This window comes from Oncorhynchus mykiss, chromosome 24 (genome assembly GCF_057628025.1).
Source record: "Oncorhynchus mykiss isolate SJ-2025 chromosome 24, ASM5762802v1, whole genome shotgun sequence".
Classification (NCBI taxonomy): Eukaryota; Metazoa; Chordata; class Actinopteri; order Salmoniformes; family Salmonidae; genus Oncorhynchus; species Oncorhynchus mykiss.
The window spans coordinates 28,457,170-28,575,127 of record NC_143045.1 but is presented as its reverse complement, the minus strand read 5'-3'; the positions used below and the strand labels follow the sequence as shown (position 1 = coordinate 28,575,127).

The 117,958-nt window shown below is 42.0% G+C and overlaps 2 protein-coding genes across 2 annotated transcripts; one reads left to right on the top strand and one right to left on the bottom strand.

The window, feature by feature from the left end:
- Positions 1–2,019: 2,019 nt before the first annotated feature.
- LOC110504118 (solute carrier family 25 member 36-A) lies at positions 2,020–33,064 on the bottom strand. The gene is made up of 7 exons (XM_021582945.3): positions 32,580–33,064; positions 28,850–29,014; positions 28,074–28,151; positions 11,274–11,374; positions 9,726–9,792; positions 9,336–9,625; positions 2,020–8,879 (listed from the first exon to the last, which is right to left on the bottom strand). Exons 1-7 carry the CDS (start codon positions 32,618–32,620, stop codon positions 8,686–8,688), a joined length of 936 nt encoding a protein of 311 aa, XP_021438620.1. The 5' UTR covers positions 32,621–33,064; the 3' UTR covers positions 2,020–8,685.
- Positions 33,065–48,444: 15,380 nt separating this feature from the next.
- Positions 48,445–108,544, top strand: LOC110504117 (2-phosphoxylose phosphatase 1). The gene is made up of 6 exons (XM_021582943.3): positions 48,445–49,010; positions 50,028–50,171; positions 66,218–66,400; positions 103,149–103,275; positions 106,411–106,550; positions 106,665–108,544. The coding sequence occupies exons 2-6, from the start codon at positions 50,093–50,095 to the stop codon at positions 107,720–107,722; spliced, it is 1,587 nt and encodes a 528-aa protein (XP_021438618.3). The 5' UTR covers positions 48,445–49,010; positions 50,028–50,092; the 3' UTR covers positions 107,723–108,544.
- The last annotated feature ends 9,414 nt before the right edge of the window (positions 108,545–117,958 follow it).

Genomic DNA, 117,958 nt, shown 5'->3' with positions numbered 1-117,958 from the left:
ATCAAGATCACACCAGGACAGCAAAGTGGTACTGATGAGATGATTTAACGTAAGTGGTGAGAGAGTTCGGTTGTAGGGAAGGAAACATTTCCCTAAATGGTTACAATCATCCTACTCAATAGGTAGGGATGATTTTGCAGGGCCATAGTTACTTGCCCATTACCAGAAGTGTACATAAGCTTGTGTTATAGCAATTTGCTCATTCACCCTCCCTTCCCCTTTCCCCTGTAACTATTCACCAGGTCATTGCTGTAAATGAGAATGTGTTCTTGTCGACTTACCTGGTAAAATAAGGGTTACAAAAAAATGTATCTCAGGTGAAGGCTTTAGTGCTGAAATGCAGGTTAAGAAGCAAGGATTTGAAGGATGAGGAAACGCTTCAGGGCAGGATTCTGGACACAACATCACAGTTAGAGGCTAAGACAAGGCATTGGAAATCAAATATCAGTTAAATGAGATCATCCCTGCCCTTGGAATTTAGTAATTAATTTACTCCCTTGCAGAAAGGTAGGATCAAATCAGGATAAAAGCTGGTGCTCAGAAGTTTGATCTGTCTAAAAGGGGCTTATCCTTGATACACCCCCTGTGTCTTGACAGTTTGTTGTGACAGCTTGATTTGAGCTGCGCTACTATGCTGATTTACAATTGAGCTCTATATCCTGTTGTATAATCTTACAACAGTGGCTATTGGCTGCCTTCTCTTCCCTCTCTCCCTACTCAACTAATTTCTCCCCACTTCTCACCCTCTCAAACCAGCTTTCATCATCGTCCATATTATTACTGTCTGCACTCTCCTGTCCTTTACCTCTTATGCCTGTACTTTCCATCATCACGAAAGGTGTAATCTCTCCCCTCACCTGTCTATTCTACTGCCTTCACTCTCCATGATTCCCATCAACATTCCTCCTTTCACTCTTCTCTGCTCCCTCGTCTTTACCTCATTCCTTTCCCTCCCTCTCATCCTGTATTGAGTGACATGGAGGGCGGCGGTGGGAGGAGAACTGTAGCAGTTGAAGTGCTGTTGTCTCCCACAGAGGCTGCATGGAGGGAAGATGAAGAAATGTATAATTCCTAAAAGAAAATCACGTCTTTAGGTTTGCTCTTATCTCCTTCAGAGCGTTATGTAAAATGTATTGTTTGGTTCTGTGGTCTGTTTCTCTCGCTCAGATTAAATGAATGAGTGCTTGACTTCTCAAAGCTTATTTTCTCTTTAACCTATTTGAATGAGCTTTAAAGGGTACATAGTCAGTCTTCTAGACGAGGCGCACACACTAAACAGAAAATAGCCCTCACTTTAGGTAACTCAATCAAAAACGTTTTAAGAACCATGAGTCATTGCAACCAGTGAAGGGGGCTGTGAATGTGGTCAGTGCAGGCATGGAACGGAACTGGCAGAACCACTAGCGTCCAAATAAAGGTCAGCATCCCTCAGCTCATGGCCGTCATGTCTCTTCTGTGTTGTGGTCACATTCTAACAGACACACACTGACCTGTGAGCTATTGTCGCCTCAAGGAAACAACCGCAGCGACGTGAAAATCATGTAAATATTGTGCCTTCCTGTATTATGCTAAAATGTTTTCCATTCTGGGCTATTTACTTAGTTTGTATTCATATCTTTTATTTCTCATTGTTGCATTATCGAAGGAACATGCAAGTAAGCATTTAGTTGGATGGTGTATCCCGTACATAAGACTAATGGTACTTGGTAGAGCTGCTGGTACCTGTAGTCAATACTGCCATCTGCTGGTTATAAGAAAAAGTTTACCGGCAGAGGAAACACAGTTCACTGAATGAAGTGAAGTTTACCGGCAGAGGAAACACAGTTCACTGAATGAAGTGAAGTTTACCGGCAGAGGAAACACAGTTCACTGAATGAAGTGAAGTTTACCGGCAGAGGAAACACAGTTCACTGAATGAAGTGAAGTTTACCGGCAGAGGAAACACAGTTCACTGAAGTGGGACAGACATTTGATAAAGGAATCGTATGGTCACAATTAAACCACACAAATGCCAAAACACTCCAACCACTTTTTTAATAGATTTGTTTTACAAACTAGGGGTGAAGAGAATGCATAGTCAGCCACACTTCTAGGAGGCTCGTCAGAAACATGAGGAAATAAATGGAAAAGGAACACACTGTTAGTAATTAATAGACTGGGTACATACTTCTAAAGGACACACCCACCCCTACAGGGTCTCTCTCACACCTACAAAACAGAAGGGCATGATGATAATCATATGGAACAGAAATAATTCAGAAAATCAAGGACAAAGTGAGAACAGACCCATGTGAAGGAACTGTGTACCAAATGTCTCTAGATATAAACACACAGCGATACACCCAGAGTAGAAGTATGTACGTGTAGAGCAGGGATCAATAAAAATATATTATACAGAGAACGCCCAAAGTATTGGGACAGTGACATGTTGTTTTGGCTCTGTATTCCAGAACTTTGGATTTGAAATGATGCAGTTACTGAGGTTAAAGTGCAGGCTGTCAGCTTTCATTGGAGAGTATTTTCATGCATATCGGATGAACAGTTTAGAATTTAACACCACTTTTTGTACATGGTCCCATAAAAATGGGGAACAAAGTATTGGGACAAATTTATGTGTATCCTAAATGAGTCGTGAAAAATGTCAGAGTTGGATGCACAAATATCATACCCACAAGAAACGCTAACCTCTCACCATTACAATAAAAGGGGAGGCTAGCATTTTTTGGGGGGGGGTGATATTTGTGCGTATAACTTTCTCGCTCATTATTCACGATTTATTCAGGATTATCCTGAAGTGTTTAGAAATATATTCTATTATTTGTGATAAAAGTGACTCAAATGGCAATACATTAATTTGTGCCCAATAGAAATGAATGATATATAATCTGAAACAACCAAAAACAAACTGCATGCATCCAACCAATTATAGTCACAAGCTTGGTGTCATTGCATGCTATGAATAGATTACCAAATACTAAAATGTTTACTACTTTAATACAAGTGAATTGGTCCCAATACTTTTGGTCCCCTAAAATGGAGGGACAATGTACAAAGTGCTGTAATTTCTAAACTGTTCACCCGATTATGGATGAAAATATGCTCAAATGAAAGCCGACAGTCTGCACTTTAACCTCACAACCATTGTATAATTTCAAAGTACAGCGCCAAAACAACTAATTGTCACTGTCCCAATACTTTGAGCTCCCTGAATATATTATTGTGGAAACTCACTCTGGGTCTCAACTTACTGTTGACAGTTTGAATTTGTACAATTTCAAAATGTTGTGCATCAGCAGTTTTTCTCATGTCAGACACTGACAGTCACTCAATTAGGTCATGTCAGACAGTGGGGTAAAGTACTTTGAGTATCTGTACTATTTTCTTTTCTCAACTTTTACCCCACTACATTCCTAAAGAAGATCATTTACTTTTTACTCCATTTTCCCTGACACCTAAAAGTACTTGTTACAGTTTCAATACATAGTACAGAAATGGTCTAATTCAAACAGTTTTAAAGAGAATATCCCAACTGCCTCTGATCTGAGACTCACTAAATGTCAGTGTTGGAGTGTGCCCCTGGCTCTCCAGGCTGTATCACATCCGGCCGTGATTGGGAGTCCCATAGGGCGGCGCACAATTGGCCCAGCGTTGTCCGGGTTTGGCCGGGGTAGGCTGTCATTCTAAATAAGAATTTGTTTTTAACTGACTTTCCTAGTTAAATAATAATTAAATAAAATCCATGAATAAAAAAGTGTGCTGTCTAGGTTGCTTAATATAAGGAATGTGAAAATATTTATTTTACTTTTGATACTAAAGTATATTTAAAACCAAATACTTAGACTTTTACTCTAGTAGTATTTTACTTGAGTCATTTTCTATTAAGGTATCTTTACTCAGTATGGCAATTGGGTACTTTTTCCACCACTGATGTCAGCAAAAAAATGATTAGATTGGTAAATGAGTCTAGCGGCCAGCTATACTTAGTAATTATGGTAGAATTACTGGCCGGGTGGCCCCCAGTGAATTTGTTGGTCAGTCTTCCTCAGATGTATTATAAACTCCAAACATTTCTCACAACTCTGTCAAAATGTATAGAATTGCAGGAAGTTACAGCGCCTTCAGAAAGTATTCCCTCCCCTCGACTTGTTTCACAGCCCCATTTCAAATGGATTCAATTGAGATGTGTCACTGGCCTAAACACAATACCCCATAATGTGAAAGCGAATTATGTTTTTAGAAATGCTTACAAATGAATACAAAATTGAAAGCTGAAATGTCTTAAGTCAATACTATTCAACCCCTTTGTTATGGCAAGTCTAGGAGTGAACATTTGTGACCGACTGGCTCAAATCGGTCTTATGGAGCAAGATTTTAAATCGTGTTTTTTTTTTTTACATTGGATAAAAGTAGAGACTCAGAGCTACAAAATGATATCATACACTACAGTTGAGGAACAATGGGGAAGTGATTTTGCTTTGGAAGTTGATAAACTTGTTAACTCACTTTTGAGAAAATGGCCTTTGAATGTTTTCGTATCTAGTGAAGAGCCCTTTGTCTGTCTACACCCATTCAGCATCGTTCACACCCTCTTAAGCTTTAGCCCCACCCATCTTTAAGGTTTGATCCGAGCATTCTGTACTAACAGCAGTCAAGCAGCCAAGCTGACTTGCTAGCTACTTCCAGACACAAATGAGAGAACAGCTCACTGAACATTACTCGCCCTAGCAGAGCTGGTTGGGCTGTTATGTTATCCAGAGCGTTAGTGACTGCAACTGTGCTGCCAGATACTGTGCAACTGTCCTGTCCATTCATAAATTCAGAGCGTTTCGCACTCGGAGCGTACACTGGACGCCCCGGCCCGAGGAGTAGGGTTGATCCGAACATTCAACGGCAGTCAAGCACCCAAGCTAAAGTTGGCTAGCTACTTCTAGACAAAAATGAGAACACCCCACTCTGACCATTTTACTCGCCCTAGCAGAGCTGGTTATCCAGAGCATTGGTGACTAACTGTGCTGCTGGCAACAATTTCATTATGCTTTTTTGCAGACGTTTACTGACACAAACCATATTCAACGGGTGTTGAGCGTTCGTTAATTCATCAAATATTCTGCGGTCTGGCACACTCAGATTAGTGCTCTGAAATCAGAGTAGATGGCCAGACTGAATTTACGAACGCACCCGAAATGGTTACTTGCATAGTGGAGTCTTTTGTTAAGACATGTAGCTAGCTAGGTAAACAAAGAACCATAATCCCAACTCATTAGGTTACTACCCTGCATTAATCAAATTTTGCTTAACAAGTCACATAAGTTGCATGGACTTATTATTTTTCATGGATGTAGGCACACAGACCTGTGAGCAAATGTGGCCCCTCATGATGAGTTCAGATTTAGTGGCCCCCACCCCCATCCCTGGTGTGGAGTAATACTTCCCAAACCTCTCCTCGGGGACCACCAGATGGTTCACATATTTGTTGGTGCCTCGAATTGGCACAACTCAATTGGTGATCGTTGACTAATTGAATCAGGTGTGCCAGTTTAGGGCTACAACAAATATGTGAAACGTCCAGTGGTCCCTGAGGAGGGAGCTCTGAAACCCTTGGTGTAGTCACTCAGAGGTACAGGTTGTTTCGTTTGCAGAACACAAGCGGACTTCACCGTTGACCATCTTTAGAATGCGCTTACTACATACAGCCTTAGTTGTTTTAGTGAGGTTGTTAGTTGCTTCTACAGCCTTCATGATTGTCTCAGCCATGTCACCCAGATGTGTTGGCATGGAGAGTGAAGAGGTGCATTTGAACAATGCACACATCTCAAACTGTAGCTGCTTTTCTTTTATCTGGATATTAATACAACTCCAGTCATTACCGTCTTCATTTACTGGGTTCCAGAGTGAATAGAGTAGCAATACAGTCATTTTCTGTTAAGAAACTGTCATGTTAAACCTAATTCTTATTTCTAGCATTAGTGTGACCTGTGGATATTTGAGTGAATGGCTGCAGTGAAGCTTACATGTGCTGGAAAGGCTCTTTGTGCTCGTATCATGTGAGCGGGGAAAGGTCAGTAGGTGAGGGCGTCTATGGTTACACACAGCTGAATGTAAACAACAGGTAGACAAGGAGATGAACATTGTCATTTTGAAACAGAACTCAAACAAATAACAGGAAAAACAGCTAAATAAAATGGAGGCGAAGTAGGTAGAGAGCATCTTTTTGTTTTCCATCGAAAAACAGTCCGATTAGAAAATCAAACCAGAAAAAGACGTTTCAAAATGAAACATTTTAGAAAATCGGGTTTGAAACAGTCTTTTTTCTTCTAACTACACATATACTGCATAACGTATAGAGAAACATAGGGGCTCCTTATCGTGTAGCATCACGTACACTCGAGTATCCCGTCTATTCTCACACGCAGACTAAACTGTACAACACACCTCCACAGTGAACACTGGACAGAGGATTGTCTCATCTGTAACACTTGCTTGGATGCTGAGGCAGAGAAATAAGAGATGCAATTGAAAGGTCAGAGCAGGTCTACAGAAAAGTGCATAAAGAATCACACATTTGTCTAAGGGGGAGAAGAAACCTTGGGGGTTCAGAGGTTCACCCTGAATTTCCCCCAAAACATATAGTTTACGCTCCCATGACTGGGCAGAAAAATTCAACAATGTTACATCTTATGAAGACATTAATATATACCATTTAATAATTATTATACTGAACAAAGATATAAAACGCAACATGTAAAGTGTTGGTTTCATGAGCTGAAATAAAAGATGCCAGAAATGTTCCATATGCACAAAAAGCTTATTTCTCTCAAATTTGTTCACATCCCAGTTAGTGAGCATTTCTAATTTGCCAAGATAATACCACAACACAATGCCACAGATGTCTCAAGTTAAGGGAGTGTGCAATTAGCACACTGACTGCAAGAATGTCCACTAGAGGTGGAGGAGGTTCAGAGTATTGAATGTTAATTTCGCTAACATAAGCCTCCTCTGTCGTTTTAAAGAATTTGGCAGTACATCCAACCGGCCTCACAGCAGTAGACCATGTATAATAACCACACCAGCCCAGGAGCTCCACATCCGGCTTCTTCACCTGCGGGATCGCCTGAGACCAGCCACTTGGACAGCTGATGAAACGGAGGGGTATTTCTGTCTGTAATAATGCCCTTTTCTGGAGAATAACTCATTCGGATTGACTGCGCCCTCTGCCCAGTCATGTGGAATCCATAGATTTAGGGCCTAATTTATTTATGTCAATTGACTGATTTCCTTATACGAACTGTAAACTCAGTGAAATTGTAGAGTTTATATTTTTGTTCAGTGTATAAAATTGTCTTGTTAAGTTAATGATTTTCTGTTAATATTTTTTCGTTCTTAGTATATTCACAAGGTTGGTGGTTGTTTCACTATCATAGCAGAGTCTTACTTCAGATAGCGCGATGGCTTCTGACGCGAGACAATGCTCCCATCGTCTTTAGTTTGTTATTCCTTGAGTTGGTTAACATTCAAGTAGTTAAAAAGGGCGGATGATTCTGGTCAGTCTGGGTGCTGAGGGAGTGGGTCAGAGGTTCTTACGGTCATCCAACTCACTTTACAGAATGCACACAGAGAAAGAGCCCAAAGTGCTGTCCACACTGACCAGGCCGTACAGTAAAGACTTCTGCATATTTATTCCAGTATCAATGTCTAGTGTTAGTCAGGATGTCAACCAGTCTCCTAGGTTAGGTTAGGCCTGTCAGAGTGGACTAGCCCCTGTGCATGTTGACCAAATGGGGTGGAGAGGACCAGGCTTTGTCCTGAGTACAAAGTGGACCCAACCAGCACTGTGTGTGGTTCTGAATGCTTATGGTCCAACTGGGGTGGAGAGAACCAGGCTTCGTCCTGAGTACAAAGTGGACCCGACCAGCACTGTGTGTGGTTCTGAATGCCTGCAGTCCAACTGGGGTGGAGAGGACCAGGCTTCGTCCTGAGTACAAAGTGGACCCGACCAGCACTGTGTGTGGTTCTGAATGCCTGTGGCCCAAATGGGGTCTACTGAGATCCAGAAACCAGGGCTGGTCTGAACTCTGCTTCCCCACATATCATTATTATGCATCTGTACAGGTCAGTCAGTCATCATGCAAGGCACATCCCCTATCCACCTCACCCCAACACTATCCTCCCCTCAAGACCTCCCTGCACTCAATAAGCCTCTACTACCAATTGCCCCCTTGACACACAAACCACATAAATTATTAGCATTGTTAGACTCTAAACTAGCTTGAGTGCTCTCCCCAATGTACCTGCTCCAGTAAGCTATGTGCTTATTTAGGAGAGACAAGAAGAGAGAGCAAGAAAACGAGAGAGAGCGAGAGAAAGGGCTCCTAAGGACTAATTTTCAATGAGACAGCTTCTTTTTAAACAAGTTTAAACCATATCCCCAAAACAAACATTGATTTCCTGTCTACCAACCCCTCTTCCTGTGTCGTGCACCCCTGAAAACAACCCAACTCCCCATCCCCCAAAAAACGGGTGCTTTTGGGACAATTTGCTTTAGTTTTAGAAAGACAGGATGGAGGGACTGGAGGTGGGAGAGATGACAGTCCCTGGTCCCTCTCCTGTTTAATTTCTCTGGGGTCTCTTTATGCCATCCGTCCACGTCGGCCCATCTCTCTCTGGGATTTCATCTTGGGTCAGAGGTTAACCATTCAGCATGTAGACCACTAGCTCGTAGGTACACATCATGATGGCGGTGTTAGGGATCTGGCGCACAAGGTGGGTGGTGAGGCCGCGGTACAGCGCCCGGTAGCCCTCTTCCTTGGGAACCGTGGTCAGAGTCTGGAAGAAGGAACGGTACTTGGTGCCTTCCTCCCGTAGCCGGGTCCGGATCACTTCTGTAAAGAGGGGAGAGGAGCACGCTCATTTCCTGGTGATTCAAAATAAATACTTTCCCAATACTAGATTCCATGCTGGACTTAAATATAATTTACTCTCACAGTAACATGGTCTAAGGTGCACATGTGGGCTCCCGAGTGACGCAGTGGTCTATGAGGCGTCACTGCAGTACCTGGTTTGAATCCAGGCTGCATCACATCCGACAGTGATTTGGAGTCCCATAGGGCAGCGCACAATTGGCCCAGCGTCATACGGGTTTGGCCGGGGTAGGCCATCATTGTAAATAAGAATTTGTTCTTAACTGACTTGCCTGATTATATAAAGGTTAAGGACGACCAATATTAACTACAGGTGCTAACTAGTATAAGGACAACAAACACACGACTGACTAGAAACCACCTATCCTCCACTCAGACCACTCCCACCCTCCTGCTCCCAGAACACGCTGCTCTCACCATGGGGGTAAGCGATGGACGTAGCACAGGTCTTGGAGGTGGCGGCGGCGAGCATCATCCCCACAAAGTCCGAGGCGTCCTTGGACGCCTCCTCCTCCTCGTCCATGTGCTGCGCTGCCTTGGCCTCCAGGATGCGCCGCTTGATGCTCTCATAGATGACAAAGTGGATCACAGTCTCTGAGATTCCAGCGTAGGACGCTGACATTCCCCGGTAGAACCCTCGCAGGCCTTCTGTCTGGTACACCCGCCGCAAACACTCAAACGCATTCATTGGCTTCTCCCCGCGGTTCCTATGAAAAGACGGGTGGAATTGGGATTTACCAATGGTACAACCGACACAACATCCTAAATCCACCTCTAGGCACTACCTACTCAGACGTTTGTGTTTACCTGGAGTCCAGCTGCATGCGAGTCTTGATGAGCCAGATAGGGTTGGTAGCTGTGATGGCTGTGAACCCTGAGAGGAAGGACAAGAGCTCACATGTAGACACACTTTACTAAATAGACTAAACACCACTAACACTTGGAGTGTTTGTCTACCAAGCTGCAGAACAAAACACTGTTCAAAACGATCAGAAATAATGGCTGGTTGAATTAACTGTCAACCCCACTTCCAAGAGAGAAAGGAGCTCATTAACATACCACCATATGACAAGGCCAAGGATATCTGTGTCGTGACCGCATGTGTGATGTAACGTGTGTGCATGTTAGTGTGTGTAAAGGTTACACTCCCATAATAATCAGTGTTAGGCTGCTTTTGCCCAGCAGTCATGTTGACACTGATCTCAGGGTTATTCCTAGCTCTGCAGAAGCCACTTGGATACACAGCTCTCTGTATCACATAACTACCATGTACCAATGAGCTCTACATATCTCTCTACCAATGGCAAACAGGCATCCTTTCTCACCTACCTGTCAACACATCAGCCTCTTACCAGGGCCAGACTATTCCCCTCTCCTGTATCACAGAGAGAAGCCGGTTATGTGGCAAAACTAGTTCTACAGGTAGCAGCACCTCATGGCATAGCCACTAGAGGGGGTATGAGGCGTACATGGGCTTACTAAATAAAGCAGAGCCGACCTTGACTAGACTGGCGGAAGGACCAAGCCATGCTGCTCAAAGGGACAGGGTGTTAACAGAAACCTGTCAAAAACACAGTCTCACATTGGCTCTGGTTCTCCATTACAGAAACATGCAGTGCTCTTTCAAAGCCCAGCTTGCCTGACTGACCTCAATTCTAAAGGGTAGAAGCCAGGAGTCTAGGCTACATGACATATTGCATTCCTCTTAGGATCACTGTGTCACTGGACAGAATGAATCCTCTAGAGAGACTATTTCCTCATCTAGAAAAGGTTTGTGTGTGTGTGTGTGTGTGTGTGTGTGATACTGTACAAGTTGGGAGTTTTTCAATATAATTTTATGATAATAGGCATGCTTACTTGGGGAACGGCCATGGGAAACGCTCTGCATTACATAGGCCTAACAGATTTTGCAGAAGGAACGTCAACAATAAATAGACTTTATTCTACTCCCTTGCCTTTGGAAAGAAACACATCCTAATAACATGCACAATGAAAGACAAAGAGGGACGCCTTATGTCAGAAACGAGTTTAGCCACTAGGCTAGAGGATTAGGTCAGATGGGGAGCTGTCACATGAAACAACAGGCTGAGAGCTCTACAGAACTAGTCAGAACTGCGTTGGACTGGACCACCACTGACCCGGTCAGATCCAGTCCTCTGGCATGTCTGACCAACACAGAAGTGGTCACATCACATGACACTCCAGGTTAGGCTATCATCCAAATTTACCAACTAGAGCTGACTGAATACTCACAGAAAATTGTATGACTGAAAAGTACAACTACCAATGAAAAATCTAGAAATAAAACTGAAAAAAAAGAGTACATGTGTAGAGTTAGAAAGTGGGTGTGGTTACCTGCCAAGCCAGCAGATACCATGTGGACCTGTGTGGAGTCCGGCTGAAACACTCCATTCAGTCTCTCTTTGGCACTGGAGTACGCAGCAAAATAGATGGCTCTGGAGGAGGAGACAGGGTCCAGGGATTAAACAGAGGAAATGATACAGCACAGGAATCAATATCTTCACCATCCCTGGTGGGGAATCCCTTGTCCTGCCAAGGAACTTATGACAAACAGTAGAAGGCCACAAATAAGAAAATAAAGTATTGAATGTTATTGTTGGGCAACATCTTTACTGCAAAACGAATTAGTCTCTCTCGTCACCCACGTTATGTAAAGAACAACAGCCTCTTATACTTGTAAGCCACTAGTCTTCTTCCAGCAGCAGTGTAGCTAGTTAATGACACAACATTACTTAACACACTAAACTGTATTGTCCAGCTAGCTACTAATCTGACTGGGCTAATTATGAATAAAGCCATAACGACTGGGCTGATTAAAAGGGGTGTAAAGGTACATGTATTCCTACTGAACCGTTGGGGACCTTGGTTCGGTCAACACTTGAAACCGAATGAACACAATTTTTTTTTATAAACACTTAAAACACTAGGCCTATAGGCAATGCCTACGCTGCGTTGTATGCCTCAAGTAAATCTGGGGAAAAATAAAAATAAATCTGGCTATTCTGTTAAAACAACTAGAGCCTTATGCACACGTTGGAATCAAAATTTGAATCTTAATTTCCGCATTTCAAACAGTATTTTTTGAGGTGGTGAGTGGTGGGGTGGATAAACCAGGAGGATTCTCCATCATTGTTTAAATCTCCAGTCTGGGAAAATGTTGGTTTCCCAGTAGATTACAATGGCAATTGGCAGAGTTGTGGATAAAACCTTAACAGTAAGTCGCTACCGCTCAATGAGAATAACCTATGCAGCTGCTAACACCTCAAACATGTTGACACATTTGCATATGTATTCAGACCCTTTACTCATTACTTTGTTGAAAAACCTTGGCTAGACACTACAGACTCGAGTCTTCTTGGGTATGACTCTACAAGCTTGGTACACCTGTATTTGGGGAGTTTCTCCCATTCTTCTCTGCAGATCCTCTCAAGCTCTGTCAGGTTAGATGGGGAGTGTCGCTGCACAGCTATTTTCAGGTCTCTCCAGAGATGTTCGATCGGGTTCAAGTCCAGGATATCTCTCTCGAATAGCGCCGGAGGACATGGCCGCTGTTTTACGGTCTCCTAACCAATTGTGCTATTGTGTTTTTTTCACGATATTTGTAAAAAAAATTGTACATAATGTTTCTGCAACCGTATCTTACGGAAGAAAAGAGCTTCTGGATATCAGGACAGCGATCACTCACCTCAGATTAGACAAAGATTTCTTCAACAACAAGCAGGACTCACACGATATTCTCCAAACCCCACAAGTCAGACATCCCAATTATTCGCAAAAGGAAGCGACGCAGAGGACGAAGAGCCGGATGCCTCGTCCGGACCCGGAGAAGACAACTAGGAAAGCTGCCTTTACCGTCAATATTACTCACCAACGTGCAATCATTGGATAATAAACTAGACGAGGTACGATCACGAATATCCTACCAACGGGACATCAGAAACTGTAATATCCTACGCTTCACAGAATCGTGGCTGAATGACGACATGGATATCCAGCTAGCGGGATACACACTGCACTGGCAGGATAGAACAGCACACTCTGGTAAGACGAGGGGGGGGTCTGTGCATATTTGTAAACAACAGCTGGTGAACGAAATCTAAGGAAGTCTCTAGATTTTTCTCGCCTGAAGTAGAGTATATTGTGATAGACTGCAGACCACACTACTTGCCTAGAGAGAGTTCTAAGCTATACTTTTCGTGGCTGTTTATTTACCACCACAAACATATTCTGGCACTAAGACCGCACTCAGTAAGGAAATAAGCAAACAGGAAACCACTCACCCAGAGGCTGCGCTCCTAGTGGCCCGAGACTTTAATGCAGGGAAACTTAAATCAGTTCTACCAAATCTCTATCTATCATCTATCATGTTCACCTTTTTGGGATAGGGGGCAGCATTTTCACTTTTGGATGAATAGCATTCCCAGACTGAACTGCCTCCTACTCTGTCTCAGATGCTAATATATGCATATTATTATTGGATAGAAAACACTGAAGTTTCTAAAACTGTTTGAATGATGTCTGTGAGTATAACAGAACTCATATGGCAGGCAAAAACCTGAGAAGAAATCCAAACAGGAAGTGAGAAATCAATTTTCAAAACAGTGCCTATTGAAATCCCAGTGAGATATGAATGAGGATGCACTTCCTAGGGCTTCCACTAGATGTCACCTTCTTTAGAAACTGGTTTGAGGATTCTACTATAAAAGGAGGGGCTCATAATAGCTCTGAGTCAGTGGTCTGGCAGAGAGACTCGGTCTCATGACGCGCGCTCCCGACAGAGTATGCTCTCGTTCCAATGCTTTTCTTCAGACAATGAAATTCTCCGGTTGGAACCTTATTGATGATTTATGTTAAAAACATCCTAAAGATTGATTGCATACATCATTTGACTTGTTTCTACGGACTGTAACTGAACTTTTCGAGTTTTTGTCTGGAGGAAATGCTCACGCCTTATGAAGATGGATAACTGGGCTGAACACGCTAACAACAAGTGGCTAAATGATGGGCTTTATCGAACTTTATGGAACAAATCAGTCATTTATTGTCGAACTGGGATTCCTGGGAGTGCCTTCTGATGAAGATCAAAGGTAAGTGAATATTTAGTGTTTTCTAGATTCCTCTGGCTGTTTTGGGTTCTGAGCGCCATTCTCAGATTATGCTTTTTCCGTAAAGTTGAAAAAAAATCTGACACAGCAGTTGAATAGAGGATAAGTCTATCTTTAATTCTGTGAATAACACTTGCATCTTTTATCAATGTTTATTTTGAGTATTTCTGCAAAATCACCGGATGTTTTGGAATCAAAACATTACTGCACGTAACGTGCCAATGTAAACAGATTTTTTTATATAAATATGCACATTATCGAACAAAACATACATGTATTGTGTAACATGATGTCCTATGAGTGTCATCTGATGAAGATCAAAGGTTAGTGATTAAGTGTATCTATATTTCTGCTTTGTGTGACTCCTATCTTTGGCTGGAAAATGGCTGTGTGTTTTTGTGACTTGACTCTGACCTAACATAATCATATGTTGTGCTTTAGCTGTAAAGCATTTTTGAAAATCGGACACGATGGGTAGATTAACAAGATGTTTCTTTCATTTGATGTATTGGACTAATGTGTGAAAGTTACATATTTCTAAAAAATATTTTTGAATTTCGCTCGCTGCCTTTTCAACGGAATGTTGTCCGCAAGCAGAACCCCTGCCCTAGAAAGGTTAAATGTGCAACCAGAGGGAGAAAAAAAATTCTAGATCACCTGTACTCCACACACAGAGACACGTACAAAGTCTACCTCGCCCTCAATTTGGTAAATTCGACCACAACTTTATCCTCCTGATTCCTGCTTTCAAGCAAAAATTAAAGCAGGAAGCACCAGTGACTCGGTCTATAAAAAAAATGGTCAGATGAAGCAGATGCTAAACTACAGGACTGCTTTCCTATCACAGACTGGAACATGTTCCGGGATTCTTCCGATGACATTGAGGAGTACACCACACCAGTCACTGGCTATATTAATAAGTGCATTGAGGACATTGTCCCAACAGTGACTGTACGTACATACCCCAACCAAAAGCCATGGATTACAGGCAACATTCGCACTGAGCTAAAGGGCAGAGCTGCCGCTTTCAAGGTGCGGGACTCTAACCCGGAAGCTTACAAGAAATCCCACTATGCCCTGCGACGAACCATCAAACAGGCAAAGCGTCAATACAGGGCTAAAATCATACTACACCGGCTCCGACGCTCGTCGGATGTGGCAGGGCTTGCAAACTATTACAGACTGCAAAGGGAAGCACAGCCGCGAGCTGCCCAGTGACAAGAGCCTACCAGGCGAGCTAAATCACTTCTATGCTCGCTTCGAGGCAAGCAACACTGAGGCATGCATGACAGCATCAGCTGTTCCGGATGACTGTGTGATCACGCTCTCCGCAGCTGACATGAGTAAGACCTTTAAACAGGTCAACATACAAAAGGCTGCGGGGACAGACGGATTACCAGGATGTGTGCATGTGCTGACCAACTGGCAGGTGTCTTCACTAACATTTTCAACATGTCTCTGATTGAGTCTGTAATACCAACATGTTTCAAGCAGACCACCATAGTCCCTGTGCCCAAGAACACTAAGGCAACCTGCCTAAATGACTACAGACCCGTAGCACTTACGTCCGTAGCCATGAAGTGCTTTGAAAGGCTGGTAATGGCTCACATCAACAACATTATCCCAGAGACCCTAGACCCACTCCAATTTGCATACCATCCAAATAGATCCACAGATGATGCCATCTCTTTTGCACTCGACACTGCTCTTTCCCACCTGGACAAAAGGAACACCTATGTGAGAATGCTGTTCATTGCCTACAGCTCAGCGTTCAACACCATAGTACCCTCAAAGCTCATCACTAAGCCAAGGAACCTGGGACTAAACACCTCCCTCTGCAACTGGATCCTAGACTTCCTGGCGGGCCGCCCCCAGGTGGTGAGATAGGTAGCAACCCATCTGCATCGCTGATCCTCAACACTGGAGCTCCCCAGGGGTGCGTGCTCAGTCCCCTCCTGTACTCCCTGTTCACCCACGACTGCATGGCCAGGCTCAACTCCAACACTATCATTAAGTTTGCAGACAACAGTGGTAGGCCTGATCACCGACAACAACGAGACAGCCTATAGGGAGGTCAGAGACCTGGCCGGGTGGTGCCAGAATAACAACCTATCCCTCAACGTAAGCAAGACTAATGGGATAATTGTGGACTACAGGAAAAGGAGCACCGAGTACGTCCCCATTCTCATCGACAGGGCTGTAGTGGAGCAGGTTGAGAGCTTCAAATTCCTTGGTGTCCACATCAACAACAAATTAGATTGGTCCAAACACACCAAGACAGTCGTGAAGAGGGCACGACAAAGCCTATTCCCCCTCAGGAATATAAAAAGATTTGGCATGGGTCCTGAGATCCTCAAAAGGTTCTACAGCTGCAACATCGAGAGCAACCTGACCGGTTGCATCACTGCCTGCCATCCAGGAACTCTACACCAGGCAGTGTCAGAGGAAGGCCCTAAAAATTGTCAAAGACCCCAGCCATAGACTGTTCCCTCAAGCGGCACCGGAGTGCCAAATCTAGGTCAAAAAGGCTTCTCAACAGTTTTTACCCCCAAGCCATAAGACTCCTGAACAGGTAACCAAATGGTTACCCGGACTATTTGCATTGTGTGCCTTCCCCCCAACCCCTCTTTTACTCTGTTTATCATATATGCATAGTCACTTTAACTATACATTCATGTACATACTACCTCAATTGGCCAGACCAACCTGTGCTCCCGCACATTGGCTAACCGGGCTATCTGCATTGTGTCCCACCACCCGCCAACCCCTCTTTTTACGCTTCTGCTACTCTCCGTTCATCATATATGCATAGTCACTTTAACGATACCTACATGTACATACTACCTCAATAAGCCTGACTAACAGGTGTCTGTATATAGCCTTGCTACTCTTTTTTAATGTATTTTTACTGTTGTTTTATTTCTTTACTTACACACCTTTTTTTCTCGCACCATTGGTTAGAGCCTGTAAGTAAGCATTTCACTGTAAGGTCTACCTGTTGTATTCGGCACACGTGACAAATAAACTTTGATTTGAGGACATTCAGAGACTTGTCCCAAAGCCACTCCTGCGTTTTCTTGGCTGTGTGCTTTGGATCGTTGTCCTGTTGGAAGGTGAACCAGGACCCCAGTCTGAGGTCCTGAGCAGGTTTTCATTAAGGATCTCTGTACTTTTCCCCAGTCCTGACTAGTCTCCCAGTCCTTGCCACTGAAAAACATCCCCAAAGCATGATGCTGCCACCACACTTCACGATAAGGGATGGTCCTCCAGACGTGACTCTTGGTATTCAGGCCAGACAGTTCAATCTTGATTTCATCAGACCATAGAGTCTTGTTTCTCATGGTCTGAGAGTCTTTAGGTGCCTTTTGGCTAACGCCAAGCAGGCTGTCATGTGCCTTTTACTGAAGAGTGGCTTCCGTCTGGCCACTCTACTATAAAGGCCTGATTGGTGGAGTGCTGCTTGTCCTTTTGGAAGGTTCTCCCATCTCCACAGAGGAACTCTGGAGCTGTCAGAGTGACCATTGGGATCTTTGTCACCTCTCTGACCAGTTTAGCCGGGCGGCCAGCTCTAGGAAGAGTCTTGGTGGTTCCAAACGTGGTTCCAAACGGCCACTGGGTTCTTGGGGACCTTCAATGCTTCAGACATTTTTTGGTTCCCTTCCCCAGATCTGTGTCGTCACAATCCTGTCTTGGAGCTCTATGGGCAACTCCTTCGACCTCATGGCTTGATTTTTGATGACATGCACTGTCAACTGTGGGACCTTATATAGACAGGTGTGTGCCCTTCCAAATCATGTCCAATCAATTGAATTTACCACAGGTGGACTTCAAGTTGTAGAAACATCTCAAGGATGCTCAATGGAAACAGGATGCACTCGAGCTCAATTTTGTGTCTTTTTTTTGTGTGTATTTATCATCATTAGCCATTTAAGTCAACATTGGATCATTCAGAGATCCTCACTGAACTTCTGGAGAGAGTTTGCTGCACTGAAAGTAAAGGGGCTGAATAATTTTGCACGCCCAATTTTTCAGTTTTTGATTTGTTAAAAAAAGTTTGAAATATCCAATAAATGTCGTTCCACTTCATGATTGTGTCCCACTTGTTGTTGATTCTTCACAAGAAAATACAGTTTTATATCTTTATGTGTGAAGCCTGAAATGTGGCAAAAGGTCGCAAAGTTCAAGGGGGCCGAATACTTTCGCAATGCACTGTAACGAGTCCAATGCTCTAACCACCTGCCTCACGAGGAGCCTGCCTGTTACGAGAATGCAGTAAGAAGAGAAGGTAAGTTGCTAGCTAGCATTAAACTTATCTTATAAAAAATATTCAATCATAATCACTCGTTAACTACACATGGTTCATGATATTACTAGTTTATCTAGCATGTCCTGCGTTGCATATAATCGATGAGGTGCGTATTCGTGAAAAAGGGCTGTCGTTGCTCCAACGTGTACCTAACCATAAACATCAATGCCTTTCTTAAAATCAATTCACAGAAGTATATATTTTTAACCTGCCTATTTAGCTAAAATAAATCCAGATTAGCAGGCAATATTAACCAGGTGGAATTGTGTCACTTCTCTTGCGTTCATTGCACGCAAAGTCAGGGTATATGCATGGGCCGCCTGGCTCGTTGCGAACTAATTTGCCAAAATTGTACGGAATTATGACATAACATTGAAGGTTGTGCAATGTAACAGGAATATTTAGACTTATGGATGCCACCAGTTAGATAAAATACAGAACGGTTCCGTATTTCACTGAAAGAATAAACGTTTTGTTTTTGAGATGATAGTTTCCAGATTCAACCATATTAATGAACTAAGGCTCGTATTTCTGTGTGTTATGTTATAATTAAGTCTATGATTTGATAGAGCAGTCTGACTGAGCGGTGGTAGGCAGCAGCAGGCTAGTAAGCATTCATTCAAACAGCAATTTAGTGCGTTTTGCCAGCAGCTCTTCGCAATGCTTCAAGTATTGCGCTGTTTATGACTTCAAGCCTATCAACTCCCGAGATTAGGCTGGTGTAACCGATGTGAAATGGCTAGCTAGTTAACGGGGTGCTCACTAATAGCGTTTCAAACGTCACTCGCTCTGAGTTGTTCCCCTTGCTCTGCATGGGTAATGCTGCTTCGGGTGTGGCTGTTGTCGATGTGTTCCTGGTTCGAGCACAGGTAGGAACGAGGAGAGGGACGGAAGCTATACTGTTAAACTGGAAATAATAAAGTGCCTATAAGAACATCCAATAGTCAAAAGGTATATGAAATACAAATTGTATAGAGAGAAATAGTCCTATAATTCCTATAATAACTTCAACCTAAAACTTCTTCTCCCACTTCCTGGGAATATTTTAGTCTCATGTTAAAAGGAAACACCAGCTTTCATATGTTCTCATGTTCTGAGCAAGGAACTTAAACATTAGCTTTCTTACATGGCACATATTGCACTTTTACTTTCTTCTCCAACACTTTGTTTTTGCATTATTTATACCAAATTGAACATGTTTCATTATATATTTTAGGCTAAATTGATTTTATTGATGTATTTTATTAAGTTAAGTGTTCATTCAGTATTGTTGTAATTGTCATTATTACAAATAAATAAAAAAAAAAAAAAAAAAAAAAAAAAAAAAAAGCCAATTAATTGGCATCGGCTTTTTTTGGTCACCAATAATCGGTATCAGTGTTGAAAAATCATAATATCGACCTCTAGTACACACACAAGTACTAGGCCTAATCTCTGTCTTTTTTCAACAATTAGCTAGCTACCTGTAAGTCTAGATGCACATTTTCAAAGTGACAAAGTTTGTGCCTAGCCAGTGCCAGGCTGTTTCTGCTTCTTCAGTCAATTTGTCATTGTCTCACCGTGTTTGGGTAGGCAGAGATGTAGTATTGTTGACCGCAGAGACAGTCAGTCAGGCAAACTACAGGTAGTTTATACCTTCAACCATCGTACATGTTATGTCAAACTTGCCCTGAGCAAAAAATACTAAAACACTTCAGTACTGACCACTAAAAGCTTATCAGTCACAGTGTGTGGTGTGTTTAGCCTTGGCTATATATTTTGTGTTGTGTCAGAGGTCCAGGTGGTTTGACTCTGGGAGAGATCTGCATCAGCATCTACCCTGACAGTGTCAACAAAGCACTATGAACACGCTTAGTAACAAGCTCTTGTTAGACGTAGCATTAGCTAGCGTCTACCATTAACTATTAGCTAGAGTCTACCATTAGCTACCACTTAGAGACTCATCATCTGCGGGCCAGGGGCTAATTAGCATTAGTAGCAATTTAGCATATAATCTTTTCGCTCCCAGTCCTACAGATGGTTAGCTAACTGGCTGGCTAGAGTACAGTGCTACTCAGAGCCCTGATCATTGCAGCTGTCATCAGCTTATCCCTCTCATCCAGAAACCCTCATTTATCCTCCACAGCGACTGACAGTGTTATGTAATAGCATTAAACTGTGGGATGGACAGCCTGGTGCTGAGCATTAGTGCTGTTTGTCCAGTCTAAAAAATGAACCAGGAGTAAGATAATTACTGTGTTAGTGATTGATTCACAACTCCTCTCTGTAAAAGCACCATTGTAAAATGGATCCCCGTCAACTTGATGACCACAAACACAGTAACTTCCCAGAACCCTTTGACTCTATAAACAACATGACACCTTAGACATTCCCACAACTAAGAACTCAAAGACTTTGCAGTTGACCACCAGAGGGTCAATGTCAGATAATGTTAATAGTAGCTCCTTCCACATAGTCTAGGCTAGATTAGGGTTGTAAAGGGAGGGTATATTACAGGAAACCTTTGACATTTACCAGTCAACTACCAGAATGTTGGTATCTATCAAGGACTTTAAGTAATATATCAAGATACCTAGCTGCTCTTTTGGGTAACTTAGATTATCACAGGTTTCTAAATCGTCTCTGGTCCTCTGTGTGGCCTTAACACATAAAATAGATGAACAAATATAAATTTGATTTTAAAATAAACAAAATGGCTTTAAAAAGTTGTCAAATATTATTCTATATATAAACTTTGTGAATACCATTGGTGTTTAAAGGTAGACTCCGCGATATGATGTAGATGCAGAACGTAAACAGGATAGTGGGTCAATTTAAGCAACAGCTAAGAGCGTTGAAGCGTGAGGGTCAACTTCTCTGCTGTTTTGGTGCCCTGGCTACCATGCTGTGAACAGCGTGAAGTGAACATGTGCACATGCACAGATACTGTGTGTGACAGCGAAGTATTGTATCGTGCTCATCTCAATATCTCCGGTGCTGCTTGTGGCAACGTCATTTTACGTCAGTCTACATGAGGGTTTAATATGAGGGTTAACACCGGGGGCAAACTACCTGCCCTCCAGGACACCTACACCACCCGATGTCACAGGAAGGCCATAAAGATCATCAAGGACATCAACCACCCGAGCCACTGCCTGTTCACCCCGCTATCATCCAGAAGGCGAGGTCAGTACAGGTGCATCAAAGCTGGGACCGAGAGACTGAAAAACAGCTTCTATCTCAAGGCCATCAGACTGTTAAACAGCCACCACTAACACTGAGTGGCTGCTGCCAACACACGTTGACACTGACTCAACTCCAGCCACTTTAATAATGGGAATTGATGGGAAATGATGTAAATATATCACTAGCCACTTTAAACAATGCTACCTTATATAATGTTACTTACCCTACATTATTCATCTCATATGCATACGTATATACTGTACTCTATATCATCGACTATCCTTATGTAATACATGTATCACTAGCCACTTTAAACTATGCCACTTTGTTTACATACTCATCTCATTTGTACATACTGTACTCGATACCATCTACTGTATCTTGCCTATGCTGCTCTGTACCATCACTCATTCATATATCCATATGTACATATTCTTTATCCCCTTACAAGACAGTAGTTTTGGAATTGTTAGTTAAATTACTTGTTATTACTGCATTGTCGGAACTAGAAGCACAAGCATTTCGCTACACTCGCATTAACATCTGCTAACCATGTGTATGTGACAAATAAAATTTGATTTGACGTGTGTGTGTGTGTGTGTGTGTGTGTGTGTGTGTGTGTATACAGTGCATTAGGAAAGTAATCCGAACCCTTCTCTTTTTCCACATTTTGTTACATTACAGACTTATCCTAAAATGTATTAAATACATTTGTTTTCAATCTACAAAAAATAACCCATAATGACAAATTGAATAAAAGGGTTAGAAATTTGACATTTATAAAAAATATAAATACTTTACTTAGATGAGAAATCAGGCCCTTTGCTATGAGACTAGAAATTGAGCTCAGGAGCATCCTGTTTCCATTGAGCATCCTTGACATGTTTCAAAAACTTTACTGGAATCCACCTGTGGTAAATTCAGCTGATTGGACATGATTTGGAAAGGCACACCTGTCTATATAAAAGGTCCCACAGTTGACAATGCATGTCAGAGCAAAAACCAAGCCATGAGGTCGAAGGAATTGTCCATAGAGTGCCGAGACAGGATTGTGTCAAGGCACAGATCTGGGTATGGGTACCAAAAGGAAAATAGCATTAAAGGTTTCCAAGAACACAGTGGTGTCAAACATTCTTAAATGGAACTGAGAAATCGAGGGAGAAGGGCTTTGGTAAGGGAGGTGACCAAGAACCCAATGGTCACTCTGACAGAACTCCAGAGTTCCTCTGTGGAGATGGGAGAACCTTCCAGATGGACAACCATCACTGCAGCACCACCAAATCAGGCCTTTTGGGAGTGGCCAGACAGAAGCCACTCCTCAGTAAAAGGCACATGACAGTCCACTTGGAGTTTGCCAAAAGGCAGCTTAAAGCCTCTCAGACCATGAGAAACAAGATTCTCTAGTCTGATAAAACCAAGATTGAACTCTTTGGCCTGAATGCCAAGCATCACGTCTGGAGGAAACCTGGCACCATCCCAACGGTGAAGCATGGTGGTGGCAGCATCATGCTGTGGGGATGTTTTTCAGCGTCATGGACTGAGACTAGTCTGGATCGAGGGAAAGATGAACAGAGCAAAGTACAGAGAGATCCTGGATGAAAACCTGCTCCAGAGTGATCAGGACCTCAGACTGGGGCAAAGGTTCAACTTCTAACAGGACAACAACCCTAAGCACACAGCCAAGATAACGCAGGAGTGGCTTCGGGACAAGTCTCTGAATGTCCTTGAGTGACCCAGCCAGAGCCCGGACTTGAACCCAATCTAACATCTCTGAAGAGAAAATATAGTGGCTTGCGAAAGTATTCACCCCCCTTGGCATTTTTCCTATTTTGTTGCCTTACAAACTGGAAATTAAATTTATTTTTGGGGGGCTTAAACAACATGCCTACAACTTTGAAGATGCAAAATATGTGTTATTGTGAAACAAACAAAAAATAAGATAAGAAATAAGACAAAAAAAACAGAAAACTTGAGTGTGCATAACTATTCACCCCCCCAAAGTCAATACATTGTAGAGCCACCTTTTGCAGCAATTACAGCTGCAAGTCACTTGGGGTATGTCTCTATAAGCTTGGCACATCTAGCCACTGCGATTTTTGCCCATTCAAGGCAAAACTGCTCCAACTCCTTCAAGTTGGATGGGTTCCGCTGGTGTACAGCAATCTTTAAGTCATACCCCAGAATCTCAATTGGATTGAGGTCTGGGTTTTGACTAGGCCATTTCAAGACATTAAATTGGAGGTCGACCGAATATGATTTTTCAACGCCGATACTGATTTATATATTTTTTAAAATCTGAAATAATGTATTTGTAATAATGACAATTACAACAATACTGAATTAACTTATTTTAACTTAATACAGTGGGGCAAAAAAGTATTTAGTCAGCCACCAGTTGTGCAAGTTCTCCCACTTGAAAAGATGAGAGGCCTGTAATTGTCATCATAGGTACACTTCAACTATGACAGACAAAATGAGAAAAAAAAATCCAGAAAATCACATTGTAGGATTTTTTATGAATTTATTTGCAAATTATGGTGGAAAATAAGTATTTGGTCAATAAAAAAAAGTTTCTCAATACTTTGTTATATACCCTTTGTTGGCAATGACAGAGGTCAAATGTTTTCTGTAAGTCTCCACAAGGTTTTCACACACTGTTGCTGGTATTTTGGCCCATTCCTCCATGCAGATCTCCTCTAGAGCAGTGATGTTTTGGGGCTGTTGCTGGGCAACACAGACTTTCAACTCCCTCCAAAGATTTTCTATGGGGTTGAGATCTGGAGACTGGCAAGGCCACTCCAGGACCTTGAAATGCTTCTTACAAAGCCACTCCTTCGTTGCCCGGGCGGTGTGTTTGGGATCATTGTCATGCTGAAAGACCTTGCTGATGGAAAGAGGTTTTCACTCAAAATCTCACAATACATGGCCCCATTCATTCTTTCCTTTACACGGATCAGTCGTCCTGGTCAATTTGCAGAAAAACAGTCCCAAAGCATGATGTTTCCACCCCCATGCTTCACAGTAGGTATGGTGTTCTTTGGATGCAACTCAGCATTCTTTGTGGGATTTTTGCTCACCGTTCTTGTGATCATTTTGACCCCATGGGGTGAGATCTTGCGTGGAGCCCCAGATCGAGGGAGATTATCAGTGGTCTTGTATGTCTTCCATTTCCTAATAATTGCTCCCACAGTTGATTTCTTCAAACCAAGCTGCTTACCTATTGCAGATTCAGTCTTCCCAGCCTGGTGCAGGTCTACAATTTTGTTTCTGGTGTCCTTTGACAGCTCTTTGGTCTTGGCCATAGTGGAGTTTGGAGTGTGACTGTTTGAAGTTGTGGACAGGTGTCTTTTATACTGATAACAAGTTCAAACAGGTGCCATTAATACAGGTAACGAGTGGAGGACAGAGGAGCCTCTTAAAGAAGAAGTTACAGGTCTGTGAGAGCAAGAAATCTTGCTTGTTTGTAGGTGACCAAATACTTATTTTCCACCATAATTTGCAAACAAATTCATAAAAAATCCTACAATGTGATTTTCTGGATTTTTTTTCTCATTTTGTCTGTCATAGTTGAAGTGTACCTATGATGAAAATTACAGGCCTCTCTCATCTTTTTAAGTGGGAGAACTTGCACAATTGGTGGCTGACTAAATACTTTTTTGCCCCACTGTATGCACGTACCACTTTTCCGTTTATTTTTTGAAACAAGTAATTTTTTTCATTTAATTTCACCAATTTGGACTATTTTGTGCATGTCCATTACATGAAATCCAGATAAAAATCCATTTAAATTACAGGTTGTAATGCAACAAAATAGGAAAAACGCCAAGGGGGATGAATACTTTTGCAAGGCACTGTAGCTGTGCAGCGACGCTCCCCATCCAACCTGACAGCTCTTGAGAGGATCTGCAGAGAAGAATGGGAGAAACTCACCAAATACAGGTGTGCCAAGCTTGTAGAGTCATACCCAACAAGACTTGAGGCTGTAATCACTGCCAAAGGTGCTTCAGCAAAGTACTGAGTAAAGGGTCTGAATACATATATATATTGTTTTTATAAACAATCGAATCAATTTTAGAATAAGGCTGTAACGTAACAAAATGTGGAAAATGTCAATGGTCTGAATACTTTCCAAATGCACTTTAGACATGACTGTAGACATGAAAAGAATGCTGCTCTGTTTTTACCTCTGCTGCATCACAACATGAGCTTGAGACTCAGACGTTGAACTATGACTAGGAACAGAATATGATGGAACCCTTTTTAATCATTAAAATAACTGTCCAGTGTTTAGGTTTCTGTGAAATATGACCTATAATGAATTATAAAACTGGTTGTTTGGATCCTGGATGATGATTGGACGAGCAGCGTTCCAAACCGTGCTGTATTGGCGGTCACAAAAACACCTATGCCCACTAACAATTCCATCTGAGAATTTGTCCTGCACCTCCATAAAAATTATTGTTGCTGTCTGAATTCATGCATTTACTTCAACTCGCACATCATTTCCCCTTGCTTCCAGCCTAGCATATAGTTTGGTATAGCGGGGGTAAATATAAGCCTTGCCTGTCTGACCTCAGAAACAATGTTTAACTGTTGTATTTTGATCTCTGTAGTAGCATACATAGATTGAACAGTGCCCAGACGAAAGGAGACAACTTTTTCCTGAGCCAGTCGAAATCACACATCAACGTCATCATCACAAGTAAACGCCAATAGAAAAGAAGCTCAAACAAACTAAAATGCAGCCGGTGTACTGTCATTCCAGGTTCAATGTTTAATGTCACTGAGTTAGCTGAAGTTGGCTAGCTAGCAAGTGACAAGTACATTATCCAGCCTGCATAGCAACTATGCAAAAGGAATTAACTATTGGGTCTCATCTGTAGCAACATGACCAAAATAACTAACAAGATTTGTCTGGACTATATCTTCTGGAGGAAGAATTAAATTGGATGAATTTACTTATCAAAATAACGTTTTAATAAAAATACATAATTCATTGTTATTTTAATATGCTGGTAACAGTTTTAGAAAAGCAGTAAGGCAGTGCTATATCATGGTGCCGGACCCACAATGCCATTTACCTGTGACTGTATTCATGATACAGCACTGACACTTATCCTTATTGCTTAATTAAAATAGGAGTTAAATCATGTTCCTTAAATGTCCTACTCTTTGAAATGTGTAGTTGTCTAAAAAGCACCATTTTACAAAACAAATTTTAACTGACACTAAAAAAAAAAAAAACTGTGTACTTTAGTGTATTTATACTTGGGATATCGCCTTTCAACATTAAAAGTTCAAAAAGGATGTCTTAAATTATGTCAAAAAGCAACTTATGTGTTGGTATGGTCTGGGCGTACCCCAATAACAGAATGGTGTGGGCGTATACCGGTCTTGTAAAAATATCCAGAGTGCTGATTGGCCAACTCAGCCAATGAGCCAACATGACATGTTATATAAGGAAATAGCATTTTTGAAACGTCTGTTTGAGATGGGGTTTTTGAAGTGGTTTTTTCCCCAATTTATGTTTGGCCACAAATACAATAGGACGAGTAAACAACAATATTTGGGTATGAGTTAACATAATATATGAACTTTTAAAAGAGAGATGTTCACTGGACAGTTACTTTAATCACTTTTGGGGCAATTGGAATGAGATATGATTTGGCTCAGCTCCATATACATTCAATTTGAATTACATGTGAATATTCTAAAATCTGTATAAAACAACTTTCCCACCAGAGATGTTTCCATCAAACTGACTTTTTGCAGATAAAAAGCTGTGCGTGATGACAGTGCACATAATTACTTTTACCCTTAAATTCCCATGTATGAAAAATACAAGTTAAATGGGTTTCCATCCAACTTTACTGATGGTTTTGTCACAAAAACTGTTGCGCTATATAGCAAATGTGTCCACCCTAGTCTTGTCACATGCGATCTAGCCAACAGCACGCAGATACAGTAGGCTACCTACATTATGAGATTATTATGGATAAGAGCTTTGTATTCTTTGTATTTGTCAAACAGCAGCCAAGCATCGATAATCATGTCACCAGAATAAGATCCTGAATATTTATTGGGAAGGAGCATCAAGCTCATCACCGTCCACTTTCACCACCCCGTGAAGAACATCTTATTTCATCTGTAGCCTAATAAACTGCATGCTTCCTGAGTCATAGTGGCAGGACCAACACAACATATCATCACGACTCCCAAGTTTACCTCAAAATGATGGTTATTATTTCAATATTTGCGCATAATGGCGTTTCCACCACCATTTCTCGCATAATCCATTTTACCGACACAAAAAGATCCCATCATGTTGAATTAACAAATTGTCTGTCTGTATATATAAACTTGTACCGGTATTTAATGTTTCCATCAGCCCAGTTGGGACTTTTTTTCCATGTGTCAGGTAATTCATCTGCATGAAATGGACTATATAGTTAGATGGAAATGTGGTTGGTGATATTGTATATCCTGAAATATGAAATTATCATACAGTACTACAATTTCATTAATCTACTTTCTGTTGTTGTAATGTTAGGTGCTTACCTGGAGGGGGCCACACCCACTAGATTAGGCCCCAGGCCCCTGAACAGAGAGCGGGCTCCTTCTTTCTCAAGAATCAACCTGAAGATAAAAACAGAATTCCCTTACCCACCACTCACAAATATTCACATTATTTTCACTGAAACTTTAGTGGAGTTCATAACAATGAACTAGGAATAGGCTCTGCCGAAAGACTTCCAACAACAACTTGTAGAGAGAAAAACATGATGTATGATAGGAGTGATGGGATATATCCTGCTGCTGGGGTAGGCTACAGATCCCCAGACAGGCCTTTTCCTGAAGGTAGGAGAGAGAGGGGCGCTTTAGGAGTTGGATTTTAGTCCACATGGCGCTGCCTACCAAGGAGACATGGGCCAGAGCAAACAACAACAACATGGGGTTTTGTGTGGAGGGAGGGATCCAGCAGCCAAACCCCATGGGGGGATAGGGGGTAAACCGGAGGACGTGTAAACACCCAAAATAGACCAGCTAATATTTACTCTCTGGTTTCTTGAGACTTCTACACGTTAGACTACTTAGAACTGTTTACTGTGAAGTTTAATGTGCAAAGCTAGAGGGCAATGACAGTAATAAATCCAAAACAATCTAAACCAATAACACAAGCATAAAGTATAGTATTTGTAATGTTTGATGGTTAACAATAAACATCCCTAGACATTAAAATAAAAGCCTACGCATGTTTGATCTTGTGAGCTGATAGACTATGTTAGTATGACAATGCTAGTAAATCAAGTTGTGCAGGCAGAAATAATACCCACTTGAGGCAGTGCAGGGGTCCTGGAGGGGACATGCGTGCTACGCTGGGCCCATTGACGGTACTGAGCTGCACCCCAGACACGTAGAGTGTGATGTGGGATGACTGTAGTCTGGTCTTCACCACCTCCAGAGGACAGGTCAGGATGGCTCCTACCGTTCCCCCACACCTAGAAGAGAGCAGAGAGAGAACAGGGGGATGGGAAAGGGTAGAGAGAGAGAGCGTGTCAGAGCAAACAACCCACACAAACTGATGGAACAGCTACAAGGACAGATGTAGAATTGTGTGCTTTTTTGAGGTGGCAGCAAATATTGCTCAGCTGCTTGAGTAAAGCAGCAGACAAACTGTCTATTTGGAAGGTGCTGATTCCATTACAAAAATACACAGTGGATGGAATCCAGAGGATCTGGGGCTTGTGGATCCGTGTGGAGACTAGGGGAGGCTTGTGGATCCGTGTGGAGACTAGGGGAGGCTTGAGGATCCGTGTGGAGACTAGGGGAGGCTTGAGGATCCGTGTGGAGACTAGGGGAGGCTTGAGGATCCGTGTGGAGACTAGGGGAGGCTTGAGGATCCGTGTGGAGACTAGGGGAGGCTTGAGGATCCGTGTGGAGACTAGGGGAGGCTTGAGGATCCGTGTGGAGACTAGGGGAGGCTTGAGGATCCGTGTGGAGACTAGGGGAGGCTTGAGGATCCGTGTGGAGACTAGGGGAGGCTTGAGGATCCGTGTGGAGACTAGGGGAGGCTTGAGGATCCGTGTGGAGACTAGGGGAGGCTTGAGGATCCGTGTGGAGACTAGGGGAGGCTTGAGGATCCGTGTGGAGACTAGGGGAGGCTTGAGGATCCGTGTGGAGACTAGGGGAGGCTTGGCGAGTCAGCACAGGAATGCCCTCCATCTGAGGACAACAGTTCTCGGCTGGAATGAGTAAGTGCAATAACAAATACTTTGTGCCCGTACCTTTCACATACCTAATTTGACCTAACACTTTCCAAAAGCACACAAATGACTAGCCTACCATTGACTTTGAGTCTGAGCTTCTTTATAGGAACTCATGAATAGGACATGGTTTTGAACGCAATGGGAGCGGGATGATTTGAAAGAAGTAGACTAAGTTCTACGAGTCCTTTGGGGGAAATATGGCGAGTAGAAAGTATGTGTTTATAACCTAGCCCCGAGCAATTGCCCTGTGTTGTATCGTAAACTATGAAAAGAGTGTGAATGACAAGAGTGTGAATGACAAGACAGTGAGAGAATATTTTCAGCCAAACCCGAGTAGATTACAGATACAGGCCTAACTCTGTTGCTATGATGGTTGATCATTAATCCATACTTCTATTGCGGCAGATACAGAGGGAGATGGCCACAGTAAATAGAGGTGGAACTGAGGGAATCCGACATACACGCCTGGCACATGTGGACTGCGACAGAGCATGAGCACTGTGGAGAACATTAGAAAAGGTAAACAACGGGAGGGTGCAGGGCTAAACTATTTCTTCCTTACCTGGGACCAATAGTCCTATGACAAGCTACTGATGTTATTTTGAAGGAAAGGAGACCATGTCTAGGCCTATTACTCAATATGTCTGTCAACTCTTATGTTTATTTATTATGAGTTCAATAAAAAAAGATAGGAGACAATAAAAGACTTGAGATGCAGCCAAATGTTCTGGAAACCCGCATGACACAGTTACAGGGAAGGGGCTCTCCGATTAAACTCAACGCTACGATTTACGATGGAGTTGAGCAGCGACTACTGTGGGCTGCCTGGATTTCCAACATCACATAAAAATAGGTTTTTATTTAAAAACTACCGATTTCAGCACCCAAAGAACAACCCGCATTTACACAGGACAAATACAGCACGCCAAAAATAGTACTGTGTAAATGACATTGTACTGTGTAAATGCAGGCTATTCTTTGGGTGCTAAAATACATTTTATTTTATAAAAACGTAATTTTATGTGATGTCGGGGAACTCCAGCCCTGTTGATTAGGCTACTGCCCATCCTGAACTAACAACAACAATTCTGGAAGGAATATGGAGGTACACTAATGTATTGATGTCAAGTTACTCTCATACCACATACAGTAGGGTTCTTCCAACCCTCCCTGAGATATTACACAACTGGTTGTCTGAGCTGAAATTGGCCATGCGCCTTCGTTTACAAGCATTCAGGAGCTCTCTTGCTCTCTATTCATCCATCTCTGTCTTTTACCATGAGTCTGTGAGCAACACATGCAGGAATGCTTCTTGCCCTGAAGCCTCAAGCTCAGCATGCGCCTTCACAAACTACAGCGAACCAGCTGAAACGTGAGTCCTGAAATCTTCAACATAATCTTTAAAACACCCCATCTGTTGGTCATGCAATTGTCCATATGAATGTACATAGTAAGAGTCTATATAACAAATCAAGTCCTCATCTAGCCCTTGGTCTTGACTCTCAGTTCCATTACAATACACATAAGAGTCATCGGACAAAGGAGTCTTCTGTATGGGGAAGTTTTGTTAAAAGCCCCGACTCTCAGTCTGAACATTAACAAGCATCATTGAAGTACAGTTTTGGAAGCATAAGGACCTTATATTTCATATCAGCATCCAGCAAGACTTTTTTCCTTCTAAAAACAAAAGGCTAAATTGATACACACCTATATAGGGTTAGTGTTCCCACACTGCCATATCTCAAATGTTACAGCCATGTTTGTTGAAAGCATAGCTAATTAGCACAGGTGGTCCCTATCAGGCATGATCCAGACACATGGGTGTAATGAAAGAAGGCTGGTTAAAACAGGGTACAGTAAGTGTTTTTTTTGCATTTATTAAATTATTTGTAAATTATATGAAAGAAGAGGGCTTTATGTTTCTAGAACCTTCGAATCGATTCACGTTTTGGTGGAATATTGGCTGCCAGAGCCAGGCTACCTCTGAAAATAGCATACCGTGGACCTTAAGGAGTAACGTTAACATTAGGCTCTTTACGAGCACATCTTGGGCTAGCTCGCTACAATGTCACACTGACACAGTGTGAGCATTACTATTTATTTACCATTACAACTTCGGGCTGCGTAGCTAGAATGGTTTAATCGGAGAATAGTTTCCCCATCGGCTGTGGCAGTTCAGGTAATTTATAGCTGACCATGGTATGACCTTGGAGTGCATTTGTTTTGGTTCTGACGCCGCAACTTAATCAGATGCCTATGAGAGAAACCCCTTTACATCCGTGAGAGAAACCGGATAGTTTACGGCTTACCATAATGTTAGACCCCCGTATTTCTTTAGTTGCACGATGAGCTCAGTAGTTTGATAGTAAAGGATGCCAGGTAACGTTAACATTAGATAACGTCAGAATACGTGAAATAAGGTCAAAACAATGGCATCCGAGCGCACGTGCTGAAACAAGTGCATCCGCGTGGGTTATGGCTAATAGTCGGACAATGGTAATAACAAAACTCGTATACAATTGAAGAGCTGGCAATGTTGTGGGTGAAAAACTTCTACATAGCACCGGAAAAAAGATTTCCCTACCAAAACCAGACAGCTATGTCATTGAATTCAGCTAGCTAATGTTAGCTAGCAAAACAGCTGCTGCAGGCACATCATCGTGGATACGTCTAGACTAGCAGCATCTAACGTGCTAGCCAACTAGACATCTTTGCATTTTATATAGCTTGCTAGCATGATGGTAACTAACGTTACACTGGACTGTATTACTAGCTAGCGATTAGCCATGATACTCACCCTCCAGCAAACAGATGAACTAAGGTATCTCTCTGACTCATTCTGTCTCATATTCCCAGGACCCGGACGCAGGGCACCACTTTGGGTTAGGAGACAAGGGGGGCTGACGAGAAGGAATGGGTAACTTATTGATCACTAGACCAATGCGCCGTGTTGTGGAGGTCAGTTGCTAGCAAAAGCGAGTATATGTAACGCGTTAGCTACAGTAGCTAGCTTCCCAGGCTAACCGTTGCCTTCCCCTGACTGAAAACTTCGCGATCACGACAGTGACTTTGCGTCTCTTCCGTGTTAACAGGGATATTATTTTGCCATGGTTGATGTATTTTTCTAGTGAATGAATCCAATTCGGTGTGATATACTTATACCCCGACACACCTTCAGCCTGACTCTTACATTGCTCGCCTTCACCCCTTGCCTCACAGAATGCTACAGCGACAGGTCAGAATGTTTATCGTCGAATGGGAAGCCGCAAAACAAAGGCTGTGATTGGCGGATGTGTAGCAGTACATTATTTAATCCCGCCCCATCACTACTTTTTCACGTGATCAGGTTTTGAATGGAAGCGTGCTTTGCTACAGCATGTTTCAAATCAATCAAATACAAATTGTATTGGTGCATACACTATATAAACAAAAGTATGTGGACACCCCTTCAACATAGTGTATTCGGCTATTTCTGCCACACATGTATAAAATCGAGCACACAAGCCATGCAATTTCCATATAGACAAACATTGGCAGTAGAAGGGCGTTTCTGAATAGCTCATTGACTTTGAGCTTGGCACCGTTCCACAGGTCAGTTTTAGGCCCTGCAAGAGCTTCCTAAAAGTGCTTGTATTTTGCATATGTTATCGCAGGTGCATCGAAATGCTTGTGTTTTTAGCTCTAACAGTGCAGCGTACCTAACAATACAAAACAATATACACAAAATGTAAATTAAGAAATATCCGAACGAGCAATCTCAGAGTCTGGAATATAACTAAATGTATGTATACGAGGGTGTTTATAGACAGTAGGCTATAAATAGGACAGGTGTGTACAGCAGTAGTTCTTTACAGTTGATTTATTTATTTGTAATTTTTATGAAATCTCTTGAGATATACCTGGTTTTCAAGTGTCCGAATGAAAAAAAATGAACCTGCAATACTTAGTAACAATAATAATATGGCAACTACTGTTGCATAATAATAATAACTGTAATAATAAAATAAATGAACATTAGTAGCATAAAACGTTTTATATAACTACTAATAGGCCTAGAAATAGTACAATTACTGCTACAACTACTAATACAACTACTTAAACAAAGTACCTATAATATACACTGAGTGTACAAAACATTAATAAAACCTTCTCTTTCCATGACATAGACTGACCAGGTAAATCCAGGTTAAAGCTAGGATCCCTCATTGATGTCACTTGTTAAATCCACTTCAATCAGTGTAGACAGAGGGGAGGAGACAGGTTAAAGAAGGATGTTTAAGCCTTGAGATAATTGAGACATGGATTGTGTCTGTGTGCCATTCAGAGGGTGACCGGGCAAGACAAAATATGTAAGTGCCTTTGAACGTGGGTATGGTAGTAGGTGCCAGGCGCACCGGTTTGTGTCAAGAACTGCAACACCGTTGGGTTTTTCACGCTCAAGTTTCCCGTGTGTATCAAGACTGGTCCACCACCCAAAGGACATCCAGCCAACTTGACACAATTGTGGGAAGCATTGGAGTAAACATGGGGCAGCATCCCTGTGGAACACTTTTGACATATTGAGTCCATGCACCGACGATACATACAATACATACAATACATACATATTTACACATATCTTCACATGGGGATGTTTCTATTAGTTGAAACAGTTTGATCTTAACATCACTGTGTGATTTTAATGGCCTGATTTCTATAGGTAAATTATTCCAGTCAGTTGGGCCTGTATCTTAAAGATCTTACTCCGACTTCATGATGCACCCTTGGAATTTGTCATTTCTGCTGCTGTTGAAAGGAGTAGTGTGAGTCTCGTAAAGTTAAGTATTCCTTAATACAGTATATACAGGGACATTTCAGTTGATACATTTATAAATACATTGGTACCAATGCAGTTGTCTTCTGTTTGGGAGTGACAGCCAATTTAGCTATTCATACATTGTGCAATGATGTGTCTTATAATGGTATCCAAAGTATATACACTACCGTTCAAAAGTTTGGGGTCACTTAGAAATGTCCTTGTTTTTGAAAAAAAAAGCACATTTTTGGTCCATTAAAATAACATCAAATTGATCCGAAATACAGTGTAGACATTGTTAATGTTGTATATGACTATTGTAGCTGGAAACGGTTGATTTTTTTAATGGAATATCTACATAGGCGTACAGAGGCCCATTATCAGCAACCATCACTCCTGTGTCCCAATGGCACATTGTGTTAGCTAATCCATGTTTATCATTTTAAAAAGCTAATTGATCATTAGAAAATCCTTTTGCGATTTTGTTAGCACAGCTGAAAACTGTTGCTCTGATTAAAGAAGCAATACAACTGGTCTTCTTTCGACTAGTTGAGTATCTGGAGCATCAGCATTTGTGGGTTTGATTACAGGCGCAAGATGGCCAGAAACAAATATCTTTCTTCCTTCTTCTGAGAAATGAAGGCTATTCCACGCGAGAAATGGCCAAGAAACGGAAGATCTCGTACAACGCTGTGTACTACTCCCTTCACAGAACAGCGGACAAACAGTCTCTAACCAGAATAGAAAGAGGAGTGGGAGGCCCCGGTGCACAACTGAGCAAGATGACAAGCACATTAGAGTGTCTAGTTTGAGAAACAGATGCCTCACAAGTCCTCAACTGGCAGCTTCATTAAATAGTACCCGCAAAACATCAGTCTCAACATCAACAGTGAAGAGGCGACTCCAGGATGCTGGCCTTCTAGGCAGAGTTGCAAAGAAAAAGCCATATCTCAGACTGGCCAATAAAAATAAAAGATTAAGATGGGCAAAAGAACACAGACACTGGACAGAGGAAGATTGGTAAAAAAGTGTTATGGACAGACTATGCAATTTTTGGGATGAAGCAGTCAGCTGGTATTCTGCCTATAATGGAGTGGCCAGCACAGTCACCGGATCTCAACCCTGTTGAGCTGTTGTGGGAGCAGCTTGACCGTATGGTACGTAGGAAGTGCCCATCATGAAAATCCAACTTGTGTGAGGTGCTTCAGGAAGAATGGGGTGAAATATCTTCAGATTACTTCAACACACTTACAACTGGAATGCCAAAGGTCTGCAAGGCTGCAAATGGAGGATTCTTTGACGAAAGCAAAGTTTGAAGGACACAATTATTATTTCAATTAAAATCATTATTCATAACCATGTCAACATCTTAACTATATTTCCTATTCATTTAGCAACTTATTTGATGTATGTTTTCATGGAAAACCAGGACATTTCTAAGTGGCCCCAAACTTTTGAACGGTACTGTTTGTCTGATGTCTGAGCCATTGAATTGCGACTTCACTTTGTCCCTGTACTATCGTTTTGCCTCTTTGATTGTCTTACAGAAGGCATAACTTGTCTGTTTATACACGTCCACGTTCCCTGAACTGCTGCAACTCCTATTCTTTGTAAGTGCGTAACTGACATGAACATCGAAGGTGAAATGCAGGGGAGTTCTTATTTAGAATGCTTAAGTAACATGCTTGTGAAGCCTATGATTTAGAGGGTAGTGAAAGTTAGAACTTATTGAGAAAGGACAAAGATCACTAAAGTAAAATGTTATGTATGTCACTGTTTTACAATGCAATATCATTCTTGAACTGAATGGTTGGAAAGTAAGTCTGACTGTGTGGTTCTATGTAAATATTTCAGCTGGACTACTACCAACCAAAACAATATGGCCGCCTTGAATAGGTCCTTGTTATAGTGGCCAGTGAGAAAAAGCACACCCGTGGCATCATATATCAAGAGTTGGAGATTTGTTCAGCTCAGAGGGAGTGGCAATCACACACACACACACACACACACACACTAATATTGACCTCCCTCATGGAAAGCTGTTATGTAACCAGCTAGGATATTTTACACATAAAACAAACCAAACACAAAGTGGGCTTTAAAATAAGGCTATGCTGGTAGTATGCATCTTATAGATGACGTGTGTAGGAGGATTTGGAACATTGGTAACCACAACGTTGGTATAACATGCTACTTATAATTGATTTAGCCCAGCAAATCCCAAACTCAGTCATCGGCACCTCAAGGGGTGCACGTTTTGGTTTTCACCCTAAACCTACACAGCTGATTCAAATAATCAAAGCTTGATGATTATTTGAATCAACTGTGTAGTGCTAGGGCAAAAACCAAAACGTGCATCATTTGGGAAACCCTAAATTACCTGAATAGTTTGGATGAGAGAGTTATACAGAGATTGTGTTTGTACATCCACTTGCATGTTACGTCTACTCCTGCTCCTCCTCTCTGGCTCTCATTGTCACCAGTTTACTTATTATTACACACACCTGCCACCATCGTTACGCGCACCTGCGCATCATGAGACTCACTTGGACTCCATCACTTCCCTGATTACCTTCCCTATATCTGTCACTCCCTTTGTTTTTCCCCCAGACAGTATTGCTTATGTGTTTCATGTCTATACGCTACTCGTGTTTGTTATTGTTCTATTATTAAACTCACCACCTGCACTTTTCCCCCCGACTCCAGCGTATACATTACATTACATTACGTGCGTGTGAATGTAAGTGAACTGCATCTAGGAGGTGACTTGAGCCATCCTGGCGTTATGGACAAAATGCAGTTTACTCATTTGAGCTGGAGAATAACATGCTTACCTTTTGAAATCTGTATCCGAAATAATTAACTAATTAAAGTTGGAAAAAATCTTTAATTGAACACATAGGCTACTGTACTCTCAAAGGACAAACTTACTACGCCATCATTTTATGTAGGCCTAATTCCCCAAAAGGTCACAGAAGGTGTAGATTGTGAGTTATCCGTTGCCCTACCCTAGAGATCTGAATACATTGTCGTCCTGGGCAGTGGAATTCAATGTCACCGTCTGCAGTGGGGTTGAGAAAGCTCATTTGAAGAAATACATATTTTCTAACTAAATTGGTTTCTTTTCATTTTGAAAATGTAATGAATTGAAGGTTATTTGTTGATGTAAAAATATAAATGTAACTTTTTTAGGTTGTGTCAGTAGATTTGGGGTGTGGTGTGGTCTCGAGAATTTCATGCGGGAAAAAATGGTGTCCCTAGATATTCTGGCAGAAAACATGGGGTCCCCGCTGAAAAAAGTTAAAATACCACTGCCATAGGGGAATGTGCCCACGCAGGAAGACACATTGACCTCCCTCATGTAAAGTTATTATGTAACCAACTAAGATCTTTTGCACATAAAACAAACCAATCCCAAAGTGGGCTTTAAAATAAGGCTATGCTGGTAGTATGCATCTTATGGATGATGTGTGTAGGAGGATTTGGGGACATTGGTGACCACAATGTTGGTATAGAAAGCTAAAGTGGATTTCGCCTCTATACATTTATTTTTATAATGGTGGGGGTACATGACCTGAATACTTTGGATGAGAGAGGTATACAGAGATTGTGTGTGCAAGTGAACTGCATCTGAGAGGTGACTTGCACCATCCTGGCGTTAAGGACAAAATGCAGTTTACTCATTTGAGCTTGAGAATAAAATGCGTACGCCACTTGGTTTTATAATTAAAGCTGCAGTTTAACAAGGCCAGATCATGTGCCGCATGGTGCTCTACACTAATCACGTTATTGACTGACTGCTTCCTGTACAGACGACAGAGAGAGAGAGAGAGAGTGAGCCATGAGTGGTCACTGACCCCAATTGTATTACCCTTTCTCGTACAAGTCCGCAGAAGACAATCTGAACCATTGTCCATTTACAACCTATAGCCAGGTTCAATTATCAAAGCTGTAGTTGTAAGTATTGTTCAGCCCCTAATTCTACAATGAATTCAAGCGTCAGCCATTAGATCAGCTAGTGGATGGCATAAATGCAACATAAGTGTAACAATTCCTTGTCCTCTTGAAGTTGCTGGTCCTCCAGAAGTTGTATGTCAATGGTGGTCTCCAGAAGACCCTGAATGACTGGTTGTACCCGGCTGGCCTGGTAGAGGAGTTATGAGCAAAATCCGCCGGGTGTTTCTTACTGCAGATGTAGCTTGATCACTCTTTTATTGGTGAGAATTTTCCTGCACAGCTGGAAATGTAAACTTGTAGTGTATTCAAGGTTTAAAAAGGCATTACAAGTTTGTAATTTCCACTTTGAAATGTTTGACTGCATTTGCCCTAACAAAAAATGCATCAACCCCTAAAAAAAATGTCCATTAATTATAATCCACATAATAATTCACATTTCCTGTTGCTGCACGATTATTTTCCTGCTGTAGCAAACTGGCTCAAATGAAGATCCTACATCTGTAGATGCTCTAATAACACTGAGTCCTTTGGAATTACTCTGCAGTGATTTTGACCATGTGGATGTCCATTACCGCTTTTTATGTAATAATCCTTTCCCTGTAGGCTTAGCGAGATAGGGAGGTGTATCCTGACTTCCTGATTCTGTGTGTGTGAGCAGCACACATCCCCTGGACTTGTAATACAGTTACAAAAACTGGCATAGAGCCAGGGGGAGAGCTTGAGAACTTGTTCCCCTCATCTGAATAAGATTAAAGCTTTGCAATCTTTCTGCCAAGAGGCACTGCGATATCTCATGATCTTCTCCAGTATTTAGGGAACACACAGTAGCCAGTGTGTGGATGTGGGTACAGTGTAGTAGTTCTCCTAGGGCTCTTGGACTAAAAAGGAATCTAAGAGTCTCAATTGAAATGACTTTGAAACTGACCCATGTAATACACAGGTTCATGTGTCAGTGACTATTACTTTGAGCCAATGTACAATATGAGTTCATTAGGCTGCACCAGTTATCTAGTTATTTTAGAATAGCGTATGCAAAACAAATCCAATTGTATTTGTCACATGCGCCGAATACAACAGGTGTAGACATAACCGTGAAATGCGTGCTTACGAGCCCTTTCCGAACGATGCTATTTAAAAAAAAAAAAAAATGGTATGGTAATAACACAAGGAATAAAATACACAAGAATGAAGCTATATGGAGGGAGTACCAGTACCATATCAATGTGCAGGGGTACGAGGTGTTTTAGGTACATACAGTATGGACAATAATACAAGTAAAAAAGGAACAGAGCAGCAGCAGCGTATATGATGAGTGGGAAAGTATGTGTGTCTGTGTGTCTGTGTTTTTGTGTGTGGCGTCAATATGTGTGTGTGTGTTATGTAGTGTGGGTGTGCGGATGTAGCATATGTGTGTGTGGGTTTGTGTGAGAGAGTCAGTGTAGTGAGTGTGTGTGTGGGTAGAACCTGTTGGTCCGAGACCCGATGTTCCAGTATTGCTTGCTGGATGGTAGCAGGGAGAACAGCCTATGGTTTGGGTGGCTCTTTTTACATTTTTGGGCCTTCCTCTGACACCGCCTGATATAGAGGTCCTGGATCACGGTGATGTACTGGACTGTCCACACCACCCTCCATAGCGTTTTGTGGTCAAGGGCGGTGCAGTTGCCATACAAAGTGGTTATGCAGCCAGTTAAGATGCTCTCAATGGTGCAGCTGTATAACGTTTTGAGGACCTGAGGGGCCATGCTAAATCTTTTCAGCCTCCTGAAGGGGAAGAGACGCTGTTGTGCCCTCTTCACAACTGTGTGGGTGTGTGTGGATCATGTTAAGTCCTTAGTGATGTGGACTCCAAGTAACTCTAAGCTCTCGACCTGCTCCACAACAGCCTCGTTGATGTGTAGTCCACAATCAGCTCATTGGTCTTACTGACGTTGAGGGAGAGCTTGTTAAAAGGAGGCCATTCACTGTTAAATACCGGTACAATACTAGATGGAGTAATTATATGCTTAACTCCTCACTCAATAATAAAATACATGTATCTGGATGTAAAATATAAATCTACAGTATTGTCACCAACAGTCAGTCTAATAGCCTTTGTGACTTAAAGTCATGTCATGTGTTTGTATTGATCTAGTGTCAGACACAACTTGGCAAGGATGAGCGGTTTGTTTCAGAAGTGAAAATGATCAAAACAGACGTATCATGAGAAACCAGAGCTCTTCTCTGAACCAGGGTCAATGGTCTATTCTAGAACATATGTTACTCATTAATATCTGTTTAAATAGGATTGTCCTCCCTCTTCCCCATCCCTATGCCTCACTGTCTCTGTCTCTCTGTCCTCTCTCCTGTCTCTATCTCTGTGTCTGTCCTCTGTCTCTGTTCTCTGTCATTTGTCTCTGTGTCTGACCTCTGTCTCTGTCCTCTGTCAATGCCTCTCTGTCCTCTGTCTCTCTCTCTGTCTCTCTCTCTATCTCTCTCTCTCTGTCTCTCTCTCGCTCCCTTTTCATATAGGTAATAATAACAGAATAACAAGGTATAAACATTTCCATCAGAGGGTTATATGAGTGTCAATATAGACGATTATTGTTTGTCAATCTGGGAATTGAGATGGTAATGTAATTTTGAGTCTAGTGAACAGTAACACAAATCACCATCAGACATATAATACAGTGTCTTCAACTGAAATAAAACAACAACTGAATGATAAACAATCGACTTGTAAAATGCTCTAAAATTGGATAACAACATACGTTTGTCAGAAGTTAATTTCAGTTCACTTTTCCTCGCTATATTTGGGAAAGGTGAGTTGTGTGTCGACCATATTAGGGTGCTCTGCCATGTTAGGGTACTTTCTTACAAAGATAATTGATTTGGGGAATACCTGGGAAGGCCCATGTGTATAAAGTAGCTGAGGTGTGTTTGTGTCACATCCACCATATAAGGAGACTGTCACGGCATGGAGGGATATCCTTACAGCCAATGGCGAGATCCTCATATCTTATGAGTATGACTTTGTTCATGTTCAGTGCCTTCGGGAAGTTTTCAGACCCCTTGTTCTAAAATGGATTAAATCATATTTTTTCCTCCACAATCTACACACAATACCCCATAACGACAAAGCAAAAACATTTTTTTTTTGTGTGTGCACATTTATTAAAAATAAAAAACAGAAATACCTTACTTACACAAGTATTTAGACCCTTTGCTATGAGACTCGAAATTGAGCTCAGGTGCATCCTGTTTCAATTGATCATCCTAGAGATGTTTCTGCAACTTATATGGAGTCCACCTGTGGTAAATTCAATTGATTGGACATGATTTGGAAAGGCACACCTGTCTATATAAGGTCCCACAGTTGACAGTGCATATCAGAGCAGAAACCAAGCCATGAGGTCAAAGGAATTGTCTGTAGAGCTCTAAGACAGGATTGTGTCGAGATCTGGGGAAGGGTACCAAAAAATGTCTGCAGCATTGAAGGTCCCCAAGAACACAGTGGCCTTCGTCATTCTTAAATTGAAGATGTTTGGAACCACCAAGACTCTTCTTAGAGCTGGCCACCCAGCGAAACTGAGCAATCGGGGGAGAAGGGCCTTGGTCAGAGAGGTGACCAAGAACCTTATGGTCACTCTGACAGAGCTCTATAGTTCCTCTGTGGAGATGGAAGAATCTTCCAGAAGGACAACCATCTCTGCAGCACTCCACCAATCAGGCCTTTATCGTAGAGTTACCAGACGGAAGCCACTCCTCAGTAAAAGGCACATGACAGCCCACTTGGCACTTAACGACTCTCAGACCATGAGAAACAAGATTCTCTGGTCTGATGAAACCAAGATTGAACTGTTTGGCCTGAATGCCAAGTTTCTGGAGGAAACCTGGCACCATCCCTACGGTGAATCATGGTGATGGCAGCATCACGCTGTGGGGATGCTTTTCAGCGGCAGGGACTGGGAGACTAGTCAGGATCGAGGCAAAGATGAATGGAGCAAAGTACAGAGAGATACTTGATGAAAACGTGCTCCAGAGTGCTTATTACCTCAGACTGGGGCGAAGGTTCACCTTCCAACATGACAATGACCCTAAGCACACAGCCAAGACAACCCAGGAGTGGCTTCGGGATAGGTCACTGAATGTCCTTGAGTGGCCCAGCCAGAGCCCGGACTTGAACCCGATCGAACATCTCTGGAGAGACCTGAAAATGCTGTGCAGCAACGCTCCCCATCCAACCTGACAGAGCTTGAGAGGATCTACACAAAAGGTATGGGAGAAACTCCCCAAATATAGGTGTGCCAAACTTGTAGAGTCATACCCAAGAAGACTCGATGCTGCAATCACTGCCAAAGTTGCTTCAACAAAGTACTGAGTCAAGGGTCTGAATACTTATGTAAATGTAATATTTCACTTTATTTATTTATTTTTTGATAAATTAGCAAAGAAAGTCAAGGGGTACTGAATACTTTCCGAAGGCACTGTAAATATGTGGGTATGTTTAGACCTGCAGTTATTTTGAACATTTCCACGAGGCCTACTTCTGATCTGAATCATCTTTACACTGTCAATTATATATTGAACTCCTTACCATTTCCCAAACTTTGCACCTTAACCTTTCACCCAATTCCCTATATTACCACCTCAGCTTGCGTACTAGCCTGTACCTTCAAGTACATGCTGATTTGGAAAACTTTCCTGATCACTTAGCTACTCTTTTGAAAATGTGTTTTTCTTGAACCAGAGATGTAGAGAATGCAGAGAATCAATGATCAACTAATGTCTCTAGCTAGTTAGCTCCTGAACCTCTCTGTTGATAAAATTAACTGACCTTTATACCGAGCAGCTGCTATTTATACATCTCTGTGTATTCTATTGTGTGTGTGGATCGGTGGGTGGGTGCGCCAGTGGCAATGTTAAACTTTAACCTTCGCCAGGTGCTCTGTTTTTCCCCTCGACACGTATGGTATTGGTTGACCTGGAAGCGAGGGTGCATTTCCCAGCGCTCCCTACCGCTCATGTGCGTCTGGGTACCCAAATACAGACTGAACCACAGTGACATGAGGGTTCAAAGTTCACACTGTAGTTTGAACAACTTGTGGAGGCCTCTAAATGTAAAAATGAAACTGCTGGAGCTTTTACCGTAATTCTGTTTCCAAACATTACATCTGCAGTTTTTCCAGTAATAGTTTTTTTTTTACTGTGTACATTTTTCAGAATAGTCATTATGCATACATTTGTATGGTTGGTTAAAATTGAAATGAATGTTTTTTGTTTGGCATACATTTAAAAGTGAAGAATTGCAGTCTTAGCGTAACTTTATCGTGGAATTGCCCATCACAAAGTAAACTATGGCGTGAATAAACAACTTCTGGCTAAACTTTGGCTTTCACGCATTTTTAAGAAACTTGAACAAGCTTTAGTTAGATGAGATACTGCATTATGTCATTTTATGGATTGGAGATGACCAGTGACTGGTCTTTGGAACAGTGATGCAACATGCAGGCAAACTGCACAAAAAATATTTAAAAAATGTGTATTGAGATAATAAAGGTTAAAATGATTTGTTTTGAATTGATCTCCCTCACCCAGAAAATGCATCAAGGTAATTTGTCTTGTTTTCAGATATTCTGACTTGTTTCAATACTTTTTTAGGTTAAGTTAAAGTAAGCAAAATGACCTTGGTAAGACATCAAGTCAATGCATTCTAATGGTAAGAGATATGTAGTTGAGGTCAACATTTTTTTGCGGTGCGTAATACAAACAATGTGACACCAGTCATAAAACTAAACATCTGTGTTATGATGCAGACATATTGTCAATTTAAAACATTCTCAGATACTGACTAGGCCTATATAAGAAACACACACACACACACACACTACTTCCAATCACACACACCCTCCCCATCCCATGACTCTCATTGCCGTATGGTCCTGTGGAAGAGGCCTCTCTAAGTGGAGGCACGTTTAGTAGGCAGCCTGGCTCATATTACTGCCATACCTTCAGATATTACTGCGGGAATAGACCCAGGAATGTGAGACAGACAGACAGACCGGCCAGCCAGGCAGCCCAGGACAGCCTTGGAGCCTCCACTGAACCAATGCCTGATTTAATCATCAATAATCAGAGACCTGCTTGCTGCACTCTGTACCCTGGCAGAGCCACGGGACTGCAGGGATGCTTCTTAGTTAGGATCCAACAGGTTAAATGGATGGGCTGTTAACTCAAGATCACACAATAAAAACAATTTAAAACAACAGCAAGAAATAAATAAACAATAAAGAATATGCATACTATAACCAGCAATGAAATGTTCAACATGATATGCATGAAGTGGTTCAGTGAAACAGTTCTAGTGTTATCAGAAGTGGTTCAGTGAAACAGGCCTAGTGTTATCAGAAGTGGTTCAGTGAAACAGTTCTAGTGTTATCAGAAGTGGTTTCAGTGAAACAGTTCTAGTGTTATCAGAAGTGGTTCAGTGAAACAGTTCTAGTGTTATCAGAAGTGGTTCAGTGAAACAGTTCTAGTGTTATCAGAAGTGGTTCAGTGAAACAGTTCTAGTGTTATCAGAAGTGGTTCAGTGAAACAGTTCTAGTGTTATCAGAAGTGGTTTCAGTGAAACAGGCCTAGTGTTATCAGAAGTGGTTCAATGAAACAGGCCTAGTGTTATCAGAAGTGGTTCAGTGAAACAGGCCTAGTGTTATCAGAAGTGGTTTCAGTGAAACAGTTCTAGTGTTATCAGAAGTGGTTCAGTGAAACAGTTCTAGTGTTATCAGAAGTGGTTCAGTGAAACAGTTCTAGTGTTATCAGAAGTGGTTCAGTGAAACAGTTCTAGTGTTATCAGAAGTGGTTCAGTGAAACAGTTCTAGTGTTATCAGAAGTGGTTCAGTGAAACAGTTCTAGTGTTATCAGAAGTGGTTCAATGAAACAGGCCTAGTGTTATCAGAAGTGGTTTCAGTGAAACAGTTCTAGTGTTATCAGAAGTGGTTCAGTGAAACAGTTCTAGTGTTATCAGAAGTGGTTCAGTGAAACAGTTCTAGTGTTATCAGAAGTGGTTCAGTGAAACAGGCCTAGTGTTATCAAACATTGTTGTTGTCATTTTCAAGAAGCTTCCATGTGAAGCTACATCATTGTGAAATGGTATGAACAGTAGACACGCAGTGGCCTCAGTACAAGAGATAAGGTTTTTTAAGTATGAAGTAAATGTTACTGTGATGGATAAAGGTGCCGTTAAGAACTGCTGTACGTGTGTGTGAGAGAGAGTGTAGTCTGTGGCCATAGTAACAATTCAACCACATGACATGAGTAGACAGTTGGAATTTGGTGGTATGCATGGTACAGATAGTGATACAGAAGTCTGGCACTGTTGATCTTTCTCAGTGTCCTCAAATTATACCCTCAATCCCACTTTGCTAGATTTTCAAGATTAGGCACATTCTCTCTCTCTCCCTGCCTCCCTCATTACTTGAACTGTATTCTAATTATTCTATTTCTATGCTCCATCCATCCTCATGGGAAATTCCTTACTCCAGAGTGGGCCTTCTTCCTTTGTGACGGACACAGATACTTTGAAAACCAGAACTCAGAAGATCATTGTAATCGCCTCTGTTTGATCCACATTGTATGAGAATAGCAAATGATTGAAAACTCTGGGAACTAGCCATTGGAATGCTTTTTGGAAAGTTGTCCTGGCTAGCACAAGTTAATCAGTGCTGTCAAAGTTCACGTGTCCACAAGGGTGCGTTCTGTCAAAGCAGTTCTCATTCAAATGACTTCAGAAGGAATCTTATCTTAAATCCCTTTGTTTCATTGTCTCCCATCCTTCACCTACCCTGACGAGAAAGAACAGAACAAGTGAACTAACGTTTTTTCACCTGTCCTTTTTTGTCATATCAGTGCCGTCATGGACCAGCCTCAAACGAACCATCCTGATCTCATGAACAGAATGTAAGCTCGCAAGATCAGGATGGTTCATACGAGGCTAGTCACGGACAACATACTACTTTAGTATATTGATGCGCACTAAAAGTTGGCCTACATCATCTATCCACCCCTTATCTTTTTTTGAAAAGTTGATTTGACAATGCTGTGCTTCTAACCAACCGTTTTAATTCTAATGGTCAGCTGTTACAATAACTATAGTAGAATGTACTAGAAAACAGTATAATTATATATCAAACCTGCTGTTGTCTTGGTTGGACCAGGTCTCTTGAAAATAAATGTTATCTCAATGAGACTAACCTGGATAAATAAATAAACAATATCCACAAACAGTCTGTGAAAACACACCAAAAGACGTATAGGGGGCTGCAGCAGTGGAGGCTTCTGAGGGGAGGATGGAATCAAATACGTGGTTTCCATATGTTTGATGTGTTTGATACCATTCAGTTTGTTCTATTCCAGCCATTACAATGAGCCCATCCTCCAATAGCTCCTCCCACCAGCCTCCTCTGTTATAAAGATACACAAAAAATGCTTCTACATAATTTTGTCTGACGGTGATATGTTATGTATACTGGTATGTGATTAATCATCTGTAGGGTCAAGGTTGCAGGATAGTAAAATATCCCTGCATTCACCAAGGCAAGGTCCAGTCACTGTCCACTACTATTGGGAGTAACATTGCATTAACAGTTTTAGCAAGTGTCACTCACATAGAGAATGATAGAGGACTCTTCTTTGTAGCTGTCCCATTATGGAGACTGTGAGCGCATAGGCAGCACCATTGAGGTCATCTCCATTTTGAAGTAGTCAATTTTCTTCTTCTACTACTCTATGAGTTGGTAAACAAACTGAAAGGCGTTCATACTGCCACCTGGAGTGTGTTGTTGGAACAGGTATGAAGCCAGGCTTGGCGATTTACTGCCACCTGCAGTTATGGAATGTTTACTCATAACAGAGTATATATAATTCATTGGCTGATCCCTCCTTATGAGCTGGATGGAATTATGTGGTCCTTCCTTAACTATTAGTAAGTCCCTACCAGTTGTGGAAATGGTGAAAGTCCTCAATGGTGCTGCCCAGGCTAAAATGTGCTTTTATCTCAATAACATGTCAACTTTGTCCACACGGTGTCAGTATTGTCAGGAGGATATTCAAAATCAAATCGTATTTGTCACGTGCCCCAAATACATCGGGTACGTAACCATGAAACGCTTGCTTACGAGCCCTTCCCAGTGATGCAGGGTATAAAGAAACGATGTAGTGTATGTGAATGTGTGTGGAATAAATTACAAAAGAATGGAACTATATACAGGGAAGACCATTACCAGATCAATGTGCTTGGGTATGAGATATTTGAGGTAGATATGTACATGAAAGCAGGGTTAAGTGGCTAGGCATCAGGATAGATAATAGGAGTAAAATAAAGAACAGAGCAACAGCAGAATATGATGAGTGTAAAAGTATATGTGTGTGCGGGTGCTGGTATGCACGTGTGTGTATGTGTGTGCATATTTAGTGTATGTGAATGGGTGTGGATGTTGTGTGAGAGTGTCAGTGTAGTGTGTGTGTGTGTGTGTGTGTGTGTGTGTGTGTGTATAGTCTTGTGAGTGTGCATAGAGTCAGTGCAGATAGTTTGATGGCTAGGGGAACAAGCCTCTCTCAATTCAAAGGAATTTATTGGCTTGGGAGACATGTTAACAATGCCAAAGTAAGTGAAATAGATAATAAACACAAGTAAAAAAAACACACAAATAATACACACTCACAAACTTTCAGAGGAATAGAGACATTTCAAATGTCATATTATGGCTATGTACTGTGTTATAACGATGTGCCAACAGTTAAAGTACAAAATAGAAAATAAATCAACATAAATATGGGTTGTTGTCTTTCTCTCTGTTAGTATGTGTGTGAGTTTGTGTGTGTTCATTTCTAACAACTTCCCAGCATTCTCTTCTTCCGTTGAGGTTCTTGCTGCTTTTCTTCTCCCCCTCTCATCTGTCTTCACTTCCCTCCTTTCTTCATCAGCCAGGGGATCACCTCTTCTACATCATCATCATCAAAACCATTGACTTGTTTTTAGGACTAGTATAAGTAGATGCATGTGGCGGGAACATGAACGATCAAGCTGTTTCTCTGCAAAATGATTCCTATTTTGATGCAATTGTGTAACTTTTTTTAAAAATCACAACATCATATCGGTTGATCGCCATAGAATAATGTAGATGGCTGGTTAACACGGCGGTCCTCCACGTCTCACACCGGAATTGTGGGGATGCAAGACAAAAGAAGAGGGATGCAATGGAATGCATAGCGAAGTTTTTCCGGGAGACGGCGCAGCGAGCCATTACATTTCAGTTGCATCTGAACCTACAGTAGGATTACGTTTCGGTTGCATCTGAACCTACAGTAGGAGGCTAGGACAGCACGGTGGAGTCCCCCGGCAGGACACAGGACAGCCAGCACGGCAGCACATCGCTAGGGAGTCTAGAAGAGTACAAGCCAGCACGGCGCCGGGTGGATTCAACTTCTGATTGAGACTACCGGGTAAGATGATCCGAGATAAACGAGCAGCAAGCGCTACTTAGCGTGTTCCCACGACTCTGTGTTGAATAGGTACATTGTAAACAAAGGCTTAGCGTTTTGTAATAACAACGCTATTAGGGTAGATTCCGCGAACAAAATACAAGTTTATTACCGCATATTTATCTTTACAAGCTGTAACTTTAACTGTTATACTGGTAGTACTGATGTGTTAGCTATAACAAGATGATCTAGCTACAGTTAGCTAGCTACCAAATATTTCCTTCCCTTGCAGCTGGTCAGCATAGCATTGTAGTCGAGGCGAACAGACAAACTGTCACAATGCGTCAACATTGTTTTAATTAGTGCAATCATCATGAAATAGTATCTCCTCGCTAGTAGCATACTACAATCATCATGAAATAGTATCTCCTCGCTAGTAGCATACTACAATCATCATGAAATAGTATCTCCTCGCTAGTAGCCTACTACAATGTAGCAGTAAGCACGACAGGACTTCTACAGAAGAGTTTCACCACGTTAAGATACTGTACATACAGGCTGGTTACATATAAACATTTATACATTGAAAAGCAAAAAGATTTTGGAGACAGTTTAGTTTACCACGTTTTGAACTCTCTACGTCCAAATATAAACCTTATAATGAACATGACTTGAGAGAACATCTCAGTCATGTAGGCAATTTCTGAGGGGAGGTGATTGAGGATTCTGATTGAGGCACCCTTTTACCTCATCTAGCCATGCTCTTATTTTTAGTCTGTCTAATAGCAGGGTTGCGTTGTGTATAACTGACATAAATGGTAGTTTAAAAAAAAACATTTTCTTTCTTCCTTTCCCTCCCTGATGGTTCCTAGATCCTAGATCCATCCTATCTCATGGGTCTATTCATAGAAGGCAGGATGTATAGTGGAAAATGGTACAAACTTGTTTTCCATTGTGTGCAGAAACGTTTTTGGTTTAGAGGCCTGTTATAGACATGTTTGTTTCATAATGTTGCTTGTCTTTGTTGTGTCTATTTAGACAGCAGGAATGGGGCAAGGTGTGGGTGGCTGACTGACAGGGAGACTGACCAATCACATGTCAGGATGCTGGCTAGAAACCTCTTCATCCTCCTGGTGGTGGTCGGGGCAGTGCTGGCCATCGTGAGCCTCAGCCTCGAATTCTGTAAGTTTGTGTACTGTCTCTACCTCTGCCATTATTTGTGGTTGTAATTTGTGTACGAGCGCTTGGTGTGTATATCCAGGTGTGTTTGTGTATGATCACGTGGTGTGTGTGTATTACATCTGGCCACTTGTTTTTTGTTCTCCAAGGGACCCAGTGACATGGAAGAAGACAGGTCCTCTAGAGACATTCTCTATGTAGATGAGACCTATCCACTATGATACCCTGAGATACTCATTTAAGTGTTCTTCCTATGACGTGTCTGCTGTAGAATGGCAGGCGCTGCCGGTAGAAAATGGCCTCCGCCACCGTTAGGTCATTGTACCCCATCTCCCCTGTGCATAGTCCAGACACAGTGTCTTCGATGCCAGTAAATACAAGGAAACCGGCCCTGTCGATTAGATACGGAAGACTCTTACTGTCGGTGGATGGGAAGAATAGTTCTTTAGCTGTTATGTGAAAAGACTATCATTCAAATGTAGGCTAGACTGGAGGATATTATTGAGCTGCAAAAGTAACATCCATATTTGGCTGAAAAATCCTAGTCCCAGATTATGTTGATTATTCTGGGTTCTGAAACCCTGTGATGAAGTGTTTTTCACTAGGATTAGTTCTTGTCTGGACAAACATGTATTATTAGATCAAATACGGACTCAATATCCATCTTGCTCTCCCTCACACACACATATCACACTCTCACACACACACACACACACACACACACACACACCGGATTACTGTGAAACCCAGTGCTGCAGATATAGCGTTTTGGGCTGTGCATTTGCCAGAAAATCCCCCCGGCTCTGTCTCAACGGAAAAATTAGAAAAAAAATAGATTTTTTTTTTTAGAAACAATTAGAAAAAAAATTCCAGAAAATCACATTGTAGGATTTTTTATGAATTTATTTGCAAATTATGGTGGAAAATAAGTATTTGGTCACCTACAAACAAGCATGATTTCTGGCTCTCACAGACCTGTAACTTCTTCTTTAAGAGGCTCCTCTGTCCTCCACTCGTTACCTGTATTAATGGCACCTGTTTGAACTTGTTATCAGTATAAAAGACACCTGTCCACAACCTCAAACAGTCACACTCCAAACTCCACTATGGCCAAGACCAAAGAGCTGTCAAAGGACACCAGAAACAAAAATTGTAGACCTGCACCAGGCTGGGAAGACTGAATCTGCAATAGGTAAGCAGCTTGGTTTGAAGAAATCAACTGTGGGAGCAATTATTAGGAAATGGAAGACATACAAGACCACTGATAATCTCCCTCGATCTAGGGCTCCACGCAAGATCTCACCCCTTGGGGTCAAAATGATCACAAGAACGGTGAGCAAAAATCCCAGAACCACACGGGGGGACCTAGTGAATGACCTGCAGAGAGCTGGGACCAAAGTAACACAGCCTACCATCAGTAACACACTACGCCGCCAGGGACTCAAATCCTGCAGTGCCAGACATGTCCCCCTGCTTAAGCCAGTACATGTCCAGGCCCGTCTGAAGTTTGCTAGAGAGCATTTGGATGATCCAGAAGAAGATTGGGAGAATGTCATATGGTCAGATGAAACCAAAATATAACTTTTTGGTAAAAACTCAACTCGTCGTGTTTGAAGGACAAAGAATGCTGAGTTGCATCCAAAGAACACCATACCTACTGTGAAGCATGGGGGTGGAAACATCATGCTTTGGGGCTGTTTTTCTGCAAAGGGACCAGGACGACTGATCCGTGTAAAGGAAAGAATGAATGGGGCCATGTATTGTGAGATTTTGAGTGAAAACCTCCTTCCATCAGCAAGGGCATTGAAGATGAAACTTGGCTGGGTCTTTCAGCATGACAATGATCCCAAACACACCGCCCGGGCAACGAAGGAGTGGCTTCGTAAGAAGCATTTCAAGGTCCTGGAGTGGGCTAGCCAGTCTCCAGATCTCAACCCCATAGAAAATCTTTGGAGGGAGTTGAAAGTCTGTGTTGCCCAGCAGCAGCCCCAAAACATCACTGCTCTAGAGGAGATCTGCAAGGAGGAATGGGCCAAAATACCAGCAACAGTGTGTGAAAACCTTGTGAAGACTTACAGAAAACGTTTGACCTCTGTCATTGCCAACAAAGGGTATATAACAAAGTATTGAGATAAACTTTTGTTATTGACCAAATACTTATTTTCCACCATAATTTGCAAATAAATTCATTAAAAATATTACAATGTGATTTTCTGTATTTTTTTTTCTAATTTTGTCTGTCATAGTTGAAGTGTACCTATGATGAAAATTACAGGCCTCTCATCTTTTTAAGTGGGAGAACTTGCACAATTGGTTGCTGACTAAATACTTTGTTGCCCCACTGTATATGTGAAATATGCTGTGCAGTGCATACCTTTCTCTCTCTCACTCTGTACCCTGCTCTCTTCCCTCAAGTCTTTAGACACCAGAAGAGATTGGAATTCTGTGACTGTGAGTGTGTGTCTTAACCGCATTGAGAATGTGTGAACTCTGGAACCCTGCTGCCATCTCTCTCTCCCTCAAAGGCAGATGTGTCTGTCTGAGGGGGATTATAGGCTGAAGTAACTTTAATGCCACTACTTAAAACCATTCTCCGCTCCTGCCCTTCAATCTTCTCCTTTAGCAAAAACAAAAGACAATAAAACATTAAATCCCACTGTAATTGTTACCATAGTGTGTGTACGCGTGTGTGGTGTGTGTGTGTGTGTGTGTGTGTGTGCACGTCACACATGCATATGCTAGGCTCGTACGGGTCCCTTACTTTGTCATTGAGCATGTGTCTTGACTCTTGATGTAGTTGTCAATCACTTGAGGAGAACATGATATTTACGTAATCAAAGTATGGTCTGTGTTCGCGTCCTCTCCTTCCCTGTTATGTGATCTGTAGGTTGTCTGTGTGTTGGAGAGAGGCTGTCATAACTTATTCATCAGCCTGCAGGTCATTATCCTCTAGTACAGCCAAGGAGCCAGGGAAAGGCCCAGTGAGACACCAGCACTTCATGTTTCATTGATTGTCATCCCTCTTTCTCCTCCACTTTCCCTCCCTCCCTCTCATCTCTCTCTTTTTCTATTTTAGTCTCTGACTCTTATCTTTCTGTTTTGGTCTGTTCTTTCTTATGCTTCTTCTCTCACTTCCTTTCCCTCCTGCCTTCCCTGACTCACTCACTCCCTCCATATTTATTTTATTTTCTTTATTTGAACCTTGGGGAAACAAGCCAGTGTATTGAAGCAATGGCTTTCAATTTGTTTTCTGAAACCTGATTGATTATGGTGTGTGATCCAGACAGGCGATGACAGATGGTTTGCCGTGACTTTGACACTGCCTGGACTGGGGTCACCATGACAACTGTTTGACAAGCGGCCGGGAGTCCCACAGGAAGAGAGGTGTGATGCATAGTGGAACAGAGGATGGAGAAGGAGGGGAACAAAAACAGCTGGAGAGAGAGATAGAAGAGAGGAAAGGAGAGACGACAGGAGAGGGAATGGAAAAGGAGATAAAGTCATGAAGAGAGGGGGACACGATAACATCAGCAGTGATTTAGGAAAGTATAGATACAGGAATATAGGAAAGTATAGATACAGGAATATAGGAAAGTATAGATACAGGAATATAGGAAATTATAGATAAAGGAATATGGGAAAGTATAGATACAGGAATATAGGAACGTATAGAGTCAGGAATATAGGAAAGTATAGATACAGGAATATAGGAAAGTATAGATACAGGAATATAGGAAAGTATAGATACAGGAATATAGGAAAGTATGTGGTATTGGTCGTGGCAGTGGTGTGTGGTATTGGTCGGGGTGTTGGTCGTGGCAGTGGTGTGTGATATTTGTCATGGCAGTAGTGTGTGGTATTGGTTGTGGCAGTAGTGTGTGGTATTGGTCATGGCAGTAGTGTGTGGTATTGGTTGTGGCAGTAGTGTGTGGTATTGGTTATGGCAGTAGTGTGTGGTATTGGTTGTGGCAGTAGTGTGTGGTATTGGTCGTGGCAGTAGTGTGTGGTATTGGTTGTGGCAGTAGTGTGTGGTATTGGTTGTGGCAGTAGTGTGTAGTATTAGTCGTGGCAGTAGTGTGGGTATTGGTTGTGGCAGTAGTGTGTGGTATTAGTCGTGGCAGTAGTGTGTGGTATTGGTCGTGGAAGTAGTGTGTGGTATTTGTCGTGGCAGTGGTGTTGGTCGTGGCAGTAGTGTATGTTATTAGTCGTGGCAGTGGTGTGTGGTATTGGTCGTGGCAGTGGTTTGTGATATTGGTCGTGGCAGTAGTTTGTGGTCTTCATCGTGGCAGTAGTGTGTGGTATTGGTCGTGGTAGAAGTGTGTGGTGTTGGTCGTGGCAGTAGTGTGTGGTGTTCGTCGTGGCAGTGGTGTGTGATATTGGTCGTGGCAGTAGTTTGTGGTCTTCATCGTGGCAGTAGTGTGTGGTGTTGGTCGTGGCAGTAGTGTGTGGTGTTCGTCGTGGCAGTGGTGTGTGATATTGGTCGTGTCAGTGGTGTGTGGTGTTCGTCGTGGCAGTAGTGTGTGGTGTTCGTCGTGGCAGTAGTGTGTGGTGTTCGTTGTGGCAGTAGTGTGTGGTGTTCGTCGTGGCAGTAGTTTGTGGTCTTCATCGTGGCAGTAGTGTGTGGTGTTGGTCGTGGCAGTAGTGTGTGGTGTTCGTCGTGGCAGTGGTGTGTGATATTGGTCGTGTCAGTGGTGTGTGGTGTTCGTCGTGGCAGTGGTGTGTGGTGTTTGTCGTGGCAGTTGTGTGTGGTATTGGTCGTGGCAGTAGTGTGTGGTGTTCGTCGTGGCAGTGGTGTGTGATATTGGTCGTGTCAGTGGTGTGTGGTGTTCGTCGTGGCAGTAGTGTGTGGTGTTCGTCGTGGCAGTAGTGTGTGGTGTTCGTCGTGGCAGTAGTGTGTGGTGTTCGTCGTGGCAGTAGTGTGTGGTGTTCATCGTGGCAGTAGTGTGTGGTATTGGTTGTGGCAGTGGTGTGTGGTGTTCGTCGTGGCAGTAGTGTGTGGTGTTTGTCGTGGCAGTTGTGTGTGGTATTGGTCGTGGCAGTAGTGTGTGGTGTTCGTCGTGGCAGTAGTGTGTGGTGTTCGTCGTGGCAGTAGTGTGTGGTGTTCGTCGTGGCAGTGGTGTGTGGTGTTCGTCGTGGCAGTAGTGTGTGGTGTTCGTCGTGGCAGTAGTGTGTGGTGTTCGTCGTGGCAGTGGTGTGTGGTGTTCGTCGTGGCAGTAGTGTGTGGTGGCAGTAGTGTGTGGTGTTCGTCGTGGCAGTAGTGTGTGGTGTTCGTCGTGGCAGTGGTGTGTGGTGTTCGTCGTGGCAGTAGTGTGTGGTGTTCGTCGTGGCAGTGGTGTGTGGTGTTCGTCGTGGCAGTAGTGTGTGGTGTTCGTCGTGGCAGTGGTGTGTGGTGTTCGTCGTGGCAGTAGTGTGTGGTGTTCATCGTGGCAGTAGTGTGTGGTATTGGTTGTGGCAGTGGTGTGTGGTGTTTGTCGTGGCAGTGGTGTGTGGTGTTTGTCGTGGCAGTTGTGTGTGGTATTGGTCGTGGCAGTAGTGTGTGGTGTTCGTCGTGGCAGTGGTGTGTGATATTGGTCGTGTCAGTGGTGTGTGGTGTTCGTCGTGGCAGTAGTGTGTGGTGTTCGTCGTGGCAGTAGTGTGTGGTGTTCGTCGTGGCAGTGGTGTGTGGTGTTCGTCGTGGCAGTAGTGTGTGGTGTTCGTCGTGGCAGTGGTGTGTGGTGTTCGTCGTGGCAGTGGTGTGTGGTGTTCGTCGTGGCAGTAGTGTGTGGTGTTCATCGTGGCAGTAGTGTGTGGTATTGGTTGTGGCAGTGGTGTGTGGTGTTTGTCGTGGCAGTGGTGTGTGGTGTTTGTCGTGGCAGTTGTGTGTGGTATTGGTCGTGGCAGTAGTGTGTGGTGTTCGTCGTGGCAGTGGTGTGTGATATTGGTCGTGTCAGTGGTGTGTGGTGTTCGTCGTGGCAGTAGTGTGTGGTGTTCGTCGTGGCAGTAGTGTGTGGTGTTCGTCGTGGCAGTAGTGTGTGGTGTTCGTCGTGGCAGTAGTGTGTGGTGTTCGTCGTGGCAGTAGTGTGTGGTGTTCATCGTGGCAGTAGTGTGTGGTATTGGTTGTGGCAGTGGTGTGTGGTGTTCGTCGTGGCAGTAGTGTGTGGTGTTTGTCGTGGCAGTTGTGTGTGGTATTGGTCGTGGCAGTAGTGTGTGGTGTTCGTCGTGGCAGTAGTGTGTGGTGTTCGTCGTGGCAGTAGTGTGTGGTGTTCGTCGTGGCAGTGGTGTGTGGTGTTCGTCGTGGCAGTAGTGTGTGGTGTTCGTCGTGGCAGTAGTGTGTGGTGTTCGTCGTGGCAGTGGTGTGTGGTGTTCGTCGTGGCAGTAGTGTGTGGTGGCAGTAGTGTGTGGTGTTCGTCGTGGCAGTAGTGTGTGGTGTTCTTCGTGGCAGTGGTGTGTGGTGTTCGTCGTGGCAGTAGTGTGTGGTGTTCGTCGTGGCAGTGGTGTGTGGTGTTCGTCGTGGCAGTAGTGTGTGGTGTTCGTCGTGGCAGTGGTGTGTGGTGTTCGTCGTGGCAGTGGTGTGTGGTGTTGGTTGTGGCAGTAGTGTGTGGTATTAGTTGTGGCAGTGGTGTGTGGTGTTCGTCGTGACGGTAGTGTGTGGTGTGTGGTGTTCGTCGTGGCAGTAGTGTGTGGTGTTCGTCGTGGCAGTAGTGTGTGGTATTCGTCGAGGCAGTAGTGTGTGGTGTTCGTCGTGGCAGTAGTGTGTGGTGTTCGTCGTGGCAGTGGTGTGTGGTGTTCGTCGTGGCAGTAGTGTGTGGTGTTCGTCGTGGCAGTAGTGTGTGGTGTTCGTCGTGGCAGTGGTGTGTGGTGTTCGTCGTGGCAGTAGTGTGTGGTGTTCGTCGTGGCAGTAGTGTGTGGTGTTCGTCGTGGCAGTAGTGTGTGTTGTTCGTCGTGGCAGTAGTGTGTGGTGTTCGTCGTGGCAGTAGTGTGTGGTGTTCGTCGTGGCAGTAGTGTGTGGTGTTCGTCGTGGCAGTAGTGTGTGTTGTTCGTCGTGGCAGTGGTATTATAAAAGTATGTTTTATAAGGTTAATTTGAAATGCAGACAGTCCAAGTCCAGTAGGCTGAGAGGAATTGCAGTTTGTGAACTGACACCTACACTAGCACTGACTTTGCTGATACTGGCTATGACTGAGATGTGGTGGTGCCACCTAGCTATCTTAAAATGATACCCACCCCCTGAATTACAGTATATCTGGTGTTGTTTTAGCACGGTATCACTAACACTGGGGCTTAATTAAATGTGTGGGTTGAGCATGAGGATGCTACTCTTTTCCAGGATGGATGGTTTTGACTGCCAAGGCCACACATTATGTTTATTCTAGATACCTTTCTCCCTATTCCTCTCCCCCCTCTTTCTCTACCCATCACCATTTGGAAATGGCCCTTTTTTATTTATCTGGTGGGAGAGATGGAGGAAGGTCATTCACGGTCCATCCTGTGTGTTTAAGGTTTACTGTAGCAGCTGACTCTTTACCACAGTACAGGCGGTGTAAAACACTGAGGTGTAAGGCTGGAAGGAAGCTCTCATCAGTGTCCTAGGCTCACCTTTTTCAACTCTCAGCCAATGCATACAGTCAGAACTACCTGCTCTTCCCCTAATTACTGGCCCTGCTGTACGTTTCTTAAGGCTAGCTAGTTGTTACTTAGACCTGGCCCCCTGATGTTGTGTACGTACTGTAGGCTTGCATGTGTGTTGCTTTGGTACCCTGTGTGTGTATGTGTTTGAGTGTGTTCATGCTCCAAGCTTGTACACAACTCTGTGTGTTTACGGGTGTGTGAGTTGGCATTGATGCCCTGGGCTTGTGTGGCTTGCGTGTTTCTTCAGTATGTGTGCTCTTACATAGTGTGGGCAGTCCGTTACAAAAGGCCCTTTGTATGAGCGACTGTGGCAGACCAGGGCAGTGAACAGGCCTGTAATGGGGCCACTAACTGACTGGTGAATCTATACTGATACTAACTGACCGGTGAATCTATACTGATGCTGACCGATCAGTGAGTCTATACTGATACTAACTGACTGGTGAGTCTATACTGATACTAACTGACTGGTTGGTCTATACTGATACTAACTGACTGGTGAATCTATACTGATGCTGACCGATCAGTGAGTTTATACTAATGCTAACTGACCGGTGAGTCTATACTGATGCTAACTGACTATATATACTGGTGCTAACTGACAAGTGAGTCTATACGGATGCTAACTGACTGTCTATACTGATGCTAACTGATTAGTGAGTCTATAAGGATGCTAACTGACTGGTGAGTCTATACTGATACTAACTGACTGGTGAATCTATACTGATACTAACTGACTGGTGAGTCTATACTGATACTAACTGACTGGTGAATCTATACTGATGCTGACCGATCAGTGAGTTTATACTAATGCTAACTGACCGGTGAGTCTATACTGATGCTAACTGACTATATATACTGGTGCTAACTGACCAGTGAGTCTATACTGATGCTAACTGACTGTCTATACTGATGCTAACTGATTAGTGAGTCTATACGGATGCTAACTGACCAGGGAGTCTATACTGATGCTTACTGACTATATATACTGGTGCTAACTGACCAGTGAGTCTATACTGATGCTAACTGACTGTCTATACTGATGCTAACTGATTAGTGAGTCTATACAGATGCTAACTGATTAGTGAGTCTATACTGAAGCTAACTGACTGTCTATACTGTAATGACCCTGGGTTTATAAGCACGGAAATCGATGCCACACGAGCATGCTTTTACGGCACAGTCGATAGCGCGCCGGACCTCAGGGTCGAGGGTTCGAGACCTGCTCCTTGCTGTTTCATTACAATACTGATGCTAACTGACCGGTGAGTCTATACTGATGCTAACTGACCGGTGAGTCTATACAAATAAAATAACATTTTATCTGTCACATACTCATGGTTAGCAGATGTTAATGGTCACATACACATGGTTAGCAGATGTTAATGCGAGTGTAGCGAAATGCTTGTGCTTCTAGTTCCGACCATGCAGTAATATCTAACAAGTAATCTAACCTAATAATTTCACAATAGCTACCTTATACACACAAGTGTAAAGGAATGATTAAGAATATGTACATAAAGATAAATGAATGAGTGATGGCCGAACGGCAAAGGCAAGCTGCAGTAGATGGTATAGAGTACAGTATATACATATGAGATGAATAATGTAGGGTATGTAAACATTATATAAAGTGGCATTGTTTAAAGTGGCTAGTGATACATTTATTACATACATTTTTCCATTATAAAAGTGTCTAGAGTTGAGTCAGTATGTTGGCAGCAGCCACTCAATGCTAGTGATGGCTGTTCAACAGTCTGATGGCCTTGAGATAGAAGCTGTTTTTCAGTCTCTCGGTCCCGTGAGGTTATTTTCCTGGCACCACATTCCAAGGGCCCTCACCTCCTCCCTGTAGGCCGTCTCGTCGTTGTTGGTAATCAAGCCTACCACTGTAGTGTCGTCTGCAAACTTGATGATTGAGTTGGAGGCGTGCATGGCCACGCAGTCATGGGTGAACAGGGAGTACAGGAGAGGGCGGAGAACGCACTTCTGTGGGGCACCAGTGTTGAGGATCAGCAGGGTGGAGATGTTGTTACCTACCCTCACCACCTGGGGGCGGCCTGTCAGGAAGTCCAGGACCCAGTTGCACAGAGCGGGGTCGAGACCCAGGGTCTCGAGCTGAATGACAAGTTTGGAGGGTACTATGGTGTTAAATGCTGAACTGTAGTCGATGAACAGCATTCTCACATAGGTATGTCCAGATGGGTTAGGGCAGTGTGCAGTGTGATTGCGATTGCGTCGTCTGTGGACCTATTGGGGCGGTAAGCAAATTGGAGTGGGTCTAGGGTGTCAGGTAGGGTGCAGGTGATATGGTCCTTGACTAGTCTCTCAAAGCACTTCATGATGACGAAGGTGAGTGCTACGGGGCACTCATTTAGTCATTTAGCTCAGTTACCTTAGCTTTCTTGGGAACAGGAACAATGGTGGCCCTCTTTAAGCATGTGGGGACAGCAGACTGGGATAAGGATTGATTGAATATGTCCGTAAACACACCAGCCAGCTGGTCTGCGCATGCTCTGAGGACGCGGCTGGGGATGCCGTCTGGGCCTGCAGCCTTGCGAGGGTTAACACGTTTAAATGTTTTACTCATGTTGGCTGCAGTGAAGGAGAGCCCGCAGGTTTTGGTAGCGGGCCGTGTCAGTGGCACTGTATTGTCCTCAACGCGAGCAAAGAAGTTGTTTAGTTTGTCTGGGAGCAAGACATCGTGGTCAGGGACTAGGCTGGTTTTCCTTTTGTAGTCTGTGATTGACTGTAGACCCTGCCACATACCTCTTGTGTCTGAGCCGTTGAATTGCGACTCTACTTTGTCTCTATACTGATGCTTAGCTTGTTTGATTGCCTTGCGGAGGAAATAGCTACACTGTTTGTATTCGGTCATGTTTCCGGTCACCTTGCCCTGGTTAAAAGCAGTGGTTCGCACTTTCAGTTTTGTGTAAATGCTGCCATCAATCCACGGTTTCTGGTTTGGGAATGTTTTAATAGACGCTGTGGGTACAACATCACCGATGCACTTGCTAATAAACTCACTCACCGAATCAGCGTATTCATCGTTTAAATATTTTACTCATGTTTTACTCATTGTTGTTTGACGCTATGCGGAACATATCCCAGTCCACGTGATCGAAGCAATCTTGAAGCGTGGAATCCGATTGGTCGGATCAGCGTTGAACAGACCTGAGCCCGGGTGCTTCCTGTTTTAGTTTCTGTCTATAGGCTGGGAGTCGTGGTCAGCTGTTCCGAAAGGAGGGCAAGAGAGGGCCTTATATGCGTCGCAGAAGTTAGAATAACAATGATCCAGGGTTTTGCCAGCCCGGGTCGCACAATCGATATGCTGATAAAATTTAGGGAGCCTTGTTTTCAGATTAGCCTTGTTAAAATCCCCAGCTACAATAAATTCAGCCTCAGGATATGTGGTTTCCAGTTTACATAGAGTCAAATGAAATTCTTTGAGGGCCGTCGATGTGTCTGCTTGGGGGGGAATATACACCACTTTGATTATGATCTAAGAGAATTCTCTTGGTAGATAATGCATTTGATTGTGAGGAATTCTAAGTCAGGTGACCAATAGGACTTGAGATCCTGTATGTTGTTATGATCACACCACGTCTCGTTAATCATAAGGCATACACCCCTGCCCTTCTTCTTACCAGAGAGATGCTTGTTCCTGTCGGCACGATGCGTGAAGAAACCAGGTGACTGTACCGACTCCGATAGCGTGTCTCGAGTGAACCATGTTTCCGTGAAACAAAGAATGTTTACTGATGCTAACTGACCATCTATACTGGTGCTAACTGACCAGTGAGTCTATACTGATGTTAACTGACTGTCTATACTGGTGCTAACTGACCAGTGAGCCTATACTGATATTAACTTACCGTCTATGCTGCTGCTAACTGACCAGTGAGTCGATATTGATGCTGACTGACCGGTGAGTCTATACTGATGATAACTGACCAGTGAGTCTATACTGATGCTAACTGACCGTCTGTACTGGTACTAACTGACCAGTGAGTCTATACTGATGCTGACTGACCAGTGAGTCTATACTGATGTTAACTGACCGTCTATGCTGATGCTAACTGAACAGTGAGTATATACGGATGCTATCTGACCGGTGAGTCTAAACTGATGCTGACTGACCAGTGAGTCTATACTGATGTTAACTGACCGTCTATGCTGATGCTAACTGAACAGTGAGTCTATACGGATGCTAACTGACCAGTGAGTCTACACTGATGCTGACTGACCAATGAGTCTATACTGATGCTTACTGACTGTCTATACTGATGCTAACTGATCAGTGAGTCTATACTGATGTTAACTGACCGTCTATGCTGATGCTAACTGACCAGTGAGTCTATACTGATGCTAACTGACCATCTATACTAATGCTGACTGGCCAGTGAGTCTATACTGATGTTAACTGACCGCCTCTGCTGATGCTGACTGACCAGTGAGTCTATACTGATACTAACTGACCATCTATACTGATGCTGACTGACCAGTGAGTCTATACTGATGCTAACTGACTGTCTATACTGATGCTAACTGACCAGTGAGTCTATACTGATGTTAACTGTTTGTCTATGCTGATGCTAACTGACCAGTGAGTTGATACTGATGCTGACTGACCGTTGAGTCTATACTGATGCTAACTGACCATCTATACTGATGTTAACTGACCAGTGAGTCTATACTGATGTTAACTGACCGTCTATGCTGATGCAAACTGATCAGTGAGTCTATACTGATGCTAACTGACCATCTATACTGGTGCTAACTGACCAGTGAGTCTATACTGATGCTGACTGACCAGTGAGTCTATACTGATGCTAACTGACCAGTGAGTCTATACTGATGTTAATTGTTTGTCTATGCTGATGTTAACTGACCAGTGAGTCTATACTGATGTTAACTGACCATCTATACTGGTGCTAACTGACCAGTGAGTCTGTACTGATGTTAACTGACCAGTGAGTCTATACTGATGCTAACTGACCAGTGAGTCTATACTGATGCTAACTGACCAGTGAGTCTATACTGATGTTAACTGACCAGTGAGTCTATACGGATGTTAACTGACCAGTGAGTCTATACTGATGTTAACTGACCGTCTATGCTGATGCAAACTGATCAGTGAGTCTATACTGATGCTAACTGACCATCTATACTGGTGCTAACTGACCAGCGAGTCTATACTGATGCTGACTGACCAGTGAGTCTATACTGATGCTAACTGACTGTCTATGCTGATGCTAACTGACCAGTGAGTCTATACTGATGTTAACTGATCATCTTTACTGATGCTAACTGACTAGTGAGTCTATACTGATGCTAACTGACCGTCTGTACTGGTACTAACTGACCAGTGAGTCTATACTGATGCTAACTGACCAGTGAGTCTATACTGATGTTAACTGACCAGTGAGTCTATACTGATGTTAACTGACCAGTGAGTCTATACTGATGTTAACTGACCATCTTTACTGATGTTAACTGACAATCTTTACTGGTGCTAACTGTCCAGTGAGTCTATACTGATGCTAACTGACCAGTGAATCTATACTGATGTTAACTGACCATCTTTACTGGTGCTAACTGACTAGTGAGTCTATACTGATGTTAACTGACCAGTGAGTCTATACACTACCGTTCAAAAGTTCGGGGTCACATATACATTTCCTTGTTTTTGAAAGAAAAGCACATTTTTTGTCCATTAAAATAAAATAAAATTGATCAGAAATACAGTGTAGACATTGTTAATGTTGTAAATGAGTGTTGTAGCTGGAAACTGCAGATTTTTTAATGGAATATCTACATAGGCATACAGAGGCCCATTACCAGCAACCATCACTCCTGGGTACCAATTGCATGTTGTGATAGCTAATTCAAGTTTATCATTTTAAAAAGGTAATTGATCATTAGAAAACCCTTTTGCAATTATGTTAGCACAGCTGAAAACTGTTGCTCTGATTAAAGAAGCAATACAACTGGTCTTCTTTAGACTATTTGAGTATCTGGAGCATCAGCATTTGTGGGTTTGATTACAGGCTCAAAATGGCCAGAAACAAAGACCTTTCTCCTGGAATTCTTTAATCAGAACAAGTTTCCAGCTGTGCTAACATAATTGCAAAAGGGTTTTCTAATGATCAATTAGCTTTTTAAAATGATAAACATGGATTAGCTAACACAACGTGCCATTGGAACACAGGAGTGATGGTTGCTGATAATGGGCCTCTGTACGCCTATGTAGATATTCCATTTAAAAAATCAGCCGTTTCCAGCTACAACAATCATTTACAACATTAACAATGTCTACACTGTATTTCTGATCAATTTGATAATATTTTAATGGGCAGAAAATGTGCTTTTCTTTCAAAAACAAGGACATAAGTGATCCCAAACTTTTGAACGGTAGTGTAATTCGACAAGTCTATTTTTCATTGTCATGGTTACACTGTTTTTATAGCTTCAAATGTCTTTCCTGTTTCCACTCCACTCTGGGGGGTTGCTGTACTCGGGAGATGTACTGTTTGGGGTTAATATGGATGCCCTCACTTTAAGATAGTGTGGATTCTATTTAGGCTAGTTGATTAAAATGTTGTCATAGGAATGAAAGGGCCTCTCTCCTTTTATAGTTAGAAAGTGTCTTGCTTTGTCTCTCTTTGCAAAGATATGTAATATTTACCTACTCCACCGCCGTGCTTCAGGACAACCAGGGTTTCTGAGATAAGTGTGTGTCTATGTGTGTGCGGGGTAGTGAGTATTGTCAGGAGGGCATTGCGTTTCAACTTCTTCCCAGGATCCTGTGTTTCTGAATGGGACTGCAGTGGTTCCCACACCGCTCTCTCCCGTTGGGCCGCCTAGCCTTGGGGTCACAGGTCAATGGTTGTCAAGGCAACCCTGGGTTATTGGTGAGGGGTTCTGTACAGGGTTCTACTGCTGTTCATATGTAGATGAGCTGGGCTGAGGTTTGGCTAAAGCTGGGGGAGGCTGGGCTGAAGGTGAGGCTGGGGACATGATGGGCTGAGGCTGGGCTGAGGAGGAGGCTGGGGACATGATGGGCTGAGGGGAGGTGGACTGAAGAGTAGACTGGGCTGAAGCTGGAGACATGATGGGCTGATGCAGGGCTGATGAGGAGGCTGGGGACAGGATGGGCTGAGGCTGGACTGAGGAGGAGGCTGGGCTGAGGCTGGGAACATGATGGGCTGACAGGGGGCTGAGGGGGAGGCTGGGCTGAGGGGGAGGTTAATTGACTATATACCTTAAAAAGGAGGGTCCTTTGAGCAATGGATGCCAGTGGTGTCTCTCTTGCTATACTTCTCTCTCGCTATACTTCTCTCTCGCTCTCTTTCTCTCACTCAATCCTTCATTCTCTGCTATTTCATTCAGTCTCTTTCTCCCTCACAATCTGTCAAACATTGAGGAGTTGACCCATTAACCTCTCTTGGGTAGGGGGCAGTATTTTCACGTCTGGATGAAAAGCGTACCCAATGAAAACTGCCTGCTACTCAACTAGGATATAAAGTTTCTACAACTGTTGAAATTATGTCTGTGAGTATAACAGAACTGATATGGTAGGCGAAACCCAGAGGACAAACCATCCCAAGAAAAAAAATTCAGCCTACCACTGTTTTCAATGGCTGTCATTTTTATTATAAGGCGAAATCCTCCCAGATAGCAGTTCCTAGGGCTTCCTCTAGATGGCAACCGTCTTTAGAAAGAGTTTCATGCTAGTTTTTGGAAAAATTAGCCCGAAATGGTAGTTTTTCTAGGTGGCTCCCATTTTGGCTGTAGTGTTTCCAAGCGTGTGGAAGAGAGCGCGTTCTTCTGTATTTTTCTCCGGTAAAGACAATAACGATTCTCCATCTTAAATTGTTTGAAGGTTTGATTATAAACTTTGTTTGACTTGCTTGGAAAAGTTTTTTAGTAACGTTTGGGATTCATTTTGTATGCATTTTGATGGAGGGAAACTGGGTGGATTATTGACTGAAGCGCGCCAGCTAAACTGAGTTTTATGGATATGAAGAAGGGTATTATCGAACAAAATGACCATTTGTGATGTAACTGGGACCTTTTGGAGTGCCAACAGAAGAAGATCATCAAAGGTAAGGCATTTATTATATTGCTATTTCTGACTTTCGTGGCGCACTTGCCTGGTTGAAACATGTTTTTCATGCTTTTGTATGCGGGGTGCTGTCCTCAAATAATCGCATGGTGTGCTTTTGCCATAAAGCCTTTTTGAAATCTGACACAGCAGCTGGATAAACAAGAAGTTAATGCTTTATTTTGATGTATTACACTTGTGATTTTATGAAAGTTAAATATTTATAATTCTGTAGTTTGAATTTTGCGCTCTGCAATTTCATTGGATGTTGGCCCATAAGAAGTTAAAGTAATTTGAAAATGTTTATACTCCCCCCCCCCTCATCTCTCTCCAGTCCACCTAATCCCCACTACGCCCATGGGGGAGGAGCGGCCCCACCAGGGTCAAGGCCAGGGCCAAGGGAAGAGCAGGAAGAGAGTGATCCCTGTCCCCCACACAGAGGATCCTGATCCAGATCCCATCACTGAGGCGTATGGCTACTGCAACACCCCCAACCGCTCTGAACAGTCCTGGGAGGGTGAGACACACACACACACACACACACACACTCACACTCACACTCACACTCACACTCACTCACTCACTCACTCACTCACTCACTCACTCACTCACTCACTCACTCACCCTGAATCTGTTCCACAGAACACAAGAGAAGTGAAACAATTCCCCTAGTTAAAAGAAATTCATGTTAGCAGGCAATATTCACTAAATATGCAGGTTTAAAAATATATACTTGTGTATTGATTTTAAGAAAGGCGTTGATGTTTATGGTTAGGTGCACATTGGTGCAACGACAATTATTTTTTCATGAATGCGCTTGTTAAATCACCCGTTTGGCGAAGTAGGCTGTGATTCAATGATAAATTAACAGGCACCACATCGATTATATGCAACGCAGGACAAGCTAGATAAACTAGTAATATCATCAACCATGTGTAGTTAACTAGTGAATATGTTAAGATTGATTGTTTTTTCTAAGATACGTTTAATGCTAGCTAGCAACTTACCTTGGCTCCTTGCTGCACTCGCAAAACAGGTAGTCAGCCTGCCACGCAGTCTCCTCGTGGAGTGCAATGTAATCGGCTGAAAACTTGAAATCAGCCCTAATTAATCAGCCATTCCGATTAATTGGTCGACCTCTAGTGTGTAGGCCAGATGTGTTGGGTTATGTAAAGATAATTGATAGGCTGGGGTTAGGTCATAGTTTGCTAGAGGATAAAGTGTCATAGTTAGAGGAAAGAGAGGATAAAGGCTCATGGTTAGAGGAAAGAGAGGATAAAGGGTCATGGTTAGAGGATATATAGTATAAAGGGTCATGGTTAGAGGATAGAGAGGATAAAGGGTCATGGTTAGAGGATAGAGAGGATAAAGGGTCATGGTTAGAGGATAGAGAGGATAAAGGGTCATGGTTAGAGGATATATAGTATAAAGGGTCATGGTTAGAGGATAGAGAGGATAAAGGGTCATGGTTAGAGGATAGAGAGGATAAAGGGTCATGGTTAGAGGATAGAGAGTATAAGGGTCATGGTTAGAGGATAGAGAGTATAAAGGGTCATGGTTAGAGGATAGAGAGTATAAAGGGTCATGTTTAGAGGATAGAGAGGATTAAGGGTCATGGTTAGAGGATAGAGAGGATAAAGGGTCATGGTTAGAGGATAGAGAGTATAAAGGGTCATGGTTAGAGGATAGAGAGGATAAAGGGTCATGGTTAGAGGATTAGAGAGGATAAGGGTCATGGTTAGAGGATAGAGAGGATAAAGGGTCATGGTTAGAGGATAGAGAGGATAAAGGGTCATGGTTAGAGGATAGAGAGGATAAAGGGTCATGGTTAGAGGATATATAGTATAAAGGGTCATGGTTAGAGGATAGGGAGTATAAGGGGTCATGGTTAGAGGATTAGAGAGGATACGGGTCATGGTTAGAGGAAAGAGAGGATAAGGTGTCATGGTTAGAGGATAGAGAGGATAAAGGGTCATGGTTAGAGGATAGAGAGGATAAGGGGTCATGGTTAGAGGATAGAGAGGATAAAGGTTCATGGTTAGAGGATAGAGAGTATAAAGGTTCATGGTTAGAGGATAGAGAAGATAAAGGGTCATGGTTAGAGGATAGAGAGTATAAAGGTTCATGGTTAGAGGATAGAGAGGATAAAGGGTCATGGTTAGAGGATTAGAGAGGATAAAGGGTCATGGTTAGAGGATAGAGAAGATAAAGGGTCATGGTTAGAGGATAGAGAGGATAAAGGGTCATGGTTAGAGGATAGAGAGGATAAAGGGTCATGGTTAGAGGATAGAGAGGATAAAGGGTCATGGTTAGAGGATAGAGAGTATAAGGGTTCATGGTTAGAGGATAGAGAGTATAAAGGTTCATGGTTAGAGGATAGAGAGGATAAAGAGTCATGGTTAGAGGAAAGAGAGGATAAAGTGTCATGGTTAGAGGATAGAGAGTATAAAGGTTCATGGTTAGAGGAAAGAGAGGATAGAGAGGATAAAGGGTCATGGTTAGAGGATAGAGAGGATAAAGGGTCATGATTAGAGGAAAGAGAGGATAAAGGGTCATGGTTAGAGGATAGAGAGTATAAGGGTCATGGTTAGAGGATATATAGTATAAAGGGTCATGGTTAGAGGATAGAGAGGATAAAGGGTCATTGTTAGAGGATAGAGAGTATAAGGGTCATGGTTAGAGGATAGAGATTAAAAGGGGTCATGGTTAGAGGAAAGAGATTATAAGTGGTCATGGTTAGAGGAAAGAGAGGATAAAGTGTCATGGTTAGAGGATAGAGATTATAAGGGGTCATGGTTAGAGGAAAGAGATTATAAGTGGTCATGGTTAGAGGAAAGAGAGGATAAAGGTTCATGGTTAGAGGATAGAGAGTATAAAGGTTCATGGTTAGAGGAAAGAGAGGATAAAGTGTCATGGTTAGAGGATAGAGAGTATAAAGGTTCATGGTTAGAGGAAAGAGAGGATAGAGAGGATAAAGGGTCATGGTTAGAGGAAAGAGAGGATAGAGAGGATAAGGGTCATGGTTAGAGGATAGAGAAGATAAAGGGTCATGATTAGAGGAAAGAGAGGATAAAGGGTCATGGTTAGAGGATAGAGAGTATAAGGGGTCATGGTTAGAGGATAGAGATTATAAGGGGTCATGGTTAGAGGAAAGAGATTATAAGTGGTCATGGTTAGAGGAAAGAGAGGATAAAGGGTCATGGTTAGAGGATAGAGATTATAAGGGTCATGGTTAGAGGAAAGAGAGTATAAGTGGTCATGGTTAGAGGAAAGAGAGGATAAAGGGTCATGGTTAGAGGATAGAGAGTATAAGGGGTCATGGTTAGAGGATAGAGATTATAAGGGGTCATGGTTAGAGGATAGAGATTATAAGTGGTCATGGTTAGAGGATAGAGAGGATAAAGGGTCATGGTTAGAGGAAAGAGAGTATAAGGTGTCATTGTTAGAGGATTAGAGAGGATAAAGGGTCATGTTTAGAGGATAGAGAGGATAAGGGTCATGGTTAGAAGATAGAGAGTATAAAGGGTCATGGTTAGAGGATTACAGAGGATAAGGGTCATGGTTAGAGGATAGAGAGGATAAAGGGTCATGATTAGAGGATAGAGAGGATAAAGGGTCATGGTTAGAGGATAGAGAGGATAAGGGGTCATGGTTAGTGGATTAGAGAGTATAAAGGGTCATGGTTAGAGGATAGAGAGGATAAAGGGTCATGGTTAGAGGATAGAGAGGATAAAGGGTCATGGTTAGAGGATTAAAGAGGATAAGGGTCATGGTTAGAGGATAGAGAGGATAAAGGGTCATGGTTAGAGGATAGAGAGGATAAAGGGTCATGGTTAGAGGATAGAGAGGATAAAGGGTCATGGTTAGAGGATAGAGAGGATAAAGGGTCATGGTTAGAGGATAGAGAGTATAAGGGTCATGGTTAGAGGATAGAGAGGATAAAGGGTCATGGTTAGAGGATAGAGAGTATAAAGGGTCATGGTTAGAGGATAGAGAGGATAAAGGGTCATGGTTAGAGGATTAAAGAGGATAAAGGGTCATGGTTAGAGGATAGAGAGGATAAAGGGTCATGGTTAGAGGATAGAGAAGATAAAGGGTCATGGTTAGAGGATAGAGAGGATAAGGGTCATGGTTAGAGGATAGACGATAAAGGGTCATGGTTAGAGGATAGAGAGGATAAGGGTCATGGTTAGAGGATAGAGAGGATAAAGGGTCATGGTTAGAGGATAGAGAGGATAAGGGGTCATGGTTAGAGGATAGAGAGGATAAAGTGTCATGGTTAGAGGATAGAGAGGATAAAGGGTCATGGTTAGAGGAAAGAGAGTATAAAGTGTCATGTTTAGAGGATAGAGAGTATAAAGGGTCATGGTTAGAGGATAGAGAAGATAAGGGTCATGGTTAGAGGATAGAGAGGATAAGGGTCATGGTTAGAGGATAGAGAGGATAAAGGGTCATGGTTAGAGGATAGAGAGTATAAAGGGTCATGGTTAGAGGATAGAGAAGATAAGGGTCATGGTTAGAGGATAGAGAGTATAAAGGGTCATGGTTAGAGGATTAGAGAGGATAAGGGTCATGGTTAGAGGATAGAGAGGATAAAGGGTCATGGTTAGAGGATAGAGAGTATAAAGGGTCATGGTTAGAGGATAGAGAAGATAAGGGTCATGGTTAGAGGATAGAGAGTATAAAGGGTCATGGTTAGAGGATAGAGAGTATAAAGGGTCATGGTTAGTGGATTAGAGAGTATAAAGGGTCATGGTTAGAGGATAGAGAGGATAAAGGGTCATGGTTAGAGGATAGAGAGGATAAGGGGTCATGGTTAGAGGATAGAGAGTATAAAGGGTCATGGTTAGAGGATAGAGAAGATAAGGGTCATGGTTAGAGGATATATAGTATAAAGGGTCATGGTTAGAGGATAGAGATTATAAAGGGTCATGGTTAGAGGATATATAGTATAAAGGGTCATGGTTAGAGGATATATAGTATAAAGGGTCATGGTTAGAGGATAGAGATTATAAAGGGTCATGGTTAGAGGATATATAGTATAAGGGTCATGGTTAGAGGATATATAGTATAAAGGGTCATGGTTAGAGTATATATAGTATTAAGGGTCATGGTTAGAGGATAGAGATTATAAAGGGTCATGGTTAGAGGATATATAGTATAAAGGGTCATGGTTAGAGGATAGAGAGGATAAGGGTCATGGTTAGAGGATAGAGAGGATAAGGGTCATGGTTAGAGGATATATAGTATAAAGGGTCATGGTTAGAGGATATATAGTATAAAGGGTCATGGTTAGAGGATAGAGATTATAAAGGGTCATGGTTAGAGGATATATAGTATAAAGGGTCATGGTTAGAGGATATATAGTATAAAGGGTCATGGTTAGAGGATATATAGTATAAAGGGTCATGGTTAGAGGATAGAGAGGATAAGGGTCATGGTTAGAGGATATATAGTATAAAGGGTCATGGTTAGAGGATATATAGTATAAAGGGTCATGGTTAGAGGATAGAGATTATAAAGGGTCATGGTTAGAGGATATATAGTATAAAGGGTCATGGTTAGAGGATATATAGTATAAAGGGTCATGGTTAGAGGATATATAGTATAAAGGGTCATGGTTAGAGGATAGAGAGGATAAGGGTCATGGTTAGAGGATATATAGTATAAAGGGTCATGGTTAGAGGATATATAGTATAAAGGGTCATGGTTAGAGGATAGAGAGGATAAAGGGTCATGGTTAGAGGATAGAGAAGATAAGGGTCATGGTTAGAGGATATATAGTATAAAGGGTCATGGTTAGAGGATAGAGAGTATAAAGGGTCATGGTTAGAGGATAGAGAGGATAAGGGTCATGGTTAGAGGATAGAGAGGATAAGGGTCATGGTTAGAGGATAGAGAAGATAAGGGTCATGGTTAGAGGATATATAGTATAAAGGGTCATGGTTAGAGGATAGAGAGTATAAAGGGTCATGGTTAGAGGATAGAGAGTATAAAGGGTCATGGTTAGAGGATAGAGAGGATAAAGGGTCATGGTTAGAGGATAGAGAAGATAAGGGTCATGGTTAGAGGATATATAGTATAAAGGGTCATGGTTAGAGGATAGAGAGTATAATGGGTCATGGTTAGAGGATAGAGAGGATAAGGGTCATGGTTAGAGGATAGAGAGGATAAGGGTCATGGTTAGAGGATAGAGAAGATAAGGGTCATGGTTAGAGGATAGAGAAGATAAGGGTCATGGTTAGAGGATAGAGAAGATAAGGGTCATGGTTAGAGGATAGAGAGGATAAGGGTCATGGTTAGAGGATAGAGAAGATAAGGGTCATGGTTAGAGGATATATAGTATAAAGGGTCATGGTTAGAGGATAGAGAGGATAAAGGGTCATTGTTAGAGGATAGAGAGTATAAGGGTCATGGTTAGAGGATAGAGATTAAAAGGGGTCATGGTTAGAGGAAAGAGATTATAAGTGGTCATGGTTAGAGGAAAGAGAGGATAAAGGTTCATGGTTAGAGGATAGAGAGTATAAAGGTTCATGGTTAGAGGAAAGAGAGGATAAAGTGTCATGGTTAGAGGATAGAGAGGATAAAGGGTCATGGTTAGTGGATATATAGTATAAAGGGTCATGGTTAGAGGATAGAGAGTATAAAGGTTCATGGTTAGAGGAAAGAGAGGATAGAGAGGATAAAGGGTCATGGTTAGAGGAAAGAGAGGATAGAGAGGATAAGGGTCATGGTTAGAGGATAGAGAAGATAAAGGGTCATGATTAGAGGAAAGAGAGGATAAAGGGTCATGGTTAGAGGATAGAGAGTATAAGGGGTCATGGTTAGAGGATAGAGATTATAAGGGGTCATGGTTAGAGGAAAGAGATTATAAGTGGTCATGGTTAGAGGAAAGAGAGGATAAAGGGTTATGGTTAGAGGATAGAGATTATAAGGGGTCATGGTTAGAGGAAAGAGAGTATAAGTGGTCATGGTTAGAGGAAAGAGAGGATAAAGGGTCATGGTTAGAGGATAGAGAGTATAAGGGGTCATGGTTAGAGGATAGAGATTATAAGGGGTCATGGTTAGAGGATAGAGATTATAAGTGGTCATGGTTAGAGGATAGAGAGGATAAAGGGTCATGGTTAGAGGAAAGAGAGTATAAGGTGTCATTGTTAGAGGATTAGAGAGGATAAAGGGTCATGTTTAGAGGATAGAGAGGATAAGGGTCATGGTTAGAAGATAGAGAGTATAAAGGGTCATGGTTAGAGGATTACAGAGGATAAGGGTCATGGTTAGAGGATAGAGAGGATAAAGGGTCATGATTAGAGGATAGAGAGGATAAAGGGTCATGGTTAGAGGATAGAGAGGATAAGGGGTCATGGTTAGTGGATTAGAGAGTATAAAGGGTCATGGTTAGAGGATAGAGAGGATAAAGGGTCATGGTTAGAGGATAGAGAGTATAAAGGGTCATGGTTAGAGGATAGAGAAGATAAGGGTCATGGTTAGAGGATAGAGAGTATAAAGGGTCATGGTTAGAGGATAGAGAGTATAAAGGGTCATGGTTAGTGGATTAGAGAGTATAAAGGGTCATGGTTAGAGGATAGAGAGGATAAAGGGTCATGGTTAGAGGATAGAGAGGATAAGGGGTCATGGTTAGAGGATAGAGAGTATAAAGGGTCATGGTTAGAGGATAGAGAAGATAAGGGTCATGGTTAGAGGATATATAGTATAAAGGGTCATGGTTAGAGGATAGAGATTATAAAGGGTCATGGTTAGAGGATATATAGTATAAAGGGTCATGGTTAGAGGATATATAGTATAAAGGGTCATGGTTAGAGGATATATAGTATAAAGGGTCATGGTTAGAGGATATATAGTATAAAGGGTCATGGTTAGAGGATATATAGTATTAAGGGTCATGGTTAGAGGATAGAGAGGATAAAGGGTCATGGTTAGAGGATAGAGAAGATAAGGGTCATGGTTAGAGGATATATAGTATAAAGGGTCATGGTTAGAGGATAGAGAGGATAAAGGGTCATGGTTAGAGGATAGAGAGTATAAGGGTCATGGTTAGAGGATATATAGTATAAAGGGTCATGGTTAGAGTATATATAGTATTAAGGGTCATGGTTAGAGGATATATAGTATAAAGGGTCATGGTTAGAGGATATATAGTATAAAGGGTCATGGTTAGAGGATAGAGATTATAAAGGGTCATGGTTAGAGGATAGAGAGTATAAAGGGTCATGGTTAGAGGATAGAGAGTATAAAGGGTCATGGTTAGAGGATATATAGTATAAAGGGTCATGGTTAGAGGATATATAGTATAAAGGGTCATGGTTAGAGGATATATAGTATAAAGGGTCATGGTTAGAGGATAGAGATTATAAAGGGTCATGGTTAGAGGATAGAGAGTATAAAGGGTCATGGTTAGAGGATAGAGAGTATAAAGGGTCATGGTTAGAGGATAGAGAGGATAAGGGTCATGGTTAGAGGATAGAGAGGATAAGGGTCATGGTTAGAGGATAGAGAAGATAAGGGTCATGGTTAGAGGATAGAGAAGATAAGGGTCATGGTTAGAGGATAGAGAGGATTAAGGGTCATGGTTAGAGGATATATAGTATAAAGGGTCATGGTTAGAGGATAGAGAGTATAAGGGTCATGGTTAGAGGATATATAGTATAAAGGGTCATGGTTAGAGGATAGAGAGTATAAGGGTCATGGTTAGAGGATATATAGTATAAAGGGTCATGGTTAGAGGATATATAGTATAAAGGGTCATGGTTAGAGGATATATAGTATAAAGGGTCATGGTTAGAGGATAGAGATTATAAAGGGTCATGGTTAGAGGATATATAGTATAAAGGGTCATGGTTAGAGGATATATAGTATAAAGGGTCATGGTTAGAGGATATATAGTATAAAGGGTCATGGTTAGAGGATAGAGAGTATAAAGGGTCATGGTTAGAGGATAGAGAGGATAAGGGTCATGGTTAGAGGATATATAGTATAAAGGGTCATGGTTAGAGGATATATAGTATAAAGGGTCATGGTTAGAGGATAGAGAGGATAAAGGGTCATGGTTAGAGGATAGAGAAGATAAGGGTCATGGTTAGAGGATATATAGTATAAAGGGTCATGGTTAGAGGATAGAGAGTATAAAGGGTCATGGTTAGAGGATAGAGAGGATAAGGGTCATGGTTAGAGGATAGAGAGGATAAGGGTCATGGTTAGAGGATAGAGAAGATAAGGGTCATGGTTAGAGGATATATAGTATAAAGGGTCATGGTTAGAGGATAGAGAGTATAAAGGGTCATGGTTAGAGGATAGAGAGTATAAAGGGTCATGGTTAGAGGATAGAGAGGATAAAGGGTCATGGTTAGAGGATAGAGAAGATAAGGGTCATGGTTAGAGGATATATAGTATAAAGGGTCATGGTTAGAGGATAGAGAGTATAATGGGTCATGGTTAGAGGATAGAGAGGATAAGGGTCATGGTTAGAGGATAGAGAGGATAAGGGTCATGGTTAGAGGATAGAGAAGATAAGGGTCATGGTTAGAGGATAGAGAAGATAAGGGTCATGGTTAGAGGATAGAGAAGATAAGGGTCATGGTTAGAGGATAGAGAGGATAAGGGTCATGGTTAGAGGATAGAGAAGATAAGGGTCATGGTTAGAGGATAGAGAAGATAAGGGTCATGGTTAGAGGATAGAGAAGATAAGGGTCATGGTTAGAGGATAGAGAGGATAAAGGGTCATGGTTAGAGGAAAGAGAGGATAAAGGTTCATGGTTAGAGGATAGAGAGTATAAAGGTTCATGGTTAGAGGAAAGAGAGGATAAAGTGTCATGGTTAGAGGATAGAGAGTATAAAGGTTCATGGTTAGAGGAAAGAGAGGATAGAGAGGATAAAGGGTCATGGTTAGAGGAAAGAGAGGATAGAGAGGATAAGGGTCATGGTTAGAGGATAGAGAAGATAAAGGGTCATGATTAGAGGAAAGAGAGGATAAAGGGTCATGGTTAGAGGATAGAGAGTATAAGGGGTCATGGTTAGAGGATAGAGATTATAAGGGGTCATGGTTAGAGGAAAGAGATTATAAGTGGTCATGGTTAGAGGAAAGAGAGGATAAAGGGTTATGGTTAGAGGATAGAGATTATAAGGGGTCATGGTTAGAGGAAAGAGAGTATAAGTGGTCATGGTTAGAGGAAAGAGAGGATAAAGGGTCATGGTTAGAGGATAGAGAGTATAAGGGGTCATGGTTAGAGGATAGAGATTATAAGGGGTCATGGTTAGAGGATAGAGATTATAAGTGGTCATGGTTAGAGGATAGAGAGGATAAAGGGTCATGGTTAGAGGAAAGAGAGTATAAGGTGTCATTGTTAGAGGATTAGAGAGGATAAAGGGTCATGTTTAGAGGATAGAGAGGATAAGGGTCATGGTTAGAAGATAGAGAGTATAAAGGGTCATGGTTAGAGGATTACAGAGGATAAGGGTCATGGTTAGAGGATAGAGAGGATAAAGGGTCATGATTAGAGGATAGAGAGGATAAAGGGTCATGGTTAGAGGATAGAGAGGATAAGGGGTCATGGTTAGTGGATTAGAGAGTATAAAGGGTCATGGTTAGAGGATAGAGAGGATAAAGGGTCATGGTTAGAGGATAGAGAGTATAAAGGGTCATGGTTAGAGGATAGAGAAGATAAGGGTCATGGTTAGAGGATAGAGAGTATAAAGGGTCATGGTTAGAGGATAGAGAGTATAAAGGGTCATGGTTAGTGGATTAGAGAGTATAAAGGGTCATGGTTAGAGGATAGAGAGTATAAAGGGTCATGGTTAGAGGATAGAGAGGATAAGGGGTCATGGTTAGAGGATAGAGAGTATAAAGGGTCATGGTTAGAGGATAGAGAAGATAAGGGTCATGGTTAGAGGATATATAGTATAAAGGGTCATGGTTAGAGGATAGAGATTATAAAGGGTCATGGTTAGAGGATATATAGTATAAAGGGTCATGGTTAGAGGATATATAGTATAAAGGGTCATGGTTAGAGGATATATAGTATAAAGGGTCATGGTTAGAGGATATATAGTATAAAGGGTCATGGTTAGAGGATATATAGTATTAAGGGTCATGGTTAGAGGATAGAGAGGATAAAGGGTCATGGTTAGAGGATAGAGAAGATAAGGGTCATGGTTAGAGGATATATAGTATAAAGGGTCATGGTTAGAGGATAGAGAGGATAAAGGGTCATGGTTAGAGGATAGAGAGTATAAGGGTCATGGTTAGAGGATATATAGTATAAAGGGTCATGGTTAGAGTATATATAGTATTAAGGGTCATGGTTAGAGGATAGAGATTATAAAGGGTCATGGTTAGAGGATAGAGAGTATAAAGGGTCATGGTTAGAGGATAGAGAGTATAAAGGGTCATGGTTAGAGGATAGAGAGGATAAGGGTCATGGTTAGAGGATAGAGAGGATAAGGGTCATGGTTAGAGGATAGAGAAGATAAGGGTCATGGTTAGAGGATAGAGAAGATAAGGGTCATGGTTAGAGGATAGAGAGGATTAAGGGTCATGGTTAGAGGATATATAGTATAAAGGGTCATGGTTAGAGGATATATAGTATAAAGGGTCATGGTTAGAGGATATATAGTATAAAGGGTCATGGTTAGAGGATATATAGTATAAGGGTCATGGTTAGAGGATATATAGTATAAAGGGTCATGGTTAGAGGATATATAGTATAAAGGGTCATGGTTAGAGGATATATAGTATAAAGGGTCATGGTTAGAGGATAGAGATTATAAAGGGTCATGGTTAGAGGATATATAGTATAAAGGGTCATGGTTAGAGGATATATAGTATAAAGGGTCATGGTTAGAGGATATATAGTATAAAGGGTCATGGTTAGAGGATAGAGAGTATAAAGGGTCATGGTTAGAGGATAGAGAGGATAAGGGTCATGGTTAGAGGATATATAGTATAAAGGGTCATGGTTAGAGGATATATAGTATAAAGGGTCATGGTTAGAGGATAGAGAAGATAAGGGTCATGGTTAGAGGATAGAGAAGATAAGGGTCATGGTTAGAGGATAGAGAGGATAAAGGGTCATGGTTAGAGGATAGAGAAGATAAGGGTCATGGTTAGAGGATATATAGTATAAAGGGTCATGGTTAGAGGATAGAGAGTATAAAGGGTCATGGTTAGAGGATAGAGAGGATAAGGGTCATGGTTAGAGGATAGAGAGGATAAGGGTCATGGTTAGAGGATAGAGAAGATAAGGGTCATGGTTAGAGGATATATAGTATAAAGGGTCATGGTTAGAGGATAGAGAGTATAAAGGGTCATGGTTAGAGGATAGAGAGTATAAAGGGTCATGGTTAGAGGATAGAGAGGATAAAGGGTCATGGTTAGAGGATAGAGAAGATAAGGGTCATGGTTAGAGGATATATAGTATAAAGGGTCATGGTTAGAGGATAGAGAGTATAATGGGTCATGGTTAGAGGATAGAGAGGATAAGGGTCATGGTTAGAGGATAGAGAGGATAAGGGTCATGGTTAGAGGATAGAGAAGATAAGGGTCATGGTTAGAGGATAGAGAAGATAAGGGTCATGGTTAGAGGATAGAGAAGATAAGGGTCATGGTTAGAGGATAGAGAGGATAAGGGTCATGGTTAGAGGATAGAGAAGATAAGGGTCATGGTTAGAGGATAGAGAAGATAAGGGTCATGGTTAGAGGATAGAGAAGATAAGGGTCATGGTTAGAGGATAGAGAGGATAAAGGGTCATGGTTAGAGGATAGAGAAGATAAGGGTCATGGTTAGAGGATATATAGTATAAAGGGTCATGGTTAGAGGATATATAGTATAAAGGGTCATGGTTAGAGGATAGAGAGTATAAGGGTCATGGTTAGAGGATATATAGTATAAAGGGTCATGGTTAGAGGATAGAGAGTATAAAGGTTCATGGTTAGAGGATAGAGAGGATAAGGGTCATGGTTAGAGGATAGAGAGGATAAAGGGTCATGGTTAGAGGATATATAGGATAAAGGGTCATGGTTAGAGGATATATAGTATAAAGGGTCATGGTTAGAGGATATATAGTATAAAGGCTCATGGTTAGAGGATAGAGAGGATAAAGGGTCATGGTTAGAGGATAGAGAGTATAAAGGGTCATGGTTAGTGGATAGAGAGGATAAAGGGTCATGGTTAGAGGATATATAGTATAAAGGGTCATGGTTAGAGGATAGAGAGGATAAAGGGTCATGGTTAGAGGATAGAGAGGATAAAGGGTCATGGTTAGAGGATAGAGAGTATAAAGGGTCATGGTTAGAGGATATATAGTATAAAGGGTCATGGTTAGAGGATAGAGAAGATAAGGGTCATGGTTAGAGGATATATAGTATAAAGGGTCATGGTTAGAGGATATAGAAGATAAGGGTCATGGTTAGAGGATATATAGTATAAAGGGTCATGGTTAGAGGATATATAGTATAAAGGGTCATGGTTAGAGGATAGAGAGGATAAAGGGTCATGGTTAGAGGATATATAGTATAAAGGGTCATGGTTAGAGGATATATAGTATAAAGGGTCATGGTTAGAGGATAGAGAGGATAAAGGGTCATGGTTAGAGGATATATAGTATAAAGGGTCATGGTTAGAGGATATATAGTATAAAGGGTCATGGTTAGAGGATAGAGAGGATAAGGGTCATGGTTAGAGGATAGAGAGGATAAAGGGTCATGGTTAGGAGATATATATCGTATAAAGGGTCATGGTTAGAGGATATATAGTATAAAGGGTCATGGTTAGAGGATATATAGTATAAAGGGTCATGGTTAGAGGATATATAGTATAAAGGGTCATGGTTAGAGGATAGAGATTATAAAGGGTCATGGTTAGAGGATATATAGTATAAAGGGTCATGGTTAGGAGATATATATCGTATAAAGGGTCATGGTTAGAGGATATATAGTATAAAGGGTCATGGTTAGAGGATATATAGTATAAAGGGTCATGGTTAGAGGATATATAGTATAAAGGGTCATGGTTAGAGGATATATAGTATAAAGGGTCATGGTTAGAGGATATATAGTATTAAGGGTCATGGTTAGAGGATATATAGTATAAAGGGTCATGGTTAGAGGATATATAGTATAAAGGGTCATGGTTAGAGGATAGAGAGGATAAAGGGTCATGGTTAGAGGATAGAGAGGATAAGGGTCATGGTTAGAGGATATATAGTATAAAGGGTCATGGTTAGAGGATAGAGAGTATAAGGGTCATGGTTAGAGGATATATAGTATAAAGGGTCATGGTTAGAGGATAGAGAAGATAAGGGTCATGGTTAGAGGATATATAGTATAAAGGGTCATGGTTAGAGGATATATAGTATAAAGGGTCATGGTTAGGAGATATATAGTATAAAGGGTCATGGTTAGAGGATATATAGTATAAAGGGTCATGGTTAGAGGATATATAGTATAAAGGGTCATGGTTAGAGGATATATAGTATAAAGGGTCATGGTTAGAGGATAGAGATTATAAAGGGTCATGGTTAGAGGATATATAGTATAAAGGGTCATGGTTAGAGGATATATAGTATAAAGGGTCATGGTTAGAGGATATATAGTATAAAGGGTCATGGTTAGAGGATATATAGTATAAAGGGTCATGGTTAAAGGATATATAGTATTAAGGGTCATGGTTAGAGGATATATAGTATAAAGGGTCATGGTTAGAGGATATATAGTATAAAGGGTCATGGTTAGAGGATAGAGAGGATAAAGGGTCATGGTTAGAGGATAGAGAGGATAAGGGTCATGGTTAGAGGATAGAGAGGATAAAGGGTCATGGTTAGAGGATAGAGAGGATAAAGGGTCATGGTTAGAGGATAGAGAGTATAAAGGGTCATGGTTAGAGGATATATAGTATAAAGGGTCATGGTTAGAGGATATATAGTATAAAGGGTCATGGTTAGAGGATATAGAGGATAAGGGTCATGGTTAGGAGATATATAGTATAAAGGGTCATGGTTAGAGGATAGAGAGGATAAAGGGTCATGGTTAGAGGATATATAGTATAAAGGGTCATGGTTAGAGGATAGAGAGGATAAAGGGTCATGGTTAGAGGATATATAGTATAAAGGGTCATGGTTAGAGGATATATAGTATAAAGGGTCATGGTTAGGAGATATATAGTATAAAGGGTCATGGTTAGAGGATAGAGAGGATAAAGGGTCATGGTTAGAGGATAGAGAGGATAAAGGGTCATGGTTAGAGGATAGAGAGTATAAAGGGTCATGGTTAGAGGATATATAGTATAAAGGGTCATGGTTAGAGGATAGAGAGTATAAAGGGTCATGGTTAGAGGATAGAGAAGATAAGGGTCATGGTTAGAGGATAGAGATTATAAAGGGTCATGGTTAGAGGATATATAGTATAAAGGGTCATGGTTAGAGGATATATAGTATAAAGGGTCATGGTTAGAGGATATATAGTATAAAGGGTCATGGTTAGAGGATATATAGTATTAAGGGTCATGGTTAGAGGATAGAGAGGATAAAGGGTCATGGTTAGAGGATAGAGATTATAAAGGGTCATGGTTAGAGGATATATAGTATAAAGGGTCATGGTTAGAGGATAGAGAGGATAAAGGGTCATGGTTAGAGGATATATAGTATAAAGGGTCATGGTTAGAGGATATATAGTATTAAGGGTCATGGTTAGAGGATAGAGAGGATAAAGGGTCATGGTTAGAGGATAGAGATTATAAAGGGTCATGGTTAGAGGATATATAGTATAAAGGGTCATGGTTAGAGGATAGAGAAGATAAAGGGTCATGGTTAGAGGATAGAGAAGATAAAGGGTCATGGTTAGAGGATAGAGATTATAAGGGGTCATGGTTAGAGGATAGAGAGTATAAAGGGTCATGGTTAGAGGATAGAGAGGATAGAGATTATAAGGGGTCATGGTTAGAGGATAGAGAGTATAAAGGGTCATGGTTAGAGGATAGAGAGTATAAAGGGTCATGGTTAGAGGATAGAGAGTATAAAGGGTCATGGTTAGAGGATAGAGAGGATAAAGGATCATGGTTAGAGGATAGAGAAGATAAGGGTCATGGTTAGAGGATAGAGAAGATAAAGGGTCATGGTTAGAGGATAGAGAAGATAAGGGTCATGGTTAGAGGATAGAGAAGATAAAGGTTCATGGTTAGAGGAAAGAGAGGATAGAGATTATAAGGGGTCATGGTTAGAGGATAGAGAGTATAAAGGGTCATGGTTAGAGGATAGAGAGGATAGAGATTATAAGGGGTCATGGTTAGAGGATAGAGAGTATAAAGGGTCATGGTTAGAGGATAGAGAAGATAAGGGTCATGGTTAGAGGATAGAGAGTATAAAGGGTCATGGTTAGAGGATAGAGAGGATAAAGGATCATGGTTAGAGGATAGAGAAGATAAGGGTCATGGTTAGAGGATAGAGAAGATAAAGGGTCATGGTTAGAGGATAGAGAAGATAAGGGTCATGGTTAGAGGATAGAGAAGATAAAGGTTCATGGTTAGAGGAAAGAGAGGATAGAGATTATAAGGGGTCATGGTTAGAGGATAGAGAGTATAAAGGGTCATGGTTAGAGGATAGAGAAGATAAGGGTCATGGTTAGAGGATAGAGAAGATAAAGGTTCATGGTTAGAGGAAAGAGAGGATAGAGATTATAAGGGGTCATGGTTAGAGGATAGAGAGTATAAAGGGTCATGGTTAGAGGATAGAGAGGATAAAGGATCATGGTTAGAGGATAGAGAAGATAAGGGTCATGGTTAGAGGATAGAGAAGATAAAGGGTCATGGTTAGAGGATAGAGATTATAAGGGGTCATGGTTAGAGGATAGAGAGTATAAAGGGTCATGGTTAGAGGATATATAGTATAAAGGGTCATGGTTAGAGGATATATAGTATAAAGGGTCATGGTTAGAGGATATATAGTATAAAGGGTCATGGTTAGAGGATAGAGAGGATAAGGGGTCATGGTTAGAGGATAGAGAGTATAAAGGGTCATGGTTAGAGGATAGAGAGTATAAAGGGTCATGGTTAGAGGATATATAGTATAAAGGGTCATGGTTAGAGGATATATAGTATAAAGGGTCATGGTTAGAGGATAGAGAGGATAGAGAGTATAAAGGGTCATGGTTAGAGGATAGAGAGTATAAAGGGTCATGGTTAGAGGATAGAGAGGATAAGGGTCATGGTTAGAGGATAGAGATTATAAAGGGTCATGGTTAGAGGATAGAGATTATAAAGGGTCATGGTTAGAGGATATATAGTATAAAGGGTCATGGTTAGAGGATATATAGTATAAAGGGTCATGGTTAGAGGATATATAGTATAAAGGGTCATGGTTAGAGGATATATAGTATTAAGGGTCATGGTTAGAGGATAGAGAGGATAAAGGGTCATGGTTAGAGGATAGAGATTATAAAGGGTCATGGTTAGAGGATATATAGTATAAAGGGTCATGGTTAGAGGATAGAGAGGATAAAGGGTCATGGTTAGAGGATATATAGTATAAAGGGTCATGGTTAGAGGATATATAGTATTAAGGGTCATGGTTAGAGGATAGAGAGGATAAAGGGTCATGGTTAGAGGATAGAGATTATAAAGGGTCATGGTTAGAGGATATATAGTATAAAGGGTCATGGTTAGAGGATAGAGAAGATAAAGGGTCATGGTTAGAGGATAGAGAAGATAAAGGGTCATGGTTAGAGGATAGAGATTATAAGGGGTCATGGTTAGAGGATAGAGAGTATAAAGGGTCATGGTTAGAGGATAGAGAGGATAGAGATTATAAGGGGTCATGGTTAGAGGATAGAGAGTATAAAGGGTCATGGTTAGAGGATAGAGAGTATAAAGGGTCATGGTTAGAGGATAGAGAGTATAAAGGGTCATGGTTAGAGGATAGAGAGGATAAAGGATCATGGTTAGAGGATAGAGAAGATAAGGGTCATGGTTAGAGGATAGAGAAGATAAAGGGTCATGGTTAGAGGATAGAGAAGATAAGGGTCATGGTTAGAGGATAGAGAAGATAAAGGTTCATGGTTAGAGGAAAGAGAGGATAGAGATTATAAGGGGTCATGGTTAGAGGATAGAGAGTATAAAGGGTCATGGTTAGAGGATAGAGAGGATAGAGATTATAAGGGGTCATGGTTAGAGGATAGAGAGTATAAAGGGTCATGGTTAGAGGATAGAGAAGATAAGGGTCATGGTTAGAGGATAGAGAAGATAAGGGTCATGGTTAGAGGATAGAGAAGATAAAGGGTCATGGTTAGAGGATAGAGAAGATAAGGGTCATGGTTAGAGGATAGAGAAGATAAAGGTTCATGGTTAGAGGAAAGAGAGGATAGAGATTATAAGGGGTCATGGTTAGAGGATAGAGAGTATAAAGGGTCATGGTTAGAGGATAGAGAAGATAAGGGTCATGGTTAGAGGATAGAGAAGATAAAGGTTCATGGTTAGAGGAAAGAGAGGATAGAGATTATAAGGGGTCATGGTTAGACGATAGAGAGTATAAAGGGTCATGGTTAGAGGATAGAGAGGATAAAGGATCATGGTTAGAGGATAGAGAAGATAAGGGTCATGGTTAGAGGATAGAGAAGATAAAGGGTCATGGTTAGAGGATAGAGATTATAAGGGGTCATGGTTAGAGGATAGAGAGTATAAAGGGTCATGGTTAGAGGATATATAGTATAAAGGGTCATGGTTAGAGGATATATAGTATAAAGGGTCATGGTTAGAGGATAGAGAGGATAAGGGGTCATGGTTAGAGGATAGAGAGTATAAAGGGTCATGGTTAGAGGATAGAGAGTATAAAGGGTCATGGTTAGAGGATATATAGTATAAAGGGTCATGGTTAGAGGATATATAGTATAAAGGGTCATGGTTAGAGGATAGAGAGGATAGAGAGTATAAAGGGTCATGGTTAGAGGATAGAGAGTATAAAGGGTCATGGTTAGAGGATAGAGAGGATAAGGGTCATGGTTAGAGGAAAGAGAGGATAGAGAGTATAAAGGGTCATGGTTAGAGGATAGAGAGGATAAGGGTCATGGTTAGAGGATAGAGAGTATAAAGGGTCATGGTTAGAGGATATATAGTATAAAGGGTCATGGTTAGAGGATTAAAGAGGATAAGGGTCATGGTTAGAGGATAGAGAGGATAAGGGTCATGGTTAGAGGATAGAGAGTATAAAGGGTCATGGTTAGAGGATAGAGAGGATAAGGGGTCATGGTTAGAGGATATATAGTATAAAGGGTCATGGTTAGAGGATATATAGTATAAAGGGTCATGGTTAGAGGATATATAGTATAAAGGGTCATGGTTAGAGGATATATAGTATAAAGGGTCATGGTTAGAGGATATATAGTATAAAGGGTCATGGTTAGAGGAAAAAGAGGATAAAGGGTCATGGTTAGAGGATAGAGAAGATAAGGGTCATGGTTAGAGGATATATAGTATAAAGGGTCATGGTTAGAGGATATATAGTATAAAGGGTCATGGTTAGAGGATAGAGAGTATAAAGGGTCATGGTTAGAGGATAGAGAGGATAAGGGGTCATGGTTAGAGGAAAGAGAGGATAAAGGGTCATGGTTAGAGGATAGAGAAGATAAGGGTCATGGTTAGAGGATAGAGAAGATAAGGGTCATGGTTAGAGGATAGAGAGGATAAGGGTCATGGTTAGAGGATATATAGTATAAAGGGTCATGGTTAGAGGATAGAGAAGATAAGGGTCATGGTTAGAGGATAGAGAAGATAAGGGTCATGGTTAGAGGATAGAGAGGATAAAGGGTCATGGTTAGAGGATATATAGTATAAAGGGTCATGGTTAGAGGATAGAGAAGATAAGGGTCATGGTTAGAGGATAGAGAAGATAAGGGTCATGGTTAGAGGATACAGAGGATAAGGGTCATGGTTAGAGGATAGAGAAGATAAGGGTCATGGTTAGAGGATAGAGAAGATAAGGGTCATGGTTAGAGGATAGAGAAGATAAGGGTCATGGTTAGAGGATAGAGAGGATAAGGGTCATGGTTAGAGGATAGAGAGGATAAAGGGTCATGGTTAGAGGATAGAGAGGATAAGGGGTCATGGTTAGAGGATATATAGTATAAAGGGTCATGGTTAGAGGATATATAGTATAAAGGGTCATGGTTAGAGGATATATAGTATAAAGGGTCATGGTTAGAGGATATATAGTATAAAGGGTCATGGTTAGAGGATATATAGTATAAAGGGTCATGGTTAGAGGAAAAAGAGGATAAAGTGTCATGGTTAGAGGATAGAGAAGATAAGGGTCATGGTTAGAGGATATATAGTATAAAGGGTCATGGTTAGAGGATATATAGTATAAAGGGTCATGGTTAGAGGATAGAGAGTATAAAGGGTCATGGTTAGAGGATAGAGAGGATAAGGGGTCATGGTTAGAGGAAAGAGAGGATAAAGGGTCATGGTTAGAGGATAGAGAAGATAAGGGTCATGGTTAGAGGATAGAGAAGATAAGGGTCATGGTTAGAGGATAGAGAGGATAAGGGTCATGGTTAGAGGATATATAGTATAAAGGGTCATGGTTAGGAGATATATAGTATAAAGGGTCATGGTTAGAGGATAGAGAGTATAAAGGGTCATGGTTAGGAGATATATAGTATAAGGGTCATGGTTAGAGGATATATAGTATAAAGGGTCATGGTTAGAGGCTATATAGTATAAAGGGTCATGGTTAGAGGATATATAGTATAAAGGGTCATGGTTAGAGGATATATAGTATAAAGGGTCATGGTTAGAGGATATATAGTATAAAGGGTCATGGTTAGAGGATATAGAGGATAAGGGTCATGGTTAGGAGATATATAGTATAAAGGGTCATGGTTAGAGGATAGAGAGGATAAAGGGTCATGGTTAGAGGATATATAGTATAAAGGGTCATGGTTAGAGGATAGAGAGGATAAAGGGTCATGGTTAGAGGATATATAGTATAAAGGGTCATGGTTAGAGGATATATAGTATAAAGGGTCATGGTTAGGAGATATATAGTATAAAGGGTCATGGTTAGAGGATAGAGAGGATAAAGGGTCATGGTTAGAGGATAGAGAGGATAAAGGGTCATGGTTAGAGGATAGAGAGTATAAAGGGTCATGGTTAGAGGATATATAGTATAAAGGGTCATGGTTAGAGGATAGAGAGTATAAAGGGTCATGGTTAGAGGATAGAGAAGATAAGGGTCATGGTTAGAGGATAGAGATTATAAAGGGTCATGGTTAGAGGATATATAGTATAAAGGGTCATGGTTAGAGGATATATAGTATAAAGGGTCATGGTTAGAGGATATATAGTATAAAGGGTCATGGTTAGAGGATATATAGTATTAAGGGTCATGGTTAGAGGATAGAGAGGATAAAGGGTCATGGTTAGAGGATAGAGATTATAAAGGGTCATGGTTAGAGGATATATAGTATAAAGGGTCATGGTTAGAGGATAGAGAGGATAAAGGGTCATGGTTAGAGGATATATAGTATAAAGGGTCATGGTTAGAGGATATATAGTATTAAGGGTCATGGTTAGAGGATAGAGAGGATAAAGGGTCATGGTTAGAGGATATATAGTATAAAGGGTCATGGTTAGAGGATAGAGAGGATAAAGGGTCATGGTTAGAGGATAGAGATTATAAAGGGTCATGGTTAGAGGATATATAGTATAAAGGGTCATGGTTAGAGGATATATAGTATAAAGGGTCATGGTTAGAGGATATATAGTATAAAGGGTCATGGTTAGAGGATATATAGTATAAAGGGTCATGGTTAGAGGAAAAAGAGGATAAAGGGTCATGGTTAGAGGATAGAGAAGATAAGGGTCATGGTTAGAGGATATATAGTATAAAGGGTCATGGTTAGAGGATATATAGTATAAAGGGTCATGGTTAGAGGATAGAGAGTATAAAGGGTCATGGTTAGAGGATAGAGAGGATAAGGGGTCATGGTTAGAGGAAAGAGAGGATAAAGGGTCATGGTTAGAGGATAGAGAAGATAAGGGTCATGGTTAGAGGATAGAGAAGATAAGGGTCATGGTTAGAGGATAGAGAGGATAAGGGTCATGGTTAGAGGATATATAGTATAAAGGGTCATGGTTAGGAGATATATAGTATAAAGGGTCATGGTTAGAGGATAGAGAAGATAAGGGTCATGGTTAGAGGATAGAGAGGATAAGGGTCATGGTTAGAGGATATATAGTATAAAGGGTCATGGTTAGAGGATATATAGTATAAAGGGTCATGGTTAGAGGATATATAGTATAAAGGGTCATGGTTAGAGGATATATAGTATAAAGGGTCATGGTTAGAGGATATAGAGGATAAGGGTCATGGTTAGGAGATATATAGTATAAAGGGTCATGGTTAGAGGATAGAGAGGATAAAGGGTCATGGTTAGAGGATATATAGTATAAAGGGTCATGGTTAGAGGATAGAGAGGATAAAGGGTCATGGTTAGAGGATATATAGTATAAAGGGTCATGGTTAGAGGATATATAGTATAAAGGGTCATGGTTAGGAGATATATAGTATAAAGGGTCATGGTTAGAGGATAGAGAGGATAAAGGGTCATGGTTAGAGGATAGAGAGGATAAAGGGTCATGGTTAGAGGATAGAGAGTATAAAGGGTCATGGTTAGAGGATATATAGTATAAAGGGTCATGGTTAGAGGATAGAGAGTATAAAGGGTCATGGTTAGAGGATAGAGAAGATAAGGGTCATGGTTAGAGGATAGAGATTATAAAGGGTCATGGTTAGAGGATATATAGTATAAAGGGTCATGGTTAGAGGATATATAGTATAAAGGGTCATGGTTAGAGGATATATAGTATAAAGGGTCATGGTTAGAGGATATATAGTATTAAGGGTCATGGTTAGAGGATAGAGAGGATAAAGGGTCATGGTTAGAGGATAGAGATTATAAAGGGTCATGGTTAGAGGATATATAGTATAAAGGGTCATGGTTAGAGGATAGAGAGGATAAAGGGTCATGGTTAGAGGATATATAGTATAAAGGGTCATGGTTAGAGGATATATAGTATTAAGGGTCATGGTTAGAGGATAGAGAGGATAAAGGGTCATGGTTAGAGGATAGAGATTATAAAGGGTCATGGTTAGAGGATATATAGTATAAAGGGTCATGGTTAGAGGATAGAGAAGATAAAGGGTCATGGTTAGAGGATAGAGAAGATAAAGGGTCATGGTTAGAGGATAGAGATTATAAGGGGTCATGGTTAGAGGATAGAGAGTATAAAGGGTCATGGTTAGAGGATAGAGAGGATAGAGATTATAAGGGGTCATGGTTAGAGGATAGAGAGTATAAAGGGTCATGGTTAGAGGATAGAGAGTATAAAGGGTCATGGTTAGAGGATATATAGTATAAAGGGTCATGGTTAGAGGATAGAGAAGATAAAGGGTCATGGTTAGAGGATAGAGAAGATAAAGGGTCATGGTTAGAGGATAGAGATTATAAGGGGTCATGGTTAGAGGATAGAGAGTATAAAGGGTCATGGTTAGAGGATAGAGAGGATAGAGATTATAAGGGGTCATGGTTAGAGGATAGAGAGTATAAAGGGTCATGGTTAGAGGATAGAGAGTATAAAGGGTCATGGTTAGAGGATAGAGAAGATAAAGGGTCATGGTTAGAGGATAGAGATTATAAGGGGTCATGGTTAGAGGATAGAGAGTATAAAGGGTCATGGTTAGAGGATAGAGAGGATAGAGATTATAAGGGGTCATGGTTAGAGGATAGAGATTATAAGGGGTCATGGTTAGAGGATAGAGAGTATAAAGGGTCATGGTTAGAGGATAGAGAGGATAGAGATTATAAGGGGTCATGGTTAGAGGATAGAGAGTATAAAGGGTCATGGTTAGAGGATAGAGAGTATAAAGGGTCATGGTTAGAGGATAGAGAGTATAAAGGGTCATGGTTAGAGGATAGAGAGGATAAAGGATCATGGTTAGAGGATAGAGAAGATAAGGGTCATGGTTAGAGGATAGAGAAGATAAAGGGTCATGGTTAGAGGATAGAGAAGATAAGGGTCATGGTTAGAGGATAGAGAAGATAAAGGTTCATGGTTAGAGGAAAGAGAGGATAGAGATTATAAGGGGTCATGGTTAGAGGATAGAGAGTATAAAGGGTCATGGTTAGAGGATAGAGAGGATAGAGATTATAAGGGGTCATGGTTAGAGGATAGAGAGTATAAAGGGTCATGGTTAGAGGATAGAGAAGATAAGGGTCATGGTTAGAGGATAGAGAGTATAAAGGGTCATGGTTAGAGGATAGAGAGGATAAAGGATCATGGTTAGAGGATAGAGAAGATAAGGGTCATGGTTAGAGGATAGAGAAGATAAAGGGTCATGGTTAGAGGATAGAGATTATAAGGGGTCATGGTTAGAGGATAGAGAGTATAAAGGGTCATGGTTAGAGGATATATAGTATAAAGGGTCATGGTTAGAGGATATATAGTATAAAGGGTCATGGTTAGAGGATATATAGTATAAAGGGTCATGGTTAGAGGATAGAGAGGATAAGGGGTCATGGTTAGAGGATAGAGAGTATAAAGGGTCATGGTTAGAGGATAGAGAGTATAAAGGGTCATGGTTAGAGGATATATAGTATAAAGGGTCATGGTTAGAGGATATATAGTATAAAGGGTCATGGTTAGAGGATAGAGAGGATAGAGAGTATAAAGGGTCATGGTTAGAGGATAGAGAGTATAAAGGGTCATGGTTAGAGGATAGAGAGGATTATGGTCATGGTTAGAGGAAAGAGAGGATAGAGAGTATAAAGGGTCATGGTTAGAGGATAGAGAGTATAAAGGGTCATGGTTAGAGGATAGAGAGGATAAGGGTCATGGTTAGAGGATAGAGAGTATAAAGGGTCATGGTTAGAGGATATATAGTATAAAGGGTCATGGTTAGAGGATAGAGAGTATAAAGGGTCATGGTTAGAGGATAGAGAGGATAAGGGGTCATGGTTAGAGGATATATAGTATAAAGGGTCATGGTTAGAGGATATATAGTATAAAGGGTCATGGTTAGAGGATAGAGAGTATAAAGGGTCATGGTTAGAGGATAGAGAGGATAAGGGGTCATGGTTAGAGGATATATAGTATAAAGGGTCATGGTTAGAGGATAGAGAGTATAAAGGGTCATGGTTAGAGGATAGAGAGGATAAAGGGTCATGGTTAGAGGATAGAGAGGATAAAGGGTCATGGTTAGAGGATATATAGTATAAAGGGTCATGGTTAGAGGATATATAGTATAAAGGGTCATGGTTAGAGGATATATAGTATAAAGGGTCATGGTTAGAGGATATATAGTATAAAGGGTCATGGTTAGAGGATATATAGTATAAAGGGTCATGGTTAGAGGATAGAGAGTATAAAGGGTCATGGTTAGAGGATAGAGAGGATAAGGGGTCATGGTTAGAGGAAAGAGAGGATAAAGGGTCATTGTTAGAGGATAGAGAAGATAAGGGTCATGGTTAGAGGATATATAGTATAAAGGGTCATGGTTAGAGGATATATAGTATAAAGGGTCATGGTTAGAGGATAGAGAGTATAAAGGGTCATGGTTAGAGGATAGAGAGGATAAGGGGTCATGGTTAGAGGAAAGAGAGGATAAAGGGTCATGGTTAGAGGATAGAGAAGATAAGGGTCATGGTTAGAGGATAGAGAAGATAAGGGTCATGGTTAGAGGATAGAGAGGATAAGGGTCATGGTTAGAGGATATATAGTATAAAGGGTCATGGTTAGAGGATAGAGAAGATAAGGGTCATGGTTAGAGGATAGAGAAGATAAGGGTCATGGTTAGAGGATAGAGAGGATAAAGGGTCATGGTTAGAGGATATATAGTATAAAGGGTCATGGTTAGAGGATAGAGAAGATAAGGGTCATGGTTAGAGGATAGAGAAGATAAGGGTCATGGTTAGAGGATACAGAGGATAAGGGTCATGGTTAGAGGATAGAGAAGATAAGGGTCATGGTTAGAGGATAGAGAAGATAAGGGTCATGGTTAGAGGATAGAGAAGATAAGGGTCATGGTTAGAGGATAGAGAGGATAAGGGTCATGGTTAGAGGATAGAGAGGATAAAGGGTCATGGTTAGAGGATAGAGAGGATAAGGGGTCATGGTTAGAGGATATATAGTATAAAGGGTCATGGTTAGAGTATATATAGTATAAAGGGTCATGGTTAGAGGATATATAGTATAAAGGGTCATGGTTAGAGGATATATAGTATAAAGGGTCATGGTTAGAGGATATATAGTATAAAGGGTCATGGTTAGAGGATATATAGTATAAAGGGTCATGGTTAGAGGATAGAGAGGATAAGGGGTCATGGTTAGAGGATATATAGTATAAAGGGTCATGGTTAGAGTATATATAGTATAAAGGGTCATGGTTAGAGGATATATAGTATAAAGGGTCATGGTTAGAGGATATATAGTATAAAGGGTCATGGTTAGAGGATATATAGTATAAAGGGTCATGGTTAGAGGATATATAGTATAAAGGGTCATGGTTAGAGGATATATAGTATAAAGGGTCATGGTTAGAGGAAAAAGAGGATAAAGGGTCATGGTTAGAGGATATATAGTATAAAGGGTCATGGTTAGAGGATATATAGTATAAAGGGTCATGGTTAGAGGAAAAAGAGGATAAAGGGTCATGGTTAGAGGATAGAGAAGATAAGGGTCATGGTTAGAGGATATATAGTATAAAGGGTCATGGTTAGAGGATATATAGTATAAAGGGTCATGGTTAGAGGATAGAGAGTATAAAGGGTCATGGTTAGAGGATAGAGAGGATAAGGGGTCATGGTTAGAGGAAAGAGAGGATAAAGGGTCATGGTTAGAGGATAGAGAAGATAAGGGTCATGGTTAGAGGATAGAGAAGATAAGGGTCATGGTTAGAGGATAGAGAGGATAAGGGTCATGGTTAGAGGATATATAGTATAAAGGGTCATGGTTAGAGGATAGAGAAGATAAGGGTCATGGTTAGAGGATAGAGAAGATAAGGGTCATGGTTAGAGGATAGAGAGGATAAAGGGTCATGGTTAGAGGATATATAGTATAAAGGGTCATGGTTAGAGGATAGAGAAGATAAGGGTCATGGTTAGAGGATAGAGAAGATAAGGGTCATGGTTAGAGGATACAGAGGATAAGGGTCATGGTTAGAGGATTGAGAAGATAAGGGTCATGGTTAGAGGATAGAGAAGATAAGGGTCATGGTTAGAGGATAGAGAAGATAAGGGTCATGGTTAGAGGATAGAGAGGATAAGGGTCATGGTTAGAGGATAGAGAGGATAAGGGTCATGGTTAGAGGATATATAGTATAAAGGGTCATGGTTAGAGGATATATAGTATAAAGGGTCATGGTTAGAGGATATATAGTATAAAGGGTCATGGTTAGAGGATATATAGTATAAAGGGTCATGGTTAGAGGATAGAGAGTATAAAGGGTCATGGTTAGAGGATAGAGATGATAAAGGGTCATGGTTAGAGGATAGAGAGTATAAGGGTCATGGTTAGAGGATAGAGAGTATAAGGGGTCATGGTTAGAGGATAGAGAAGATAAGGGTCATGGTTAGAGGATAGAGAGGATAAGGGTCATGGTTAGAGGATATATAGTATAAAGGGTCATGGTTAGAGGATATATAGTATAAAGGGTCATGGTTAGAGGATATATAGTATACAGGGTCATGGTTAGAGGATATATAGTATAAAGGGTCATGGTTAGAGGATAGAGAGTATAAAGGGTCATGGTTAGAGGATAGAGAGGATAAAGGGTCATGGTTAGAGGATAGAGAGTATAAGGGTCATGGTTAGAGGATAGAGAGTATAAGGGGTCATGGTTAGAGGATAGAGAAGATAAGGGTCATGGTTAGAGGATAGAGAAGATAAAGGGTCATGGTTAGAGGATAGAGAAGATAAGGGTCATGGTTAGAGGAAAGAGAGGATAAAGGGTCATGGTTAGAGGATAGAGAGTATAAAGGGTCATGGTTAGAGGATAGAGAGGATAAAGGGTCATGGTTAGAGGATAGAGAGGATAAAGGGTCATGGTTAGAGGAAAGAGAGGATAAAGGGTCATGGTTAGAGGATAGAGAGGATAAAGGGTCATGGTTAGAGGATAGAGATGATAAGGGTCATGGTTAGAGGATAGAGAAGATAAGGGTCATGGTTAGAGGATAGAGAGGATAAAGGGTCATGGTTAGAGGATAGAGAGGATAAAGGGTCATGGTTAGAGGATAGAGAAGATAAGGGTCATGGTTAGAGGATAGAGAGGATAAAGGGTCATGGTTAGAGGATAGAGAAGATAAGGGTCATGGTTAGAGGATAGAGAGGATAAAGGGTCATGGTTAGAGGATTAAAGAGGATAAAGGGTCATGGTTAGAGGATAGAGAGGATAAGGGTCATGGTTAGAGGATAGAGAGGATAAAGGGTCATGGTTAGAGGATAGAGAGTATAAGGGTTCATGGTTAGAGGATAGAGAGTATAAAGGTTCATGGTTAGAGGATAGAGAGGATAAAGGGTCATGGTTAGAGGAAAGAGAGGATAAAGTGTCATGGTTAGAGGATAGAGAGGATAAAGGGTCATGGTTAGAGGATAGAGAGGATAAAGGGTCATGATTAGAGGAAAGAGAGGATAAAGGGTCATGGTTAGAGGATAGAGAGTATAAGGGTCATGGTTAGAGGATAGAGAGTATAAGGGTCATGGTTAGAGGATAGAGAGTATAAGGGTCATGGTTAGAGGATAGAGAGGATAAAGGGTCATGATTAGAGGAAAGAGAGGATAAAGGGTCATGGTTAGAGGATAGAGAGTATAAGGGTCATGGTTAGAGGATATATAGTATAAAGGGTCATGGTTAGAGGATAGAGAGGATAAAGGGTCATGGTTAGAGGATAGAGAGTATAAGGGTCATGGTTAGAGGATAGAGAGTATAAGGGGTCATGGTTAGAGGAAAGAGATTATAAATGGTCATGGTTAGAGGATAGAGAGGATAAAGGGTCATGGTTAGAGGAAAGAGAGGATAAAGGTTCATGGTTAGTGGATATATAGTATAAAGGGTCATGGTTAGAGGATAGAGAGTATAAAGGTTCATGGTTAGAGGAAAGAGAGGATAGAGAGGATAAAGGTTCATGGTTAGAGGATAGAGAAGATAAAGGGTCATGATTAGAGGAAAGAGAGGATAGAGAGGATAAAGGTTCATGGTTAGAGGAAAGAGAGGATAAAGGGTCATGGTTAGAGGATAGAGAAGATAAAGGGTCATGATTAGAGGAAAGAGAGGATAGAGAGGATAAAGGTTCATGGTTAGAGGATAGAGAAGATGAAGGGTCATGATTAGAGGAAAGAGAGGATAAAGGGTCATGGTTAGAGGATAGAGATTATAAGGGGTCATGGTTAGAGGAAAGAGATTATAAGTGGTCATGGTTAGAGGATAGAGAGGATAAGGGTCATGGTTAGAGGATAGAGAGTATAAAGGGTCATGGTTAGAGGATAGAGAGGATAAAGTGTCATGGTTAGAGGATAGAGAGTATAAAGGTTCATGGTTAGAGGATAGAGAGGATAGAGAGTATAAAGGGTCATGGTTAGAGGATAGAGAGGATAAAGTGTCATGGTTAGAGGATAGAGAGTATAAAGGTTCATGGTTAGAGGATAGAGAGGATAGAGAGTATAAAGGGTCATGGTTAGAGGATATATAGTATAAAGGGTCATGGTTAGAGGATAGAGAGGATAGAGAGTATAAAGGTTCATGGTTAGAGGATAGAGAGGATAGAGAGTATAAAGGGTCATGGTTAGAGGAAAGAGAGGATAAAGGGTCATGGTTAGAGGATAGAGAGTATAAGGGGTCATGGTTAGAGGATAGAGAGTATAAGGGGTCATGGTTAGAGGATAGAGATTATAAGGGTTCATGGTTAGAGGATAGAGAGGATAAGGGTCATGGTTAGAGGATAGAGAGTATAAAGGGTCATGGTTAGAGGATAGAGAGGATAAAGTGTCATGGTTAGAGGATAGAGAGTATAAAGGTTCATGGTTAGAGGATAGAGAGGATAGAGAGTATAAAGGGTCATGGTTAGAGGATAGAGAGGATAAAGTGTCATGGTTAGAGGATAGAGAGTATAAAGGTTCATGGTTAGAGGAAAGAGAGGATAGAGAGGATAAAGGGTCATGGTTAGAGGAAAGAGAGGATAAAGGGTCATGGTTAGAGGATAGAGAGTATAAGGGGTCATGGTTAGAGGATAGAGATTATAAGGGGTCATGGTTAGAGGAAAGAGATTATAAGTGGTCATGGTTAGAGGAAAGAGAGGATAAAGGGTCATGGTTAGAGGATAGAGATTATAAGGGGTCATGGTTAGAGGAAAGAGATTATAAGTGGTCATGGTTAGAGGAAAGAGGATAAAGGGTCATGGTTAGAGGATAGAGAGTATAAGGGGTCATGGTTATAGGATAGAGAGTATAAGGGGTCATGGTTAGAGGATAGAGAGGATAAGGGTCATGGTTAGAGGATAGAGAGTATAAAGGGTCATGGTTAGAGGATAGAGAGGATAAAGTGTCATGGTTAGAGGATAGAGAGTATAAAGGTTCATGGTTAGAGGATAGAGAGGATAGAGAGTATAAAGGGTCATGGTTAGAGGAAAGAGAGTATAAGGGGTCATGGTTAGAGGATAGAGAGGATAAGGGGTCATGGTTAGAGGATAGAGAGGATAAAGTGTCATGGTTAGAGGAAAGAGAGTATAAAGGTTCATGGTTAGAGGATAGAGAGGATAGAGAGTATAAAGGGTCATGGTTAGAGGAAAGAGAGTATAAGGGGTCATGGTTAGAGGATAGAGAGGATAAGGGGTCATGGTTAGAGGATTAGAGAGGATAAAGGGTCATGGTTAGAGGATTAGAGAGGATAAGGGTCATGGTTAGACGATAGAGAGGATAAAGGGTCATGGTTAGAGGATAGAGAAGATAAGGGTCATGGTTAGAGGATAGAGAGGATAAAGGGTCATGGTTAGAGGATTAAAGAGGATAAAGGGTCATGGTTAGAGGATAGAGAGGATAAGGGTCATGGTTAGAGGATAGAGGATAAAGGGTCATGGTTAGAGGATAGAGAAGATAAGGGTCATGGTTAGAGGATATATAGTATAAAGGGTCATGGTTAGAGGATAGAGAGTATAAAGGGTCATGGTTAGAGGATAGAGAGTATAAAGGGTCATGGTTAGAGGATAGAGATTATAAGGGGTCATGGTTAGAGGATAGAGATTATAAAGGGTCATGGTTAGAGGATAGAGAGTATAAAGGGTCATGGTTAGAGGATAGAGAGGATAAAGGGTCATGGTTAGAGGATAGAGAGTATAAAGGGTCATGGTTAGAGGATATATAGTATAAAGGGTCATGGTTAGAGGATAGAGAGTATAAAGGGTCATGGTTAGAGGATAGAGAGTATAAAGGGTCATGGTTAGAGGATATATAGTATAAAGGGTCATGGTTAGAGGATAGAGAGTATAAAGGGTCATGGTTAGAGGATAGAGAGTATAAGGGGTCATGGTTAGAGGATAGAGAGTATAAGGGTCATGGTTAGAGGATAGAGAATATAAAGGGTCATGGTTAGAGGATAGAGAGTATAAAGGGTCATGGTTAGAGGATAGAGAGGATAAAGTGTCATGGTTAGAGGATAGAGAGGATAAAGGTTCATGGTTAGAGGAAAGAGAGGATAGAGAGGATAAAGGGTCATGGTTAGAGGAAAGAGAGGATAAAGGGTCATGGTTAGAGGATAGAGAGTATAAGGGGTCATGGTTAGAGGATAGAGATTATAAGGGGTCATGGTTAGAGGAAAGAGAGTATAAAGGTTCATGGTTAGAGGATAGAGAGGATAGAGAGTATAAAGGGTCATGGTTAGAGGAAAGAGAGTATAAGGGGTCATGGTTAGAGGATAGAGAGGATAAGGGGTCATGGTTAGAGGATAGAGAGGATAAAGTGTCATGGTTAGAGGATTAGAGAGGATAAAGGGTCATGGTTAGAGGATTAGAGAGGATAAGGGTCATGGTTAGACGATAGAGAGGATAAAGGGTCATGGTTAGAGGATAGAGAAGATAAGGGTCATGGTTAGAGGATAGAGAGGATAAAGGGTCATGGTTAGAGGATTAAAGAGGATAAAGGGTCATGGTTAGAGGATAGAGAGGATAAGGGTCATGGTTAGAGGATAGAGGATAAAGGGTCATGGTTAGAGGATAGAGAAGATAAGGGTCATGGTTAGAGGATATATAGTATAAAGGGTCATGGTTAGAGGATAGAGAGTATAAAGGGTCATGGTTAGAGGATAGAGAGTATAAAGGGTCATGGTTAGAGGATAGAGATTATAAGGGGTCATGGTTAGAGGATAGAGATTATAAAGGGTCATGGTTAGAGGATAGAGAGTATAAAGGGTCATGGTTAGAGGATAGAGAGGATAAAGGGTCATGGTTAGAGGATAGAGAGTATAAAGGGTCATGGTTAGAGGATATATAGTATAAAGGGTCATGGTTAGAGGATAGAGAGTATAAAGTGTCATGGTTAGAGGATAGAGAGTATAAAGGGTCATGGTTAGAGGATATATAGTATAAAGGGTCATGGTTAGAGGATAGAGAGTATAAAGGGTCATGGTTAGAGGATAGAGAGTATAAGGGGTCATGGTTAGAGGATAGAGAGTATAAGGGTCATGGTTAGAGGATAGAGAATATAAAGGGTCATGGTTAGAGGATAGAGAGTATAAGGGTCATGGTTAGAGGATAGAGAATATAAAGGGTCATGGTTAGAGGATAGAGAGGATAAAGAGTCATGGTTAGAGGATAGAGAGGATAAAGTGTCATGGTTAGAGGATAGAGAGTATAAAGGTTCATGGTTAGAGGAAAGAGAGGATAGAGAGGATAAAGGGTCATGGTTAGAGGAAAGAGAGGATAAAGGGTCATGGTTAGAGGATAGAGAGTATAAGGGGTCATGGTTAGAGGATAGAGATTATAAGGGGTCATGGTTAGAGGAAAGAGATTATAAGTGGTCATGGTTAGAGGAAAGAGAGGATAAAGGGTCATGGTTAGAGGATAGAGATTTTAAGGGGTCATGGTTAGAGGAAAGAGATTATAAGTGGTCATGGTTAGAGGAAAGAGGATAAAGGGTCATGGTTAGAGGATAGAGAGTATAAGGGGTCATGGTTATAGGATAGAGAGTATAAGGGGTCATGGTTAGAGGATAGAGAGGATAAGGGTCATGGTTAGAGGATAGAGAGTATAAAGGGTCATGGTTAGAGGATAGAGAGGATAAAGTGTCATGGTTAGAGGATAGAGAGTATAAAGGTTCATGGTTAGAGGATAGAGAGGATAGAGAGTATAAAGGGTCATGGTTAGAGGAAAGAGAGTATAAGGGGTCATGGTTAGAGGATAGAGAGGATAAGGGGTCATGGTTAGAGGATAGAGAGGATAAAGTGTCATGGTTAGAGGATTAGAGAGGATAAAGGGTCATGGTTAGAGGATTAGAGAGGATAAGGGTCATGGTTAGACGATAGAGAGGATAAAGGGTCATGGTTAGAGGATAGAGAAGATAAGGGTCATGGTTAGAGGATAGAGAGGATAAAGGGTCATGGTTAGAGGATTAAAGAGGATAAAGGGTCATGGTTAGAGGATAGAGAGGATAAGGGTCATGGTTAGAGGATAGAGGATAAAGGGTCATGGTTAGAGGATAGAGAAGATAAGGGTCATGGTTAGAGGATATATAGTATAAAGGGTCATGGTTAGAGGATAGAGAGTATAAAGGGTCATGGTTAGAGGATAGAGAGTATAAAGGGTCATGGTTAGAGGATAGAGATTATAAGGGGTCATGGTTAGAGGATAGAGATTATAAAGGGTCATGGTTAGAGGATAGAGAGTATAAAGGGTCATGGTTAGAGGATAGAGAGGATAAAGGGTCATGGTTAGAGGATAGAGAGTATAAAGGGTCATGGTTAGAGGATATATAGTATAAAGGGTCATGGTTAGAGGATAGAGAGTATAAAGGGTCATGGTTAGAGGATAGAGAGTATAAAGGGTCATGGTTAGAGGATATATAGTATAAAGGGTCATGGTTAGAGGATAGAGAGTATAAAGGGTCATGGTTAGAGGATAGAGAGTATAAGGGGTCATGGTTAGAGGATATATAGTATAAAGGGTCATGGTTAGAGGATAGAGAGGATAAAGGGTCATGGTTAGAGGATAGAGAGGATAAGGGTCATGGTTAGAGGATAGAGAAGATAAGGGTCATGGTTAGAGGATAGAGAGGATAAAGGGTCATGGTTAGAGGATAGAGAGTATAAGGGGTCATGGTTAGAGGAGATATAGTATAAAGGGTCATGGTTAGAGGATAGAGAAGATAAGGGTCATGGTTAGAGGATAGAGAGTATAAGGGGTCATGGTTAGAGGATAGAGAGTATAAGGGGTCATGGTTATAGGATAGAGAGTATAAGGGGTCATGGTTAGAGGATAGAGAGGATAAGGGTCATGGTTAGAGGATAGAGAGTATAAAGGGTCATGGTTAGAGGATAGAGAGGATAAAGTGTCATGGTTAGAGGATAGAGAGTATAAAGGTTTATGGTTAGAGGATAGAGAGGATAGAGAGTATAAAGGGTCATGGTTAGAGGAAAGAGAGTATAAGGGGTCATGGTTAGAGGATAGAGAGGATAAGGGGTCATGGTTAGAGGATAGAGAGGATAAAGTGTCATGGTTAGAGGATTAGAGAGGATAAAGGGTCATGGTTAGAGGATTAGAGAGGATAAGGGTCATGGTTAGACGATAGAGAGGATAAAGGGTCATGGTTAGAGGATTAAAGAGGATAAAGGGTCATGGTTAGAGGATAGAGAGGATAAGGGTCATGGTTAGAGGATAGAGGATAAAGGGTCATGGTTAGAGGATAGAGAAGATAAGGGTCATGGTTAGAGGATATATAGTATAAAGGGTCATGGTTAGAGGATAGAGAGTATAAAGGGTCATGGTTAGAGGATAGAGAGTATAAAGGGTCATGGTTAGAGGATAGAGATTATAAGGGGTCATGGTTAGAGGATAGAGATTATAAAGGGTCATGGTTAGAGGATAGAGAGTATAAAGGGTCATGGTTAGAGGATAGAGAGGATAAAGGGTCATGGTTAGAGGATAGAGAGTATAAAGGGTCATGGTTAGAGGATATATAGTATAAAGGGTCATGGTTAGAGGATAGAGAGTATAAAGGGTCATGGTTAGAGGATAGAGAGTATAAAGGGTCATGGTTAGAGGATATATAGTATAAAGGGTCATGGTTAGAGGATAGAGAGTATAAAGGGTCATGGTTAGAGGATAGAGAGTATAAGGGGTCATGGTTAGAGGATAGAGAGTATAAGGGTCATGGTTAGAGGATAGAGAATTTAAAGGGTCATGGTTAGAGGATAGAGAGGATAAGGGTCATGGTTAGAGGATAGAGAAGATAAGGGTCATGGTTAGAGGATAGAGAGGATAAAGGGTCATGGTTAGTGGATTAGAGAGTATAAAGGGTCATGGTTAGAGGATCGAGAGGATAAAGGGTCATGGTTAGAGGATAGAGAGGATAAGGGGTCATGGTTAGAGGATAGAGAGTATAAAGGGTCATGGTTAGAGGATAGAGAGGATAAAGGGTCATGGTTAGAGGATTAAAGAGGATAAGGGTCATGGTTAGAGGATAGAGAGGATAAAGGGTCATGGTTAGAGGATAGAGAAGATAAGGGTCATGGTTAGAGGATAGAGAGGATAAAGGGTCATGGTTAGTGGATTAGAGAGTATAAAGGGTCATGGTTAGAGGATAGAGAGGATAAGGGGTCATGGTTAGAGGATAGAGAGGATAAGGGGTGATTTGTTCATTTTATCTATCGAAACCATAAACCGTTATTCTTTTTTAATAATTGAAGCTAAACCAATCCGACCTCAAAATCACTAATCGGTCAGTATTTTTAGCTTTGCACAGGTCAGATGATTCATGGCCACTGTGGTATGGAAGAACATCTGACTGCTGGAACGGTTTGTCTCTGTCAGTCAATAGACAACTACTAACTTCAAACCATGCATCTCTCACAGACTCATGACGGCAACACTTCAGATTTATCAATAAGGATTGGAGTCACTTGTTTCACATACTTCAAGGTTATCTGTAAAGCTGTCCTCTGATATTGTGTTGGTGTAATACACCAAGAATAAGCTAAGATTGTATTTTTTTTTGGTGATGATGGTGGTGACGGTGATGACGATGGTGATGATGGTGTTGATGGTGATGATGGTGGTGATGAGGATGATGGTGGTGATGGTGGTGATGATGATGTTGATGGTGGTGATGATGTTGATGATGGTGATGATGGTGGTGATGGTGGTGATGATGATGTTGATGGTGGTGATGATGGTGTTGATGGTGGTGATGAGGATGATGGTGATGATGGTGGTGATGATGATGTTGATGGTGGTGATGATAGTGTTGATGGTGGTGATGAGGATGATGGTGATGATGGTGGTGATGGTGGTGATGATGATGTTGATGGTGGTGATGATGTTGATGATGGTGATGATGGTGGTGATGGTGGTGATGATGATGTTGATGGTGGTGATGATGGTGTTGATGGTGGTGATGAGGATGATGGTGATGATGGTGGTGATGATGATGTTGATGGTGGTGATGATGGTGTTGATGGTGGTGATGAGGATGATGGTGATGATGGTGGTGATGGTGGTGATGATGATGTTGATGGTGGTGATGATGTTGATGATGGTGATGATGGTGGTGATGGTGGTGATGATGATGTTGATGGTGGTGATGATGATGTTGATGGTGATGATGGTGGTGATGAGGATGATGGTGGTGATGGTGGTGATGATGATGTTGATGGTGGTGATGATGTTGATGGTGGTGATGATGGTGGTGATGAGGATGATGGTGATGATGGTGGTGATGATGATGTTGATGGTGGTGATGATGGTGATGATGGTGGTGATGAGGATGATGGTGGTGATGGTGGTGATGATGATGTTGATGGTGGTGATGATGTTGATGATGGTGATGATGGTGGTGATGGTGGTGTTGATGGTGGTGATGAGGATGATGGTGATGATGGTGGTGATGATGGTGTTGATGGTGATGATGGTGGTGATGGTGATGATGGTGGTGATGATGATGTTGATGATGGTGATGATGATGATGATGATGGTGGTGGTGTTGATGAATATACGTGGTTCTCTCCCCTCCCAGGACACAGCCCTGTGGACTACAAGCTGCTGTCTGTCCAGGTGATGATTCGCCATGGCGACCGTTACCCCCTTTACGCCATCCCCAAAACCAAGCGGCCTGCCATCGACTGCACCCTGTCCCCAAAGAGGTGAGAGCAACGCCCACTGACTGAACATCCAACCAAACCCAGGGAATGATGATGCAACAAATAGTCTGTAGTCTCCTGTTGTTCATTTTTCATTCATTAATAAGGCCTTCTGTTAAATAAAGATGGCCTCCTGAATTAAGTCTCCAGTGTAAATATGAGGTATTCCCTCCAGCTCCACAGTTTCCATTAGATCATTGTGAATACAGGGCAGAAAAACATGACGCATAGACATGTGAATCAGAAACACCTCTCTCCTTCTCTCTCGCTCAACAGATCTAGCTGGCAGGAACCATCCATAATAATCACATTTCTCTTGTCAACAGCTCATTCCCCCCTAAAAATGTGGTTTTGACTGCATCAGAAAATGATACCACTTTGTCTTGTGAAATTAACCATCTCCCCTCTCTTACCCCCTAGTATTTTCTAGTTAGCACATCGGTGAAAAACTTAAGCAATAATTGCTATGAAGAAGAGGGGAATGTGAGAAGAGAATATGAGCTGTTCTTGTTAGTTGAAGTGATTAGCTGTGGTTATGCAGTGTGGGATTTGGAGCTACAAGATGTTCAGTCTGACTGTTCCTTCTGGGACTGGATATGAGACTTGTCTGCTATGTAATTATCTGGAGTGTCAGGGAGGTGCATGTCCGGCTTGGGGCCAGAGTCTCAGACCTAGGAGCATCGGAGTGATCAGACTACACTGAGACACTCTCTCCTTATTTCAAAGTGTGACTATGTTGACTGTCTAACAGTCATTCTGTCTCTCCTTTGAACTTTTATCTCATTTTCTCCATCTTGTTTTCCCTCCATCTCTTTCTCTCTCTGGTAGACTGTCATTATCATCACTATTGTGATGGGTGTGTTTACTGCTTCCTATTCCTGCTACTCTCTGGAGCGCACGCACGCACATACACACACACACACACACTCACATACACGCACACACACACACGGACACACACGCACGCACGCACGCACGGACACACACACACACACACACACATACACACACACACACACACACACATACACATTTTGATAATTGACATCTCTCTCTTTCATGTTCTCTCTCTTTCATGTTCTCTCATCTTCCCATATTCTTTTCTCTCTCTGTGTATTACTGTCTTATTATCTGTTCAGCTCCCCCCTCATCCACTTGTCGTCCTGTCTGTCATCCCACTGTCATCTCCCCTTCTCATCCACCTGTCATCCTGTCTGTCATCCCACTGTCACCTCCCCTTCTCATCCACCTGTCATCCTGTCTGTCATCCCACTGTCAACTCCCCCTCTCATCCACCTGTCATCCTGTCTGTCATCCCACTGTTCACCTCCCCCTCTATACCAGTCATCCAGTCTGTCATACCACTGTCACCTCCCCCTCTCATCCACCTGTCATCCTGTCTGTCATCCCACTGTTCTCCTTCCCCTCTCATCCACCTGTCATCCTGTCTGTCATCCCACTGTCACCTCCCCCTTTCATCCACCTGTCATCCTGTCTGTCATCCCACTGCATCTCACTGCTCTGCTCCCCCTCTCATCCACCTGTCATCCTGTCTGTCATCCCACTATTCACCTCCCCCTCTCATTCACCTGTCATCCTGTCTGTCATCCCACTGCTCTGCTCTGTCTCTCATCCACCTGTCATCCTGTCTGTCATCCCACTGCTCTGCTCTGTCTCTCATCATGCAGATAGCAGTTTCTGAAAATATATTGTTTGTAGAAAGGGAAGTCATTGCTGTGGCTCTTGCCTCAATCAAAAGTGTGAGTGTGTGTGAGGGCACTTGGGTTCTGTCTACTTTAATTGGCACTACAGTGTGATCCCTGGTGACTTGCATAACCTTGTATCTTGGCATGTCATTCTGAACAAATGGCCGATAAATTCCTCCCCATTCCTCTTTTTGGGATATCTTAGTCTCTGGCCATTTGCAAAATTCAACATGGGCATTTCATTCTGAGCTGATGGGTCTTGCAGAGGAAGAGACAGTAATCTGAGTCAACTGTGGTCACTGGGCCTGGCCTTCACAGAGCTGAGAGGACTGGTGAATATGTCTGCTATGAAGCCAAACCTACAACGTAATTACACATCTTCACTAATGTGTGGCATGTCATAAGAAGGCATAACCCAAACCACATGAGCACTCAGGTATTCTGAGTCTGTGTCTGTACTCTGCCTTTCTGTCTCTCTTCCTCTTTCCCCCAGTGCTCCTCTCTCTCTATCTCTCTCTCTCTCTCTCTCTCTCTCTCTCTGTGTGTTTGATGTGACTGGTCCAGTATTCAATGCCATCTGGCTCTCCGCACTGACATTCCACGCCAAGTCAGAACTGAAAGAGAGGGAGGAGAGAGAGAAACAGAGAGATGCAGGTCAAGACAGTCGAGCGTAGAGAGTGGGAAGAGAGAAAGCGAGAGTGTGAGACAGAGAGAGAGAGAAATAGAGAGAGTAAGGGATGGAGGGAGGGAGACTTGGGGAGGTTGAGATGTGGCCCTCAGAGAGGAGTTCAGTTTTGCTGGTGCTGCAAGAGATGCACCAGAAGTGTGTGTTTGAGCAGGCTGTGTTGTCTCTGGGCCATGTGTGGATTATGTGTGTGTGCTTGAGAGAGAGAGAAGAGAGAGAGAAGAGGTAGAGAGAGGTAGAGAGAGAGAGAAACCGAGAGAGAAAAGAGGTTTAGAGAGAGAGAACAGAGAGAGAGAGAAACAGAGAGAGAGAAACAGAGAGAGAGAGACTATTTCTAAAGGTCTACAATCTGGGTCTGTTTTTATTTTGATCAGTGTGTAATTATGGGGATCTATTCTGCACTAGCATATGGGATGTAGGCAAGATCCTAGGGGGCAGATGTAGCGTGTGTCTGTGCGTGCGTGCGTGCGCGTGTGTGTGTGTGTGCGCGTCCATGTGTGTGTGTGTGTGAGTTGGCACTAGCATATGGGATGTAGGCAAGATCCTAGGGGGCAGATGTAGCGTGTGTCTGTGCATGCGTGCGTGCGCATGTGTCTGTGTGTGTGTGTGCGCGTCCATGTGTGTGTGTGAGTTGGCACTAGCATGCAGAGTCGACCCACTGTCTCTGTCTGTCTTTCTCCAGCTGGAAACTATTCTCCCTCCTTACCCTGCCTTCTGCATCTTTGCTCATCTCTCTCCAACTTCCAGGAAACCCTCCCACCCCCAGCTGAATTCTTTCATTGGTCACATGGCCCAGGGGGGGCGTGGCCGCTGGGAGGGGACTCTCAGCTCGTTGCCCCGCCTCCCTAACCACAGCGCCTGTGAGATGGGTGAGCTCACTCAGACAGGTAACCAACCATTCAATCACATTAAAGATGCGTAATGAACCACCCAGTCACATTCCAGATGGACTGGGTTTACATCTGAAATGTTCAACCAATCTCTGTCTTCCCCGTCTTCAGGTGTGGTGCAGCACTTACGCAATGGCCAGCTCCTTCGCCTAGCCTACAAGCGTCACAAACTCCTCCTGCCCAATTTGTCGACCAAGCAGGTGTGGGTGGAGACTACGGGCAGGAGCCGCACCCTCCAGAGCGGGATGGCTCTTCTGTATGGGTTCCTGCCAGACTTTGACTGGAGCCGTCTGACAGTCCACCACCAGTGGAGCACGTTGTTCTGTGGTTCAGCCTGCGACTGTCCTGCCAGGAACCCCTATCTGGAGGAGGAGCAGAGGAGACAGTACCGCCTCAGAGCGGCAGACACTGAACTGGAGAGGACCTACGCAGACATGGCCCGTACGCTAGGTCTGCCCCCGCGCCAGCTCAGAGCTGCCAACCCTATAGACTCTCTGCTGTGCCACCTGTGCCACGGCCTGTCCTTCCCCTGTGTGTCAGCAGGGACTGCTCTCGGCAGTGGGGGCTGTCTGACTCTGGCCCAGTTCGCTGTGATCCGGAGGCAGCAGTTAGAGGACGAGGTGGACAGGAGGAGGGTGGGACTGTATCGCCGCTACGCCGTGCTCGCCACGCACCCCTACCTCAACCGCACCGCCAATCGGATGGAGCGCGTCGCCAAGGCCTACGCTCGGGGACGAAAACCCCGCGCTGGAGGAGAGGAGGCGTTCACCCTGTCCTCGGCTCACGACGTCACTGTCGCACCACTACTAAGCGCTCTGGGCTTGGAGGATGCACTCTTCCCGAGGTTTGCGGCGAGGGTTGTGTTTGAGTTGTGGAAGAGTCCGCCCGCAACGCAGGGACAATATAAGGGGCAAGGCCAGGGCCAGAACAAGGCTGCTTGGTTGAAAGGGGAGAGGTCAAAGGGTGGTAATTGGGGAGACATGTTTGTGAGGGTTCTGTACAACGGAGAAGATGTGACTTTCCATACCACCTTCTGTCGCTCACATGACCGCAACGCCGCACAGCCGTTATGCCCCCTGGGTAACTTCCTGTCGTTCGTCAAGAAAGACATGTTCAATGTCCTCAACGCCACGTCCTACCACAACGCCTGCTACCGACAGACAGGCTGACTGACAGATGGAAGGATAGAGAGAGAGAAGGAGGAGGAGAAGAGAATGAGTCAGAGAAAGAGGGAGTTATAATTTAGCTGATTTTGGAATTTGTTAATAGCTCTTTTCCCACTTTGATGGTAGTGTCCTTTTGACATTTTCTAAAGTCACAAACATTCCTAGAAAGCATAAATGCTGATCATACATATCACTGCAAAAATACATATTTTCACCAGCAAATTCCTATACACAAACACACGTGCTCACATACTTTATACATACTCTTCATGCCTTCTTGATCAGATGTCTTTGTCGATAAAGTTTGACTTCTAAACTGACAGCCTTGTGGTGTTGACAATCACACCAGGATACTTAACCTGCAATTATACACATTTCAACATTGACCTTTCTACAATTTCTTAGTTTTGGAAATGTTTGTAAGGAATAGAGGTGGAAGGACTCAGGCACTTTATTCACACATTCCTGCATTCCAACTGAGAATGTTGAGATTCCGCTTTTCCCAAATTCCTGCATAGAAAGGCTGTTGAAACTGGAAACACTAAACTGCCATTTATAGTTTGTCTTGATATTGTCTGACATTTTGATTAAAACGGTGCTGTAGACCAATAGAATTAGGGTCAGTTTTGCTGTACAATTAATTTATTTTAGTTTACTCAACCACATACTTTAAGCTGACGTAGATTTCAATGTTAAGAATTAAGTCAATCCAACAATTTACACCCAATGCACCTTGGTGAAGGCTAGAAGGCTAGTTGTTATGGTACGTAGATTCCACTGCTGCTGTAAGATGGCAATGACAGTTAATAAATATGTCATCAGTAATTGTAATTTCTGTGGATTTTTTTTTGAATGATGCTCATCAGTTTGAATAATTATAATTTTGACTATAAAGCACATTACACAGTGGGCCACGAAGTAATAAAACGTGTTTCCTTACAACTGTCTCTGTATTGTGTGAAAACATACGAGCTAACGTATGTTCTGAATTACCCAAGTCTCATAGACTAGACGTAACATAGTAAACATAAATCCAGGACACTCAAATTAGTATGATATGTTATGTTTGGTATGGTAACATAAGATAGAAGGTTACTTAGGCAACAACGAAAGGTGGATTGTTGGGCGTATAATGCAAATGTCCAGCAACCCAAAGGTTACGTGTTTGAATCTCATCACGGGCAACTTTGCTATTTAGCTACTTTACTATTAGGATGTTAGCTAACCCTTCTCCTAACCTTAACCCCTAACGTTAGCATTAGCCATCTAGCTACAACAAATTGGAATTCATTACATTTTCAAGTATTGTGGTGGCAGCATCATGTATGGGTATGTATGGGTATGCTTATCATTGGCAGGGACTGGGGAGTTTGTCAGGATCAAAATCATTATGAAAGGAGCAAAGCCCAGGTAAAAAGTTAGAGTAAAACCCACTCAGTCTTCTGAAAACCTGACCCTGGGATGGAGTTGTATTTTTCAGTGAGACAATTACACAAATTGTAATGCCAAAGACACCAGGGTGGCTTTCCAAGAGGTGTTGAGTGCTCCTGTGTGGTCTAGTCTCAGTCCTGACTTAAACTTGCTTGAAAATCACAGATGAGGTTTGAATATTGCTGTCCATCAATGATTTCCAACCAAATTTAATGAGCTTGAGCAATTTTTACAAAAACAATGGATATGCAGTGGGGCAAAAAAGTATTTAGTCAGCCACCAATTGTGCAAGTTCTCCCACTTAAAAATATGAGAGAGGCCTATAATTTTCATTGTAGGTACACTTCAACTATGACAGACAAAATTAGGAAAAAAATTCCAGAAAATCACATTGTAGGATTTTTAATGGATTTATTTGCAAATTATGGTGGAAAATAAGTATTTGGTCACCTACAAGCAAGCAAGATTTCTGGCTCTCACAGACCTGTAACTTCTTCTTTAAGAGGCTCCTCTGTCCTCCACTCGTTACCTGTATTAATGGCACCTGTTTGAACTTGTTATCAGTATAAAAGACACCTGTCCACAACCTCAAACAGTTACACTCCAAACTCCATTATGGCCAAGACCAAAGAGCTGTCAAAGGACACCAGAAACAAAATTGTAAACCTGCACCAGGCTGGGAAGACTGAATCTGCAATAGGTAAGCAGCTTGGTTTGAAGAAATCAACTGTGGGAGCAATTATTAGGAAATGAAAGACATACAAGACCACTAATAATATCCCTCGATCTGGGGCTCCACGCAAGATCTCACCCCGTGGGGTCAAAATAACTTTTTGGTAAAAACTCAACTCGTCGTGTTTGGAGGATAAAGAATGCTGAGTTGCATCCAAAGAACACCATACCTACTGTGAAGCATTGGGGTGGAAACATCATGCTTTGGGGCTGTTTTTCTGCAAAGGGACCAGGACGACTGAGCCGTGTAAAGGAAAGAATGAATGGGGCCATGTATCGTGTGATTTTGAGTGAAAACCTCCTTCCATCAGCAAAGGCATTGAAGATGAAACGTGGCTGAGTCTTTCAGCATGACAATGATCCCAAACACACCGCCCGGGCAACGAAGGAGTGGCTTCGTAAGAAGCATTTCAAGGTCCTGGAGTGGCCTTGCCAGTCTCCAGATCTCAACCCCATAGAAAATCTTTGGAGGGAGTTGAAAGTCTGCGTTGCCCAGCAACAGCCCCAAAACATCACTGCTCTAGAGGAGATCTGTATGGAGGAATGGGCCAAAATACCAGCAACAGTGTGTGAAAACCTTGTGAAGACTTACAGAAAATGTTTGACCTCTGTCATTGCCAACAAAGGGTATGTAACAAAGTATTGAGATTAACCTTTGGTATTGACCAAAAACATATTCTCCACCATAATTTGCAAAGAAATTCATAAAAAATCCTACAATGTGATTTTTCTGGATTTTTTTCTAATTTTGTCTGTCATAGTTGAAGTGTACCTATGATGAAAATTACAGGCCTCTCTCATCTTTTTAAGTGGGAGAACTTGCACAATTGGTGGCTGAATAAATACTTTTTTGCCCCACTGTATGTTGCCCTAACACGGAACCCAAACCGGCTGCGCCCGTGCACCATCGTGCGCCATCGAAAAGCATTAAACATTTATGTCAATTTAGCTAGCTAGCTTGCTGTTGCTAGATAATTTGTCATGGGATATAAACATTGAGTTGTTATTTTACCTGAAATGCACAAGGTCCTCTACTCCGCCAATTAATCCACACATAAAACAGTCAACCGAATAGTTTCTAGTCATCTCTCTTCCTTCCAGGCTTTTTCTTCTCTTGACTTTATATTGCGATTGGCAACTTCATAAATTAGGTGCATTACCGCCACTGACCTCGTTCGTCTTTCAGTCACCCACGTGGGTACAACCAATGAGGAGATGGCACGTGGGTACCTGCTTCTATAAACCAATGAGATGGGAGAGGTAGGACTTGCAGCACGATCTGCGTCAGAATTAGAACTGCTCTTTGGCGCCCGTGAGCAGTGTGGGTGCAATAATTGAATAACAGATTTCTAAATTTATTTTGCAATAAATTGGTGTAGTCAGCCTGTAAGAGTTGTGCAAAGTTGGTAGAATCTTAATGAAAATGATTCACAGCTCTATTGGCTGCCAAAGTTGCTTCTACCAAGTATTAACTCAGGGGGTGTAGACTTATCCAATTATCCAATTTTGTTTTACTTTGAAAATGTATAGGTTGTGTAGATCTGTATGACAAAAAATATCATTTAATCCCTTTTTAGATTACATTTGAAGGCAGTACAATGTGAAATAATTTCAAGAGGATGTAGACTTTATATAGCCACTACGTAGAAATCAACATAGATTTTGAATATTGATATCCCTGGACTCTCAACTGTCATATAAGAAGGAATGTATGCCCCCTGGTGGTGAGTAGTTATGTCAGGTAGATGCCTACAGCCACTGGGACTCAAGATCCTGAGAGCCAGTGTCTACACAGTGTCTAGTCGTATTCAGCTCAATTTCTGTCATTGATGTCCAGTCTCCACAAGTCTTGGTCATTTAGCAGATTACAATGCCATGATGAAACCATTAGTTATCGTAGTGCTCGACAACTTGAGTTGAGAAGCTCTTCTATAGTGCAACAGAGTTGCCTGTACCTCCTGAAATATCAAACAACTATTTCCACACAGAGAACACCATACTTGGCTATCATTGCATTTGAACATTATTAGGTGGAGATGGAGTATCATTCCTCTGTGAAACAGTCTAGACCCATCAACTCTGGACCTCCAAGCCACTTACACTTTTGTAAGTTGTTCCTCTCTAATCAGGGACTGATTTAGACCTTGGGCACCAGGTCTTTGCAATTCATTTTCAGGTATAACAAAACCTGCAGGCTCCAGACCTCGTAGGGTAAGAGTTGAATACCCCTGGTTTAGACCATAGGCTTAGATAGACAACTCTACTGCCCACAAGCCTGCTTTAGCATGGTTAGCGTCACTTTGAAGAAGGGTGGGACTTCCTAAGGGTTAAGGAAGGATCACATAATTCCCTCCAGGTCCTCAATAGGGATCAGCCAATGAATTATATATACTCTGTTATGAGTAAACATTCCATAACTGCAGGTGGCAGTAAATCGCCAAGCTTGGCTTCCTACCTGTTCCAACAACACACTCCAGGTGGCAGTATGAACGCCTTTCAGTTTGTTTACCAACTCATAGAAGTAGTAGAAGAAGAACAATTACTACTTCAAAATGGACATACCTTTTGATGGTGCTTCCTGTGCTTTCAGAGATGCCATAATTGGAATGATACAAAGATGTGTTGTCTATCTAAGTCTATGGCCTCCCTAGACCCTTCAAACTCAACTGGACCTCGAAGCCAGTTCTACTGCATTTTTTCATTGTTCCCCTCTAACAGGGACTGGTTTAGACCTGGGACACCAGGTGTATGCAAATAAATATCAGGTAGAACAGAAAACCAGCAGGCCCCTGAACCTCGTAGGGTAAGAGTTGGACACCCTTGGTCTAGACTCATTTTCATGGTCATGTACAACTCTAGCACTAGATGGCAGTATACCTTCACTAATGGCTGCCTGGACTGTGTCCCATCCACCAGAATCACAGGAATAGTTTGTCATGAGTACCACAGGGCTTAACGCACAATCAATATACTTTCTATATGTATACAAACTAAAGCGTTTACTCCCTGGCCTTGACCAGTAATGTGTCATCTCGATGAATAACATCCTGACGATGACAAAACATCAATTCCACAGGCTCATTTTCTAAAGTGCCCTCGTAAACCTGTCCCATTATCCACTTCCAGAACTTGCAGAAAAATAACAATATTGACTGCAAAATGCAATAACATGGCAGGGTTGCCATCAACATCAACATAGGTTGTTTCTTGACAAAGCGGGGAATATGGAATGTAATGAATACGTTTTGCCCCTACCCTTCTAAAACAGCCAGATATTGTCTGATGTAGTATGAATCATGAATGTGTTTGTTCTATTTATGAAATGTATTGACACCGATACTAACAACATTTTAGTTTTCACATTAATATAAAAGTGTAGGAGTTGGATATAGAAGCTAATTGTCATCCTTAGTGCCAGGGCAGTAACATGATACACTTTTTTACAGCCATTCCATTACATCACACATACGTCATTGGACAAAGGCGCCATCTGTAGGGGGTCTGAACATTAACAGGCATCTCTTGAGGTTTTGGAAGCATAAGGATCTTATCTTTAGTATCAGCGAGAAATAAAACATTAAAAAGGTTCAATTGATACACACTTATATAGGGTTAGGGTTCCCACACTGCCATATCTCCAGGTTACAGCACGTGTTTACTGAAAACAAACCGAAGTGGACTGCCTGTGGTGGATTAGATATCTGCTTCTCCGAACACCTGTTTGTAAACCGTAGAAGAACGCCACAAACATGTTGTCACTGAAAAATACTGTTAGGTGCAACTGTGCTAAAACCAGTTTAAAAAGTGTACAGTTATTTTGATGTGATATGAAAGTAGAGGGATTTATGTTTCTAGAACCATACCGTAATTAACAATCGATTCACGTTGGCTTCCAGAGCCAATTCACCTTTAAACAGAACATGTAAGGTCATTAGACTAAGGACTAACGTTAGGCTACTTTAGTCCATTATTGGGCTATATTTTTTCAAACAGCTTCTCTAGTATATAATTTCTATACTGTCTTGTTCACCTCTTCTCTTGGTCCTGCACTGACATCACTGTTATTGATAGAACCCCTCCTCTCCTCTCTTGACCAGGCTGTTTTCCATTCACCCTGCCTGTTTCTCCCTACCCTCCAGCGTCTGTCTGACACCCATACACTACCATACACTCTCTCTGATGTCATACTGTATATCAGGGCGGATCAGCAATTTCCTCCCACAACCCGAGAGCTCAAGCAGGTCTCAGTCTTTAATGTGTTGTACTGCCACGACTAGCTCCGTCTCCTCTGTGTGTGTGTGTGTGCGTGCGCGCGCATGTCTGAACACGTTAGCTACTTGGCTTGTTTGTCGGAGCCCACACCATAACTACTTTACTCTTTAAACCACGCCAACACCTCCTGAATGTAGATGCCCAAACAAAGCTTGTGACCCTGAGTCAATCAGACACATAGAGAGGCTACTCTGTTGACATGGGAACCAGATAGAGGGAGAGTAATGTAGGCTGGGAGGGAGTGATTGACACCGCAGACAGAGGGAAAGTAGAGTGTTGAGTAAAAGAAAGGAAGAAATAAAGAAGGAATGAAAGGGAGGGAGGGAGGGAGGGAGGGATGTGGTTATGGCAAACATGAGGCTGTCTCCACCCACTCTCCCAACCACAGATGAAGCCACAGGTGTGGGAACAGAAAAGAAAAGGAGGGAGACAGAGATAGATTGATTACATATTGTAGAGAAGAAGGTTTTAAAGAGGAAGACGTCTATTGGCATGGTGGAGCTGAGAGAAAGCCCCAGAGGAAGAGGTGGAAAATGTGGAGGTAGTCAATACCAGAACAGAGTAAAGTGTGGAGGTAGTCATTGTTAGAACAGAGTACAGTGTGGAGGTAGTAACAACTTGAACAGACTAAAGTGTGGCGGTAGTCACTATTAGAACAGACTTAAGTGGGGTGGTAGTCACTTCTAGAAGAGACTAAAGTGTGGAGGTAGTCACTTCTAGAAGAGACTAAAGTGTGGAAGTAGTCACTCCTAGAACAGAATAAAGTGTGGCGGTAGTCACTATTAGAACAGACTTAAGTGGGGTGGTAGTCACTCCTAGAACAGTCTAAAGTGTGGAGGTAGTCACTCCTAGAACAGTCTAAAGTGTGGAGGTAGTCACTTCTACTAAAGTCTGGAAGTAGTCACTGCTACAACAGAATAAAATGTGGTGGTAGTATCTGTTAGAACAGACTAAAATGTTGAGGTCGTCACCACTAGAACAGACTAAAGTGTCATTGTAAGAACAGAGTACAGTGTGGAGGTAGTCACTACTGGAACAGACAAAAGTGTCTAGATAGTCATTGTTAAAATAGAGTAGTGTGGAGGAAGTCACTGCTAGATCAGACAGTCTTTAGGTAGTCACTGCTTGATCAGACAGTCTTGAGGTAGTCACTGCTAGATCAGACAGTCTTTAGGTAGTCACTGCTTGATCAGACAGTCCTGAGGTAGTCACTGCTAGATCAGACAGTCTTTAGGTAGTCACTGCTTGATCAGACAGTCTTGAGGTAGTCACTGCTTGATCAGACTGTCTTGAGGTAGTCACTGCTAGATCAGACAGTCTTGAGGTAGTCACTGCTAGATCAGACAGTCTTGAGGTAGTCACTGCTAGATCAGACAGTCTTGAGGTAGTCACTGCTAGATCAGACAGTCTTGAGGTAGTCACTGCTAGATCAGACAGTCTTGAGGTAGTCACTGCTAGATCAGACAGTCTTGAGGTAGTCACTGCTTGATCAGACAGTCCTGAGGTAGTCACTGCTTGATCAGACAGTCTTGAGGTAGTCACTGCTAGAACAGACAGTCTTGAGGTAGTCACTGCTAGAACAGATTAAAGTGTTGATGTAGGAACTGCTGGAACTGATTAAAGGGTGGAGATCATCGATACTACTAGAACAGACAAAAGTGTGGAGGTAGTCACTGCTGGAAGAGATTTAAGTGTGGAGGTAGTCACTGCTAAACAGACCAAATTGTTTCGGTTGTCACTGCTAGAACAGACTAAAGTGTGGAGGTAGTCACAGTTGGAACAGACTAAAGTGTGGAGGTAGTCACAGTTGGAACAGACTAAAGTGTGGAGGTAGTCACAGTTGGAACAGACTAAAGTGTGGAGGTAGTCACTGCTGGAACAGACTAAATTGTGGAGATAATCACTACTAGGACAGAGTAAAGTGGGGAAGAATTCACATCTAGAAGACACTAGAGTGTGTCGGTAGTCACTGCTTAAACAGAGTACGGTGTGGAAGTAGTCACTGCTAGCACAGACTAAAGGGTTGAGGTAGTCACTACTAGAACAGACTAAAATGTGGAGGTAGTCACTTTTAGAACAGACTAAAGGGTTGAGGTAGTCACTACTAGAACAGACTAAAGTGTGGAGGTAGTCACTACTGGAACAGACTAAAGTGTGGGGGAAGTCACTTTTAGAACAGACTAAAGTGTGGAGGTAGTCACTACTAGAACAGACTAAAGTGTGGAGGTAGTCACTACTAGAACAGACTAAAGTGTGGAGGTAGTCACTTTTAGAACAGACTAAAGTGTGGGGGAAGTCACTTTTAGAACAGACTAAAGTGTGGAGGTAGTCACTACTAGAAAAGACTAAAGTGTGGAGGTAGTCACTACTAGAACAGACTAAAGTGTGGAGGTAGTCACTTTTAGAACAGACTAAAGTGTGGAGGTAGTCACTTCTAGAACAGACTAAAGTGTGGAGGTAGTCACTACTAGAACAGACTAAAGTGTGGAAGTAGTCACTACTAGAACAGACTAAAGTGTGGAGGTAGTCACTACTAGAACAGACTAAAGTGTGGGGGAAGTCACTTTTGGAACAGACTAAAGGGTTGAGGTAGTCACTTTTAGAACAGACTAAAGTGTGGAGGTAGTCACTGCTGGAACAGACTAAAGTGTGGAAGTAGTCACTACTAGAACAGACTAAAATGTGGAGGTAGTCACTACTAGAACAGACTAAAGTGTGGGGGTAGTCACTACTAGAACAGACTAAAATGTGGAGGTAGTCACTTTTAGAACAGACTAAAGTGTGGAGGTAGTCACTACTGGAACAGACTAAAGTGTGGAGGTAGTCACTTTTAGAACAGACTAAAGGGTTGAGGTAGTCACTGCTGGAACAGACTAAAGTGTGGGGGTAGTCACTACTAGAACAGACTAAAATGTGGAGTTAGTCACTTTTAGAACAGACTAAAGTGTGGAGGTAGTCACTACTAGAACAGACTAAATTGTGGAGGTAGTCACTACTAGAACAGACTAAAGTGTGGAGGTAGTCACTACTAGAACAGACTAAAATGTGGAGGTAGTCACTTTTAGAACAGACTAAAGTGTGGAGGTAGTCACTACTAGAACAGACTAAAGTGTGGAGGTAGTCACTACTAGAACAGACTAAAGTGTGGAGGTAGTCACTACTAGAACAGACTAAAATGTGGAGGTAGTCACTTTTAGAACAGACTAAAGGCTTGAGGTAGTCACTGCTGGAACAGACTAAAATGTGGAGGTAGTCACTTTTAGAACAGACTAAAGTGTGGAGGTAGTCACTACTAGAACAGACTAAAGGGTTGAGGTAGTCACTGCTGGAACAGACTAAAGGGTTGAGGTAGTCACTGCTGGAACAGACTAAAGGGTTGAGGTAGTCACTGCTGGAACAGACTAAAGTGTAGAGGTAGTCACTTTTAGAACAGACTAAAGTGTGGAGGTAGTCACTGCTAGATCAGACCGTCTTTAGGTAGTCACTGCTAGATCAGACAGTCTTTAGGTAGTCACTGCTAGATCAGACCGTCTTGAGGTAGTCACTGCTTGATCAGACAGTCTTGAGGTAGTCACTGCTAGAACAGATTAAAGTGTGGAGATCATCGATACTACTAGAACAGACTTGAGTGTGGAGGTAGTCACTGCTGGAAGAGATTAAAGTGTGGAGGTAGTCACTGCTAGAACAGACTAAAGTGTGGAGGTAGTCACTGCTGGAACAGAGTAAAGTGTGGAGGTAGTCACAGTTGGAACAGACTAAAGTGTGGAGGTAGTCACTACTAGAACAGACTAAAGTGTGGAGGTA

Excerpts from the sequence above, each read along its gene's own strand:
- LOC110504118 (XM_021582945.3), bottom strand. The coding sequence starts at position 32,620 with ATGAGTCAGAGAGATACCTTAGTTCATCTGTTTGCTGGAGG. Across the intron at positions 11,375-28,073 it reads GTGGGTGTGGCCCCCTCCAG|AGCCATCTATTTTGCTGCGT; the intron begins GTAAGCACCTAA and ends CTCCTCCTCCAG. Across the intron at positions 9,793-11,273 it reads GGTATCTGCTGGCTTGGCAG|GGTTCACAGCCATCACAGCT; the intron begins GTAACCACACCC and ends CCTTCCTCTCAG.
- LOC110504117 (XM_021582943.3), top strand. The coding sequence starts at position 50,093 with ATGCTGGCTAGAAACCTCTTCATCCTCCTGGTGGTGGTCGGGGCAGTG. Across the intron at positions 66,401-103,148 it reads CTCTGAACAGTCCTGGGAGG|GACACAGCCCTGTGGACTAC; the intron begins GTGAGACACACA and ends CTCCCCTCCCAG. Across the intron at positions 103,276-106,410 it reads TGCACCCTGTCCCCAAAGAG|GAAACCCTCCCACCCCCAGC; the intron begins GTGAGAGCAACG and ends TCCAACTTCCAG.